The sequence below is a fragment of the Sphaeramia orbicularis genome, chromosome 9 (assembly GCF_902148855.1).
Source record: "Sphaeramia orbicularis chromosome 9, fSphaOr1.1, whole genome shotgun sequence".
In the NCBI taxonomy this organism is placed as follows: Eukaryota; Metazoa; Chordata; class Actinopteri; order Kurtiformes; family Apogonidae; genus Sphaeramia; species Sphaeramia orbicularis.
In genome coordinates, this window is record NC_043965.1 from 7,498,525 (window position 1) to 7,617,755 (window position 119,231).

Genomic DNA, 119,231 nt, shown 5'->3' on the forward strand with positions numbered 1-119,231 from the left:
ATTCATGTCATTTTACTTTACATAGTGGAAAAATTTGGAGTTGTCATTATTTATAGGTTATTATGATCATATTTTACTGGTCTGACCCACTTGAGATTGAATTGGTCTATATGTGGAACCTGAACTAAAATGATTTTGACACCATTGACTGTTATCGTTTGTGAATTCATTCCATGGCCAAGATTGAACCTTTGGCGGGCTGGTTTTGTTTCACGGGCCTTATGTTTGACACCCTTGATGTAGATGTTCATAAAAGCTCAGATTAAAGTTGAGGGTTATTATATCAAAAACAGAAAACTCAAGAAAAAGTGTCTTTTTCAGTAAAATATATCATTAATTAAACATAAACCCAGTGTGTCCATCCACTGTCATTGATCCAACTCCATGGGCTATACTGGTGAATCAATTTTGTAGAAGATGACGGTGTTTCCACGATAACTACGGAGCCTCTGAACATCCAAATTGGTCATATCTGATGACCATGAAAAAATGACAAACTGTATTTTATACCAGTTATTTACATGGATTGATGGGATTAATGGATCAACAGGTATTAAACAGTTTAGATCGGTAGGTGGGTTTGGTCGGTGGTGGATGTTTGGGTCTTTATGGGTTAAAGCTGCACTAATCAAACTTTCATTGGATCATTTGACTGTATGTGAAAGGTGTTACTCGCTGTTACAAAGAGAAACAACTTGCATTTTCAGCTCCTTCTCATTCTGTCTCATTGGTTCAGTTTTGGATTTTACTCTTATTAGCTGCAGGCACATGTTTTCAGAAACAAATGTTCTGCTAAAGCGACTGTTCAGCACCAACCACCAAACAGCAGACCAACACCATTAGCAACTCTGAACACAGAGGAACATTCTGCAGTTACAGATATTTGTCTCAGGAGTTTTTGGACACCAAAGCTGAAAAGATAACGAATATTGGACACAAACATGTTCCCAAATGACTACTGTGAATGGAGATGTTGCTTGTGTGAATAAACAACCATTAACTAACAGATTTGATATAAAATGTACAAACTTCTGAGTAACTGAAGCTGTAATATAATAATGATGATGACAATTTATTTTTGTTCAATCACATTTTCTGAGGTGGATTAAAAGCATTTGGTGATACTGAACTGGTATTTCTAAAATTCTGGGCACATCTCTGCTTTAAATATTTATATAATGTGTTATATAAGTGTTGAAGACGTGAAAAAGTCCAAACTTTTTCTACATATCAATAACTGGGGAAAACTTGTAGGTGTACAATAGATCAGAAATAACCCTCGGAGGACTTTCATTGTACATACTTTTGTCTTGTTTGCACTATTTTCATTTTACATCAGGAGCATAATGTGTCTATAATATGTGTATTTTTCATTATTGTATTTTTCTGTTCTGAAAAATGTTAACTGTATATTTTATTCTATGTCTTATGATGTATTTTAATGAAACATATTTATGTGAAATGATTTGACCCTGAAAATGGTAGAAATGTGTTTATTTCAATACATTATTAATCAAACTTTACAATAAGTCATGCAATAATCTTCTGTTCTTGCAATAACAATACAATATTTATCAAAACATAAACACTATTTTTATATAGAAATGAGTTCACAGATATACATACTGTTTCTTAGGTAATACATACTGTTAACATTGTGTCTATTCATATTTTGTCTATTTTTTTTTATTCTACTTTAGCTCTTATTTTACTTTTGTCAAATTTTATATTCGATTTTCTAATTTTATTTTTAGTTTTTGTATTTTTATATTAACTCAATTTTTAGTTTCTGATTTTTTTTTATTGTTGGGGTAGCACTCCTAATTTCACTGTACACACAATGAAAATAAAGTCTATTCTATTCTAAATTTTGATGTGTCTGTGTTAGAGAAAATGACTAATCAATATGTTGTTTTTTTTATGTTTTGCAAATTTAATCACATCAGACATGAAAGAATGAAACAGGAAAAAGATCAGGTAAAGACAAGCAGAAAATACAGCAACTCTGAGGTTCCATGAACACCACACGAGACAGAAACACAGTGGGGAATGTCAGTGTGAGGTAAACGGTGACTCTTCACAGGTAAATAAATGGATTTGCATTCTGGTTTTAAAGCACAGAGGTCTCAGTGACACTGATGTTCTCCCTGTAGGCGAAGCAGCTGGGGAAGATGCCGATGTTTCCTGCACAGTGTCCCTCCAGCCACTCATCATTAACTGCAAAACAGGACGAGACAGACATGAAGACACAAATCCAAGAAGATTTCAGGTGTGTATTCGACCTGCAGGAACCTGACCTTCACCCAGGATGTCGATTGTGTCTCCTTCGCTGAACTCCAGGTCCTCTGGGCCCTGGGCGGCGTAATCGTACAGCGCCACCATCTGGTAGAGGATGGGACGGTCGGTCAGCGGGTCTTCTTTCTGAGGTATGATAATACACAGATGATAAGCTAGAAATTAAACACAATATCTGAATCCACTTTAACCTGTAAAGACCCAGTGTTACTTTAGCGGCAGTTCCCAAATGAATTTTTCTCTATTTTTAACACTTTCTAAAGTGATTTATCACCATTTATTATAATATTATGCTAAGTATTTTGCATTTTTTAGTAATAATCAGGTGTTTTCCTATATTTAATTTAATAACCCCATGAAAGGGGATTTCATTGCAGGTTCGTAGAAAATCCTACACAAATCATCCACCTGGCTATGAACTTAGGAACGGTCTACGAACCCTCTGTTCTTATAAGGCCGCCTTCAGAAGGTTGTACGAAATGGTCCAAAAATCATTCGCACAGTGTTCGTAGCCATTCATAAGAGCATTTGTGACTGAGCCATAGGGTGAAGACGCACCAACCCGACAACCGATCGTCACCAGAAAAGGTAACCCAACCTTCCGTCTCCCTGACACGGTCAAAAAAGTGTGAAGAACTCACCAAATTGACTACTGACTTGAGCGTACGTTCTGCACTTGCACGTGATGTAATGTCTCCATAACAGCAGGTGGTGCTAATCTGTATTGTGGCCCAAAAAAAACAAAAACCGGAAATGACGGAACATCTCTCTAGACCAGTGGTTTCCAACCTTTTTTGGCTCGTGACCCCATTTTAACATCACAAATTTCTGGGAACCCCAGACATTCAAAACGGATATGTTTTTTTTTTTTTGGCTAAAATTAATTTGTTTTTGATCATGTAATAGTTTGCTATACTATGTTGCAAATAAATATTAATTTTAGAGGACATTTAGTCTATATAATGTATATTATTATAGATGGAGGCAGGAAAGCCAGGTGTAGATTACTGCACGAAGTGAGAATTTGATTTTCCTTGGTCAGGATATGTACAGTCAGTCCATCTTGGATTTACAAGGCTGACAATTAATACTGAACAAACAAAAACTCAAACTATGAATTATGAAAGAGCTGCAGCATCTGAAACTGACCACAATGAACATTTGACAGAGAAACAGTACCACGGTGCTTCAGTTTCAGCTTCATAGTTTATCATGTCGTTTATGGATTGGGATTGTCTCTGTCAACTCACCATATATTTTTTATTAGTAAGTTTTTATTTTATTTTTATCAATTACTAGAAATTTCAAGCGACCCCATTTGAATTCCTGGCGACCCCACGTGGGGGCGAGGTTGAAAAAACACTGCTCTAGTCCAAAACACAGAGCTCGCTGACTCGTCGCTCACTGTTGTCAGCAGAGAGTGTTGAGTAGAATACTGTTGTTGTACTCGTTGAATGGATGGCTAGTAATAAAAAGATACTGGCGTTGTCAGCTCTCGGGCTTCTTATTGTGGAAGAAGAAAGATGTAGTAGGAGAAAACAAAAGAAGTCACACTAAGTGGGTGAAGTCTTAGATACAACAGCGGTAGGCTTAAGGAGCTTTCCCGCATTTGTGTCGTGAACTGGAGTTCGACAAGCCAGGTGGTTTTAAAACATTTCACTGGGCTCTAAACAAACCTAACCTCAGGGACATCATCAGCTTGTTAGTTTCAAGATGGCTGCCCCCTGCTGGTGACAAAAGGAAAAACAATCTAGTTTTCTGATAAATTCAAGTGCCATATGGTAGAAACTAAATGAACCACAGTTGTATTGTCTAGTGTTTCAGCTCCATTTTAAATATGTTTTCCTCAAAACACATAATGTTTGTACTGTAATGGAGTATTTTCACACTGTATCTGAATACTCTTTCCATTTTTGTTGTCCTACTTTAATTCGCCTCTGGCTGCTCTTATTTTTGTTCAGACCTGACATGTCACTGACAGCTGTAACTGCATCTGAGAGACAATCCCTCCACCATCTGCTCTTATTCCAACTGAACTAACAACATAATGAGTTGAACACAGATTGCAGGTGCACTTCCACAGGCTTTCACTGAATTCATACACATTACTGAGCACACTCTGATGCCTCAGTTTTCTTCTCTGTTAAAGCAAAGTTTCGATTTTTCAACAAAGCTGCTCGTATTTTACATTCAGAAGACATAGAGTTAGATGAATATTAGTTCTAGAGTTGGGTTTATGTTTATCTGATGAATGAAGTCTAATATTTACTGTCATTAATCTCTGTTTCTGTCTTTGCTGCTAAATATTTTAGTTGATTTGTAACTTTTTCTGTTTTATGCTGAGTGGGTCGTTTGTAATGGGCTTAGCAAACGGTTTCTGTCTTGACACAGTTATGAAGAACATTGTTAACTATCTTTTGGTTTGTTTAATTTGTAAAACTCAAATCAAAAACTGTTTTTTCCTCTGTACTTTTACTTATGTGCTGACTTCTCATATTGACCTTTTAAAACTGAGTATTTCTCTGAATGATTTGGCACATATATACATCTCTGGCCTTTTAACCCTTTATATTCCACTATGACATTAACAAACTGGTTCTTTACCAAGTTTTTAATTGTGTTTTACGGTATTGTTTTATCTGTTGGTTTAAAATATTTTTTTAAAACTTAGTGTCATTTTACCTTAAAAATCACTTCGTCAACTTGGGACCAAATCCACAAAGAATGGATAGAACCTGTTAATTGTTTGCAAACACCTTCTGTTTTTCTTCTTTTTTTTTTTTTTTAATTTACATATTTGGATCTTTTCGTGAAACTGGGTTTATTTTGGTGTCTGACACTTTGCCAGCTTTGTTAGACCCAATAATAAAAGAGAAATTTCAATATATTTCCCCCCAGGATGTACCAGATATTTGTTAGGTCTTCCAATAACACACTAAGGTTGAAATTTTGAACGTCAGAGTATTTCTACGAGTGGATTATAAAGGGTTAAATGATTTCTGCAACTATATTTATTTGTATACATATGAATATATATATAAGTGACTGATTTTGCATTAAACGCATGAGTATTCTCGTACTGACATCCATGCAAATAAGGTTGCGTTCAGACTGTAGGTCTTGGTGCACAATTTGGATTTTTATGTTAAATCCGATTTTTTTGTGTGCTCGTTCATATTACACATTAAATGCGACTTCTGTCAGTTATGAGTATGAACTGAATGTGACCCTGAAGTGACCCACATACGCAGACGAGGTCCTGACGCAATACATGACCATGCTGTTTTTATGGAAGTAAATATGTTTTTCCCGCTGCTTCTCCTCCTGGGACACAGAATTGTGACGTTTGTTGCATTTCAATGACGTAAAGGTCGGATAAATGCGACCTGGCCGTTCAGACTGAAGATGCATGGCAAAATATCGGATACATATTGGATTTTTGACCACATATGAAAGTGGCCTGGGTCAGATTTGAAAAAAATCGGATTTGTGCTGTTCAAACTGTCTTTAATAGATCGGATACAGGTCATATATAGACAGAAAAATCGGATTTGGGCCAGATTTGCCTGCAGTCTGAATGTTATGAAGATAATTTTGTGTCTTTATTATGCAAGTAAAGGGGAAAAAGGCAAACAAAAAATCTAGATTTGAAAACAAAAATGAAGGTTTCAAGATTTTTAAGCATAACAAAATCGACTGTTCTCATTTTCTTTCATTTCCAATCTGAAACTTCTGCTTGCAGGCCGAAATGTTTTGTCATTTTATAAGTTTATTTGCAAGTCCAAGGGTTTTGCACCTCTAAATCTTTTGCAAATCAAAAAGTTTTGCTTGAGTGAATATTCTAGTTTTTTTTTCCTCTGTTATTGTGCTAAAGTCTCCATGGGATGCAACACAACAATAACAACCTCTGCGCTGTAAATACCCGCTCAAATGGCAGGTTTTGACTCCTTATGTGGACATTTCTGTCGCTGGGACATATTCATTTTAACACCACTCCTCACTTCTCCACCAAAATAACTTCTCCCCTGATGCAACTCTGCAAAGTCAGTGTCACTGAGTCCAGTCCCATTGAGCCAAGACAAGTTCCATTTGTTCAAAGAAGGAAAGAGGAGCCAAACAACCCAGAGAAGTTTTTCCCTTTTTTCCATGAGGACGGGGGACGGTGCCAGACCTGGAGTGTAGAGATAGTTCTGCAAGACTAAGGAACTGCTGGAACTTTAAAAAAATATATATTTGCATTTTCAGAGAGCATGGATTGTAGAAGGAGGTCAAAATGAATAAATGTACGGGAGGAAAGGCAGAGTATTTTTTACCTTGTCTTAAACTATGTCCATGTGTCTTAATTAATTTAAATGCAATGTGAGGATTCAAAGTGGTGATGGATTAATGTTTCTTTAAAGAGCAAGACGGATGGAGATGGATTAAGTTTTTAAGCTGTATGTCTCTGCTATACTTGAGCATTTTTGTCAGTTTTTTTTTTACTCGGTTAGATTTCAGTGCAAAATGGCAGAAAAGTACCTCTGTTTCTGTGTGATTCTGTCACAAAAGACAAATGTATTCACTTTCACATGTTGTTCTCACATGTTACAGTAACATATTGTCATGTGACCTCAACTACCCAATCAGAGGCCAATTCAGCAAATAATTCCAACGGTTTTAAACATAGTATTGTAATATTAAACGGTTCTACCTGCACCTACTGTAACTTCAATGCTTGGTCAAATTTTGAGACTGTCTAAATAATGTACAAGGCAAGAAATAATCTACTTCTAGGCAATATCCAAAAAATCTTGACAGAAAGATGGGGGAATAACTCAATTTGGAAAAAAAAAACAAAAAAACTCAAGGTACAAACAACAATGAAACTGTGCAGAACAATATGTTTGTGAATTTGTGGAACAGTTTGGAAGGAAAGTATAAACATTAATCACTTTAAATAAATGTTCATGGAACTTTCTCTGAAGAGGTTTATGGAAGAAGGTGGACGTAAACTCTGATGACACTGATGAACTGATGAACTTGAACATTACTTGGCTAATATGCAGTGGAATACATGCATATTTATATAAACTAATGTAGTTTGTGGGTTATATAAAAACCCAATGGAAATACTCATATATAGTATAAATTACAAGGAAAGTTATTTGGAATTATAATCCATGGCAAATTGTGTATTGTATTTGTATGGATTTATATTTAGCGCATATGTATTGGATTATGATGTAGAATTATATATATATACGTGTGTGTGTGTGTGTATATATATATATATATATGCTAATTATTATACTGTGATATAAACATATATACATGCTGTATTAATACAGATTAGTATATTTTGTGTGTGTTGTAATAAGTTGAATTTGGAGTAGGAATGAATAAGCTTTTTGCTTCAGTCGACTCCATTTTGAAGATATTATGGCATTTGTATGAATTTGTGTATTTTTTTATGTATATTTTTAACCCTTTCATGCATGAATTATGAGAACCTTTGCCAAGATTTTTTTCTTAAGTGTTTTTATTCCGCTTTAGGCATGAAAAAAAAATTGTGATTGAGTTTGTTTTTTTCGTGTAGTTACAAAACTGTCCATGCATTTAATTTTTGAAGTAAAGAAACATGTTTAAAACCCAGTATCAGAAAGTGAGATTAAAATAATGAAATAAAAACATTTTAATCCTGTTAATCTGATGTTTTCTCACATTTTAACATATTCTAATGATAGTCATTACTCACTTCATGTAGATAATATGCAAAAAAAAAAAAACTTTTTGTCTTACAAATAATTGATTTACACTCAAACATGTTAGTGCAGATCAGGTTTATCAAGAACAGCAAAGTTACAATAATGGTATGAATTGCAATTTATGGGATGATGCATGAGCGTCCACTGTGTTGGCTGATATGGAACTAAAACAACAAAAACCATGAATATACAAGAGAACAGCTGGAGAAGAACTGTCCAGTGTAGTGACCACTATGCATGAAAGGGTTAATTCATGTAAAATGGTTCTATCACATATTAATGTTAATGCTACTTTTCTAAAGGTGGAAGCCGATGTGGTGAAGGGTATAAAACCCCGCAGACCTGGGCGCAGATGTTTGACAGGATGATGAGAAGGTGCTAGATGTGCAGTGATTCCTCACCTGACACCACAGTGTGACTCTTCCAGCCTCGGACACCTCCTGCAGGGTGAGTCCCTCTTCCGCCCCCCCCTCCAGAGGAGTCAGCACTCTGGAGCCATGCTGCCGACGTCTGGACGGGAACAAATACACACCTGATTCAGACCTAAAAGGTGTTTACTAGCATCCTTATATGTTGTTATTTCATGCATTATTTATTGACTCTGAAATGAACTCACAGTAAATACTCTGTTGTTGTTCTGCTGTTTTACGTGTTGCATAATTTACGCTTTGTGTTGTTTTTGTCGTGTTTCATGTTTAATGTAATTTTCACCTTTTTACATCTATCATGTCTTTTTACTCACCTTATGTCGATCGTTTCATTTTCATCTCTTAAGTTTTAAGCTTTTTAATGTAATTTATTGTTTTATATTGTTTTCATCTGTTGCATCTACATGTTGATTTAATGTCTTTTTATGTCTTTTTCATCTTTTACATAATTTTTGTCTCAATTTTGTCTCATTTTCATCTTTTCTGTCTTTTATTTTGTTTTCATCTCATATCTTTTACTTCATTTCCCTCTTATTTTATGTTTTTGTCATGTTTATGTCATTTTGTCTTTTACGTTGTTTTCATCTTTTATACATTTTAATGGTTTTAACCTTTGTCATTCTTCATTTTTTATGCTTTTTTTCCATTTTACATCATTTTTAATTTTATCGCCTCCATTTTTATCTTGTTCTGTCTTCTGTTTCATTGTCACCTTTTACATCCTTTATGTTGTCTCTGTTTTATTTCATGTCTCATATGCGATGTGCAACAATGGATTCTCTAAGGAATCGTCATAATGACTAAAAAATACTGATATTAGTGTTAAAATATATCAGCGGTGTCAAACTCATCTCAGTTTAGGGGCCACATTCAGTCCAATATGATCTTAAGTGGGTGAGACCAGTAAAATAATAACATAATAACATAAATAATATCAACTCCAAACTTTTATCTATGTTTTAGAGTGAAAAAAGTAAAATTATATTATGAAAATGTTTAAATCAACAAAGCATCTTTTTTAAAAATGTGAACAACCTGAACAACCTGAAATTCCTTAAGAAAAATAAGTGAGTTTTAACAATATTATACCTCAGTTTATCATTTATACATGTGTGTATTACAACTTACAGATCACAGTGGATTTACAAATACACATAACATTTAGTAACAGGCAGAATATTATTAAAATTACACTTAAGACATTTCAGGTTGTTTATATTTGTTTTTATTTGTTTATTCACATTTTTCTGTAAAAAGATAGTTTGTAAATGTCAACAATTCCATGTAATTTAACTTTTTTACACTAAAACAAAGGGGAAAAAAATGGAGTCATCATTATTTATAGGTTATTATGATAATATTTTCCTGGTTTGACCCATTTGAGATCACACTGATCTGTATGTGAAACCTGAACTAAAAGAGATCCTTGACTGTTAATGTCTTCAGTGTAATTTTTGTATTTCATAAATTTATCCCACGGGCCGGATTGGACACTTATGTTTGACACCCCTGAAACAAGGTTATTATCGTTAACGAAAACTAACAAAATGACGAAAACTAGAATTGTAAAAACATTTTCCTTAACTGAAATAAATAAAAACTATAATTAAAAGAAAAAAACGATAACTAACTGAAACTGTATTGTGTGTTTACAAAACTAACTAAAACTGATAAAAATTATAGATAAAATTCCCTTCGTTTTTGTCTTTGTCAATGTCGGATTGATATGAAATCCATTTATTTCCCTCAAGCAATTTTAGCTGCTGGCACCGTATGATATTTAACGGTCCGTCACTTCTTGTTACTTGTCATTTAGAGTCATCTTGTGGTCCCCACTCTACCTGGAAACATGGAGACTAAAGTTGGGAGAAAGCAGCAGAGTCCTGTCTGGGATTTATATGAATTTGACGGCGAAGAAGATAAAAGATATAATAAAACTAAAACTAAGCATTTAGAAAATAACAAAAACTAATAAAAACTAGCAAACCTGCTCTAAAAACTAATTAAAACTAACTGAATTAGAGAAAAAAAAAGTCAAAACTAAATAAAACTAAACTATAATGAAAAATCCAAAACTATTATAACCTTGACCTGAAATCTATGAGGTAAAAGCAAAAGGTTGGACAACTATTAAATATTTGCTAAAAACAAACAAACAAAAAAAACCCCACTAATATATTAAATATCCTGGTTAAATAAAGATAAATATATTAAAGTCCAGATGCCTGAGAACATGAGTAATGAAGTGTTTGTCCTCCGTTACCCCCTTTCTTCTTCTTGTCATATTTGTGTAGTATTTCTATGTTGGTACAGTGTCAACCATGCTGCGTTCACTGACTGTTTTTTTTTTTCCCCTGGAGCTACAGCTTCAGTGTCGGCTGTGTAATGGTAGGTTTTCATAGCAGGACAGACAGCGGACCCACGGGGTGGATCGGACAAAGAAAAGCTTATTTTTAGAGAGGAAGCATCACTTGTTGAAAGTGAAGGAGACAGAAGTGGGTTGGCGTTCCTGAGGTTACCTGAGGCGCAGCTGAGACGCCGGCTGGCCCAGTTTCTGAGCGATGCTTTCCTTCAGCTCATCATGCCTCGTGTCCAGGGGGAAGGACAGGGCCACGGTGTACGTGAAGTGGACTTTGACCACGACAAAGGATGCCTCCACCCCCTCAGACGCATCTGCAAACTGAGCACAACAAGAGAATCGTGAAAAAAAAAAAAAAAAACAAGACATGAATGAAGGTTTTATTGGAAATACTGATCTGGTCCAGTCAGTGTCGACCCATTGTATTCAGCTTTTATGTTGAAGCATCAGTAGTTACATAACCAGTCAGTATCTGTTATAAAAACCTCCCAAAGTGCAGGTAAATTATAAAACAAGATATATTTATCCACACATAACTGTTAAAGCTACAGTGAGGACTAAAAAATAGATACTTTGACATTATTATCATATGATTAAGAGGAAAAAAACAAAATATTACAGCAATAAAGTTGGAATTTTTACCTGCAAGAAAATTAGTCTAGCACAGGGGTCTCAAACATGTGGCCCGGGGACCAAATGCAATGAATTTGCAAAGTGCAAAAATTCCACAGTCAAGGCTGTTGGACTCATTTTAGTTCAGGTTCCACATACAGATTAATATGATCTTCAGTAAAATAATAGCATAATAACCTACAAATAATAATGACTCCACACTGTAAAAAATGACTGTAGAATTAACACAAAAAGTTGTAAAATTGCAACATTAAAACACTGTAAGTGACAATACAAAGGAAAGTTGTTTATTTGAAAAGATATTTGTGTTAACGATTGAATCAAAATAGCTGTAGTTTTTACAGGAAGAGTATGTGAACAAAACCAGATTTGTATGTAGAAATGATGTATTTCTATTGCTTTTAGAAAATAAAACTGTAAATTGAAAAACAATGTGATGCTGTTTAAATTGCAAGACCATACTGTTGAAATAACGGCCTATTTGCTTTTTTTTTTAATAAAAAAGTTATTTAAAAAAAAGTAAACATTTAACAATCCATCCATCCATCCATTCTCTTCCGCTTATCCGGGGCCGGGTCGCGGGGGTAACAGTCTAAGCAGGGATGCCCAGACTTCCCTCTCCCCAGACACCTCCTCCAGCTCTTCCGGGGGGATCCCGAGGCGTTCCCAGGCCAGCCGAGAGACATAGTCTCTCCAACGTGTCCTGGGTCTTCCCCGAGGTCTCCTCCCGGTGGGACATGCCCGGAACACCTCCCCAGGGAGGCGTCCAGGAGGCATCCGAAACAGATGCCCGAGCCACCTCAGCTGGCCCCTCTCGACGTGGAGGAGCAGCGGCTCCACTTCGAGCTCCTCCCTGGTGACTGAGCTCCTCACCCTATCCCTAAGGGTGCGCCCAGCCACCCGACGGAGGAAACTCATTTCGACCGCTTGTATCCGGGATCTGGTCCTTTCGGTCATGACCCAAAGCTCATGACCATAGGTGAGGGTAGGAATGTAGATTGACCGGTAAATTGAGAGCTTCGCCTCTCGGCTCAGCTCCTTCTTTACCACAACCGACCGGTACAGCGACTGCATCACTGCAGACGCTGCACCGATCCGTCTGTCAATCTCACGCTCCATCCTTCCCTCACTCGTGAACAAGACCCCGAGATACTTAAACTCCTCCACTTGGGGCAAAGACTCCCCACCGACCCGACATTTACATTTTAAGTTTGTAAATGAATGGGTTGGTAGAGTTGGTAGAGCGGCTCATCCAGTAACCAAAGGGTTGGTGGTTCAAATCTTGGCTCAGACTGTCCATATGTCAAAGTGTCCATGGAAGATGCTAAACCCTAAATTGACCTGGTGGCTTTGGACACCATGAAGGTGTAGAAAATGCACTGAATAAGAGCAGTCCATTTACCATTTAACTCAACATGTTTAAAATGTTAAATCTACATGTTACTCTGTAAATATGTTTACAGTTGGATGTTTACAGCTGCCAGTTTTTTTTTTTCCGTAAAAACAACAGGATTTTTTTACATATTGCATATTTTCTTCCCGGTTTGATGTGAAAAAAAAACCTATTACACTATGCCTATAAATAATGACAACTTCAAATTTTTGTCTTAGTTTTAGTGCAAAAATAACATTAAAAAATTATTAAAATATTTACATTTATAAACTATCCTGTAACAATAAAATGTGAATAATCTGAACAAATATGAACAACCTGAAATGTCTAAAGAAAATTAAGCACAATTTCAACAATTTTCTGCCTGTTGCTAAGTGTTTAGTGTCTTTGTAGATCTGATCCATGATGTAAATGTAGAAATGATAAATTGAGGCATAATATTGTTAAAATGGCACTTAATGTGTCTTAAGAAATTTAGTTTTTTTCAGGTTATTCACATCTTTTTTGTTTAGATAGTTTATAAAAGTATTTTCCTAATTTAATGTTTTGCACTAAAACACTTTAGAGTTGTCATTATTTATAGGTTATTATGCTATTATTTTACTGGTCCGGCCCACTGGAGATCAAATCGGGCTGAATGTGGCCCCTGAAAGAAAATGAGTTTGAGTACCCTGGTCTAGCAACATTTTCTAAAATGTTGCTAAATTTATACTAAAATGTATCTTTATTTCTCAAATAAATGTAGATGTCTTAGAGTCAAACAATGTGGTAAAACAATAAAGCTATAAATACAATTTTGACAAATTCCATAATAATAAGCCTTTTACCAGAAAAAAAAAAAACACTTTCTCTTACAGTTTTATTTTTGTAATATTATGATTTTTGTCTGGAAATATAACATTTTTTTTAAATATTAGTTTGACTTCTAATATCATGACTATTATCACAATATTGTGACTAATTTCTTTAAATATTATGACTTCATTCTTGTAATATTTTAACCTTTTTTCTTTTTTTGTTCTAACTTTCATACTATTTTTTTCTCAAAATATGACTTCATTCTTCTAGAACCGACTTTTTCTTTAGTCTCAAAATATCAGCTTTTTATCATATGGGTAATATAAATATGTAATATAATATAATATCTAAATGCCACAAACATTTATGAGCATAAATACAAACATCAACACTTGAAGTTGTACTTTTATATCATAAAATAAGGACATTACATTTGTATGAAGCCTTCTTGAAGATACATTCAGTCATATATTGTGGGGTTTTTTTTTATTCTATAAATGGAACTTCGATTAAATGATGTGAACGTAATGCAAAAATGAAACTGGAGGCTGGCGGTTCAACAGGACCGGGTCGCCATTGTCATGTCTGCTCCCAGACTGTGTCTGTCTTTTCTGTTTTGTCTGTCATTTCCTGTTTTATTTTGTTAAGTTTCCCTCTTGTGTCATGTCTGGTGTTTTTACTTCCCCTCCTTGATTGTTGCAGCTGCTCCTGATTACCTGACTCCTCCCTGATTATCTCCACCTGTGTCCAATTGTCTTCCCTCCCTCTTGTGTATTTAAACCCTGTGTTTTCCCCTGTTCCTTTGCCAGTTTGTGTTCTACCTTTGTGTGCTCACTTACCAGCGTTTTTGGATACCTGTCAGTCTGTCTGCCCGTTTTGACCCGTTTTGCCTTCCGACCACTGATTCTGCCTGTTCCTCGTCTGCCTGCTCGTCTGGTTCTGACCTGGTTCGTACATCGACTTCTTATTCTGCCTATTCCCTGACTACCTCAGCCTCCAACGTGTTACCTTGTGTTTCGACCCTCGCCTGGACCTTGACTGTGAGTAGCCTTTCCCTCATGTCCTGTTGCCTCCTGAATTGCCCTCCTGTGTTTGACCTGGCTTGTTTTTTGACTATCCTCTGTTTTGCCCTAGTCGGGGTGTTGACGGGAATCCTCCGGCTCGGCCGTGCTGACCATCCATATTCCCCGCTCACAGCCTGGACGAAGAGTCCAGAATCACACGCCTTCATAGACGTGTTAACTATTTTGTGCTGTGTTTTTACTACTGTGATTGTGTTTAATAAACACTCTCAATTGGTCATCTGTGTTCTGGTCTTGCATTTGGGTTCAGCCTTTGTACTAGTCCCATTACAGCCATGGTAACATTGTGACCACGTTGAAAGCCTGGCTGTGATCGGGTCTACTTATCAGGACTTTTAGAGACAGGTCTGAAGATGGAGACAATATGTGTCCAACGTGACTCATTTGGACACATATTGTCATGAATAAAACAGCCTCTTTTATAATCCTGCATGAATACACTTTTTAAATTTTTATAATGTAGAAACAAAACTGGGCCCTTCACAGCTGCTCCACCTCCAGTTAAGATACCATTTAACACAGAATAAAAAATGTTTAATTGTGAACTAGACGGAAAAGACTTATGATCCTCATTTTTACTCTGCATTTGTCAAGTGTTTCTTTCCGTTCGTTTCTTGTTCAGGTTTTTGTATTCATGAAGCGTTGCTATCATCCTGCATCTACTTAAGGAGAATATTCTGAAGCTGTTTGTGCTGCTACACTTAATCCACTTCTATGTTCCAGTTCTAATGCTTATATTATTACAACTCAAGGCTGTGGGTTTACATACGGTTTTGTGTATAATACGTCTGGAAATCTTTGTTTTGTTTTTCATATGACTTTTTTTTTGTTTGTTTTACCTCTCCATGCATCACTAACAGGTAAAAATACCAGAAACCATGTTAATTCAACAGGTTAAACCTACTAGTTAACATCACCAGCCCTTTCACTGTTGAACCTACTGGTGGTCAACCACAGCTTTAACCTCCCAGTATCTGGGTGAGCATATTATGCACACTTTAACCTTCATGTTATAAAAGGTCAGATTATTTTTCACAATTCGTATTAGGTTAGAATTGAAAAGTTGTTCATTTCTGTGGGGTTTTTATATTTTGACCCAGCCACTAAGATCAGCACATTATAAACAATGGCAAATACTTCAGTAGCACCCTTCTACGAAGTGAGTAAAACATACACATTGACATATTTTGGAACATTTGACCTAGCACAAAAAATAATTTTGCATATTGCATATAAAAAAAAACCTAATTTTTATGTAGTATATTGAAAAAAAAAGTTTTTGTTTTTTTGCATCAAGAACTGTGGTTTGTTTACATAACAAACATGACATTTAAAGGGTTAAAAATGAACAATTATTGAGTGAGTTTTTTGTTAATCACTCAAGTTTATGAAATACAAAAAAAAAACGAAACATGTATGTCTTTTTAGTTTATTTCTGTTCATTTTGTTTTTTATTTCTCAAATTTTTGTTCATTTTTGTACAAGTTTTGTTCTTGTTGTTCTTTATTTTGTTTATATTTGTTGTTTTTCGTTATATTTTTCTGTTAATTGTGATCATGTTTCTCAAATTTCGGAAAATTACTAAATGTTTTGTGCTCTTGTAGATCCACTGTGAGAGAAGTTGTAGCACATAAACTGTGGCAAAATATTGTTAAAATTGCACTTATTTTTCTGAATGAATTTCGCATTTTTCATGTCACTCACATTGTGATAGATAGATAGATAGATAGATAGATAGATAGATAGATAGACAGACAGACAGACAGACAGACAGACAGACAGACAGACAGACAGACAGACAGACAGATACCGAGGGAAATTCAAGATTTTTTTTTTTTTAATAGATATATAGATAAAGGACAGTTTGCACATGTAAACATTATCATAATGTAATTTGACTTTTTCCAAACTCAAAACACAGAGAACACTTTGGACTTGTCATTATTTATAGGTTATTATTTTATTATTTTACTGGTCTGAGCCACTTGAGAACTAACATGAGTCTTACCCCTTGGTCTAAACCAGGGGTGTCAAACTCATTATAGTTCAAGGGCCACATTCAGCTAAATTTAGATAATATATAAATAATGTCAACTCCAAACTTTTCTCTATGTTTTAGAGCAAAAAAAAGTAAATTTACATGATGAGAAGGTTTACATCTACAAACTATCCTTTCAAAAGATGTGAATAACATGAACAAACCGGAAAAAAAAAGGGTAATTTTAACAATATTCTGCCTCAGTTTAACGTTTACACATGTGCATTACAGCTTACAGATCACAGTGGATCTACAAATACACAAAACATTTAGTAACAGGCAGAATCTTGTTAAAATTGTACTTACTTCTCTTAAGACATTTCAAGTTATTCACATTTTTTGCTAAATTAAACTTCGTTTTAGTGTAAATGCATGAAAATATTGACATTTACAAAGAGAAAAATTTGGAGTTGTCATTATTTATAAGTTATTATGATCGTATTTTACAGTCCCGCCCACTTGAGATTGAATTGGTCTGAATGTGGAACCTGAAACGAAAAGATTGTCAGTATCTTCAGTGTAATTTTTGCATTTCTCAAATTCATCCTTAGGGCCGGACTGGACCCTTCGGTGGGCTGGATTTGGCCCCTGGGCCGCATGTTTGACACCTGTGGTGTAAACCCTTGTTAAATCCTCATCTTTAATTGTTCATCTGACTAAACGCTTTTCATCCTGAACGTCTTGTGTCTCCTAAAAGAGCCTCTTCATTATCCACTTTCATCTCCTTTTCTAATATTTTTAAAGTGGGCTTGTAAACTGTTTAACTGTACATTCGTCTCATGTCTTTTTTTTTTTCTTACATGGTGACACAGGGTAGGGGTTTCTATTTCTATTTAGGCCCCTGAAGGCCACATGGAGACCACTTTAGGATGTTCGAGGATTACTTAACGACTTGTGAAGACGTGGTGCAGAATATTGACAGAAATGAAAATCCAATTAAAACTGTAATTAAAGACAGGGCTCAGAGCAACAGAGGAATTAAAGTCATCATCTGCAGCTTTTGACCGACAACTACCAACAATTTTTTTTTTTGTTTGTTTTTTTAACTTATTAGAAGATTCTTACATGTTTGTTTTTTTTTGTTGGTTTTTTTTTTGCAACACTTATCTGGTGATTGAAACACCTAAGCTGGTTATTGTCTCTGGCTCAAAGAGAAACAGAAGATAAATTCTCGTGGTGGCGTGTTTCTGCGTTAATGCCACTTATTCCCTGTTCGTAATGATTCAGCTAATTAATCACACTGATTAAACGAGTGTTGCTTTTGTTCTCCTCGCAGCAGGTTGCCATGGTTTAACTCCTGGAAGACATGAAGGCTTGAGCTGAGATCTCCCCTGAGCATCACTTGAACGGAAAGAAACTGTTATTTCACGGTAAATGTAGAGCAGGAATTTCATTACTTATTTCACATAAAAATAAATGTTTCCAGGTCACTTTTAGCATGCTGAGGCACCAAAAGCCCTCAAATAGTTCAGAGAATATTTATATCCAAATGCTGACTACCTCTGCCTCCCCTGAGCACCAGTGTGACTTAATCGGGACACATCACCCCCCCCATATCCCCCCACCCCCACCCACCCCCATCTGCTATTAGGTTCAACTCTACAATAACCAGTCCACACAATCTGTCTATTTTTAGATCAAAAACAACTTGTTGGAGACTCCACTGTAGGTGTGTGTCGTAATAAGCTGGATGTGATGCTTTGATGTGCTCGCTCGGTGAAACAGAGATGGGAGGGGGGTGGAGGTGGAGGTGGGGGTGGGGTTACCTGGTCGCTGGCTGCGTTGGCGGTGTACGTCGGAGGCTCTGAGGACAGCGGCGCTGAGTGGGTGGCAGTGGTGTAGGAAGGTGGTGGAGTGTCTGCGGTGACTGGTACTGCAGAGAGAACACAGTACAGGTACAGGCTCAGGACACACTGTACACACACACACTGTACACACACTGTACACACACAACTCTGCACAAGTCGTAGGCCGCATCCAAGTCGGTTGTTTTTGCAGGGTTGAGATAAACATACATATTTATTTCTCATTCTGTTTCCTTCAAATACAACAAGAAAAGACACACTGTAAAAAAAAAAAATCCTGTTGTTTTTATGGAAAAAAAAACTGGCAGCTGTGGTTTCCAGAACGGTACTGTAAAAAACACATCCAACTGTAAACATACAGGGTGGGGAAGCAAAATTTACAATGAACATTTAGTTGTTTTTTCTCAGCAGGCACTACGTCAACTGTTTTGAAACCACACATATATTGATGTCATAATCATACCTAACACTATTATCCATACCTTTTCAGAAACTTTTGCCCATATGAGTAATCAGGAAAGCAAACGTCAAAGAGTGTGTGATTTGCTGAATGCACTCGTCACATCAAAGGAGATTTCAAAAATAGTTGGAGTGTCCATAAAGACTGTTTATAATGGAAAGAAGAGAATGACTATGAGCAAAACTATTACAAGAAAGTCTGGAAGTGGAGGAAGCAACAAAAAACGTACCAAAGCTTTTATTAAAACTCTCAAATCCAAAATCCTAAAGGATCCAACCAAATCCATGAGAAAAATGGCAATTGAACTTGAGGTAGACAACAAGACCGTTAGAAATGCAGTAAAATAGGATTTGAAGTTAAAATCTTACACAAGAACACCAAAACACTTACAGCAACAAATCCAACTTTAGCAATTTTTGGGAATCGTGTTTATGGCCGCCTTCTAGCCCAGATCTAAACCCTCTGGATTCTGCTGTTTGGGGCGTTTTAGAACATGCTACCAATAGAACATCACACAGCAATGTCCACTTTCTTAAAGATACTACTAAAGAAGAATGGGAGAAGTTGTCACCCGAATATTTGAGGAACCCTTGCACAAGTTTCAGGAAGCGTGTGAAGGCAGTTATTGAGAAAGAAGGAGGACACATAGAATAAAAACATTTTCTATTATGTACATTTTCTTGTGGCAAATAAATTCTCATGACTGTCAATAAACTAATTGGTCATACACTGTCTTTCAATCCCTGCCTCAAAATATTGTACATTTTGCTTCCCCACCCTGTATTTATGGATGTTCATCTTAAGCCAACAGGACATGATATCACAGCTTCCTCCTCCTCCTCCTCCTCCTCCCTCCTATTTCTCTTTGTGAGATCAAGTCCTTTTGTTTGTGTGCCATTCAATAAAGATGGAAATGGGATATTGAATTGTGATTTATTTGTGTGTAACTGTAGTTCCATGCTTCCAGAGAGTGGAGGACATGTTTTCTATGCCAGTTAATTTTGCTGTAGCTTTGACTCAGCAGCTCGTTTGAACTGTGTGTTCCACATTTGGTATGAGTCTTCAATCTGCTGCTGAGAGAATCAAATGGAGTTTTTGGAAAATGATCAAATCCCATTTCAGAAGATGTCATCCCTCGGACATCAACATTAGACGTTCATTAGATGTCAGAAAAAAAAGACGTCGCCTGGCGTTACAAAACAACCCCTTCAACGGACTGAAATTGGACGTCCAAAAGTGACTTAGAAAAGACATCACTCCGACGTCACATTGCGTAGTGGGAATAACACGACGATATTTTTGCACATTTATTCATGTATATATTTTTTTAATTATCATATTGATACTCTATTGCCTAGTACACATTGTCAAAATCACTGTTCTAATTGTGTCTTTATATGTTTGTATATTTAGAGCTTTATGTAACAAATTTTTATTTATTTTTTTCATATAATTTCTTTCCTGTTACTTTTTATTATACTTGAATGGAGCAACTGCAACACATTATTTCCCTCTGGGATTAATAAAGCATTCAGATTCTGATTTAATAATCTGTACAGTTTTATTAGGGTTATTTGTTTTGTTTTTTGCAGTGTCTTTGTTGCATGTACAATTTCTTTTCCCTGCACTTTGTCTGCCTTAATCAGTTAATTGTGGAGTGAATCAAGTTCATCTTCTCTGATCAAAATGTACATGATTTTATTCTGACTGCAACCTTTAAATCATTGTCTTAGGCCATGTCTGTGTTTGTTGTTTTTGGGTAGAAATGAGCATATAAGAGCTTATTTTTCAAGTTTTATTATTACTTTTGTATGTTTTTTTTGCACTGTCTTTGTTGCATGTACCATGTCTTTGCCCTGCACTTTATCAGCCTTAACCAGATATATGTGGGATCAATAAAGTCTTATCCTTTCTTATTTTATCTCATCTCATCTATAACACTGGTAGAACTTCATTTCCATAATGCCATTGTTGTGTGAGTAATCTCAGATTTTAGATTAGATTAAATAGAAGTTTTCTGATCCTTTGGGCTGAGCCCTCAGAAAATTGAAGCAGCACAAACACCAGATACACACACGAGAAATACCACAAGAAAAAAGCAATATACTAACGATTAAAACAGTGGGGAAAAATTGGAATTGCACATTGAAAAGTACTAGTAGAAACAAGCGGCAAAGTAGTAATAATTATATTAATATAATAAGTAGCTTATTATGTTATAATGGTATAATATATGCTATGAAAGTATCCATAAAACATATACAGGGTGGGGAAGCAAAATTTACAATATTTTGAGGCAGGGATTGAAAGACAGTGTATGACCAATTAGTTTATTGAAAGTCATGAGAATTTATTTGCCACAAGAAAATTGACATAATAGAAAATGTTTTTATTCTATGTGTCCTCCGTCTTTCTCAATAACTGCCTTCACATGCTTCCTGAAACTTGCGCAAGTGTTCCCCAAATATTCGGGTGACAACTTCTCCCATTCTTCTTTAATAGTATCTTCCAGACTTTCTGGTAATAGTTTTGCTCATAGTCATTCTCTTCTTTCCATTATAAACAGTCTTTATGGACACTCCAACTATTTTTGAAATCTCCTTTGGTGTGACGAGTGCATTCAGCAAATCACACACTCTTTGACGTTTGCTTTCCTGATTACTCATATGGGCAAAAGTTTCTGAAAAGGTATGGATAATAGTGTTAGGTATGATTATGACATCAATATATGTTTGGTTTTAAAACAATTGACGTAGTGCCCGCTGAGAAAAAACAACTAAATGTTCATTGTAAATTTTGCTTCCCCACCCTGTATATATATAAAATCACAGAATAAATGTTATAATAAAGTGATAACAGTAACAACAATAAAAAACAAGTATATAGGTAATAATAGTAATAATAATAATAATGTGGTTTTGGTCTTGCTCTACAACATGACCAAAGAATAAGAATAAGGCAGATGTAGGTGAAGCCAAACCCTTAAAGAGAAAACAGTGTAATCAGAGCAGGAGAAAAAGTGATTGTTTTACCCCGAGGAGGTGGTGCAGGGCTGGGGAGCACCTTTGGGCGAGTTGGGGGCTTGAATTCTGGTGGTAATGGGATCCCATTTGGAACTCCCTGAAAAACAAGATCCAGAACAAAAATTGTACTCTTTCATCTGTGAAGAAACACTGAAATATCCTATCATTTTTGGACAACAGAAAGCAACATGTTTGTCAGTGAAGAATAGAGTTCTTAGTTTTGTTTTTTTTTTTTGTTTTTTTTTTTGCGGGGGGGGGTTAACTGCAGCTGGAATGGTTTGTCCACTTTCATGTATTTTCACTGACTCAACCGTTTTCCTACCTGATCTCGAGGTTGATGCAGAGAATACTGACTTGTTTGGAGCTATTTGAGAAATTCTACCATTAAAACTGTCGACTAAAGCCCTGTGTCTCTTCACAAAATGTACCTGTTTCCAAAAGCTTCATACAACATATTACAGCTTCGAAAAAAAAGTACATTACATTCACCTTTTTTCCTTTGGTTGCCTTGACGTCAACCGGTTCGAGCAGGGACACTGGCAGAAGTCCTCTCTGAAATAAAAAAAAAAAAAAAAGACTAAATGTTAGACAGGGACAAAACAGACTCCAGGGTCAACACTACCAAAGCCTCAGTGTATTAGGACTGAAAATAAAAAGGTTTACATTCTACAAAGACATCACATTAAAACATGTCTGATAAAGGAAAACAGAACTGAGAAGTTAGCTTTTAAAACTGTATGTCTTGCAAAAATTTGTATATATGAGTTAATTTTTTTCTAAATGCACAGCTATATGAGCACTTGTATGAGCAGTTTAATTCATTTGAAGTAGCATGCATTTTTTCCCCCTTTTATTTTTTTAGTTATTTCATGTAAGTTTAGCTCGGATAGACTTCATGTTAATATTTAGCATCTTTCAGCGCACCAGAGTCGATCAACAGTCGACACAATCATTTTAAATTTACATATGGTTTTGTTAGCTTTAGCTGTGTTGTTAAAACGGTAAGCGGAAGGCGAATTTGCGAAATGTAGAATTGTATGGTATATCACAATCAGGAGAAAATTGTTGTTTAACATGGAATGGATGGAGAAAAATATTTGGTCTGTGATTCATTTAGTTAACAGTAGTGGAAATATTCTATCGTACAGGGATTTTTGTCAGAAATATGATTTTGCTTGATTCCATTATCAAAGCCATTCTGAATTCCATTCTCTACATAATCAGAGGAATCCTCATGGATCCAAATCCAGTCACACCTTATTTACCTCAGCTTCTGATTGGAGGATCCAGCTTTAAAGAACTAAAAATCCCTAATAAAATAATTAGGAAAATCCTCAACTACAATTCGAATCCCATCCTGTCCTATAGAAACTCTGTTTCTCAATTTTATACACATAAATCTATACGAATTTTGCAAACCCAATATTAAAAGTTTCCTTTAAACCCACAAGCCAAAGAAATTCATTTTAAAATTCTGAATGGAATCTATCCCTACAGTGATATGATACAAATGAAACAAATAACTGTGTTTTCTGTAATGGGCTGAAACCACAGTTCATTTATTTTTCCGTCATATGTATGTGGAAGCATTCTGACTGGACATTTACGACTGGCTTCACACAAACGTTTGCCTTCCTGAAGAATTTTCTGTAATGAACATTACTTATGAACATGTACTAGACAGTGTCAAAGACAGCTTTTTACTAAATAATATCATCATTCTGGGTCAATTTTACATACACAAGTGTAAACATTTGAAGATGAAACCCACATTTTCCAGTTTCCATATGAGTTTCTGCTCTGTATGAAAACTCTCAGTCATATGAAGAGTAAACCTGCATTAAAGCTGAACAAGCCCTAGCCCCCCCCCCAGCTCATTTTATTTAAGATTTTTTTTTTTTTTTTTTTCAAAATTTGCAGTCTTCATGAATGTTGACATCTATCTATGTACTCCTATTTGCACCTGTGCCTTTGTATGTTCTTTAATACAGATGCCAAGTTGTTTGTATGTGTATATTGTCAATTTAAAAAAAAAGAATTGTATGGGGAAGGTACTGCCTTTTCTTGCCTCTGATTGGCTAGAAAGGCTCTTCCACGCTTGGCTACATGATCTGGGGTGTTTACATATGTCCAAAGCAGGCTGTCTATAGTGGGTTTTTTTTGTTTTTTTTTCCGAATTTTCCAATCTTGCCAATAGCAGGGCCTCAGAGTGTTCAGTTGAAAGTGTGGGGCATGATGTATTTTTTCAGCCAATCAAATGAAGGCGTCTGCACAGCATAAAAAGGTATAAATAGGACCCATGCCCCATAGAGGTCTATGGAACACAGATCCATGTCCCGAAAAGGTCCTCTGTATGGGACATGGCCCAGTACCATGTTGACCAGGGTCTGTCAAACAGTAGCTCCCATCACCGATAGCCCACGCAGTGTCAACACATCTCCTACAGAGGAGTGACTCTCAGTGGAACATGGGTCCTATTTATACCTTTTTCTGCTATGTGGACGCCTTCATTTGACTGGCTAAAAATTACGTCATGCCCCACACTTTCAACTGTACATTCTGGGGCCCGCCTATTGGCTAGATTGTAAAATTAAAAAAAACACTATAAACAGCCTGCCTTGGACATGCATAAACGCCCCAGATCAAGTAAAATACAGATAATAATAAATAAAGAGAAATAAAATAAATAAAGATTGAAGTAGCCAATCGCAGTAGAGACTTTCTAGCCAATCAGAGGCAAGAAAGGCGGTACCTTCCCCCTCCATCCTCTGTTTCACAAATTCACAAACTGAGGCCAGAATATGAACAGATGATGCAGGCGGTTGTGTCATCAGTGGGTTCAAGTCAGCGAAGTCACAACCGGAAGTACCAGCTGAGTAGGAAGGGATACAATTTGTAAGCCAACTTCTATCTTTTTCTGGAGTAATTTATATTCTGATGTGGAATGGGAAAAAGTATGGTTATTACCAAGGAAGTTTTTTATTTCGAATAAGGTGAGAGAGGTATCTTTAAAACTGTTCCACAGGTGTTCTCCAGTTAATTCAGCTTTAGTTCAGTATAAGATCAATGTCTACCCTCTTTGTTCATTTTGTCATAATTCGGATGAAACATGAACTCATTTGTTTTGGGAATGTGCATTCTGTCAGATTTTTTGGTGCAATATCAATCTTGGTTTTTTTTTTTAATAGAAAGCTGGATATTTCTTTTAATTTCAAAATTGAAGATATTTTATTTGGTTTCTTTATTACTGCTCTGCCTGCTCAGAAACTGTTTATTCTTAATCTCATTTCCTTATTAGTTAAATTTCATATACATACCAGCAAATTTGTCAATCAGAAACCCAGTTTTGTGGTTTTTAAATCTTTCTTAGAATCCTACCTAGACACACTTAAATTTTGCACTAACCCTAAAGCTGGGAAGACTAAAGCCTTATGTGACGAATTTAAGTTGTAATTTTTTAAATTTATTTTTATTTTATTATTATTATTTTTTTCTCTTCTTGTTTATTCCTTTACTTTTATTTATTTAATTTACTTACCTATATGTGTATTTATATTTAATTTCTTCCTGCCTTATCTCGAACACTATGTTTTCGCCATGCCATGTTCTGTTCTATGTGTATATGCTACTTGTAAATAAAGTTTGAGAAAAAAAAAAGAAAAAAAAGCTGAGTAGGAAGGTTTTTTTTTCCTGCTGTCTTCTATAAACAACACAGAAGCTGTTTGCCGTTACTGAGCACAGTCTCCAAAATGTAATGTATGTTAGGTACACCTGTGCGTACCTTTGACAATACGTTTATTTGTGTTAAACGTGTAAAATCTGTAAAATTTAAGAGTGTTAGCATAAATGAGTTAGCATTGGCTAGCCGCTAAATTAGCCCGCTAGCGTTAGCAAGTAGCATGGTAGATTTTTAGCTCTCTTTAAAGCCACAATTGACATTTTATAGTCTAAGAACATATTTTATTTTATTAGGATTTCATAGAACTGTTTCTGTGTATTACTGATGCTACTTTATAATTGTCAGTTTCCACACTTGACTGGCATGTGGGGAGGAAGTGAGGGCAGAATAACATATATATTAATGTTTTCCAGTGCCAAAATTCTGTTAGATTTTAGTACAAGATGGGACAATACTGTACTAGTTTGCAGTTAATGTTGACATGCATAAGGGTCTGTCATAATAGTCTGCTCTGGAGCCTGCTACTGCTTCCAATTAACACATACTTGTGAAAGCATGAATTTGGGAATAAAAATCTACAAATTCTATATATTTTCATTAGCCTAATAGTTGTAAATAAATAGATTAAAAAAAAAAAAAACAAAAACAACCAGACATCATATATTGGCTAAAATTTACTTAGGGGTCAAATGAGTGGCCATTGTCAAAAAAAAAAAAAAAGTTGTGAGAAATGCATAGAACTGTGTTGAAATAATGCTAATCCATTTGTGCACAGACTACTGATATTATTTGACAGTGGAAGCTCTATTTTCAGAAATATTGGATTTGGAATAGCACGTGTATGTGAAAACTTTTGCTAATGGATGGACGTGACATTACCCATGATGATCTGGTCAGTACCAGTACTTTATTAGTAATAAACTTATGTACTTACTATTGCTAATTCTCCTCTTATTCATAAATGTTAGTATTGTGGACAATAACAGCTGACACAAAAACACAAACTGTCAGTCTGCCCCAGGGCAGCTGTGGCTACAGATGTAGTTTACCGCCACCAGAGGGAGAATGTGAGAGCGAATGAATAATGGGTCAATAGTGTAAAGCGCTTTGGGTGTCTAGAAAGGTGCTATATAAATCCAATCCATTATTATTATTATTATTATTATTATTATTATTATTATTATTATTAAAATGTGTCAGTGGACGGATGTGACATGGTTGTTGTGGATCCCATCATACTGATGCTCTACAGCCATGTCACCGTTTCCACAAATGATCCCTGTGCAAAAACTAGGATCAGAATTATTTATTGTATAGTTTATCATAATACTAAAGAGGAAATAACAATGTAAAATTGTTATTTCTTTATAAAAATGCTTATTATTGGAAAACTGTTGATTTAAAAAGTGAGGTGTGACATTCTTAATGTATGTATTGGCGTAACATAAGCAGGATGGATCAGCACCATACTCCATATTGAACCTGTAAAAATAAAACGTGAAATGTAGTATATAATCTTGTAAGAAAAACTGGGGAATCTAAAAATAGAATATTTGTTTTTCAGGTAAATTCAGTTCAAACAGAAGTTTCCCATTTGTGACATGAAAATATAGCATTAATTGTGATGAAACTGGACATTTTTGAGCTGAAAAAACAGTTCAAATGACCATCAACATGTTGCAACAGAACTGAAATCCCGTAAATTTGCATAACTTGCATTTACCAACACAAAGTTCCTTTGGGGATTCACTTATATTGGTTTCTTATGCACAAAGACATAAGACCTCTAAGCAAATTTTTAGCGGATATATTTTCATTAGCCTAATAGTTGTAATAAATAGATTAAAAAAAATAGACATCATATATATATCTAGGCCTGCTGTTATTTGTTAATTCATTACAAAAAACACTAGGTTGGGTTCTTAAACGCCATAAACATCTTAAATCATTGTGGTCATCTTACACAGAGTTATATCTGTGACTATTATTAACTCTGCAGGGACTCCTCCTCCTCACCTGTCCATCAAATATGACGGTTGCCATGCCATCCCTGTCCTCGTCCCCGAATAAAAACACCATGGCCCCTCCAGGGACCGTCAACTGTCCTGGACCCTGAGCCATGTAAGGTACCCGCATACGCATGTATCGAGAATCCCTAACAGGAAATTAAAAGCAGAATCTGTTAAGTACAGTGTCCATCACCTTCTCATGGGCTAATATATTTCTGTGTGATTGATGTTAATACTCACTGAGCTCCATCCACTTTGGGCTCATAGTAACCAGGTTTCTATGGAAGCGAACAGGGTGACCGTCAGCAGGAGCAGTGACTGACAGCTGTATCTTTAATTCATTCATTATTCATACAGGGAGTGTGGTGGGGTTTACCTGCAGCCTCAGAGGTTCAAAGCCTCCGAAGTCATCATTGGGAATCATGGATGAAATCACCTGAAGGTAAAGCATAAGAAATTAATGAATCAAACCACCTCACACCTCGGATTCTCTTTAATGCACAATTTAATGACCTGTTTAAACACGCTATTTGCAATTAAATCAGATTATAGATTGGAAGTTGAAAGGAGATTGATCTAGATCCATAAAACAGAGGGAGTGGGATAATGATGTGATGCAACTGGATTTACACCAGAGTTTGACATTGCTCCAGACACTGCAGTATAGCTCAGAACAGGAACAAGCACAGGTGCAGGTTGTTTTTTTTTCTGTTGGGGTGCAAGGTATATGTCCCCTTCAGTAATTATAATATGAGGATTTGTCCCCCTCAGTAAAAAATATGAAATAAGACAAGTGAATTCTTTTATTTTCAACTTGCATCAGTATTCTCAAAATCATCCCAAATAACAGGAATGTGTGATGCATCTTGAATGTCAAGAAAGTTTTGAGCAGAACCCTCCAGAAAAACACATAAGAGAAAAGTAAGTCTGGAAGATTGTCTAAATCACAGGTGTCAAATATGCGGCCCAGGGGCCAAATCCGGCCCACCAAAGGGTCCAGTCTGGCCCCTGGGATGAATTTGTGAAATGCAAAAATTACACTGAGATATTAACAGTTCTTTTAGTTCAGGTTCCACATTCAGACCAATTCAATCTCCAGTGGGCAGGACCAGTAAAATACTATCATAAAAACATATAAATAATGACGACTCCAAATGTTTCTCTTTTAAAATGTAAATATTTTCATGTATTTACACTAACTAGTATAATTTCGCAAAAAAATGTGAATAACCTGAACAAATATGAACAACCTGAAATGTCTTAAAAGGTTTTTTTTTTTTTTTTTTTCCAATTTGACAAAATTCTGTCTTATTAAATGTTTTGTGTACTTGTACATCCACTGTGATCTGTAAGTTATAATGAACATGTGTAAATGATAAACTGAGGTAGAATATTGTTAAAATTACATTTATTTTTTCAGTTTGTTCACGTTATTCACATCTTTTGAAAGGATAGTTTGAAGATGTTAAACTTTTCATTATGTAAATGCACTTTTTTCACTCTGAAACACAGAGAAAAGTTTGGAGTTGACATTATTTATATATTATTATGTTATATTGTTTTATATGTTATGTTATGTTATTTTACTGGTTCGGCTCACTTCCGATCAAATTTAGCTGAATGTGGCCCCTGAACTAAAATGAGTTTGACACCCCTGGTCTAAATTAATCGAATTCAATAGAAATGCACAGGTATGTAGGCCTGACATTTGCATCTATTAGCACTATTTCTGTGATGACTTCCAAAGGAATTTTACTTTACAACTAACCTAAGTGATTTATTATCCTATTCATTATTTTATACACAAACTTCTTCAGTGAAAAACAAGTATTATCTTTTGTTTTATCATGTTCGTAAAAGATCGGAGTAAATTCAAAGGTTATTATATCAAAACGGAAAAAAACGGAAGAAAAAGTATAGCATTACACTATTCATTAATACGTCATTAACTGAATATAACAACAAGCACCTAAATCACTACCATTTATCAAACTACATAGGTTATATCAGTCAATGTTGTAGAAGATGACGGTGTTTCCACATTCACTACGGAGCCTCTGAACGTTCAAATGGGTCATATCTGATGACCATGAAAAGATGTCAAACTGTATTTTACACCAATTATTTACAGGTATTGATAGGATTAGTGGATCAACAGGTATTAAACAGTTTAGATCAGTACATTCTTTTGATTGTTGAGGATTAAAAGCTGGATTTGGTTATGAAATTAAACTTTAACCTCCGGACAACATTTTGCTCTACACCTACATTAAGAGACGGTACACAGATAACTGAACATTAACCTTCTTTTTTCTATAATATGTTATTTTATTTTTATTTAACCAGGTAATTTAGTCGAGAACTGATTCTCATTTAAAATAACGACCTGTCAAAGTCATGACAAAGTCAACATCTGCTTCATTGTATTATATAATAGATTATAAGTGTATATATAAAGATATAAAGTAATGACTGATCCAGCACACTGGTCTGATCTGAGTTACAGTGTATTGTTTTTTATTTAACATTTTCACTGCACCGCATCAGTGACACATCATTCAACCTTTGCTTTTCCCAGGAAGTCCTTTTGCTTGAGCTGCTCCACATCCTGTTTCCTGGGACGAAACACCACCCCTTCAGGAAGGAGCAGAGGATCCAGGACCTCCTCCCTCTGTTTGGAGTCAGAAAACAAAAGGACGAAAGTGTCTGGAATCAGGTCTGACATGAACTATGATGATGAAAAAGACAGACAAATCAATACTTTCAGGATATTCCCTCTGTTTTGACTTATACTACTGAACTTTTCACCACTTTGTCATAATGTGAAAAATGTAAAAAACAAACAAATAAATAAAATTAGGTTGAAGTTTTCTTTAAAAAAAAAAAAATCAAACTAATAAAAGTGACATCTAATAGTATTAATTAAGTGTAAGCTATAAAAAAAGAGAATTTATGACATTTCTCAAAAAAATATTTTGGTTTACTAATGTTAAGGTTATTTCTATCTCTACTGAAACTTCAGTTTCAATGTAGTCATATTAGAAGAATTTTAGATTTTCTTTATTTTTCAGCTGATACAACTACAAAAAAATGTTGTAATAATCAAACTAAAACAGTCACATGAAACACTGAAAATATTTGACAAAAAAATGCTAAATTAGCTGCAAATTGCATCAGATTACAATAAGTAAAATAAACTTTCACATTTAGATTTTTTTTCTACTGAATTTCAAACTTAATGAATAAAGAATTCTTCGATTCAATTTGATATTTGTTAAAATTACAAGTAATTGTTGCTTTTAATTATTCACAGAATTAATTCAACCTCAATTTTAAAGCAAAAACTAAATTTCAGCTTTTATGTCTGGCTTTTTATGTCATTCTCTAGTCAGTGTAGCATCAAAATAAGTGAGTTAAAATGATGTTTAATACCATCCTTCCTACACACGTAGATTAATTATTTGACAGAAAAATGCACCTTTTCACTTTGAGTTTCAGGCTCATTCTTGACCACACCTCTGAATAACCACAACCTGTTAGAGCAGGCATGTAACCAATCTGTCTTTCTTAATTGTTTACACTATCATTGTGGTTTTGTTTTAAGAAACCAGACCAGTGTCACAATCTTCAGCTCTTGTGTCACATACCAATGCTTCCTTAAACCCGTCTAATCAGGTTTTACAATCATCACTGCACGTCAACACACTCCGAACACAAGAACCAGTGTTTTCTAGGATGTTAAAACGTCAACTTGTCATTGTATCTTTAAAGAACAAACACCTTTTGGTTTCAGATTTAATCCTCGTCTCTTTTCATGTGGGAACATTGTTGGCAAGAACACAAACAGACGAACAAATCGACTTTGAGACAAGGTTATTATCGTTAACAAAAAGTAACGAAATGACGAGAACTGGGATTGTAAAAACGTTTTCGTTGACTGAAATAAATAAAAACTATAATTAAAAGAAAAAAACGATAACTAACTGAAACTGTATTGTGTGTTTACAAAACTAACTAAAACAGATAAAAATTATGGATAAAATTCCCTTTGTTTTTGTCTTTGTCAATGTCGGATTGACATAAAATCGATTTATTTCCCTCAAGCAATTTTAGCCGCTGGCACCACATGATATTTAATGGTTTGTCACTTCTTGTCACTTGTCATTTAGGCGTCTTCTTGTCCCCACTCTACCTGGAAACATGGAGACTAAAGTTGGGAGAAAGCAGCAGAGTCCTAAATGGGATTTATATGAATTTGACGGTGAAGAAGAGAAAAGATATAATAAAAAAAACTAAAACTAAGCATTTAGAAAATAACAAAAACTAATAAAAACTAGCAAACCTGCTCTAAAAACTAATTAAAACTAACTGAATTAGAGAAAAAAAAAAAAAAGTCAAAACTAAATAAAACTAAACTATAATGAAAAATCCAAAACTATTATAACCTTGCTTTGAGAACATATCCCCAAAGTCATTTTCACGTCCTTTCCAGTGAGTTCAAAAAGTCGTGTCGCTCACCATGACACTGTCCAACGCCGCGTCTATGTTCACCCCCCGACCCCCTCCTCGCTCCTTGGACGCCGACAGCAGGACGTCCCTGGCCTGCCCCCACTGGCCCATCCGACAGTACACAGCTGCCGCGTTATATAACACCTAGACACATCACATTTATGCATTTCAGTACAGTATTCATGTATGCGACGGGCTTAAGGGAGTCCCAGAATCAGGCTGCAGTGATATGTGTCTTCTTTAAAAGTGTATTCTAACAAACCCTCCCTGTGCACCGTCGCTCTGACACACTGGAGGACGCACAGATCAGCAGCCACTTTACAGACAGAAAGGCTAAAAAGCAGCATTCATATTCCAGTATTCTACAGGGTGATGCGTCTGTGCATTAGATGCTGTAAATAGCCACAGACTTGTGCCAATTTCATTTTTTTTCCCCCACCTTAAACAAAAACACTCTCAGAGATATTTTGATTTATTCCGTTTCTTATTGAGTTATAGAAATAATCAAATTTACAGTAGCATTTGTGGGGTTTTTTTTTAGTTTCTTCTAGACTTTCCTGTGAGAATTGTAAGCTGCAGTTGTTTGTGTTGTTTTTTTTTTTTTTTTCTGGGCATTTTAACAATGAAGACTTAACCTAAACATTAATCTTGTGTAATTTTAGGGATGTTGGCTATTTTTCCTGGAATTTTAAAGTTTGATCCTCCTTAATGTAAAATTGTTTGGGATTGGGTTTTTTTTAAAGAACTAAATATAAAACACCGAAATTTATCATGAAATCATTTCAGTTCTGGTTTTGTTAAGCTCAGGTTTTGTCTCTATGTTGAAATTAAACAAATTAAATAATATCCCATGAACAACTTGACCAAATTTTGTCAAACTTTGCATAAACATTCAGTTGGACTCAAGAAACTGATCAGATTTTGGTGGCCAAAGGTCAAAAGTCAAACTTAATTTGACATAAAAACACATCTTGGTCTTATAGCACTGAAATACTGAAACAATAAAGTTACTGTATGAGATATTTAATATTTCATGAAAATGGCTCAGGACCATAATATAACTATTAATGCATGATATCCATGGTCTTAAAAAAAACAAAAAAAAAAACTGCCATAACCTCAGCGCTTTTACATTAATTGCCTTGATTGGAAACAGCATGATGCAACAGTTTTCTCAAACACATTATTTATTTATTTATTTTTGGAACGTCCTTTGTTGTTTTTTTTCTGAGTAAAGCTGTGAATCTATTGTCCACTACAGAGGATAAAAATGCGTTGCTGGGTCTCTGGAGGATAAGCTGTAAACTTTGACCCAAGTCACTTCACTGTTGTTAATTAGAGAATATTTGTAGATGTTTCTTGTAGGAAAAAAAGTTTCAGAATTAACAAATACATTCCATCAGATCACCATCTTCACTATACAGAGTGACTGAATATGGAAACATAACATTTTAGTCCAGTGAAAAGCTGACAATCTCCTATTTATCTCACATTTTAAAGAACATTGATAGGATTCTGTAGTTATTAAACAGTTAAGATAAGATAAGATAAGATAAGGTAAGGTAAGGTTAGGTTAGGTTAGGTTAGACAGACTTTATTGATCCCACCATGGAGAAATTTCTCAGTTGACAGCAGTAAATATAAAAATAGTGAAGCAAAAGCGAAGACAGACAGAAAACAGAAAAATATACACTTGTGAAACAGAAGAAAATAAGTATTTATACATAAATATTTCTAGCTGCAGCTGCTGGTCTAGATCTGCCTTCCTCCGACAGGATCAGGACCTAGAATGGATTGTGGGCGTGTTTTTAAGGTTAGGCTTAAGGTTAGATTAAATGATAAAATACAACCAAATATTGCATTTTATTGGCAAAATGCAGAGATGTGCCATGACATATTGGTTCATTTTCTACAATAGAAATAAAAGAAGAGCACTGATCTGTTCAGTTTTAGTTCTGGACCTGAAAACATGATCGATTTTAGCTGAGCTGAAACTGATTGTGACCTGTTTGAGTTGATGTTGAAAATACAAGTTTATACATGTTAACTGGAAACATAGCAGAGAGGAGAGGACTAAATGTGCTTTAGGTGGAGAAACACTCACTGATGAAAGCTTAAAACTAAACAAACTGGATAAATATAAATCAGTTTAGTTGTTTATCTGCGTTAGCATTTGATTTTGTCACCAACATTACTTGTCTGTTTCAGCTGTTTCCCTCCTTGATTCATTTTCGATGTGAATTAAACAGCAGAAATCTGCAAAAATGTCGATGGTAAGACAATTTATGTGTTTTTGTACTTTTGCTTTGTAGAGAGGTTCATCACCTTTCTCTTTTCAGACTCAGACTCATTTTTATTGCAATTCGATCAATGGTACATGATAGAATGAAATGTAGTTACTCAGGTCTCAGTTTGTAGCATAAGAAGATAAAGAATAAAATCTGTAGAATATATAAACAGTAAGTAGGATAGAATGAAACTACCAGAAAAAAATATGCAAAGACTTTTTTTTTTAAAAAAGATTAAGAATAAATAAATAAATAAAATAAATTCTTAATATGCACAAATTTCACCTTGTGATGAAAAAATTTTGCAACATTTTCACCTCATGTTCTAGATTTTTAAGGTTAAAACAAGTAATTATTGCAAAGTAAAATAGTGTCTAAATACCTTTTGTTTTCAATCACAAGAGAACTCTGATTTTGTAATCTAGCTCCCATTGTTTCATACTGAAGCTGCTCAAATGATGCAACCCACCCTCGCTATTATCATTAAGTTTCATTGTGTGGAATCCGATCAAAACATCAATTCATGTTGTAGGATTCCGCAGTTGCTACTGGTATTGATTCTGAATTTTTTTTTTTGTCAATATCTCAGAATAACTCTAAGGAATTGGCGATAACAGCAGACGGTTTCGCTGACTGGCTACAAGCACAGGTGCATATCTGTGGGAAGATACAGTGTCTTATGTGAGCTGTGGAAATATGTGGTGTTGTGTAACCTCTTCCTCGGCTTCCATCAATAAGGCTTTGTTAGCACCCAGGTGTATCGACATCTGAACTACACACTGCAGGTGATGACACAGCACAGTTCTCGACGTTTTAATTCCTTGGCACTGACGGAGCTCGTGGGATCGCATTTTCTTTTTTATTTAACCGTAACGTGTCAAAGGGAAGAGTCTGACTACCTCCGAATGTATTCATGGAAGAAGAAGAAAGCCCAGTGTGTTGTGCTTTTGTGTACGTGTGTGTGTGTGTGTGTATGTGTCGACCTGCCAGCTGTAGAGCTTGAATCGCAGGCCCAGCTGTCGGTAGTCAATGACCATGTTTCCTCTCATGTGCTGCTGAGCCCAGATACAATCAGACAGAGCCTCCTCCAACCTGAGGAGAGGCAACAAACACAAAGAAATGTCATGTAAAGTTCACAAGGAATACACACTGCATGTAACCTTTAATCCAGGGGTGTCAAACTCATTCAGATCAGGAGCCACATACAACTAGAGCTGCACAATATATCATCATCGCAATGTACGTGTGCACAATAGTCACATCGCAGGTCCTGTAATGTAGGAGGCAAGGTTATAATAGTTTTGGATTTTTCATTATAGTTTAGTTTTATTTAGTGTTGACTTTTTTATCTCTAATTCAGTTAGTTCTAATTCGTTTTTAGAGCAGGTTTGCTAGTTTTTATTAGTTTTCATTTTTTTCTAAATGCTTAATTTTAGTTTAGTTTTAGTATTAATTTTAGTTTCTTTGAAGATATGAATAACATGAACAACCTGAAATGTCTTTAGAAAAACAACAGTGATTTTAACAATGCTATTCCTCAGTTTATCATTTACAGAAGTATATTCCAACTTACAGATCACAATGGATCTAAAAATACACAAAACATTTAATAACAGACAGAATATTGTTAAAATTACACTAATTTCTCATAAGGCATTTCAGGTTGTTCATATTTGTTCAGGTTATTCGCTTTTTAATGAAAGGATAGTTTGTAAATGTAAACATTGTCATGAAATTTTACTTTTTTAACTTGTGATTGTCATTATTTCTGTGTGATTGTCCCTGGGGGGCACTGTGGTTCTGAGGTTCATTTTTTTCCTGAGAGAAGTATAACTTTTATAAGTTTTTTCTCTTATTCTGTTTTATTCTAACATATCATATTTACCTTCGCCACCTCCCTCGGTGGAGGTTATGTTTTCATCGGGGTTTGTCTGTTTGTTTGTTTGTCTGTTAGTAAGATAACTCAAAAAGTTATGGACAGATTTAGATGAAATTTTCAGGAAATGTTGATACTGGCACAAGGAACAAATGATTACATTTTGGTCGTGATCGGGGGGGGTGTACTGATCTGCCTTGGTGGAGGTCTGCGCTCTCCAAGTGTTTTTCTAGTTTACTATTCTTTCATGTGGACCAAATCCTCCTTTTTAAGAAAACAACTATATTTAGATCATGTTTCAATTTCGAAATCATGAAAAAATAGCTTTTACTTCATTTTTCGATCCCTACCAAAACCGTGAGAAACTGATATTAGCAGATGTCTGATGTGGTGTATTCTGGGTAATGTAGTTTAGTTAGGACTAGCACTATTTCCCATAAAGTTGGAATGAAATGTCTTTACCTCTTCTTATGAAATGGCTGTGACAATGTGATTTATCCTTGATAGATAAAGCATAACTGAGTGTATAATCTATACACAAGGTCAAAGGTTATTGCTAATGTATAAAAACAAGAATGTGTCTGAAAACAGAATGATTCCACCTTTATGGACAACAGAGTACTAGTAAATCTAATTAGAACAGGACCCTGGCAGCTTGTGAGACATACATATATAATATATTCTGTATATTCTGTGTCTTTTCTCTCTCTCAGCTCAAGGTCTTGCTGTAGTGTTTTTCCTGGTGTGTATTTATTAGCTGAAATGTAGCTGATACACAAAGAATGACCTTGTACAGACGCCTTGCTCTGTTCTTATAACGGTACAGGCTGTTGATTTCATGCAGAGCAGAATCTTGACACACACTTATTAAAAACAGTGAGAACGCCTGTATATCTCCTTACAAGAAAATTGTCTTTTTGTATTCTGGTTTCACTGTAGGATGTGCTGTGACTACGGACAAAGTGTACTGCACAGTTGGAGACACAGCGCTGCCCCCTACCTGTCCATCTGCATCATCACCGCTGATCTCTGGAAGAAGCCGACGGCCAGACGTTCATCTTTGGCCAGGGTGAAGTCTAAAGCCTGGAGGTCAAACACAAGAACAGGTCTGGGTTCAGCACACACTAAAAACAGGCACAGAATAGGGTTTTTGGTGGTTTATCAGTGTTTCTGATTTATTTTTGTACATATAGTCTCAAATCACTGTAAATAATGGGTGTCAAACTCATTTTATTTAAAGGTCCATACTCAGCCCAATTTGATCTCAAGTGGACCACACTAGTAAAATAGTAACAATTATCTATAAATGACAAGAACTGCACATTTTTCTCTGTGTTTGAGTGTAAAAAAGCAAAATTAAACAATGAAAGTTTCTACATTTACAAACTATCCTGAAAGAATGGTAATTTCTTAAGAAAAATAAGTCCAATTTTAACAATATTATACCTCAACTTATCATTTATCAGGTGCATTATATGTGGATCACAGTGGATCTACAAAGGCACAAAACATTTACTAACAGACACAATATTATTCAGGTATTGTTTTTTGTTTGGTTTGTTTGTTTGCTTGTTAACGCTCTAGCACCAAAACTATTGGTTGAATTCATACCAAATTTGGTTTGTAGATTGCCAGTGACCCAGAATAGATCTCTTTTTTTTTGGGAAACAAAAGGTCAAAGTTCAAATTTGTTACGAATTTTTAAAATCTTTTTTTACCCATGTACTTACAACGGGCAAAATTTCAAATGGCTGTAGCAGCAAAACTGTAGATTGAACTCACACCAAATTGACTTTATAGATTGCCAATGACCCAGAATGGATCTCAGTGGCAATTTCTCATAGACTGCAAGGGAAGCCCGGCTTCCCCTAAAATTATGGAAATTAAATGGTTAAATATGTTCGGTTGTGTTGACATTTCATTGACTACAAATGTGTTAGAACATGTTCATCTCAAAGATGAGTTCGTTCAGAATCAGCTTTATCACAAATCAACGGACGCGATGTTGTTCACTTCTCATACATTCCCGTTGCGCTGTTTTCTCCTCCATCTCTGCTCAGTGCATTTGTCCGTAGACTCCGGGCGTCTCTGGGCTTCAGTGGGACTGAGTGGAACACTTTTTTTCATTGCCTCAAAACTGGACGGTAATTGGATAAATGCCACGATGTTGTCCCGCCCCCGGACGCCGGGCGTCTCTGGGGGTGAATGGAGCTGTGGGCGGAGCTCGGCCAGGCTGGAGGCCAGAATCCCACGTGCTGATTGGAGGATCAGTCGAAAGGCTGAATCCCATTTGATTGACAGCTGTTTTCAGATCTACTCCTTCACTGACACAGTTCAGTTTAATACCGTCGCACATTCTGCTGCGAAATCAAGAGAGAAGCCACTACGAAATTACTTGTTCATTTCTTGCACTGTAAATAAAACACACTCATTGGACTTCCTTGTTTCAATTTAACATAATTTCAGTGTTTTCTTGTTTCAGTTCCATAATTTAATCATTTCTTGTTCGAGTTTAATATCGTTTTGTAGATAGTTAAATCAATCAAACTGTCGGCTAGGTCGGAGTGAAAGGAGCTTCTTTTGTTTAAAAAGGCTGAAGTCTTACACCCGCAACACAATGGGCCAAGGCAATCTAAGCAGCCCAGCTCTGCTGGACATTGAGAGGACACTGGTCCAGTCCCTGGAAAAGACGCCTATTTGATGCAATAAGGTCACTGACCATTTTCTTAAAAAGGAACGGAGGGCCGAATTTATGTTTAAATAACTTGACAATTTTTTTTTTAATGTAAGCCGACAATGAGCTTCCCCTGTCTGAAAGACGAGCAGCTGCCACTGATCTCATTACATTTCGGGAACAGTATGTTAAAGTTCAAATTTTTAAATCTTCCCATTTAGTTATAATGGGCAAAATATGTGTGAGGGGCGGGGTTTGTTGTGCCTGGCATCACTTGTTTTATTAGAAATGATCTGCCTCAGAGATGAAATGTGCAAAATTTTTACATAATTTAATAAGACCAAATTGGGTTTATAGATTGCCAGTGACCCAGAATAGATATGATTACATTTTGGGAAAAATAGGTCAAAGTTCAAATTTTTTATGAATTTTTTAAATCTTTTTTCTTCTCCCATTTACTTACAATGGGCAAAATTTCACAATGTTCCGAAATGTCTATAAAAACATCATTTTTTTTCAATTTACTTAAAACGTGGCACATTTATAGAGGCAATTGATATGCTTACATCCGCACAGGCATAGACATGATGACATCAGCTGGATCGATGCCAAAATAAGCTATAATACATGCGTGGGGCAGGGTTTGTTGTGCCTGGAACCACTTATTGGAATTTGGTTTTACACCCCTACTGTAAAATCATGATATTTTCTAAGTCAATTCACACAGTTAAACTTTAATACTGTTCCAATCCTTCCATAACTTAATCATTTATTCCCATTTATAAATCCATGAATAATTAAAGAAACCAAACACTGTAATTTTAGCTCAGGGTTTCATGTGGTCCACAGACCTTGAGGGCCAGGTCCAGGTGTCCCAGAGCCAGGTGAGCCGAGGCTGTGTTGAACAGAGTGCGAGATGTGGGTTCAGTGATCTGTTCCAGTTTTTCCAGACATCCCTCCCAGTCCTTGGCGTCGGCCGCCTGGACCGCCTCATCCCACAAACGCAGTAACTCAGTGTAAAGCATCCTGGACCTACACAGGAAACACACAAACCATGGTCTGTCAATACTGTGTTCATACCATTCTACTAAAGTTATCGTAGGTAAGAATATGTTTGTAAAAAAAAAGATTGAGCTATCTTACACGTCACCACTCTATATTTTGAGAAATTACTCATATACTTATTATTATATATTCAGAATCCAGGTTTTTTGTGACTGGGAACGATCAACAAATAAAAGCAAATTAAAATAAAATAAAAAGAGAAAATGGCTGTATTTATTTATTTTTTTGCATTTGAGTTCCAAGACATAATTTCAACATACTGCTTTAGATTTTTTGGTGGCATTTTTAAGCACACACTGAAGAATGCATGTAAAACAGTAAACTGAATTACAATTGTCACTTTACTAAAAGGGGTCATATTTATTTAAACCCACTTTTATTAGTCTTTGGTTCGTTTATTTGTGTATTTGGACCCTAATAGCTAATAAAGTTTGAATTTGAACCTTCCAGGTGTTGCAAAGCTATCTTTATATTCATTTTTGGCAAAAATGGAGTGGATTTCTACAACCTATTTTGATTCCTGCTTAATTTGTTATGTTTTATAACTAGTTACGTCACGACATTTCCACATAAGGTCCAGACTTCAGACAAACATTTCTCAGAGTACGACATAATTGTTTGGCACCATCAGCGGTTGTAATCCATACTGAAAATATGTCCAAACTTTGAGCCGATTACCTAAAATGTTTAGTTGTTGGTTGTATTAATAAACACAAGTGGCTGAATGGGACAGAAAGAACAGCCAACAACCTGGAGGGGGCGGGGCCTGAAGTGGCTCATGTGCATTTAAAGGGCCAGCGCTCCAAATCACCTTTCTGATGTCATTATTGTTACAACACGACACACGGCGTGGACCCAAATGCTCAAGACTCTCCAGGATTAGTGGTCAAAGGGATTTATTTTAAAAATTCAAAAGGCAATATACGAATGAACAAAAAGAGAAGCACAACGTGCCCTATACTAAACTAAAAACCTGATTTACAAAAACACATGGAACAAAATTTCAAGATACTTAACAAGGGATGATCTTCACTAGAACACAGAAACGACACACTTACAAGAGACGAAGGGAGCGAGGAGAAATATATAGGGAAGGCAGGAATCACATTCAGGTGTGGGTAATCACAGGAGGACCCCAGGTGCAAGCAATGAGGGAATTAGGGAAGACAATGACAAGACAGACAGAGTGCAGACCAAAACAGGAAGGCGACCACCATCACCAAAGTAAAACAGGAAGAGACAAAACAAAACAAAACAAAAAAAAACTAAATCAACACAAATGACGACGCATGACAATTATTCAGAAATAGGTTTGAAGATGGACCTGTGGAGTTGAATTAATGAAGAATTCAGACCCAAGCAGAGCATTTACAGTTTATGTAGACCACAGGGAAATGTTTGAAAATGCCCAATTCCATTTTTAAAAAGCAAAATATCACTCCTTTAAAAAGTCTCAAAAGTCTTGCATTTCCAAATCTGCATTTAATATCTCAAAAGTCTTTACAAGATATTAAATTTGATACGGTAGGTCTTCAGTTATGTTGCTATAAAGTGGTTAGCTGTATTGTGTTTAAATGTGTCTGTTAAATTTTGCAAGTTGCAATGAAAGTAACATTAGTCGACTCCACTCGTTCCAACCCGACAATTCATATTGAAATTAGGAACCCAGTATCGCTAACTTTGCAGCCCCCGGTTAGAAGTGACTCAGAACGATGGGAATCAAGGCATAAATCAATATATTTTCTTAAATTCTAGGAGTCCCAAATTTTTGCCAGTATGATGGTGAAAGACGCATTCAATTCTGTTTTAAATAGTCTTAAAAAGGTCTTTAAAAGTCTTAAATTTAACTTGTAGAAACCTGTAGGAACCCTGTGTTGCCATTTTATTATTTGTTGTCTCATGCTGTTTATAGTTATATTCTATGTTTATAACTATATTTTATTGTTGTTTTTTTGGTTTTTTTTTTTTTCTGCTATGTGTTTTTGTTGCACCATGGGCCTTTTGGAGTTTCAGTCTTCTATGTTGTTAGCCTCATAGCATAACTGCTACATCATCAATTTCACACAAGTAGGAGGGTTGAGTGTATGATTGACAGGTATAATTACCAGTCACTAATTAGTTCCTGTCAGACACAACCTGAAAATGACTGATGATGTTATTTTTTGCCTAAACTAGTGCAATTCCACACTTTGTCAGTTGTGGTTATTATTCTATGGTTGGGTTAGTAATAATAATATTACAAGTAGGTGTTCATCTTTTCATGGTCATCAGATATGATCCATTTGGACATTCAGAGGCTCTTTAGTGAACGTGGAAACACCGTCATCTTCTACAACATTGATTCACTAGTAAAACCCATGTAATTTGACAAATGATAGTGGTTGTAAATGCTTGTTTTTATGTTCAGTTATTGATATATCCCACTGAAAAACTCACTTTTTCTTCAGTTTTGTCTATTTCTGATTTAATTGCCTTCGAATTTACTCTTAGCTTTAATGAACATCTACATGATCAGTGAATTAAATACAGGGAAATACCTGATTTTCACTTAAAAATGCAAAATACAGAGGATAATATTATAATAACTGGTGATAAGTTACTTAAGAAAGGTTACATAGAAAGAAAAATTCATTTAGGAACGACCACAAAAGTAGCACTGGGTCTTTATGGGTTAAATACATTCAGATATTTATACACAAACATGCATGTGAGGATATTATCATGTTAAATATATAACACACATGATCATATGTAAATGAAAACAGCACTGGAACAGGTATAAAAGTATTGAAAACAGGCAGTAAAGTTGTTAATCAGAAAGTCAGTGTTGAGAGTGAACCTGTGTCATTCTGCAGAGTTTTTCCTGGAACACTTCCTCATACCTGGTCGTATTATTCAGCTCAGCAGTTCGGACAACTTACCTTTACCTGTCGAAGCTGCTCAGAGTCCTGTCGGTGTCAGATCTGCGTCCACACTGAGGTGACAGGGAAGTGGATCTGAGTGAAACCGGCCCCCTCTCCTTCTTCTTCCTCCTCCTCCTCCTTCTCCTCCTCCTCGGGAATCTCCACCCTGCTGCTATGAGGAAGTCCTCCATCCACATTCCCGGGAGAGGAGGCAGACAGGTGCTTTCACCATTCACTGAAACACGTACGCAACACAATGAGTCACACAGGCCTGGAATGAACACAATTAACACAATGAGTACGACACTTATCCTCACAGATATATGTGGGTCAGGGACAACACAATAGAATAGAATACAGGGTGTCCCATAAGTCCCCATACATAGGAAAAATAAACGTTTCTTGACATAAACCATTTTTATTTATGTAATATGCTCTATATGACTGCCATTTTGTCAGGAACACATTTCAATGCGTGTCCTTCACTGCTGAAGAACTATAAAGAAGAAATATAAAGAAATACATGTTAGAACCATATGTATTATGTCTCCTATGCATGGAGACTTATGGGACACCCTGTAGAATAGAATAGAATAGAATAGAATAGAATAGAATAGAATAGAATAGAATAGAAAATAGAGCAGAATAGAACAAAATAGAATAGAATAGAAAATGAAATAGAGTAGAAAAGAAAATAGGACAGAGTTGAAAAGAAAATAGAATAGAAAAGAAAATAGAATAGAGTAGAAAAAATAGAATAGATTGGAGTAGAGTAGAATAGAAAAGTAAATAGAATAGCAAAGAAAAGAAAATTGAGTAGAGTAGAATGTAATAGAAAATAATAGAATACAATAGAAAACAAAAGAATACAATAGAATAGAGTAGAAAAGAAAAAATAGAGTAGAGTGGAGTAGAAAAGAAAATAGCACAGATTAGAAAAAAATAGAATAGGAAAAAAATAGAATAGAGTAGAAAAGAAAATAGGGTGGAGTAGAAAAGAAAATTGACTAGATTAGAAAAGAAAATAGAATAGAATAGAGTAGAATGTAATATAAAATAATAGAATACAATAGAAAACAAAAGAATACAATAGAATGGAGTAGAAAAGAAAAAAGAGTAAAGTGGAGTAGAAAACAAAATAGATTAGAAAAAAATAGAATAGGAAAAAAATAGAAAAGAGTAGAAAAGAAAATAGAGTGGCGTAGAAAAGAAAATTGACTAGATTACAAAAGAAAATAGAATAGAGTAGAGTAGAATGTAATAGAAGATAATAGAATACAATAGAAAACCAAAGAATACAATAGAAAAGAATAGAGTAGACTAGAAAAGAAAAGAAAATAGAGTACAATACAATAAAAAAGAAAAGAATACGATACTACAGGGTGAAAAGTAAGTAGGCATTAAAAATTGGTAATAAATCCATATTCTTGCAAATTTATTGAAACAAATTGATACATGTTCTTTATTACATGGGCAAATAAAGGTAAATCTTCATATTTCAACGTAAGCGCCGGTGGTATCAACCAGTTTCCTCAAATGGCCAAGAATGGAATGAACAACCTTCTGAAGGACGTCGTCTGGGAGATCCGTGAATAAGAACAAAAAACCCAAAAACAATTAGAAAATAAGAAATCCTCATTAGTGTTGACTGTTTAAAACATATTTTTGTCATGATTTCAGCGATACTAAAAATTATGTAAGCAGTTTCTAATGCCTAGCTACTGTTCACCCACCCTGTATATTGTTTATTTTATTATGATTATTAATGTACTTGTCATGAAATAAATATGTGGAAACAAATCTGTCTCACAAGTCTTTAAAATTTAATGAAGTTTCTGGCTCTGTGTCTGTGTTTGTGATTCATGCTTTGCTCTCTTAGTTTCAATGCTTTATTGATGGAAATGAATATTATAACATGTTGAGTTCAGTTGATCATTCTTCAACTTTTCATGGATGGCAAAATAAAATCCATAAAGAGAAAAAAGAAACAAAACAATCAGGAACAAAGAAGAAAAAAAACCCATAAAAAATAATAAAATACACAGACCATGAAAAGCATTAGTTTTTTCACAAACTACTCTGTTTTGTTTTGCACTGGATAGTCTATATTTATAAGACAATATTCATGCAGTAAAGATTCACAAATTACCTTATATTTATTTTTTTGTTTTCTTTCTTTCTTTCTTTCTTTCTTTCTTTCTGTGAGCAATACCGACAGCCTTTTTTCATTGAAAAAAAAGAAAAAGAGAACTGTACTTTGTATCAATAATTCTTTGTGTAATATGTTGTGAGACTGTTTTGAATATAAATTTGAATTAAAAAAAAAAAAACCTGAAATAACCTAATGAATCAGTTCTATTTTGTTTCTGATGCTTCAAAGGAAACTGTTGCGTCTGTGTTTACATCACACATATGACGACAGGTTTTCAGTGACATATATTCAGACTGACCTTTGACCTCTCTTTATCTGTAGGGATTGTTTCGGAGAAGGAAGTCAACAGAAAAGTTAATCATGTTTCCAGAAGGTATCGAACTTCCAGGAAAAAGCTGAGTGAGTCTGTATGTGTTGAAAGTTTAATTAATTAATTGAAGACCTTCTCGACCTGCTGCACAGGCTCTGTTCTCTTATTAATATGCAGTGAAACCACACCCACCACAGAAACACCACAGATAAACAACAGCTGATTTCCGCTGGTGGATGTAACATCGTATTATTATTGAAGTACTAATCTGAGGTACTTGTTCCTCCAGTTTCACCTCAAATACAAATATCATACTTTTTACCCTACTACATTTATCTTACAGTTGTGGTTCCTTCACAGGTCACCATTTTTTATCGGTTTTCCATCCGGGGATTTAGAATTTTATGTTACAAGTAAAGACTAAGAATTCCTTGATCTCTTCATTTTTAAGCTAAATAAACTTTCGCAATTTGTCACAAAGCTGAAACTGGGTCTGTTTTTCTGAGCTCATGAAAACTTTACTTTTTCAGTGATGTTTAGACACTACAAACATGCCATTAGCCTCATAGCATAATTGCCTAAGCCAAATTTGCAAAATGTATCAACAGTGTTAGGAGAGTAAATTTCCACAGATTTCACAATTATCAAAGAATATGACTCAGGCAATTATGCTAGAAGGCAAACGATATGACGAGCTGACCGAATATGAAGCAATATAAATTAAATTACTACCAGTGTATAAATGAGGTCAGCCTTACTGCACAGTTACTACTATGACTTTTTATAGTTTAAATAGAGGTGAGAAAAGTATTCAGATCATTTATGTAAAAGTAGAAATATGACAAAATGTAGGGATACTCAAAAGTATTCACTGTTTATTCTAAAGAAAATACTGTTCAAAATTTATATTTCAACTAATACAAGTATCACACTGAAATTAAGCGTCAAATATATGAATATTGTTAGACTTTTTTTGAAATATGGTGTAAAGTGTCAGTAGCATTTTAATGTTGTGGGCAGATTGAAATATTTGATTTATTTATATGACAGATAGGAGGCCTACTCAACTGTAAGATTACTGTGTTTTTAATCTGTAAAGTAATCAAGTATTTCAATTCAATTCAATTCAATTTTATTTGTATAGCCCAATATCACAACAAGGTTATCTCAAAGGGCTTTACAGAGTCAGTTGGGTGTAAACATCAACAGTCATATTAAGTGTTTTACAGTGTGTTTTTACACTTACAGTTCTTTAAATTACTTATTTCTTGCTTTCTTTGCAATTGTATAATTATTGATTCAATAACTATGAAATAAAATTGTGTAAATGAAGATGAATATGAATGTAAATTGAAAGCATTAAGTTCTTCAACCATAGTCTAATCATTAATACATTTTATATTTGACTAATAACTAATAATAATGAGTTGACAGTGACTTCCTTATTTTGGCTATTCTTTCTTTCTTTCTTTCTTTCTTTCTTTTACTGTATTATGTTTCTGCAATATATAATAAACTGTATCTTTTTATTTTTATGAGCGTTGTTTGTAAGAACAGTATTGTAATTCTATTGTGTATTTCTTGTCAGCAACTTTTAGTTTTTTTCCCCCGATTTACAGTTTTATTTAATTTATCTTTGTATTTTACCACATTTCACGCTTCTATATGTATTTCATTTCACATAATCTTTACAACAATAGATGGAATGTTATCAAAAAATATTTCAATTTAAAGTAATACTTTATTACTTTAAATTTTCAATTTAAAGTAATAAAGTATTAAACATATTAAGTGTTTTACAGTGTATTTTTACACTTACACTCCTTTAAATTTCTTATTTCTTGCTATCTTTACAGATGTATAATTACTGATTCAATAGCTATGAAATAAAATTGTGTAAATGAAGATGAATACAAATGTAAATTGAAAGCATTAATTTCTTCAACCATGGTCTAGTCATTCATACATTTTATATTTGACTAATAACAGAGTTGACAGTGACTTTCTTATTTTTGCTATTTTCTCTTTCTTTCTTTCTTTCTTTCTTTCTTTCTTTCTTTACTGTATTGTGTTTCTGCACTATATAATAAACTGTATCTTTTTTATTTTTATGAGCGTTGTTTGTAAGAACAGTATTGTAATTCTATTGTGTATTTCTTGTCAGCAACTTTTAGTTTTTTCTCTGATTTACGGTTTTATTTTTTATAATTTATCTTCGTATTTTACCACATTTCACGCTTCTTTACGTATTTCTGTTCACAATAATCTTTACAATAATAGATGGAATAATTTTTAAAAAAAACATTGCAATTTATTTAAACGGGTAAATCGCTAAATTATCGTACAAGCTTCGCATTCACAGTAAATTAACGCTTCAGGGTTTGTTTGTTTTTTTCTTTTTACATCAAGTTTCGCGATCATGAAGTGAAACAAATGCAGCAACCTCAGTTCTCCAATTGACAGTAAACGCAGCACAGATCACAACATTCATCATGTGACTGGTCTGTTTGCGCAGGCGCAGTGCGGACCGGTAAACTCAGTGCTGCAGTTATACTTTATATGTTTGCAGCCGTGAATTGGAGCATTTTTCATTAAACATGAGTAAAAGTTTGTGTTTTTTCTCCTTGACAGTCGTCCTGTTCTGTGCCGTGGTGCTGCAGGCTCGGCCCTACCGCAGTTACGTAAAGGTACGTGTTAGTTTTCACTGGTTTTTCTGTTTAGTTCCGCTTCGGACTCATTCAGAGTCTAATTATAACTGCCTTCAATCAGAAAACGCACCTGAAGAATCAGAGCAATCACCGAAATGTGCGTCTAATTTCGACATAAATGACTAACAACCAGCCAATGTGCCACTTATTCTGTTTTATATGAACCTTGTACAGTGGTTTCAAGCTAATCACATGTAAATTGTAGCTTTATTTCACCCAGCCGCTATTAAAACATGAATTTTAAGAGTAGTTTAAACCAGAGCCACAGGTCAAAGGTCACATTTGATCATTTTATATCAGAGGCTATAATGATATGAGAGTTCAATATCTACTGTATGTTTTTTTTTGAATGGAGTTATTTGATAATACATGTGCAAAAAAAAAAAAAATCTAAAAACAAGCCCCATTTCTCTTTTTGAAGTTAGTCTTGGTTTTAACCAATGAAATGTAATTTTTTCATTTTTCATTTCACATGTTCATTTCAAACCTGCTACCACATTTAAACACTTAACAGACGACACCTGGACAACACATGGTTTGAAAAGGGCATGGAAGAAGCATTGCTTTTACAATTCCAACCCCTCACACCACACGACCCATCACAACATTTCACTATACCAATACAGAACAATACAGAACATTATAGAACAAAACAGAACAATACAGAGCATTACCAAAGAAAACAGAACATTACAGAACATTACGGAACGAAACAGAACAATACAGCATATCACAGAACAATACAGATCAATACAGAACAATACAAGACATTATAGAACAACACAGAACATTACGGAACAAAACAGAACAATACAGCACATTACAGAACAATACAGATCAATACAGAACAATACAAGACATTACAGAACAATACAGAACAATGCAGAGCATTACAGAACAAAACAGAACATTACAGAACAATACAAGACATTACAGAACAAAACAGAACATTACAGAACAAAACAGATCAATAGAGAACAATACAAGACATTATAGAACAAAACAGATCAATAGAGAACAATACAAGACATTATAGAACAAAACAGAACATTACAGAACATTACGGAACAAAACGGAACAATACAGATCAATACAGAACAGTACAAGACATTATAGAACAAAACAGAACATTACAGAACAAAACAGATCAATAGAGAACAATACAAGACATTATAGAACAAAACAGATCAATAGAGAACAATACAAGACATTATAGAACAAAACAGATCAATAGAGAACAATACAAGACATTATAGAACAAAACAGAACATTACGGAACAAAACGGAACAATACAGATCAATACAGAACAGTACAAGACATTATAGAACAATACAGAACATTATAATAACACATCCTCACAAGACAGGAACATAAACAAGGATCCTGTCAGGATACGTAAATGATTTGAGTTGATGATTTATTGACATAACCAAGTTCCTTTTTTATGTTTTTGTGTCACTAGTAAAGTGTAGGAAGTACTCTACCAATAGTTTACTTACACACTTATCCAATTAAATGTGGACCTTTTCATTGTAACCCATAAAGTTATATCACCATAATTATAGCTGCAGATCTCCAAAGAAAATCAGAGTCAGCTTTATTGTCATTCAGTCAATAGACATAATAGAACAAAATGTAGTTACCCAGGGCTCTGTGTTTGTAGCATGAAAAAAAAGATAAAAGGATCAAATTTATAAGAGCTAAATAGAATAGAATAAACTACAATAAACTTCTGAATATGTACAATATTGCACAATATACGTGCATGTAGCAGCAACATGAGCTGCAGCAAAAGTTTACCAGTGAAATAAAGTGACAATAGTGAGTTAACACGTTCAGTGCCATGGGCCGATTAAATCGGCTTTACGAAAACAACCTGTAAAGTGCCACGGGCCGATCAGATCGGCTTTGGAGAACACGCCACATTTGTGTACAAACAAACCATCCACCCCCATTTCTTTCTCACATTTCGATGACGTTCTTTCTGTGTCCCCCTTTTGAGACCAAGCAGACGGGAATTTGAGGTCACGCGACCGAATAATATTTTTATATCATTTTAATGTTTCTTATTCTCCGGTGTTTCATCAGAGGGAGCCCTCCATGCCGGGGGGCGGCTGTGGACTCCGGGGGCTGTGGCGCCTTCTCTCACTGGGGTCCGCTCCTTTCTGGTGGGTGGGGGTCCCAGTTGGCCCTCTCCCACTAGTTGGGATGCGGGGCTGTGTTGCTGGTGCCTGGTCGCCGGGGTCGGCGGCTGCATCCTGGTGCGGATGGCTCCCTGAGACAGTGCCTCCTAAACTGATGTTTTACTTTTACTTGTACATTTTTGTTCTGGTCTACCCGTGCTCAGTCAGTCTTCTTAAGTATGTGTGAGCTTGTGGGTTTGCATGTATATGTGTGTGTGTGCGGGTGAGTGGGTGGGTGTGGGTGGGGGGCGGTACTGATTTTTAAACTGATATGTAAAGCACTTTGTGCTACAGTTTTTAATGTATGAAAAGTGCTATATAAATAAAGATTATTATTATTATTATTATTATTATTATTATTATTATTATTATTATTATTGTTATTGTTATTATAAATTATGCAAATTACGATCAATAATGAATCGGCTGCGTCCGGTGCGTTTTGAATCTAATCAGCAATCGGTCGGATGTTACCGAGCGGTTTTCTGCAGGATTCTTCAAATATAAAAACGACGCGAAATACTGAAAAACGGCCAAATTCTGTGGCACTTTTAAGGCTTATTAGCCCCTTAACTGTCTGGCACTTAAAGAGTTAAGCAGCATCATGACCTGTTTTTAAGGTGTGTAGTGGACAGTATATATGGGCCAGATCAGGCCAAAATGAACATCATTGTCAAAAATTAAAGTTTCACCTATCATTCTCTAATAGACTTTTTTTTTTTTAGCTTAAGAACTCAATTTTAAGGAACTGTTTCCAAAATTTCAGTATCACTTGTAAAAAAAAAAAAAGAAAAAAAAAAAGATATTAATATAAAATTAGACCTAAAAAGGACTAAAATATGTAAATGCTCTATTAACTTCAATAATAGTATTTGTTCTTACTTGTATTAGTGATATTTTAAGTCTATGAATCTGTAGGAACTCATTATTTAACAGTACAAGAATATAGAAAGTTTATGTACAATCCAATTATTAGTCAAATATGCTCTGCTGTTAGCTGTATATATTACTTAAGTTGTAATATGTATAAAAAAATTTATTAGCTTATTTGTAGCATTTTAGTAACAGTCAGTGTCTTTTATTCTGATACTGAACAAAGTGACAAACTGCTGTCCCATGTCTCTACCTTATCGCCATGTTTAATACATGTATGAGTAAGTCTCAGTAAGTACTTTCACATGACACATGTTACAATTTACAGAAATAAAATTTTGGGGTAAAAATACTTAAATTACTGCTGCGTGACACGGGGACTCAAAATGAACTTTTTTTTTTTTTTTCACTTTACACAAATGTACAAAACATGCTGTTCTCATAAGAAACTGATCTTAAATGAAACATAGGACGTTAGCTCTGGTGTTAAACTATAAATGAATGAATGAATGAATAAACTTATTTTTGGTTTTACATCAGTCATTGTACTCAGTACATCAATTATAATAAACATAAAAACCAAAAAAAGGAATAGGCTAGAAGCAAAAGCTTATTTTTTTTTGCCTATGCTTTTCAACTAATACACTGCTTATGTCAACTTAAATGTGTACAGCATCGAGCGTTCACACCATAATAATAACAAATAATTTTTTAAAAAAAAAGTCAACAACAAAAACACATCTACCATCTCAATTCAATATTTCTGAATAATTTAAACTTAAAGTACTCTTTTTTTTTTTTTTTTTTTTTAACTTTGCCAAAGGAGTGGATAATTTAAATGCATCATAAGGTCCATTCCATAATTTCACACCCACAATCCCAATTCATTTAGACTTCACATCTGCCCCCACTCTAATCCACTCACACATATCAAAATCTCTGAAATTCAAATTACTCTCTTAATTCCAAGAAACCACACCTGAACTTTGCAACAATACTATTTTCATCCGTCATGTTCCCTATACCTATTTAGAAACAATTCTTTATACCTCTTTTTAAATACATTTATGTTTATACTTTCCTTTATCTTCTGTTCTAGATTGTTCCACAGTCACTCCACAGCTTGTTATGCACATCCTTTTCATTTTTGTTCTTACTTTATGCTTTTTAAAATTTAGCTCCCCCCTTAGATTGTAGCCTCCTTCTCTTTCACATGTGATCAATATTGGATGAAAATGTTGAAATGATAAGTTTTTATGAACACAAATATGTTGTGACACGGTGTCCCCATGGCACCGCTGGATCTGACCCATGGGGGGGGTGGGCAGTTCAACCATCTACCACTGTAGAAGAAAATAGGACCAGATGATCATAATATAATATAAAATGATATTCTAATAATTATCATCGTAGTTTTACTTCACCATCCTGTAATGAAGCCATATGTCAATGACAATAATGACTTCATTAATCTTTTTCAGCCACAACAACATGGTGGCTCCAAGGCAGATCCTCAGTTCACAGAGAAGTATTTCCCTCAGATCATGGACCACTTCAACTTCTTGAGTTTGATAAATGCGACGTTTAGTCAGCGCTATCTCATCACAGGTTGAACCCTCATGTGTTTTAGATGATATTCTGTTTGATAATATCCTCTGATCACAGTGTGTGATTGACTGAGTGCTGTTGTTCTCCTTTAGATCAGTACTGGAGGAAGGGCTCCGGTCCTATTTTCTTCTACACTGGTAACGAGGGCGACATCTGGGAGTTTGCCCTGAACTCTGGGTTCATCACGGAGCTGGCTGCCAAACAGGGAGCCCTGGTCATATTCGCTGAACACGTAAGACAACAGTGTTAGATGGTGCTGTTCACTGGCTGTATTCCAGTATTTACTGTAGCAGAATTAGAGGAACAATGGACAATGAGCTGCAGAGGTGATTAATTTAATTAAGATCCTTATTAGTCTTTACCACATTAACAGCTGTTCCACACAAAAACAGGGAAGATATTCACACATTATTATACAACCAGCTATTAATGGAGAACAGAAGTGCAAAATTTAATTAATGTCATTAAAAGAAACAAAGGAAAAAAAAGATGTTCAGTTATTTCATTACTGATGATGACCAATAATAAATAAACTAACACAAGAGTTGAATATTTACTTCATTTATATTATAGTATTAGATGAAAACTAACTAAACAACATCATTAACCCTTAAAGACCTAAGGCAATATTTCCAGCGACTTCCAAATTAATTCCTTTAAACTACATTTAAATTATTATATTATTGACATTTTGCATTTTTCAGTGAAAATCAGGTCTTTTCTTGTATTTAATTAATACTGATCATGTGGATAACCACTGAAGCTCCAAGTTCATTCAAAGGTTATATCAGAAAACTGAAGCAAAAAAAAGACTTTTAAGCAAAAATATGTCATTAACTGAATGTAAAAATAAGTGTCTCCATCCACTGTCATTGATCAAATTCCATGGGTTTTACTGGTGAATCAAGGTTGTAGAAGATGATGGAGTTTCCATGGTAACTACGGAGCCTCTGAACGTCCAAATGGGTCATATCTGATGACCATGAAAAGATCAATAACTGTATTTTACACCAATTATTTGCACGGATTGATAGATTTAATGGATCAGAAGTTATTAAACAGTTTAGAGCAGCAGATACATTTAGTTACTGTGTAGTTATTTGAGGGTTAAAATAAGTATTTGATACTTGGTGCACTGATACTTGTCAACACTATTATCAGTAACATATTGAGTGTTTTTCTATTTTCTCTTTTTTTATTTTTATCTAGCTGAGAACTACCTCTTAGAAAAATCTCGTTATGTGCACATAATGACAATAAACATTCTTGAATTTTGAATATTGAACAGTGGATGAAAAACATTAGTAAAATAAGCCGAGTCTGGTCAGAGCTTTTAGTCACATGACCAGAGAAAACAGGAAATGGACGGTGGAAGGTTGACTCAGACTATCAGCTGATTTTTACTCCCCTTGTGTAATAAAACTGTCTTTTCAGAATCATAGTCTATTTTTAAAGGACCTGAAGCAGCAGGAGTGAATAAAGACTGTACCAGTATGTCTGGTCTTTACTCTAAACTGAACTTACAGCCCTTTGAAAGTCACTTCTCTAATACCATTGGTGTAATTTTCCACACTGGTGATGATCCAACAGTCCAATGCTTCCTCTACATCATACAGTAAAATAACCTGGTTAAAGAATCCCAGCTGAAACGTGTCCAGTTGTGGCCAAAAGGTTCACAAATAGAATCTGCATGAGTGGGATATATTTAACAGGAAAGTATATGAAATTTTGAAAATGCTTTTAACTGTACTTCAGTGTACGTCAGAAACATGAGGGGAAATGTCCAAAAAATGAAGCAGCAAAGTTTTTAAAAACAAAACGTGTAATTTCCTAAATTTTTAGGCATGAGTGTCTCAGAAAAATATTAAACTGCCCAGACAGAGCTGAGAAACATGACTAAATCTGTCATAATGAGTTGATATTGATATTTAAAGGTGGATTGAATGAAAGTTGAAGAAAAAAAAACATGATTTTCCTCTGTTAGCAATTTCTTCAAACATCTTCTCTGATGAAACTACTGGTCATGTTCAGTAATATTTTTTTAATGTAGTTTTTTTAGGACAATGTCACAGTTTTGAGATATTTAGATTTTTGAATTTTTGACAATTTTTTTGAAATATTAAAAATGTGCCTTTACTTATGATGGTCCATATTTTTGATGGTTTATAACATGTAAACATTTGGAGATAATAATATGGTAACTATTGAGCATTGATAGGAAGTCATATGTGGACTTTCATTTGGATCCATGACCTTTGACCTTCAGTGACCTTGAAGGGTCAAAGTCAAGGTCACCAATGTCTAAATTCAACAATCTGCTTCTTTGAAACTACTGATTGGATTCATTTAAAATTTTATGTCGTTTCCTTAGGACAATGTCTACGAAGTTTGTTCACGGTTTTGAGCAATTTTGATTTTTTAAACATTGGTCCATATTTTGTTGGTTTATAACATGTAAATGGTTAGAGATATTAATATAGTTACTGCTGAACACTGATAGGAAGTCATGTCCTCCTGAGACCCAGCAATGCATTTTTGTCCTCTGTAGGGGACAAGAGTTTCACAGTTTTAATTAGAAAAAAATTTAGAAAAAAAATCCTGTCCACCAGAAAAGGACATTCTGTAAAGATAAAATAGAAATAAAAATAGTATCTGAAAAACTGTTGCGTTATGCTTTTTCCAATCAAGACAATTATTTAATGTAAAAATATCCAAAACGTTTACTTTCCTGGGTCTCAGGAGGATATATGAACTTTCATTTGGGTCCATGACCTTTGACCTTGATTGACCTTAAGGTGTCAAAATCAAGGTCACTAATGTCTAGATATCAGCAATTTTATTGTCTGAAACTACAGGTCAGGTTCATTTCATATTTTTTATGTATCTTCCTTGGGACAATGTCTACAAAGTTTCTTCACACTTTTGAGAAATGTAGATTTTTACTTTTTTTTAATGAATTTTTTAAATATTAAACATTTGCCTTCACTTTTAATGGTCCATATTTTGATGGTTTATAACATGTAAATGGTTACAGATATCAGTATTGTTCCTATTGATCGCTAATAGAAGTCATATATGTATTTGACTGAATCAGTTGAGTTCTCCTCCAGTGAAAGTTCCACCCACTTCTGTTGGCAGATTGATCTCCAGCATCAAAACCACAGGACTCTAACAGAGACAGAACCTGACAACCTCACAAATTCAACTGGTATTGATCCTTGATAGAACATGACACTGACATACAGGGACATTGGTTTTATTTTTTAAGACGTTAAAAGTCACTGACTCCGATTAGACAGACCACCTCGATGGTATCCTCTGAGCTCTGGAGGATCCTGGCAGTAGTTTCCTGTCACTGCAGCTGCTTTGACATGTTCAGTATTGGTGTTGAATGTCTGACGTCCGCCCCTGTCCTCCTCTTCCTCTGTCAGAGATACTACGGGAAGTCTCTGCCGTTTGGTAAGGACTCGTTCAGCCTTCCTCAGATCAGTCTGCTGACAGTGGAACAGGCCCTGGCCGACTACGCCGTCATGATCACTGAGCTGAAACAGCAGCTGGCAGCCTCCGCCTGCCCCGTCATCGTGTTCGGTGGCAGGTACCGTCCACTTGGAACGCACTGAACACACAGAACAGACGGAACACGCTGCTCCTGACTGTTTATTCTGATAGAACAGATACTGGGAAACAAGTGTTTTTAATGCAGATTAAAAATAACACCTTCAGGAGTTTACAGATGAACCAAGCAAATATGATTCAACCACTGACTCTAATGAACAGAGTTCTCTTCTAATTTCTAATCTTCTAATAAATTTAGTCTTCTTCTTTGTCATCTTCTTTGTCTTCGTCGATTTTTTCTGTCTTCTTTGTTGTCTTCGTCTTTTTTGTTGTCTTCTTTGTCTTCTTTGTTGTCTTCTTCTTTGTCTTTGTTTTCTTCTTTGTCTTTGTCGCCATCTTTTCAGTGTCTTCCTCTTTGTCTTCTTTGTCGTCTTCTGTGTTGTCTTCTTCGTCTTCTTCCTCGTCTTTGTCGTCGTCTTTTCATCGTCTTTTCCTCATCTTCCTTTGTTGTCTTTTTCTTCTTCTTCTTCTTTGTTGTCTTCATCTTCTTCCTTGTCTTCTTCGTCTTTGTCTTCTTCTTTGTCTTTGTTGTCTTCATTGTTGTCTTTTCATCATCTTCCTCTTTGCCTTCTTTGTCTTCTTCATCGTCTTCTTTGTCTTCATCGTTGTCTTCGTTTTCTTCTTCGTTGTCTCCTTTGTAATTTTCTTCACCTTCTTTGTCGTTGTCTTCTTGGTCTTCTTTGTCTTCTTTGTCTTGTTCCTCTTCCCATAGTATCTTTGTCATCATCTTCGTCGTTGTCTTTGTCATTTTTGTCTTCTTCTTTTACCTCTTTTACTTCTACTTCTTCATGACTACTGTTATTCCAACTCTTTAAGTTAAAATTCTCAAGAAAATGTATGACATTAAAAGGAAACAGTCAGAATTCTAGCCGAGTTATTCTGGATTAACATAGTTTTACACATTTCAGACACTTGTAGAACGTATACGAGAACATTTTGACCAACATGACTCTGGTCACACCTCATTAACATTAGTAGGAAGTGAAACAGCCTTGACACTGTCTGCATTCTTGGGTTTCACTGGTTGAATATGAGCCGTCTTGTCGTCTTTTACTGTAAACTCTAGTATTTATGACAGTTTCTGTTTCCCTTCTGCTGATCCTTCATCCTCTGGTATGTTCCTCATAGTGTTTCATGTCTTCTGTAGTTATGGTGGGATGTTGTCCGTCTATATGAGACTGAAGTATCCCAACATCGTGGCCGGAGCTCTGGCTGCCAGCGCCCCCATCCTGTCCACCGCCGGCCTCGGAGACTCCAGGCAGTTCTTCCACGATGTCACAGCTGTGAGTTGGACTTGAATTCACCCTCTGATTCAGCAAAAATGGACATATTTATAGTCAAACATTCATCTAAATCAACACTTTTTTTTTTAGGATTTTGAGAACTGTGCCCCACAATGTAGAGATGCTGTAAGGAACGCCTTCCATCAGCTGAAAGAATTAGCAGAACGCCAAGGTAAACCTGTGTGATGGTGATGGTGAAAGTACAGTCAGGTCTAAGTAAAGGATGTCTGTTGGTGCTCGTAAAGTAGAAAATTCCATTAGGAAAAAAAAAGGATTTGATTATATATGATGTGACTCTCAGAGGCTTCATGAATCGAGATAAATCTGAAGTCTCCTCCAGCTGGAAAACACTCGCATAAATCACATTAGACCTCTCAATAATATAAACAGCTGCATCTTTTCAGTACCAGTGCACAGCCAGCGGGCCAAAACCAGCCACCAAAGCTTCCAATCTGGCCTGTTGGATGATGCAAAATCACACTGAAGATATTAATAATCAAGAATGTTAAAATCATTTTAATTATTATTTGATTTAAAGTGGATCAGTCCAGTAAAATACTCTGATAGTAACCTGTTAATAAGGACAACTCCAAACCTTTCTTTGTTTTAGTGTGAAAAAGTAAAACTACACAAAAATGTTTACTTCAAAAACTATCCTTTCACAAAAAATGTGAATAACCTGAACAAGTGTGAACAACCTGAAATGTCATAAGAAAAATGAGTGCAGTTTTATCAGTGTTTTGCCTGTTGCTAAATGTTTTGTGTATTTGTAGATCTACTGTGATCTATAAGTTGTAATGCATGTGTGTAAATAATAAACTGAGGCAGAATATTGTTAAAAATGCACTTTTTCGCTTACCAGCCGACAGGCCGTGAGCTATTGTCGTCATGCAGTGTCCGGTGGCGGCGTCTGTCGTTGTCGTTGGTTGTCTGTTACAAAACTTTCAATCATCTTCTTCTCCAAAACTACAATTCCGATTGACTTCAAACTTGGTATACAGCTTCTTTATGATGATGTCGACAAAAGTTAGTGAAATTATTTGGATCCAGATCTGATTCTGGATTTGGTGCAACTTTGAAACATCCTGTAGTTGCAGCCATTGGAAACAAATTTACTTTCGAAAAATGTTGACGCGTTCAATTCGTTTTTCCCCTTTTGTATGAAACATTTCAGTATTTTGTTAAATGATGCTGATGATAATAGACTGTTGTCATGGATACATTGTCGTATATATAAATCCTTTGAATCCACCTTTGTTTCCGTTCTTCTTTCCAGATTACAGCGTCATCCAGTCAAAGTTTGCCCTGTGTAAACCTCCCTCCTCTGCTCAGGACATCCACCAGCTGAACGGTCTGCTGAGGAACGCCTTCACCGTCATAGCCATGTTGGACTATCCGTACAGCACACACTTCATGGGCAGCATGCCTGCAAACCCTGTCAAGGTAGGCAGCCATGTAGTGGTTTATGTTGAACATCAGAGTCTGAATACCAAAGGAAAAGATGCTTGAAGTAAACCCTGTACCGAGAAAACCATCAGTCAAATCTGGATCACATGCTACACAGTTGATGTAAAGCAGTTTTTTTCCTGGTTTTGTCACACCGTTTGTTCTGACAGTCCCATATGATCCAGTTCCACTTCCACTTAGGTTCTCCATGAAATGTTTGGTTTTGCTCAGTTTTCTTTAACCCATAAAGACCCAAACATCTGCTATCAAACAAAGCCATCTGCTGATCTAAACTGTTTAATACCTGTTGATCCACTAATCCTATGAATACATGTAAATAATTGATTTAAAAATCAGTTTTTAATCTTTTCATGGTCATCAGATATGACCCATTTGGACATTCAGAGGCTCCATAGTTACCGTGGAAACACCGTCATCTTCTCCAACATTGATTGACCAGTAAAATCCATGGAGTTAGATCAACGATACTTAAATAATAAATAACATGAACAAAAAGGTATAAAAAAGCTTAACCGTTAATACATATTGTGAAAAATAAGCAATAAAATAAATTGAAATAAAAGAATAAAGTAAGCAACAAAATCCACAAAAACATAATTAAAGTAATTAATAGAATAAACAAATTTAGAACAAATCAACAAAATAAGTGATATGAATAAAATAAGCCACAAACTGAAGACAATTTAAGAAAAAATAATTGAATGGGCAACAAAATAAACAAACAAACATAAAATAAATAAAATGAATTGATTCATCAGTAAAACCCACGAAGTTTGACAAATGACAGTGGATGGAGACACTGGGTTTATGTTCAGTTATTGATAGATTTGCGATAAAATTAACTTTTTCTCTGTTTTTGACATAAAAACCCTCAACTTGAATCCGAGCTTTTATGAACATCTATGTGATCAGTAAATTAAATTTAGAAAAATACATTATTTTCACTGAAAAATGCAAAATACGGAGGTAATATTATAATAAATGGTTATAAATCACTAAAGAAAGATTAAATATACAGAAAAATTCATTTGGGAACTGACATTAAAGTAGCTCTGGGTCTTTATGGGTTAAGACAAGTCTCCACTTCAGGTTATTTCCAACATAATATCCATTTGATCTCTGAATTTAATACTGCTTCCATCCACTTCATTTGCAAAATTATTCAAAGACACTTATGAATAAATTCACAGATTTTTACTCATTATTAATCATTTTTTCAGGTCTTATTTTCCATCATCATCATCATCTCCCAAAAACTCTCATTAGTTGTGTTCCCTCTTGGTTTTATTACAGAAGACAAACGTCTGTCGTCATGTCTATGATTATTCCTTATTTTTATATGTGCATAGATAGTTTATTTTCTGTTTCACCAGGTACATGTCATATTTTCTATCTTGTTCCAGACATTTATTATCATATTATTTTGTCTTGTTGCATCATTTTGTATTTATTTAATTTGCATTTCTGTTGTTGCAGCTGCATGTGTCACTGTTGCCTAAGCCGAACTTCCCCAGCGGAACAAAAAAAAAAAATCTTATCTGACCCTTTGTGTAAAGTAGGGCACTGCAAACATTTTCAACAATAGACCAGATGGAGTAAAGATAAAGAAAAGAAATAAAGTTTATGGATTGTGTGCAAAGCAGAAGCAGCAGATCCACAGTAAGTTAATGAGAAATGGAGTAAAGGAAGGAAATGCACACACTCGGTTTGTATCTGTTGCTTTATTACAGTCAATTTAAAGGCAACAAGTACACAGGTTTGGACATAAACACTTATAGAACAGTGCTGTGAGTAAAGTGTGTGTGTTGTGTTCTTCAGGTGGCCTGTCAAACCATGCTGAGTGGACCAGACCTGCTCACTAACCTGAGGAACACAGCAGGTAAACACATGAACTCACACTGAGAAAAGCTCATAAAAACAACTCAGAACGTGTTCAGTCTGGAAAAGGGTTCAGAAATATTAGTAAAAAAAAAATCAGCCCAGATGTGATTCATGTTATTGAACACTAGAGGGCAGCAGCAGCTTCATATTCTACAGTTCACAGCAGTGTTTCCCTTTTTCAGGAGACCCACTTTTTTAATAAATGAAAGTCCGTTGTGACCCATTTAGCTGTTTTCTTTAAATTGTACAAAGAGTGGATTTGTGCACAACTGAACATTCCTCATCACTTTAGAATGTTACTTTAACTCATAAAAACCCAGAGTTACTTTTGTTAGTTCCCAAATGAATTTGTCTCTCTTCTCTGATGAATGAGTTATCGCCATTTATTTAAAAATGAATTTTTTGATGCAAAAAACACAAAATAGGTTTTGTTTTGTTTTTTTCAAAATGCTACATAAAAATTGGATTACATATTATTTGATTTTTTAAGCCTGGCATATGTCAATGATTAACAGCAACATTGACAACGTTAATTAATTAATTAATTAATTAATTAATTTAGACCATCCCCTCTCCAATGAAGCCCAGATATCAGTAAAAGCAGGATTTATGCCTTAATGGTTTTCGGATCAAAAACAGTGGTTATAATGGAAGAAATAGTGCGTTTTAGGCACACTTGGGAGACAGATGCTTGTCTTGTAATTTTCTTTTGTTTGCAATGTGCAAATTTTAGTCGGTGGCCAGAATTTTAAAGATCATGCAAAAATGAACAACTTTTGAATTCTAACCTTATTTAAATTGTGAAAAATAATATGAAGTTTTTTAACACGAAGTGCAAAGTGTGCCTAAAAAGCACACCCAGATACCGGAGGGTTAACATAATTATTTGTTTGTGTGTGTGTGTGTGTGTGTGTGTGTGTTGTGTTGCTGCAGTCAGCATTACATAACAGTGTTAGAAGTGTTTGTTGACTTTCTCTTGACATCTCCGTAAAGTGCATTTACTCGACATTGTTTTGATGTTTGGAAACAGTGAAAATGCCAGTTTGTACCAGTTTTATTCATGTGGATCCTGAGGAGACATGAAGTTTATGTTTGAGTTCTGGAGCTCAAACAGTTTGTAAACCTCTGTCTGAGTTTATTTTTGGCAGGTTTCTTCTCTTGGATCTGGTGTCTCCATCTCAGCTCAAAGGAACCTAATAAAGACGTGTACCTGGTCTCATGTTTCCTGCAGGGATCCTGTACAACTCCACTGGGATGCTGAGCTGTTTTGACCTGTACAGTCTGTATGTGGAATGTGCTGATCCCACCGGCTGTGGACTGGGCTTTGACAGCATGGCCTGGGACTACCAGGTACTGACGCAAACTACACCATGGATTTATGTGGACGCTGTTTGGGTTGACATTCATCTGTGGTTCATCTGGAGGAGAACCAGAGTTTAACCCAGGGCTGTCAAACTCACTTTAGTTCAGGTTCCACATCCAGCCCAGTTTGACCTGAACTGGGCCGGACCAGTAAAATAATAAGTGAAAAAAAGTCACATTATATTATAATAATGTTTACATCAATAAAGTTTCATTAAAAATGTGAATAACACGAACAACCTGAAACGTCTTAAGAAAAGTAAGTGTAATTTTAACACTATTCTACCTCAGTTTATCATTTACACATGTGCATGAAAACTTACAGATCACAGTGGACCTACAAATACACAAAATGTTTAAGAACAGACAGAAAATTATTAAAATTACAGACTTCTCTTAAGACATTTCAGATTGTTCATATTTGTTCAGATTATTCACATTTTTTGTGAAAGGATAGTTTTTAAATGTAAACATTTTCATGTAATTTTACTTTTTTTTAATACAAAACCTATAAATAATGACAACTCCAAACCTTTCTTTGTTTTAGTGTAAAGTACAACTACACAAAATTGTTTACTTTACAAACTATGCTTTCACAAAAACTGTGAACAGCCTGAAATGTCTTTAGAAAAATGAGTGCAGTTATATCAGTGTTTTGCCTTTTACTAAATGTTTTGTGTATTTGGAGATCCACTGTGATCTATAAGTTGTGATGCACGTGTGTAAATGATAAACTGAGGTAGAACATTGTTAAAAATGCACTTTTTTTTTTTTTAAAGAAATTTCAGGTTGTTCATGGTTATTTACAATTTCATAATGAATTGACGTCTTTCACTGTAAGACATAAAAATTTGAGATTTGATTTGGATTTGACATTATTTATAGGTTATTATCTTATTTTTTTTCTGGTCTGGCCCTTGTCAGATCATTTTAGGCTCTATGTGGCCCTTGAATTAACCTCCTGAGACCCAGTAAGTAAACATTTTCACCATTTTACATTAAATAATTGCCTTAATTGGAAACAGTGTGATGCAACAGTTCTTTCAGATACATTTTTAATTTTTTTTTTTAAAATGTAATGCCCTTTTCAGTGGACTTTTTTTTTTTTTTTTTTTTTTTTTTTTTCCAAGTAAAGCTGTGAAACTCTTGTCCACTACAAAGGACTAAAATGCATTGCTGGGTCTCAGGAGATTAAAATGAGTTTGACACATTTACACATGTACATTAAAACTTACAGATCACAGTGGATCTACAAACGCACAAAATTCAGATTGTTACAAATGTTAAGATTATTCACATTTTTTTGTGAAAGGATAGTTTGTAAATGTAAAAATTTTCATATAATTTTACTTTTTTTTTATACAAAAACAATGAGAATTTGGAGTCATTATTTATAGGTTATAATAGTATTTTACTGGTCTGACCCATTTTAGATCATATTAGTCTGAATGTGGAACCTGAACTAAAATGATTTGAACATCCTTGTGTGTTAATATCTTCAGTGTAATTTGTACATTTTATAAATTCATCCTATGGACAGATTGGACCCTTTGGTGGGCCGGTTTTGCCCCACGGGCTGTTTGTTTGACAGCTGTGGTTTAACATGTTCCTTCCACCTAATTTAAATTGTGTTACTTTTGACCTGTTTACCAAACGGAGTTCTAAAGCCTAGAGCTGAAGAACCACAAGGTTCCAAAGTTAATCAGTGACAGCTCATTTAAAAGGTAATAAATTCTAGTTTCAGAACATTTCCTTTTTTAGTATTTGGCTAAAATCCAGCCTGAACTCCTGCTCTAGTCCCATTAACACTGATTAACATCCAGGTGATTCTTTCACTCAGTATGTTTTTTATTTTATTTCACCTTTATTGAACCAGGTCAAGGCCAAGAGGCAGCATGTCCACACACCGTATGAAGAAGAAAGAGCATTTATTGGAACAGATTTTAAAAACAAATAAAATTAAATAATATTTAATGTTAATAAAATATGTCAATTGATGATCGATTGGCAAATGCATTATTACTTAAAAATATGCAAAGCCCATTATTGAAATATTCAACCAAAGTACAGAGTTTAAACCAAAAATGTGCAAAGGCCTAAAAAACTCATGATTTATAAAATAAATTGGACAAAACCAGTCAAATGGGGATCAGTGATGTGGAATTACTCGTAAAATCAGTCATTTCTGTTTGTTTCACTGTTTTTTTATGGAGATGATCATGATTATGTGGAATAATTCACACAGTTGTGATAACATTTTGTAGTATTTGTGAATATTTGGTTTATTTTTTCCTACAGCAAAAAAATGTTTTCTTTGCAGAAAAAACACAAAGAATGATTCCTTTCCTGACCTTCCCTACAGCTAAAGTCTCATTAGATCAGGGTTCTTGGTCTACATGTTCAGTTTATTCTCCACTGAATAAAAATGTGTGAATTTGAAGGAAAATGCAGTTTGTGTTTTTGTCTTTTCCGTTTCCATCCAGGCTTGTACAGAGATCAATCTGTGCTACGAGAGCAACAACCTGACGGACATGTTTCCTCCCATGTCGTTCACGGAGGCGGACAGAGACTCGTACTGCGCCAAACGCTGGAGTGTGATGCCCCGACCGGACTGGCTCCGGATCCAGTTCTGGGGCGACGGTGAGGAGACGTTCAGTCCTCTGTAGAAGTTCCACCAGAAAACCAGCAAATGCATGTATACAGAGAAAGGCTCCATGTCAGGGCCTGTAGTCTGCATTTGATGAGTTTTCCTTTAATATCTGATAAATTATTTTAAAATTGTGCTTTAAAACTCTTACAAATCTTTTACTTTTTTCCTTTAAATGCCAACCTGTTCCAAATTGAGTCATTTCAAACATTTTCTGAAATTCAAATTTTGAGGCACATGGTATAGTCTTACCTGTTGAACATGCGGGGGTGTTGATGACCATTGGAATAAATGTTTAAAACACCTTGAAACATCTCTGGACACTATTTTTAATAACCTAGAACAGTTTTTGGACAAATTTGACATTTTTCAGATTTTTTAGAAAAATGTCAAATTTGGGAAATTTTCCAAATTTGCTCAAAACATGTTCTAAGTTATTAAAAAATGTCCGTCCAGAGATGTTTCAAGGTGTTTTCAATGTTCATTCCAACGTCCATCAACACCCCCTCATGGTCAAGTGGTAAGGCTATACTGTGAGTCTCAAAAATTTAAATTTCAGTTAATTTTCTAAATTTGTTCAAAAACTGTTCTAGGTTATTAAAATTGGCCATCCGGAGGTGTTTCAAGGTGTTTTAAAAATTTATTCCAAGGGTCATCAACGCCCCCCAGTGGTCAAGTGGTAAGGCTATACTATGTGCCTCAAAAATTTAAAATTTCAGGAGATTTTCCAAATTAGCTCATAACTGTTCTAGGTTATTAAAAATGTCTATCCAGAGGTGTTTCAAGGTGTTTTTAGTGTTTGTTCCAAAGGTCATCAACGCCCCCCAGTGGTCAAGAGGTAAGGCTATACTGTGTGCCTCTAAAATTAAAATTTCAGGAAATTATCGAAATTTGCTTCAAAAGTGTTTCAGGTTGTCTAAAACACCTTGAAACACCTCTGGGTAGCTATTTTTATCAACCTTGAACAGTTTTTAAGCAAATGTGGAAAATTTCCCACAATTGAAATTTTTGAGACCCATAGTATAGTCTTACCACTTGACCACTGGGGGGTGTTGATGGACGTTGGAATAAACATTAAAAACACCTCAAAACACCTCTGGAGCAGCCATTTTTAATAACACAGAACACATTTTGAGAAAATTTGGAAAATTTCCCAAATTTGACATTTTTCAGATACATAGTATAGTCTTACCACTTGGCCACTGGGGGGCATTGATGACCTTTGGAATAAATATTAAAAACACCTTGAAACGCCTCTGGAGCGGCCATTTTTAACAACCTGAAACACTTTTCTAGCAAATTTGGAAAATTTCCTGATATTGAAATTTTTGAGACCCATAGTATAGCCTTACCACTTGACCACCGGGGGGTGCTGATGACCTTTGGAATAAATGTTTAAAACACCTTGAAACACCTCTGGATGGCCATTTTTAATAACCTAGAACACATTTTGAGCAAATTTGGAAAATCTCCCAAATTTGTCATTTTTCAGATACATAGTATAGTGTGGCCACTTAACCGACAGGGGGTGTTGATGACCCTTGGAATAAATGTCTAAAACGCCTTGAAACACCTCTGGGTAGCTATTTTTACTAACCTAGAATAGTTTTTGAGCAAATTTGGAAAATTCCCTGATATTGAAATTTTTGAGGCACATAGTATAGCCTTACCACTTGACCACTGGGGGGCGTTGATAGATGTTGGAATAAACATTAAAAACACCTTGAAATACCTCTGGATGGACATTTTTTCATAACCTAGAACAGTTTTGAGCTAATTTGGAAAATTTCCTGAAATTGAAATTTTTGAGGCACATAGTATAGCCTTACCACTTGACCACTGGGGGGCGATGATAGATGTTGGAATAAACGTTAAAAACACATTGAAACACCACTGGATGGCCATTTTTAACAACCTGAAACCCTTTTCTAGCAAATTTGGAAAATTTCCTGACATTGAAATTTTTGAGACCCATAGTATAGCCTTACCACTTGACCACCGGGGGGTGCTGATGACCTTTGGAATAAATGTCTAAAACACCTTGAAACACCTCTGGGTAGCTATTTTTACTAACCTAGAATAGTTTTTGAGCAAATTTGGAAAATTTCCCGAAATTGACATTTTTGAGACCCATAGTATAGTCTTACCACTTGACCACTGGGGGTGTTGATGGACATTGGAATAAACATTAAAAACACATTGAAACGCCTCTGGATCGACATTTTAACAACCTAGAAGAGTTTCGAGCTAACTTGGAAAATTTCCAAAATTTTACATTTTTGAGGCACATAGTATAGTCTTACCACTTGACCACGGGGGGTGTTAATGACCTTTGGAATAAATGTTTAAAACACCTTGAAACACCTCTGGATGGCCATTTTTAATAACCTAGAACACATTTTGAGCAAATTTGGAAAATCTCCCAAATTTGTCATTTTTCAGATACATAGTATAGTGTGGCCACTTAAACGACAGGGGGTGTTGATGACCCTTGGAATAAATGTCTAAAACGTCTTGAAACACCTCTGGGTAGCTATTTTTACTAACCTAGAATAGTTTTTGAGCAAATTTGGAAAATTCCCTGATATTGAAATTTTTGAGGCACATAGTATAGCCTTACCACTTGACCACTGGGGGGCGTTGATAGATGTTGGAATAAACATTAAAAAAACCTTGAAATACCTCTGGATGGACATTTTTTCATAACCTAGAACAGTTTTGAGCTAATTTGGAAAATTTCCTGAAATTGAAATTTTTGAGGCACATAGTATAGCCTTACCACTTGACCACTGGGGGCGATGATAGATGTTGGAATAAACGTTAAAAACACATTGAAACACCACTGGATGGCCATTTTTAACAACCTGAAACCCTTTTCTAGCAAATTTGGAAAATTTCCTGATATTGAAATTTTTGATGCACATACTATAGTCTTACCACTTGACCACTGGGGGGCGTTGAACTTGAATATCTGAAAAAGGCTTATAAGGAACGTGAAACACCCAGGGAACATTTACTTGTTAATGCTGTAGCAAATATGTGAACCACTTTAGAAACATATGAAAAAGTTTCCTTTGGATTAGGAATGAATTCAAGAATAATAAACGCATACAACAGACATTTGTGGAACATCAGTGTGACTTTAAATAACTCCAGATGTTTGTTTTTTCTGTGGTTTTCAGCTCTTTCTGCTGCCAGTAACATCATCTTCTCCAACGGGGATCTGGACCCGTGGGCCAACGGAGGGGTAAGAACCCAAACGTAAACAGAAGTGCTCAGTGAAGTGTCAGACCGGAGGTAATCAGTGGTTGTGGTTCAGGTTCGGCGGTCCATCAGTCCATCCCTGGTCGCCATCAACATCACTGGAGGAGCTCATCATCTGGATTTAAGGTATGGACTCAGAGGTGTCGGTGGGACCACTTTAACCCTAACGTCTCCCCTCATAGAGGTCCTTCCTAATCCCTGAAAGTGTGTAAATCTGCAGTGTCATAGTAGTGTCAAAAAATTTTCATACACCTTGTTTTTATTTTTTTTGTTTTGTATTTTATCAACTTCAGCTATAAACCAAAATACTCAATAACCCTCATATTTGTAACCCTTTAAATTCCATGTTTGTAATTCTAACTAGGGCTGTGTACTGGCAAGAATCTGAATACGATACAAATCACAGTACTAGGATCACGATACGATATATCATGATACTGTTAAACAGGCAATTTATGTTTCTTTTTTAAAAATGATTATTTCCTGGAAGAATTAAATTACACCAGAAATCTGCACAAACGCTAAACATTTTTATTTGATCACAACAGGATCTAATGCTATATCACAAAATGTTCCTGTGTTCAAACTTATATTATGTTTTACAGACATTACAGTTTAAGATCCTGTTCAGATGTTTATATTCTGTTAGTTCAGAACTAACATCAGAACAGTATTTTTGTCCCAACAAAGGAACTACCATCTGCCTCTCAGACAGTAAAAAGCGCTTTTAGGATACTTCAAATAACCATGATTTAATGAAACAGTTTTAAATAATCATAAATAAGATGTAAACAATAAAGAAAAACAACAAACAAAAATGAACCTCTGCCTTATCTGCATTTGAATAAATACCTAAAAATATTGATACAGTACTTTTTAATATTGATACAGTATTGTGAAATGAAATATCACAATATATTGCAGAACCAATATTTTCTAACTCCCCTTATTCTAACAAATCATATTTTTGGATGCAAAAAACCAAAAACTTTTTTTTTTTTTTTTTTGTCAATACAGTATATAACTAGAAGCACTCGGAGAGCGCAGACCTCCGCCAAGGCTGATCAGTGCCCCCCCCGTGGGCCCCCCCACCCCCGATCACCACCAAAATTTCATAATTTCTTCCTTATCCCATTTCCAACAAACCCTGAAAATTTCATCCAAATCTGTCCATAACTTTTTGAGTTATGTTGCACACTAACGGACAGACAAACAAACAAACAAACCCTGGCAAAAACATAACCTCCTTGGCGAGGGTAAAAATTGGATTAATTTTTTTTCGCAGCCTGGCATATGTCAGTGATTGACAGTAACATTAGTTTACATGCTTTATTATTTTTTGTACTAAGTCAAATATTAAATGCTAAAATGTGTCCGTGTGCACTTACTCACTTTTGAGAAAGATGCTAATGTAGTAATTTAGACTTAGACAAACTTTATTGATCCACAAAGGAAAATACTTGGTCACAAACAGCTCAGTTGCATCTAAAAACACTCCTGAATAAAACAATAGCAAAATAAACAAGTGGTTCCAGGCACAATAAACCCCGCCCCTCACACATATTGTAGCTTATTTTGGCATTGATCCAGCTGATGTCATCATGTCTATGCGTGTGCTGATGTCAGCATATCAATTACCTCTATTTATGTGCCAAGTTTGATGTAAATTGAAACAAAATTGATGTTTTTATAGACATTTGAAATTTCACCCATTATAAGTAAATGAAGAAAAAAAAAATCATTAAAAAATTTGAACTTTGACCTACTTTTCCCAAAATGTAATGACATCTACTCTGGGTCACTGGCAATGTATAAACCTGATTTAGTATGAATTCAACCAATAGTTTTGCTGCTAGAGTGTTAAACAAACAAACAAACCCAACCAAAAACAATACCCCTTGCCTCCCTTTCAGGGGGTGGGGTAAAAAACACGCAAGAAGGAAAGTAAGCGTGAAGAAATAAATGCAGTAATGTCTTTGTCCGTTCTCTGTCTCCTGTCCTTTTAATTTGGCGGTGTCTTTGTCCGTTCTCTGTCTCCTGTCCTTTTAATTTGGCGGTGTCTTTGTCCGTTCTCTGCCTCCTGTCCTTTTAATTTGGCGGTGTCTTTGTCCGTTCTCTGCCTCCTGTCCTTTTATTTTGGCGGTGTCTTTGTCCATTCTCTGTCTCCTGTCCTTTTATTTTGGCGGTGTCTTTGTCCATTCTCTGTCTCCTGTCCTTTTATTTTGGCGGTGTCTTTGTCCATTCTGTCTCCTGTCCTTTTATTTTGGCGGCGTCTTTGTCCGTTCTCTGTCTCCCGTCCTTTTATTTTGGCGGCGTCTTTGTCTGTTCTGTCTCATGTTCTTTTATTTTAGCGGTGTCTTTGTCCGTTCTGTCTCCTGTCCTTTTATTTTGGCGGTGACTTTGTCCGTTCTGTCTCCTGTCCTTTTATTTTGGTGGTGACTTTGTCTGTTCTCTGTCTCCTGTCCTTTTATTTTGGTGGTGACTTTGTCTGTTCTCTGTCTCCTGTCCTTTTATTTTGGCGGTGTCTCCTGTCCTTTTATTTTGGTGGTGTCTTTATCCATTCTCTGTCTCCTGTCCTTTTATTTTGGCGGCATCTTTGTCCGTACTGTCTCCTGTCCTTTTATTTTGGCGGCGTCTTTGTCCGTTCTCTTTCTCTCGTCCTTTTATTTTGGCGGCGTCTTTGTCCGTTCTCTGTCTCCAGTCCTTTTATTTTGGTGGTGTCTTTATCCGTTCTCTGTCTCCTGTCCTTTTATTTTGGTGGTGTCTTTATCAGTTCTCTGTCTCCTGTCCTTTTACTTTGGCGGTGTCTTTGTCCGTTCTCTGTCTCCTGTCCTTTTATTTTGGCGGTGTCTCCTGTCCTTTTATTTTGGTGGTGTCTTTATCCATTCTCTGTCTCCTGACCTTTTATTTTGGCGGCATCTTTGTCCGTACTGTCTCCTGTCCTTTTATTTTGGCGGCGTCTTTGTCCGTTCTCTTTCTCTCGTCCTTTTATTTTGGCGGCGTCTTTGTCCGTTCTCTGTCTCCAGTCCTTTTATTTTGGTGGTGTCTTTATCCGTTCTCTGTCTCCTGTCCTTTTATTTTGGTGGTGTCTTTATCAGTTCTCTGTCTCCTGTCCTTTTACTTTGGCGGTGTCTTTGTCCGTTCTCTGTCTCCTGTCCTTTTATTTTGGCGGTGTCTCTTGTCCTTTTATTTTGGCGGTGTCTTTGTCCATTCTCTATCTCCTGTCCTTTTATTTTGGCGGTGTCTCCTGTCCTTTTATTTTGGCGGCGTCTTTGTCCGTTCTCTGTCTCCAGTCCTTTTATTTTGGCGGCGTCTTTGTCCGTTCTGTCTCCTGCCCTTTTATTTTGGCGGTGTCTCTTGTCCTTTTATTTTGGCGGTGTCTTTGTCCATTCTCTGTCTCCTGTCCTTTTATTTTGGCGGCGTCTTTGTCCGTTCTCTATCTCCTGTCCTTTTATTTTGGCGGTGTCTCCTGTCCTTTTATTTTGGCGGCGTCTTTGTCCATTCTGTCTCCTGTCCTTTTATTTTGGCGGCGTCTTTGTCCGTTCTGTCTCCTGCCCTTTTATTTTGGCGGTGTCTCTTGTCCTTTTATTTTGGCGGTGTCTTTGTCCATTCTCTGTCTCCTGTCCTTTTATTTTGGCGGCGTCTTTGTCCATTCTCTATCTCCTGTCCTTTTATTTTGGCGGTGTCTCCTGTCCTTTTATTTTGGCGGCGTCTTTGTCCATTCTGTCTCCTGTCCTTTTATTTTGGCGGTGTCTCCTGCCCTTTTATTTTGGCGGCGTCTTTGTCCGTTCTCTGTCTCCAGTCCTTTTATTTTGGCGGCGTCTTTGTCCGTTCTCTGTCTCCAGTCCTTTTATTTTGGCGGCGTCTTTGTCCGTTCTGTCTCCTGCCCTTTTATTTTGGCGGTGTCTCTTGTCCTTTTATTTCGGCGGTGTCTTTGTCCGTTCTCTGTCTCCTGTCCTTTTATTTTGGCGGCGTCTTTGTCCGTTCTCTGTCTCCTGTCCTTTTATTTTGGCGGCGTCTTTGTCCGTTCTCTGTCTCCTGTCCTTTTATTTTGGCGGTGTCTTTGAATATACTACTAAAGTTTTAATAGCAGTAATAAAGTAAATAGTAGTAATAGTAGTTTGAATACATTTGTCATTGTTTATAATGTGCTGATTTTAGTTTCTGGGTCAGAATTTAAAAACTCAGGAAAAAAAAAAAAAAGAACAACTTCTGAATTCGCAGCTGAAACGAGTTGTGAAAAATCGGACCGTTTATAACATGAAGTGTAAAACGTGCATAATACGCTCACCCGTATATCGGACAGTTCAATATCTTTTTCACTTCTCTTACTTGTGCGTTGTTTTTTTGTGCAGAGGATCTAACGAAGCCGATCCAGAGTCGGTCCTCGTGGCCAGGAAGACCGAAGCCGACCTCATCGCCAAGTGGGTGACGATGAGCAAAGACCAGATGGCGGACGTCTACTCGGAGAACATCCACCTGTGATCATGAACCCCGAACTGTGAAGAACCCTTTGGAACCACAGCACTGATCAGGTTCAGTTTAGCTTCTGTCTGAAAATACTGACGCTGTTGCCTCAGCTCCACTCTGAGCGGATTCAGAGTTTGGAGAGTTAGTAATTCTGCATCAAAAACTGATCACACGTGTTTAAATAACTGTGTTTACATGGACTCAAATGTTCTAAAATAATCAGAACGGTACGAGAATAGAAACAGAAACATCCCAGAATGAGAACGTTACGGAAAAGCTCCGATATCGCTGGTCTACACTTTTTAAATAAATGAGCTTTTAGGATTAAATGAGCTAAATCTTACATATTTTAATAAGAAAAATTGGAAACAAATTAGAATTGTTATTGTATATGATGAAGTGTTACTCCACATATACTCTATATGGACAAAAGTATTGGGACACATCATTTCTACAGCTCCAAGACGTCCTGTTCATGCTGATTCGAGATAAAAACATAAATACTTCCTGAAAGTTTCCTCAGTCAGATGTGAAGAAAGTAGATGGTTAGTTGTGGTAGAAAATTATTATTTACAGTCAGAGCCTGAAAAATATTTTAGAAATTCGGAGGCAGAACATTTAAAATCATAGTCATGGATAAAAAAAACTAAAAAAGCAATGTTGAGAGAAATTAAATAAAAAACATTTCTGGGGCATTTTGGAAGTAAAGGAAACAATTTAAACCAAACTAATGCGATGATATTTATCCCAATATAAAACTATATTATATTGGTCATTATTGTTTTGTATCCCAGACCCATTAGAAAAGAAACACCTGAATTACACGTGTCCACATACTTTTGTCCATATAATGTATATTGATTTACGTCCATTTATACAATAGTTTTATAAATGTTCCAGTATAAAGAAAATGTAAAGTGAATGTATTATAATGTACAGACAGTGTTTTGAAGTAGATCTGTGACAAATATTCATTTTAAGTAAAACTAAAACTATCATTAATTCTCTCTCTAAGCCTGTATTTATGAAAGTAGAAACAACCAACATCTGGACTGAATTATTCTTCAGTAGTGACTCAGACTTGGTAAAGTTTCACTACTTTTATTCTGGAATTTGTTTTTTTTTTTACTTGTAGACCAGTGAGATCAGTTCAATGCGGTAATTACATATGACTGAATTATTCACCTACTACTGTGTTATTATGGAGCTGGAACGTAATGTGCAACTGGAACCAATCAGCTGCGTAAACCCTCGATCTGATCACCAATTAACCCACAACACGTAACGTTAGGTCACATGACAAGTTTCCAGACAGGACAGAAACATACGTGGATTTTTATGTTGATTTGTAAATGTTTAGGGAACGCTGGAAAAACTTCTAATATGAAAAAAGTTGTTTTTCCAAGAATAAGTTTGAGTCCATGTAAATGATGAAAATCTGGAAAATAACTTATTTGTGAGAACGAAGGAGTAAAATAACATCTTACTTGCAAATTACTTAGGCTACGTTCAGACAGCAGGTCTTAATGCACAGTTCAGATTTTTTAAAAAATGCGATTTCTATCAGTTTTGAGTATGAAATGAATGCGACCCTGAAGTGACGCGCAGGCACGCACTGTTTATTGACGTAAATGTTGGTCATATTTTAATGACGTAAAGGTCGGATAAATGCGACCTGGTCATTCAGACTAAAGTCACATTGCAAAATATCAGATAAGTATCAGATTTAGGACCACATAGGAAAGTGGCCTGGGTTGGATTTGAAAAAAAAAAAAAAAAAAAATCGGATTAGTGCTGTTCAAACTGTAACAGATCAGATACTGGTCGCATATGGGTAAAAAAAAAAAAAAAAAAAAAAAAATCAGATTTGGGCCACATTGACCTGCAGTCTGAACGTAGTCTTAGTTGTTCGCAGGTCAAAGAAGTGAAATTCTGATTTAATCCTGATTTTAAAGCAGGTTAACGCTCATGGTATTGGATCAGCGTCCATGTAAACACTGAATTTGGAATCCATGTAACTGCACCCGATGATCTGTAAAGACAAACACGCTGCTCATTTAATGTTCAATAAATCTCTTTAATTTTATACCTTTTTTACAAAATTAAAGCCAATCCAGCATTTATTTTACATCATGTGAAATCAACAATACAAGTCGTATAATTCAGAAAGTGTGAAAATAACAGTACATGTAAAAACGACACATTTAAACGTCCCCCGTGAGAACCGAGCCCTTCCATGTTCACACACATTCAGATTTATTTTTTTAAATGACCTGTCCTCTGCAGATCTGAAACGCTGTGGGCGGAGACCGGCGTCCCGGTGTCTTTGCTGCATGACGGCTTTTATTTCCTTAAAAACATATTGCTGTAGAAACCGGTTTTAACGACAGAACTACAAAACGTCACAGTCGCTTTTCAGACCCGCAGAGGAACGTCGACAGAAGACGAAACCGTAGAGTTCGGGGTGAAAAATAATCACTTGTATCTGCGATGAAATCAGTAGTAATCTGATCTGGACACTGTTATAAATAGAACGTACATAAAACTAATCATTTGGTTTGTTTGATCCTGAATTAGAGTTTATGTCCAGAGTCATGAAGGGAAAAAACACTGGATTAATTTAGTGGAAATCGGACTAAAAGTGGACGTGACTGTAAAATCCAAACAGCATCTGGAAAAACGCACTTAAGACCAGAGCAAGTGTTTACTGTAAGTGAATAATAACCAACATGGAGTCGCATTAGTCTCATAGTGAACGTCTACGATGACAAAAGCCACTTTAACTCAAATAAGAGACCGCAGGATTTAACATCTATACGTACGAACTACTAATAATTCTGCCAAATCGAAACACTGTCACTTAAATCAATAATTCCCAAACTTTTCTAGATGTAAAAATAGAACCTTGAAAAGATAAATCAGTCATTTGAGGGAAAAATAAACAGATCAGCCGTGACATTCTGACACTGACAGGTCCAGTCGATCCTGTCAGTGGGTTTTCTTTTTCTTCTGAAATACAAATTTATTTGCGAACTAACCGAGTCATGACCCAGTCCTTGGGAACGGACGATTTACAGCGATTATTTGCATAAAAAGCCAAATGCTCAGTGTTTGACCTTTAAAAAAAATGCAAAGCAAAACAAACGGATTTACATTTTTAACCCACAAAGACCCAGTGCTACATTTATGGCAGTTCCCAAATACATTTTTTTCTGTCTGGTGAACCTTTCTTAAAGCTGCAGACTTCAGTTTTTTCTGTTTTTGATATAATAACCCTCAACTTTAATCTGAGCGTTAATGAACATCTACATGACCAGTGAATTAAATAGAGGAAAACACCTGATTTTCATTGAAATATGCTAAATAGAGAGGATAATATTACAATAAATGGTGACAAATCCCTTAAAGCTGCAGGAGACTTTCATCACCAATTTCTCATCAGATCTGTAAAACCTGAGTCATAGCCTAAGTATCACAAATCTGTAAGCCTTTCTGTGATTACGCACCTGAATCTCTTCTCTTATGGTGAACAATTCTGAAGTGTACTCCACCATAAACAATCCATTTGTTTACAAACAGAGACGGTTATTTGTGGAAATTTGTCGCGACGTGCATTGTGGGAGGCTGAGCTACGAGCAGCCGTTTTAGCAAGAGGCAATGAAGCCATTCCATAAAGCGCATTATTTTCGCAGTGTATGGCTGCACCAGCAACAAACAAACGGCTTCATTACCTCCGCTAGGAGATAGTGTGATCACTTTGCTTTGTGTGTTTGTTTGTTTGTTGTTAGCAACTTTACAGGAAAACTATTACAACCATCTTTACCAAATTTTCCCCACAGATAGGCCTAGGCCCTGGGACCAACCCATTAAATTTTGGACCAAGTAGGCCAAAGTTCAAGGTCACAAAATCTCACATTTTCTTATCTCTCATCATTGAGCAATTTTTGAAAAGTCATAAAAAATTCAAAACGACTCCGGTTAGCCTCCAATTTGATCCACCCGTAGCTTATAACAATAGCATGTTACCTTATGTTTTTGCAAGGGTTCGTTGGTTCATTAGTTAACAAGATAATTCAAAAAGTTATGGATGGATTTTCATGAAATTTTCAGGAAATGTTGATATTGGCACAAGGAATAAATGATTAAATTTTGGTGGTGATCAAGGTGGTGGTGGTGGGGGGGGGGCAGATCTGCTTTGGCGGAGGTCTGCGCTCTCAGAGTGCTTTTCTAGTTGCGTCTTGCTAAAGCAGCTGCTCCACTTCCCACAATGCACGTCGCGACAAATTTCTGAAAATAACCATCTCCATTTGTAAACAAATGGACTGTTTATGGATGACTACACTGTGGAATTGTTCACCGTGAGGGAAGAGATTCAGGTGTGTAATCATGCCAAGACTTACAGATTCATGATACTTAGGATATGACTGGTGTTTTACAGATCTCATGAAAAAACTGGTGATGAAAGTCTCCCGCACATTTAAGTGACTTGTCACCATTTATTATAATATTATCCTCTCTACTTTGCATATTTCAATGAAAATCAGGTATTTGCCTCTATTTAATTCACTGATCATGTAGATGTTCATTAAAGCTCAGATTAAAGTTGAGGGTTATTATATCAAAAACAGAAAAAAACTGAAGAAAAAGGACGTTTTTCAGCGAAGATCAATAACTGAATGTAAAACCAATCCACTGTCATTGATCCAACTCTATGGGTTTTACCGGTAAATCAATGTTGTAGAAGATGACGGTGTTTCCACGGTAACTACGGAGCCTCTGAACATCCAAATGGGTCATATCTGATAACCATGAAAAGACGATAAACTGTATTGTACTCCAATTATTTCCATGTATTGATAGGATTAGTGGATGTACAGGTATTAAACAGTTTAGGTCAGTAGATGCTTTTGGTCGTCTGTTTGGGTCTTCATGGGTTAAACATAAATCCTGCTGTTTAAACTCAGACTTCAGTAAAACCAGGTGTTGGTTTAAAGCACAGTTCAGGTCTCACATGTACAGTGGTCTCTTATTTTATCCAGAGCCGTAGGTCGATTCACTCGCAAATTAAACCCGAGACAAAGTATGTGATCAAATAAGTTTGTTTTCTCTTGCGTTTTATTTCCCACTTAGAAAAAAATACAGATTAACACGTATATTCGATGCAAACTGCTGTAAACGGTTTCTATGCGTTGTAGGAGGGTTATGAGCGCCTGTCTTCACATCTGTAGGCGTCTCATCTGCTCGGTCGGTGCGGCTGAAATAGAAGCGGACCGTTTAATCGGTGACTTTCATCTAAAAATATCAGCGCCGGCCTTTGAAACCGACGCTGGTTTGAAATCTTATCAAAAGCGCTGAAAATATCTCGTTAGTTTTTTTTTTTTGTTTTTCTTCCTGAAAGACGTCACTTTGGAGAAAATGGCTTTTCATTGTGGTAAAAACCCGAAAGCGTCATTCATGTTTTCAGCATATCTTTGGCTCAGGAGTTATGCTGAAATCCGTCCAGGGAGGGAATCGCAGAGAGCCCTTACTGACAAAACACAAAGACACCCACAGAGTCAGGGATCAGGGTTATGTAAACCTAATGAGAGCTCTCTGGGACTGATGGACCACTACCCACGCCTGCTTCATCAGTCGACTGTAAAAATACACGTTCGCACAGATCACATGATCACGTAGCAAACCACACATGGGTCAATATCACAATAAGGAGCCTTTCAGATGTCAAAGTGTACAAAAAAAAAAAACTATAGATTTTCCATTTAACTGTGTGTTCAATGTGTTAAGTCGACTGTAGGCTGTTAGAAATTAAACTACCACATTTTCAATACTTTTTTGCAAGTACAACACAAAATATGAAACGACAAATACATGTAAAAATAAGTGACAGGGTGGACAGTTTTGGCTAAAGTTCGCATTTAATGACCACCTGTTGGACCTAGAGTTGGTCAGTAGGTCATCTTTGAACAGGACTGGAAAGTTTTATATTAAACTAGATTTAGTGGTGACAGGGTGGACACGCTGAGCTTGGCCACATCTAAGTACAAACACAAAACGATGACAATTTTGAAATGTAAATGCACTAAATCACAGGTGTCAAACATGTGGCCCGGGGGCCAAATCTGGCCTGCCAAAGGGTCCAGTCCGGCCCTCGGGATGAATTTGAGAAAAGCAAAAATTACACTAAGATATTAACAATCCATTCATTTCAGGTTCCACATTCAGACTACTTTAATTCAATCTCCAGTGGGCAGGTTTCAGTAAAATACTATCACAATGACATATAAATAATGACAACTTCAAATTTTTTCTCTTTGTAAATGTAAATATTTTCATGTATTTACACTAAAATAAAGTTTCATTTTGCAAAAAAAATGTGAATAACCTGAACAAATATGAGCAACCTGAAATGTCTTAAGAGAAGTAAGAACAATTTTAACAAGATTCTGCCTGTTAGTAAATGTTTTTGTGTGTTTGTAGATCCACTGTGATCTGTAAGTTATAATGTACATGTGTAAATGATAAACTGAGGCAGAATATTGTTAAAATTACACTTATTTTTTCAGTTTGTTCATGTTAATCACATCGTTTGAATGGATAGTTTGTAGATGTAAACCTTCTCATCATATAAAATTACTTTTTTCGCTCTAAAACACAGAGGAAAGTTTGGAGTTGACATTATTTATACCTTATTATGTTATTATTTTACTGGTCTGGCCCACTGCTGATCAAATTTGGCTTAAAGTGGCCCCTGAACTAAAATGAGTTTGACACCCCTGCACTAGGGGGAGTTTTGTGGGAATAACTGGTTCTGACCATTATTCTGCCACTGTCAGGTCCATGTAGCTCAAATTAAGTTCATATCGAACCTGTTCTCAGCTGCATTTGAACAGAGTTTTTAATTCATCAGTTCAGATCTGCACTGTTTCTTTTAAGTTAAACGTTTTTATTTGTTTTATCTGCTTAGCCGTTTTACCTATTTATCAGATTTTTTTTGTTTGTTTTTCTCATGCCCATACTTTTTATTGCTTCCATGCTGTAATGCTTTTAATATTTTATGACTTTGAATTGTCTTGTACATGAAATGTGCCGTATAAATACACCTGCCTCTGCTTTTGCCTTCTCTTTCGTCATGCCACTACTTTGAGTTTACATGATGTCATATTTGGACATCAGGTGGTGTGTTTTTTTCAAACGGTTGGGAAAGCAGAGGATTGTTGTCGGCCCCCAACAGCGTAAGCCTCGTTAAAGGGGCGATTCCCCTAAAAGTGACAGGGTGGACAGCCAGTTCAAGGACACATGTAGAATGTTAAATATTATGAAAATTAAATATAAATTATCAAACTGACTTGCTTTATCGAAAAAAAAAAACAACTCATAATGACATAATTTAAGTACTTTTTAAACTTGCTAAAGTTAGACGGGCAGTGTGAGGGGTATGCACGAATCAGGTACATTCTCTCAAAGAAACTTGTAAAACATAAATTCACATTTCCAGAAGTTTAAACTTGTACTAATATATGTGTAAGTGCTGGCCCATTCATGATGAAAGCCCAGAGTTTCATTATTTTGCCGTGTGTTTATAAGGGACACCAAAGGCACCTTCTAATGATATTGACCCACATACACACATGTTGAAAACAGCCTGCATGGACAGAAATGGACGTACAAGACAGGTAACATTAGTTTCTGAATGTCGTCTGCAACAACATTAAAGGCACACGTGAGACACCACAAGGAAAACACAGAATAGAAACATGAGTTTGGTCTCAATACAAATCCATAAAACCAACCATCTGAAGCTGAATAATAATCATATACACTAGTGGTATTTACAGGAATGTAGCTACTAAATTAAACACACAAATAGAGCTGACCGTCTAAGGGCAGATGTCTGGGACTGTTTTCCACGAACACTACAACTCAATATATTACGCTAAATTTATAGTTAAATCTTACAGTTTTGATTCTTCTCACCTAAACGGAAAAGACTACACCTTAACAAGAAAAATGACAAATAAATGGAACATTCAGAGAAAATAGCAGCTGCTCAGCAAAAAAAAAAAAAAAAAAAAAAAAAAAAAAGAAAAACCTTCAGAGAATGAGAGTCTTTATAAAACAAAAAAGCTTCACAGTAAATTATGCTGCTTGGCAACAACTGGAATGAAACTGGAGGCTGATGCTGCATTCATGTCATGAAGCCAGAGTCGGACACATTTTTTAATTTAATACAGGATAGAGGGGTGATATATGATAATAATGAATTTATCTGTAAATCAATGTAATATTTATGTTCATCGCCATGTTTATTTAATGACTTCTCATGTCATCTCGCGATAATAAATAAACAAGTGCTGGCATTTGTGATTTAATGGAATAAATGATTACGCACTTCTGTTTTTTCAACATTTAGTAAAGTTTTGCGCGTATGTCCAATGGAAAAGCGACTGATGTCATTTTGACTGACTGTTTTGGAGAATTAATTATAAATATTTAACCAATATGACGTCTTTTCAACTGCTCAAATGTCAGAAACAAGACAGAACTGGGGAATCAAACAGCTACAAATTAGGAAATGAGAAGAGGAAGTCACATATACTCACACCTGGCTGTTTGAAAATACCTCTAGTAAACCCTGCACATGACAATTTTATATTTAGAGCTGAACCACCAGAGAAATGGTACAAACTCATCAGCTTTAATTATATTATCGGTTAAATTCATGATCCAGCCACAGCAGTTGTGATAGTACGCTAACAGTCATATTTTTGTTACTATTAAGTCATAAAGATAACTTCAGTTTATTTTAAAAAATCACCCATCATTTACTGTAAACATGTTCTCATACTGACAGTTTGATCCGATTAGCCGACATCAGACACATTTATTAACAGTAATTAGTAAACCTCGTGAACAAAATAAAGCTGTGTACGATGTTTCTGTGAGTAATCTACAGCGAAAACAGGTTTATTTAATAATGACGACTGGATCGCTGTACAGTACGCTGCAGCTGCTCAATAACAAAGCAGTAATTTGGCAAAAAGATAATTTGATTGATTGATTTGAACTCATTTCCTTCATTTATGACATAAAAATACTAGATTCTACAACTGCAGGTTTTTAGACTGTAATAACAGACCTCAGAATCCCATTAATGACCAAGAAGAATCAACATGTCAAAGCTTTGGAATCAGTGACGTAAAATCAATATTTGTCTTTGGCTTTTTATAGCATTGATTAAACCGATTGGACGCTAGGAGGTTGAGTACAGGAGCCTCGTCTGTGTTTAAATGTGGTATGATCTGTTTTATATTTAAAAATGGCTCATCTCGTAAACCTTTTAATCCACATCAACCATGTCTTTGGAATCAGCTGAGACGTGTTAACATTAATGTGACGTTTATCCATGACTCCCTGTTGACTAGGTACGACTTTACTAATCAATTTAACAATGATGTTAACGTCTCTCAGTTACGACGGCGTATTAGGGCCACATAAGAAAATAAAAAACACTTGACACTATGAAAATGAAGTCGTAAAATATCGAGATAAAACTCGTAATTTATGAGAATAGAGTTGAACACAAAGAGTCATAATTTTACGTGAATAAAGTCGTAGGTTTAAAAAACTCATAATTTATCGTAAATAATGTCGTACTTTTATGAGATTAAAGTCGTACTATTTTGATAATAAAGCCATAATACTATTATGAGACTAAAGTCATAGTTTTAAAAAACTCAGAATTTAACGAAAATAATCCTGTACTTTTATGAGATTAAAGTCATAATATTTTGAAAATAAATTTGCAATAGTGCGACGAATAGTCATAATTTAGAAATTGTAAGCTTTGTTGATGTCAGAGTTTCCGGTTACAGCGAATCTGCAACTTTCACTTCTGTTGGACCGGACGACTAATGCTAACATGTTGATGGTGGGCGGGGCTAAAAGGCTCAGTATTTGGCTGTGCGTAAACCCCCAAAAAAAGTAATAACCTCACAAAATGTGCCAAGTTCGCCATTTTGCGACAAGCGGGTACAACTTTAATCTTGTAAATTATGATACTTTTAACCACCTGTTTTTAAATTACAACATAATTCTCATATTATGGTTTCATTCGCGAAATATTAAGACTTGCAGCTCATAAAAGTACGACATTATTTTCGTTAAATTATGAGGCTTTTTTTGTTTTTTTAAACTCTTCTCATAAAATTATAACATGTTTTGTATTTGACTTTATTCTCATAAAATTCAAAAAATCTCGATACATTTACGATTTTATTCTCATAGTGACAAGTGTTTTTATTTTCTTATGTCGTCCTAATACGCCGTCGTACACAGTAACAAATTCATCTGTATATAAATGTAACTTATCAATCAGGTGGAAATCCTGCTCATGGTCTGAACTCTTCCAGTGCTCAGATTTACTAGCTTTTCCCGTCTGACATGAATGCAGCATGGATGCCGGTCCAGTATTCAGGGCCCACATAGAGGGCCCACATCTGGACTCCAGGACCGGTTTACACACAGTGCTATGAGTAATTAGCTTTTCCTTGTATCCCTGTCAGAGTCACACCTGTGTACGAACACGAGCAGAGCTGGAGGAGCGGCAGGTTCATTGACCGCCGTTACCGTAGTTACAGCAGTTTGTTTAAACCTGGGGTGTCAAACATACCACCTGTGGGCCAAGACCGGCCCACCACAGGGTCCACTTTAGCCCGTGGGAAGAACTTGAAAAAATTTGCAAACGTTTCTCCAGTTTTTTCTTCATGTTTGTGCATGTTTTGTATTAATTTATTTGTCATACTGTTCATACTGTTATTTCCCAAATTTTTGTTCATTTTTGTACAAGTTTTGTTCTTGTTATTCTTTATTTTGTTGCATTTTTCTGTTAATTGTAATCGTCGTTCTCAAATTTCTCAAAATTACTGTACATTTTGTGTATTTGCAGATCCACTGTGATTTGTAAGCAGTAACGTACATGTGGAAATGATAAACTGAGGCAGAATATTGTTAAAATTACACTTATTTTTCTTCAGAAATTTCAGGTTGTTCCTGGTATTCACATTTTCTTAAAGGCTAGTTTGTACATGTAAACATTTTCATAATTTAATTTTACTTCTTTAACATTATTTCTAGGTTATTACTCTATTTTTATTCTATTTTATTTTACTGGTCCAGCCCACTTTAGACCACATTGGGCTGAACGTGGCCCCTGAACTACTATGAGTTCGACACCCCTGGTTTAAATAAACCTTAAATTAAACCCAACGGCTCCGAGCAGTCGGCTGTTAAGTGCTAAATGCTTTTCCAGGACCTCCTCCGCCCTGTTGAGACTCTATTCCTGACATAAAAATGGCCTTTTGTTTATTTTTTTTTTTAGATAAATATGAACTCATCATTTGTTAAAAACCTGCACAGATCCAACACTGAATCATCCACTAAACAAACTATTAAGACATCTCATCTTCAAGTCACTGTTCAATTTTTCTTCAACGCTGACACTTGGTGATGCTTCAGAGGACACGAACATTCATCTGCTTCTCCAGCACAAACCGTCACTATCGGGTCTCAGAGGTCGACCACGCAAACACACAATAGTCAAAGAGATCAACGGAGCCACCGTCCATGGCTACGAGCACAAATCAAACGGTAGAAAAGAGGCTTTTTCTGTTTGTGTTCAGGGTTTCCAGTCACTGAGACAGAATAAGGGCTTCTAATGCTATGTGTTGGTGTTAAACAAACCCTGAGATACTTGTGCAGTTTGATGCCACCTGTGGGTGTGGATCACGCAGTGGAAGGCCATATGGGCAGAGGGTGAGCCTCGGTGTTGAACACGTACCGGTCCAGGCTGACCAGGTCGGTGTCGTTGGAGAACAGCAGGTACAGGTACTTCAGGGTCTCGCCCAGGAAGAAACTCTCCATCTTGTCGCGGGGGCTCGGGTAGTCCGGGTCGCGGACGTTATTGACGGAGGTGTAGCCCCCGGAGGAAACCTGAGGTCAAAGGTCAGGAGTTAAACATCAAATCTAAAACTGTTTTTACAAACACGAAATTAAGACAAAGAGTCCAGACAGAGCATCTACAGCAGGGGGGGTCAAACCCGGCCCACCAAAGGGTCCAATCAGGCCCATGTGATGAATCTATGAAATGCAAAAGTTACACTGAAGATATTAACAGATATTAGTCCAAGGTGTCAAAACTATTTTAGCTCAGGCAAAATTTAATCTGAAGTGGGTCAGACCAGTAAAATAATAACAGAATAACATATAAATAATGACGACTCCAATTTCTTCTTTGTTTTAGTGCAAAATAGTAAAACTACATGAAATTGTTGACATTTACAAACTTATTTCACAAAAAATGTGGATAACCTGAAAAAATATGAACAAACTCAAATGTCTAGTATATGTCATAATGTCTCAATATTCTGACTGTTATGAAATGTTTTGTGTATTTGTAGATCCACTGGGATCTGTACGTTCATAAATGATAAACTGAGGCACAGCTTTAGAATTGTGCTTATTTTTCTTCAAAAGTGTCCGGTTGTACAATTTATTCTCATTTTTCATCATGTAATTTTACTTTTTCCACTCTAAATCTTTCAGAAAAGTTTGGAGTTGTCATTATTTATAGATCATCATTTCACTGGTTTGAGATCATATTGGGCTGAATTTGGCCCCTGAACTAGAATGAGTGACACCTCTGATCTACAGCTACATGAAAATAATACTAGAAATACTACACAGATGCTAAAAACTTTTGGGACACCATAAAAGATATATGAACTCGTTAATAGTTCCAAGTGCTAAACAGACAAAGGTGATGTTGGAAACCTTCCTTTGTATTTCCAGTGGGTTCAGTCACTTTGCACATGTCAAGTTCAGCACAGATTTAACTGTTAAAAGGGTTTTGAAAACACTTTATTTAGTGTCAGAATCTGATCAGAAGGATTTCAAATGGAAGAAATGAAGTCTGTGTAACATGACCTGCAACTGTAACTGTTTAGTTTCTAGGGTATCTAGAATAGAATAGAGTAAGTCTTTGTCATTGTTACAGTAACAATGAAAATCTGACTGTATATAAAACTTATCACACAAATCATACTGAAAATATATATTGAAAAATAAGATACAAACATAAGGGTAGAGGCTGTACCTGAATCTGTTTGTTGTAGTCCTGAGTGTGAAGATAATGAGTTTTTGGTTCATAGTCTAAATAACAAAACCTTTTATTCAATAGATCTTAGAAATTCCAATAATTTCATAGAACAATGACATTGACAGTGTGTAATCAGGTAGTTTCCAGTTTCCTGACCTTGGTGTACTTGTTGAAGTTCTGCAGAATCTCCCAGCCCCAGTCCCGGTACTTGTGGTCCTTGGTGAATCTGTAAAGGTAGAAGAGGCTCTCCACCGTCTCTGGTCTCAGCAGGTTGTGTCTGTCTGCGAGCTGAAGCACAAACGAAACACAAACAGTTCATTAACCCTTAGATGCAGAGGTGGGTCAAAAAACACCTGGTGAGGTTGTCTTTTTTTGTAATATCTTCGTAATGAAAAGTTATTATTTCATATTCCAGGTATTCCTCAAAAACATGTTATTGACATTATAACATTGAAACTTTTAACTTTCCTTTTATAGATTTTATGAAATTCTAGTTTTTGTATTCCTGCCCCAAGATTCCAAAAATGGGTCAGATTGACCTACATTGATTTACAACAAAATTTCTTCTGAACCTTTGATTCATTTACAGCAAAACCAAAGAACGGACTCACTCAGAAAATGGATGAGGACATTGTTCTATTTCTTTTATATACACTATATACTTAAATTTTTAAAAACATTTTAAAATTGTTCTAAAGGTAAAAAAACAAACCAAAAAAACCCAAAAAAAAACCCATCTCAAACATGAACTTACTCTTTTTTTGGGACCAAAATATAATATAAATGATTATTTTTAACCTGACAAAATGACTAAAGTGGCATAAAAACACACTGATTTTACCACGGGTCATTTAAACCCATTTATGGAAGAGCAGTGGGTCCCAGACACTCGTTAAGATCCGGTGTTGTCACTTCAGATGTCATTTCTGGGATTTTCCTTCACCCTCAGACAGTCGTAGACATTCAGGACATTGTAAGAATCTCCACAAACCTTCACGTCGATGTCCCGGATGCTGCCCTGGTGCATGTTGAAATGGACGATCTCCGGACTGAGGCCCGTCTCCATCTGCAGGTACATCTGGTAGCAGGTCTCCATCAGCTGTTTGGCCAGATCCATGTGATCGGCTGGCAGGCCATTATGAGCACCGAGGGCCAGGGTCCCAGGAAGGAAACACACCAGGTGGTCCTGACCCAAAAAAACACAAACACACTTAATACGCAAGAAAAGTAAGAAATAGAATTGAATGTCTTGTCATTGTAACAGGTAATAAATCACACTTATCAACAGAGGTAAATCAAACTCATGTCAGGTTGTGTTTAGACTGATGGAGACTGACAGTGATCAATATCCAATATGAACAACAGAGAAGAAGCAGTGTGTTTTTTTTTTTTGGGAGACTTTAAATTAAAAATAAAACACCACAACACAGTCCTGTGCAAAAGTCTTATTCCACCTTCATCTTTGTTGTTTTTCAGGGTTGAAATGATCATACATATTCATTTCTTATTCTCTTTTTGTCAGATGCAACAAGAAAATACAGGAAACGTGCACAACTTTAAACAAAACAAAAAAAAATTGACTAAATGTGTTGTAAAGGTTAAAGTCACTATTTAATGTGACCTCTGACCTCATGACAAGAAGCAGCACAGACAATTAGAAACATCTGACATACGTTGAATGAAACCTGGTATAAAAATCAGAAAAATAATGCAATAAATCTCATGTTGTCTAAACAAAAGGGTTAAAGACATGTTAAGTACAAAGGGAAGGCACACTGAATATGATCACTTTGGTTTATAGAGGCTGTTTTAAATCCAAAACATTTGTTTTTAATGCTGTTCATACTTCACATATACCAGACTGGATCTAAATACAGAGACAAATGTAAATGTGTGGACTTTAGAACTTTACTAAACTGAAGACTTTTACACAGGACTGTACATGTTACAACATACAGTGTTGGATGTAACAGAGCTGCCTATTTAATTATAAAATAATTATAACATGTCACAGTTACTGATCAAAACTTGACTGTGTGACTACGTAAATGATCTATTCGACTAAATTATTTTTAGTAAAAATCTTATTTGTCAATTATAGACACAACATCCATGTGACAAGACAAGAATCTACCTCAGTACTGAGAATTTAACAGTATTTTCCTTCCAAAATCAGAAATGGACAAATATTTCCGTATATTATTGGTTTAAACTGATGTTTTTAACTTCACTAGATGTCAGAAAGTTAGCAAATTTAATAAAATACAAACATGTGGTTAAGGAGTTAAAGTGCAACACTGTGTGTCAAAGTTGTTTTAGTTGTACATGATGAATCCTGTTGTGGTATTAAAAGGACAACAATCCGACATTAGACAATGGTCTGGAAACATTCAGTCATCTTCTGTCATTGTTTGTTTGTTTATCTGTCTGTGTGTCTGTTAGTAAGATAACTCAAAAAGTTATGGACAAACCAAGACTTGCTATTTTTGGCTGTTCTCAGACTGTCGGGAATATCCCTGCAACATTACACTGGAACTTGGAATGATAATCGCTAAGAGACTGATATTAAAAGAATGGAAGTCTCCAAACCCTCCATCTTTTCAAGCGTGGGTCAATAATATGGTGTCATTAATACAGATGGAAAAGCTCAGGTCTTTGAGGAGATGTTCTGTGAACACTTTTTCAGATGCTTGGACTCCATTTCTCGCATACTTGGAGGAAGTTAAACTGGACTAGGGAGTATATCTGTGTTCCAGTGACTGTCTTCAGCCTCTGCTCCTCTTTCACACACATCTGAGCCTTTGTGTTTTGTTTTGTTTGTTTTTTGTTGTTTTTTTCGTGTATGTTTTACATAATTGAAAACTGCACAATAAAATATATTAAAAAAAGTTATGGACAGATTTTCATGAAATTTTCAGGAAAGGCTGACACTGGCACAAGGAACAAATGATTAAATTTTGGTGGTGATGGGGGGGGACTGATCTGCCTTGGTGGAGGTCTGCGCTCTCCGAGTGCTTTTCTAGTTATTATTATTATTATTTCTGTCATTTTTAGTCACCTTTACAAACTGTTTTTATTTTTATCTTCTCTTTATCTTTCTTTGTATTTGATGCCTGTTGTTTTGTGCTGCTGTACATTTGAATTTTCTCCATTCAGGGTCAATAAAGTAAATCTTATCATAATCTTGTTGTAAATAAGTGTCAGGAATAAGAAATGTGCAACACTCTAAGGTCAACTTTAACCCAACTCCCAACTTCCAGTCATTACTCTGAGTATTTTCACTAATTTAACCAAATCAATGTATAGGAATCACATTCTTTGAAGCAGCAGCACAAGCCTGTGATTGGACACAGTTAAAGTCACTGACCATTTTGGGGCTGAACTGTCCGTGGGAAAGCTCTCCAACGAAGGTGAGTCCGTTTGGGGAAGACTTCTGTACCAGGTTCTTCTGGACCCCCTCGATGGCCTGTAGATAGTCCTCCAGGAGCCTGAAACAACACACACATACATACTGATTACTCACTGAAGGTGGATTTTCTCTAATGCAGAGGCGTCAAACTCATTTTAGTTCAGGTTCCACATTCAACCCATTATGATGTCAACTGGGCTGAACCAGTAAAATAATAGAATAACCTATACATAATGTCAACTGCAAACATTTCTGTGTTTTGCAGTGGAAAAAAATAAAATGTGTTCATGAAAATGTTTACATCTACAAACACCCTGATATTTCTTAAGAAAAATAAGCGCAATTTTAACTATATTATGTCTCAGTTTATCATTTACACATGTGCATTAAAACTTATAGCAATTTTAAGAAATTTGGAAAACACAATTAACAGAAACAAACAAACAAAAAAAAGTATAACCAAATAAACCAAAACAAATATGATCAAATTAAGCAGTAAGAACAAAACATGCACAAAAATGAAGAAAAACTTGAGAAACATTAACAAAATGATGTTAAAATTACACTTACTTCTCTTGACATTTCATGTTCATATTTGTTCAGGTTATTCACATTTTTTGTCAAAGGATCATTTGTAAATGGAAACATTGTCATGTAACTTTCCTTTTTTTCCACAAAAAAAGAGAAAAACTTGGAGTTTATTCATTATTTATAGGTTGCCATGATAGTATTTTACAGGTCTGACCCATTTGACATCATATTTGTCTGAATGTCCTGAACTGAAATGACTTTAACCTCCTTTATTGTTAATATATTCAGTGTAATTTTTGCATTTCATGAATTCCTCCCACAGGCCAGACTGAACCCGGGGCGGTTTTGGCCCACGGGCCATATGTTTAACGCCCCTGATCTAATATATATCTGCTACAGGGTGAATTGAAAGCTCTTGTCCTATTTGAGCTCAATGTACAGACGACTAATGCAGTCCGACGCCTGAACAAACACACTAATGCACTGACAAATTATTAAAGTAGACAAAGCGCTGTAATGGAAGCCTGAGCCTCCGGAGGCGCTGCACGTCTGCAGGGCATCCACCATTAAAGTTTGATTAATCATACAAACAGTCACAGTAACATATGCGCTGAATAGAATATCATTACATCCTCTGCTCTACGGCTGAGAGCAGCTCATGAGAAGAGAAGAGAAAAGACTTTGTCGTCGTGTGTTCAATGAAATTAGGAGTCCTACTTTTACTATTAAATAATCAAATTTCATGAGCTTGAATTATTCTGTATAATTATTACTACGGGCCTGAGCATTTATTCTGTTTTCGAGCTATTCTTTCCCATACAAATGCGTTGAATTCCCCTATTTAAATCTTTAAATGCCGTTTTCTCAAAATGTTTTTTTGTCATTCCTCAGTAGAAACATCTCAGCCTATGTAGCACCTATGTACACCAAACTTTCCACTTACACGCTTAGCAGTATTCTGAAGATATTTACAGCAGAGGGATCTGTTAATAAATCCTTCCTGGCCTGATTTATGTGATATTGTAATCAAAACAAATATGGCGGAAATGTATTTTTTTTAAGGCTGGACAGTATATTTGATTTCCCAGGTAATGAAAGCAGATATCCTGAAATCTGTCTGTAATTTTTTTTTATCTTGTATGTAAACAAAATGGGAAAAAAAATTGCACCTGGCTTTATCATTTGTTCAGATCAATCTACTGAAAATATACACAAAATTGGACATATTTAATGATATAATGCCTAATTTGCATAATTAAACATACAAATTTCAAAAACTTGTAATACATTTTTTTCATACTTGTAAGTAGTCAAGTGAGAGCGTTTCATGGTGATGTCTATTATTTTTAAATTTTACCCTATTCACCTGTAGTGTCTTGCCTAAATAAAAAAAAAAAACAATGCCAGAAAATAAGAAAAGAGTGAATATAAAATTACAAAAACTAAAAGAAAATAGAATATAAAATTTGACAAAAAGCAACATAATAGAAGTAAAGGAGAATAAAATAAAATATGACTAGACATAATATTAATAATAATAATAATAATAATAATAATAATAATAATAATAATAATGGATTGGATTTATGTAGCGCCTTTCTAGACACCCAAAGCGCTTCACATTATTGACCCATTATTCATTCGCTCTCACCTTCACACTCTGGTGATGGTAAACTACATTTGTAGCCACAGCTGTCCTGGGACAGACTGACAGAAGTGTGGCTGCCATTTTGTGCCTACGGCCCCTCCGACCACCACCAAACATTCATACACCAGTGTGAGTGGCACTGGTGTATGAATGTATAACAGTATGTATATCTATGAACTCAAGTCTATATAAATATAGTGCATTTATGTTTCTTATATTTCATATTTACTTAACATTTATCCAGAGGATTTTGCACAAACATGACTTATTTGACATAATCCCTATATATGAAAAACTAAGAATCTGTTTTCTTTTTTATGTGAATTCTGCCTCGACTGTACTGTTATTATCTGGAAACTCAGGTTTTTCCTTCATATGAACCCAGGTTGAAGTATTCCCACTGGTCCAACCTCCGTTCCGTCTCCTCCAGTGTAAAAGTCATCTATTTCATGGAGCGTATTTGAAAATCTCTATAAAAAGGTCTCATGCGGGGGTTTGTTTTAAGATAACATGTGGTGACAGCTTTTGCAGCTACAGATACATTCTTCATGAATATCATTAATATATAAATGCAGCAACAGCTACCAAGGAATATTAAGAGCCTTGACTTGTGTTTATATTTAGCTCTTTCCATTTCTCACTGAGGAGGCAGTTATTCAAGTTCTCCTCTCCACTTCCTTTCCTGACTATTTCTACTGTAACTAATGTAACCACTACTGGAAAATAAGGTGCCTGCACTTGAAAACCCTGGGCCTTCAGTCTATGCCAAAGTTTTTGCACATATGGACGGACGGACATTTATTATTGTTGGTACCATTTATTGCTGTTGGTACTGTTTATTTCTGTTGGTACTATTTGTTGCTGTTGGTACTGTTTACTGCTGTTGGTACTGTTTACTGCTGTTGGTACTGTTTGTTGCTGTTGGTACTGTTTACTGCTGTTGGTACTGTTTACTGCTGTTGGTACTGTTTGTTGCTGTTGGTACTGTTTGTTGCTGTTGGTACTGTTTGTTGCTGTTGGTACTGTTTACTGCTGTTGGTACTGTTTACTGCTGTTGGTACTGTTTACTGCTGTTGGTATTGTTTATTGCTGTTGGCACTGTTTGCTGTCAGTACTGTTTATTGTTGTTGGTAGTGTTTATTTCTGTTGGTACTGTTTACTGCTGTTGGTACTGTTTACTGCTGTTGGTATTGTTTATTGCTGTTGGCACTGTTTGCTGTCGGTACTGTTTATTGCTGTTGGTAGTGTTTATTTCTGTTGGTACTGTTTGTTGTTGATAGTGTTTATTTCTGTTGGTACCGTTTGGTTCTGTTGGTACTGTTTGTTGTTGGTACTGTTTATTGCTGTTGGTACAGTTCGTTGCTGTTGGTACTGTTTACTGCTGTTGGTACCGTTTATTGTTGTCAGCACTGTTAATTGCTGGTACTGTTTATTGTTGTTGGTACTATTTATTGTTGCTGGTACTGTTTGTTGCCGTTTTTACAGTTGTTGGTACTGTTTATTGCTCTTGGTACTATTTATTGCTGTCAGTACTGATTATTGCTGTTATCATTTATTGTTGTCAGTTCTGTTTATTGCTGGTACTGTTTATTGTTACTGGTACTGTTCTGTTTTTGCCCGTTTGTTTCCATTTCAGGGTCTGTTTCAGTGTTTGTGTATAACTCTGTTCTGTTCTCCCATCAGGTAAAATCCATACGGTAATAAACTAATTAAATCCAACCAATAGAGGGAATTGATGTAAGGTTCAAAACCCTCTTAGATCAAAACTGTCACGCAACTCGTGGCCCCTGTACACTTATATTGGAGGACAGATTTAAAAACACAAACCAAAACCCCAGTGTTCTTCACTCACTGTGTCTCCTTCTTGCCTCCCTGGATCCACTGCTTCAGCAGGTATTCGTAGTAGCTGTCGGCCCTGGCGCCCAGTGTGTAGATGCCCTGATGGGTGAACTGGCCGTTGTTGGTATTGATGAACATGGGGACGAGTCCGTCCAGTTTCCCGTCCAGTTTGTGGACCTGCCTCATGACCTCAGCCACAGCGGCCTGGGACAAAACAAGGACAGGGATTAGACCAGATAGAAAAAAAGAAAGATTTTGATCGACACGTAAGACTTTTCCTTTTAATCCCAAAGAGGCGATATCACAACAGATCTGATGTTCAAGCTGCAAGAAAACAGATGCAAGTGATAAACTACATGGACAAAAGTATGTGGACACGTTGAATTCAGGTGTTTCTTTTTTAACAGGGTCTGGGATGCAAAACAATAATGACAAATATCATACACTGTTATATTGGGATAAATATCCTTGCATTGGTTAGTTTGATTTAAATGATCTTTGCTTCTAAAATGCCTCAGAGATGGGTTTTATTTAATTTCCCTCAACACTAATTTTGTTTGTTTTTTTTAAAAATCAATGACTATGATTTTAAAGGTTCTACCTCTAAATTTCTAAAATATTTTTCCTGCTTTGACTGTAAATAATTTTCTACCACAACTAACCATCTACGGTCTTCACATCTCACTGAAAAAGAAAAATCTCCCATTAAACTTTAAGGAAATTTTGATGTTTTTAAATCACAATTTAGCATGAACAGGACATCTTACAGCTGCAGACGTGCTGTGTTCCAATACTTTTGTCCATATAGTTTATAAACATCATGGATTGTCATGGATAAAACAAAATCAACGTTGAGAGAAATTGAGATTAAAAAAAAGAAAAAAAAAGTTTTGTTGGGACAACTTGTAAGGCTGAAATTTCCACCAATATCAGAAAAACAATGATTTATATACTGTGTATTGTCATTCATGCAACATATATTGATATTACTGATTTTTATCCTTATTATCCAGCCTGAAAAGAAACTAAACTGCCCTGGTTAAAGGCTTAGAGTCCTGTTGACAGCTTTAATACCGTGTATTCAGTATTAGTATCATATTCTATTAGAAACCAGTCAGGGAGCAGTGAGTCTGTTTGCTTCTGAGCCTGTGACCATTAAGAGTAAAAAGAGAAAGGCTGAGATCATTACTCATCACCACACCCTCCTGTTTATGTTACATCCAGACAAATGGATCTGGAGGATCCTCATTGTCCTGTTTTCCAACGCAAAAACAGTTCTAGCAAAATATACTATCCTTATATATTGTGGAAAAGCAGCTAGTTAAGAAACCAGTAAAAGCATCATGTCCAGGCTGTTCAACTAGTAATAAAACATAACTATATTTACACTGAACCAGCTGTAACTAGTCTCTGTCCACCATACAATTATAAAAAAAATGAATATGATGATCTAAACATCTAAATAAAAACTCCAACATGAGAAGTGGTGACTGTAAAGCCTGGGTGATTATACATGAGGGTATTTGACTAATGTTTTCTGACAGATGTGATGTAACCTGATCATTGCTGTGTTTCTGATTGTTCCTATAACCACACATTTGACTGAACATGACTTGGGTTTTCGTGCTGCTGCTCTGGATGCATGACCGTGGCCACTGGGATTCATTATCTAGACCAGGGGTGTCAAACTCATTTCACAATTTGATCTCACATGAGTCGGACCAGTAAAATAACACCCTATAAATAATGACAACTCAACCTGACAAAATTAAATTTCTTAAGAAAAATAAGCGCAATTTTAATAATATTATGCCTCAACTTATCATTTATACATGTGCATTACCGATCGAATCTACAAAGGCACAAAACATTTAATAAGAGGCAGAATATTGTTAAAGTTGCACTTATTTTTCTTTAGACATTTCAGGTTGTTCATATTTGTTCAGGTTATTCACACTGTTTTGTTAAAGGATAGTTTGTAAATGTAAATATTTTCATAATTTAATTTTTTTGCATTAAAACAATTTGTATTTATGGACATAATGTAAATTTTTTTTCTACATTAAACCAAGAAAAAAAAATAGGACCAATGGCCCTGTAGCTTACCGGCCAAATTGAAAGCTTTGGGAAATGTATCCAGATGCCATTTATTATCACCCAGTTATGTGTATTTATTATATTAGAAATAGCCCATGTTTTTGTCATATTCCAATCAGATCGGTAAAAAATTCAAATTCCAACTTGATATCAGTGATACTTACTGATTTATTGCATCAATCCACTTCCTATCTCTTATTATGGGAAAATTTTTCAAAGTCACATCAAATCCAGAATCAGATCTGGATGGAAATAATTTCAATACCATGTGTTGACATCATCATACAGAAGCTGTATACTAAGTTTAAAGTCAATCAGAACTGGAGTTTCGGAGAAGACGACGATTGAAATGTTTTCCCCATAAGAGCCCATGTTAAATTTTGCATCAGTTCCAGATCCAGAAGAAGATCCTGATCAGTATGTGGACATTATGTTTTGGTCATCTCCCCATCAGGGCTGGACTGTAGAAATTTACACTGGATATCATTTATATTTACTGAGTTATTGCATCGATCCACTTCCTATCTCTTACAATGGGGAAATTTTTCAAAGTCACATCAAATCCAGAATCAGATCTGGATGGAAATAATTTCAATACCTTGAGTTGACATCATCATAAAGAAGCTGTATACCAAGTTTGAAGTCAATTGGAATTGTAGTTGCGGAGAAGAAGACAATTAAAAGTTTTGTAACGGACGACAGATGACAACGACAACGCTGGACGCCGCATGACGACAATAGCTTACAGCCTGTTGGCCAGTAAGCTAAAAAATTTGGAGTCATTACTCATAGGTTTTTATGCTATTATTTTACTTGAGATCATGTTGGTCTGTATGTGGAACCTGAACTAAAATGACTTCAACATCCTTGATTGTTAATATCTTAAGTGTAATTTTTGCGCTTTTCAAATTCATCCTGCGTGCAGCATGTTTGACACCCCTGATCTAGAAAAACAAAACCCAGCAGATGATACGAGTTCTAGTTAATTTACCCTGTGACGCTTTAATGTCAGAACAAACTAGTGATGGAAGATTGAGAGTAGTGAGTTCACCTGCTGAGAACAGGGGAGATGAGTAGTTTCTCAAGTACTTCACTGGAAAAATATTGAATGATTTTATAGTTTATGCTCCAGCAATGAAATAATGACCCAGGGCAGGGCAGACGACACTGAGCCAGTCTGGTGGGAAATGCTGAATGGTTTACCAGTTATTCTCTGGAAACAATATGACAACAGACAGACATGCTGATACGCGATATCTGCCTGCATTATATTCTGCTACAATTTACTTAAATCCTGAGACAGCGAAGATGTTAAATCAACAGTAAAAGGCTGAATCTCCTGTTCATCTCTCAGACTCTAAGCTCTTCACTGACAGATTTGGCTTAGCTCCACTTCGTCAGATTTACTGAGTTTTAAGACTGTAAACAACTGTCTGATTAAGCTGTAAAAGTCTGGGAGAACTAAAGTGCAGGGAGATGCAGATAGAAAGCAGTGTCTGAAGAAGCCCAGCCGCAAGCCCTAAAGGTTATATTAAATAAAGGTCAATTGAACCCAGAAGAACTACCAAGAGCAACAGCATCAGCACGTTAATTAAAAGCAGTGAGCTGCAGATCTTCAGCATTGTGGTCAGGAGCATCAACTGGTAAATTAACCCATATGTACCTGTTTTTAATGGCAGAGGAAACTGGAGGAACAGAAAAACTCAACATAGAAAGGCTCAAACTGAGAGTTGAACCTGGAACCTTCTTGTTTATTTAACCCATAAAGACCCAAACATCCACTGGTGACCAAAAGCATCTACTGATCTAAACTGTTTCATACCTCCTGAAACACTAATCCTATCAATGCATGTAAATAATTGGTGTAACTTATTTTTAGACAAGAGATCTTGAAAATCTTATTTCAAGAAATCTTACCAAGATAATTTTCAATTGTTCCATTGGAAGATTATTTTTTGCTTAATTCAAGCAAAAATATCTTGTATTCATTTTTTGTTTTACTTGTTTTTAGAGGGGCATTTTTTCCAGTGTATCGACACATGTAAATAATTAGTGTAAAATGCACTTTGTCATCTTTTCATGATCATCAGATATGACCCATTTGGACATTCAGAGGCTTCGTAGTTACCATGGAAACAGTCATCTTCAACATTGATTCACCAGTAAAACCCATGGAGTTGGATCAATGACAGTGGATGGACACACTTGATTTATGTTCAGTTAATGATACCTTCATTGAAAAACTCACTTTCTTCAGTTTTTCTGTTTCTGATATAATAACCTTCAACTATAATCTGAGTTTTTAGGAACATCTACCTGATCAGTGAATTAAATACAGGAAAGTATTTGATTTTCATGGGAAAAACACAAAATACCCAAGATAATATTAGAATAAATCGTGATAAACTAAAGAAAGGTAAAATATAGAGGAAAAATTCATTCAGGAACTGCCACAAAAGTAGCCCTGGGTCTTTATGGGTTCAGTGCTAACCACTACACCCTCATGTCACCCCATAAACCAGTTGTGGTAAGGTGTGGGTGGTCTGTTCACCTGGTACTGTGGGTCCTCTGTGAGCCGGCTCAGCTCTCTGAACTCCAGCTGGATGCTGGTGACCTCGGCCACGGTACTGTCTGAGGTCCAGCGAGGGGGGTGGGCGGTCCCTTTGCCAATGTTCACATCGGAGTAGGGGATCTTGGACGGGGTGTTGAAGGCGGGCATCAGCCTGGAGCCGATGTCTTTCTGCACAGAACAACAGATCACACACAGACATTTACATGTGGAACACAAAGGTGACAGTAAGAGTTTAAGTTTAATATCAACATGATGGAAAAATACTGAGTGTACTGAATATTTCACACATGTATCCTTGATGATTTTTTACCCACAGAAGTGTGAAGGCCAGTGGGAACACAATAAAGAAGTGTTTTCTTATCAGTATCCAGCATTCCCACTTACACCCAGCAGAACAACCAAGGACATTCCACCTTCAGTTTGGAAATAACTTGCCTGTTGCTCGTCAAACCATGACATATTTTGGGTTTAACATGTATTGTGCTTAACCTTTGTGCCCTTCTCAACTTTACTGCATTCTGGTTGTCTTCATGGTAAAAATGAAAATGTGCATGAACAAAAACTGCTATAGAATCATCATACATCAGTATAAATATGTACATTTTATTGGCTTTTTTTTTTTTTAAATAAATCTCTTAAACAACTTCTGTCCTGCTCAAAACTACCAAACATTCAAACATTCTCAGGATTTTAACCCTTTAAATGCCACTTAAATTATTTGAATTCTGAATGATTTCTTACCAAAAAAGTAAAAACTTAAATATTTTCCATATAATAAATAGGGGTGGGTATTGGCAAGAATCTGGTGATACGATACAAATCACAATACTAGGATCACGATATGATTTATCACAATATATCATGATACTGTTAAAAAGACAATTTTTTGTTTGTTTCTTTTTTTTACAAAATGATTATTTCCTGGAAAAATCGAATTACACCAGAAATATGCACAAACACTAAACACATTTTTATTTGATCACAACAGGATCTAATGCTATATCACAAAATTTTCCTGTGTTAAAACTTAAATTATGTTTTATAGACATTACAGATTAAGGTCTTGCTCAAATGTTCATATTCTATTAGCTCATAACTACCATCATAACATTATTTTTGTGCAATCCCAAACAAAGGAACTAACATCTGCCTCTCTCAGACAGTAAAAAGTGCTTTTAGGATGCTTCAAATAACCATTATTTAATAAAACAGGGTTAAATAATAATAAATAAGACATAAACAATAAAAAAACAAAAATGAACCTCCCGCCGTATCTGCATTTGAATAAATACCTAAAAATATCTATACAGTCCTTTTTAATATCGATACAGTATTGTGAAACGAAATATTGCGATATATTGCAGAACTGATATTTTCTAACACCCCAAACAGACTGGATCCCTATACATATCCACTCACTGTATAAAAACTCCAATTTGTACTTTCTGAACGTATTAAAATATAAAACCCACTGTAAATAATATATACATAAACATATATTCTAATGGACCGGATCCCTGTACACACCCACTCACTGTATGAAACTCCACTTTGCACTCTGTACATATTACAATATAAATCTCATTCCGTTGTTGTCCTTGTCTCCAGTTGAATGTTTATAGGTCTATGTTCAAGGGTGATTGGGTTCATATTGTTTAGATTTAATGTTGAAACAAGTGAGCAAAGAAAAAAAACGGAGCCAAATTCCTTGTATGTGTTCACGTCCTTGGCCAATAAAGCTGATTCTGACTAGTATTTTTCTGTAGTGTCAGTTACTCCTTGTTGTTACCCTCGTGGAAAAAACTGTCCCATCGACTTCTATTAAAACCACATTTTTTCATCTCCTAGCCATTACACTGCATAACCATATATTTTCTAATGTCAACTTTTAATTTAAGACAACAGTGATATTTAACATTTTTACTGTATTCCACCAGTTTCTACTTTTTGCCCATTGTAGGCTGATGCATGAGCAGGTCTGAAGTTGTTTAACAGATTTATGAAAACAAAAGCAAATAAATAAATGTTGATGTCCTTGAGTTGTGTGAGATTCTGTGCACTCACTGTTTGAATAAATCTACATTTTGACAGTGGTGACTCCACTATTTTCTGACAGTAGTGAACAGGTTAAAGTCAGTCAGCCCCATAAACTCTTAACCCTAATGAAACCTGGGACTACTGTAGCATCTGCATCGATCCTACAGGAACTGGAATCAGGATGTGGTTACTCCAGGCCAAACAAAGGTCTGGTTCTCACATTTCTCTAAAGGTTTTTTGTATAACCAGCTGCTCCAAACACATGGTCCCCGGTGGCTACGGATGCACTGATTATGAAACGCCAGACCGATACTGGTACAGATTGATAAAATTATAAGTCTGTCTGATACTGAAGTGTTTTTTTTCCCATTTATTTTGTTTTTATTGTCATTTATTCCCTGATTTACAGTAGGAAAGCAAAGGAATATCATCTATATGAAAACAACATAACTGATCACAATTCCATCAGCTCTTCATCACACTATTTATGACATTAACGAAACAACTATGTATTTAACAGAACACACAACTGCCACCAGCAAATCCATTAACAGTCAACGAGGCCAAGACCTGTGCTGACTGTACTGATGTTCAGGTGGTTTATTTGTGCATTAGTGCCAGGGCCAGTCATTTTTATTATTGTACATTTACATACTGTAAAGTGGTTGATCTGTACACAGTATTAATGTGCAGTGTGTTGTAGTTTGGGTTTTCACCGGGCTTAGTGTTGTAGTGTTTTAATTTTGTGGAAGATGAGAATGCAGGCCTGCGGGGTCTTCAAATCCTTTTACAAAAAAAAAAAAAAATCTCTATTAAAAAAAATGACATTTTTGGAACACTGACATCACTTCAGCATCCAAAACATCCAAAAAGCTCAACTGCAAGTATCAAATCTGAGAATTTACTATCATTTGGTTCATATTAATCCTATAAGGACTACCATTATAACAGGCTGCCTAGAATTCTTAATGTTGTTTTTGCAAAAGAAATGTCAGAAAATGTCTTTTTTGCCAATTCTTTTGCACCTTTTTTCAGGAAGAACTTAGCTTTCAATAACTGGGCATTAATTACCATTATTATATGTAATAAATGTTTCAAACAGTGGGTTATAGCAAAAAAAAAAAAAAAAAAAAAAAAACTTTCATTTTTTTTATCATATTCATTATGAAAAACAACTGTAAGTGTTCAGAACAAAATTTTATGTGATTACAGAAATAAACTTTCGACTATTTTACATTTTAGTTTGTCTAGATCATTCTGTGTCCATGCTCTTCTTATTTTTAGTTCTTTGTGGTCTAATTCTGTAAAGCCCTGAGAGGCAACCGTGTTGTGATATAGGGCTCTACAAATAAAACTGAATAGAAATTTGAACAGTCATTTTGATCCTGTGTGATAGTCTCTGTTCACTTTCTGTCTAATTGTAGACAGAACCCCTCATTTCACTGACAGAAACATCCATCATCTGCTTCTTTTATAGACAGTGCATTTCCGTCTTCCCTGGCTCGCTCTCTGCATATATTCTTTAATACATATATAAATATACATACATTTATATAACATTTACAGCTAAAATACGCCTATCAATGAACAGAAAAACCAGAGAACCAATCAAAAGCTCAGAATCTCAGCTTTCAGATGCTGTTTGAATTTTGTCAAAAGCAAAAATGGTTCAGGCGTTACGGTAATTTGAATGATGTAAAATGGAAATTGTGTCACCGGAAACACACATCGTCTTAAAAGGGTTAAAGCTCTACATGAAGCTGTCGCCCAAAATGGCTTTGAATTCTGCAGCTAAGCCTTATAACGGTGGGGAAAACCCTGCATGTGCAGATGTTTGTTCTACTGTCTAAACATGTGGCCTCATAAAGAACTGAAAGAACACCCACAGCAGTGTGCGTTCTCATTAATTTATCGGACAGTGTTTGTGTGCACTGATCCAAACTCAAAGCCACAAAAGTCCAGCTGACTGCAAGACAATCAGCTGTGAAGTCGAAATCAGACACTGACGCTAGCGAGATGATGAAATGACGTGTCATTTCAACAGAAACACATGCTCAAGTTTAGTCTTTTACAGCACAAACTGAGACTAAAACAGTCTAGATACATACACTATGTGGACAAAAGTATTCGGACAGGTTGAATTCACATGTTTCTTTTCTAAACAGGGATGGAAAAATTAATGTTTTTATCTCTAATCATCATGAACAGGATATCTTACAGCTGAAGACATGGTGTGTCCCAATATTTTTGTCCATATAGTTTATAAATATCAATATTTCCTTAAAGTTTAAGGGCAGATTTTTCTTCCTAAGTGAGATGTTCAGAAAGTAGATAGTTAGATGTGGTAGAAAATTATTATTTACAGTCAGAGCATGAAAAAATATTTATAAAATTTTGAGGTAGAACATTTAAAATCAGTCGTGGATTAAAAAAAAAAAAAAAAAAATCAATGTTAAGGGAAATTAGGTAAAAACCATCTCTGAGGCATTTTAGAAGCAAAGATAATTTAAACCAAACTAATGCAATGATATTTATCTCAATATAAAACTGTATTATGACATTTATCACTATTGTTTTGTATCCCAAACACCTGAATTCAACATGTCCCATTACTTTTGTCCATGTAGTGTAGCACAGACTGAGTTGCAACAAGAAGATGTAAAGAAAGGAAACATGGAGGAGCTACAGGAAATATTGATGTAGCCTTAGAACTGTTCTCTATGATGCTTATAGTCATAGTAAAAAAAAAAAAAGTCTAGATACACAGATAAAAATAGAAATAGCTAAAAGAAGTGTTGATGTTTTCAATGTGTCACTACATCTGAAGTGTGAGTATCTGAGTCAGTGTCAGGATTCTGCAGCGTAAACAACACAAACCTGCAGGATGGTGATGGATGTGATCGTACTCAAATAGACTATATGACAAAAGTAATGGGACATGTTGAATTCAGGTGTTTCTTTTCTAACAGGGGTCTGGGATACAAAACAATAATAACAAATGTCAGAATATAGTTTTATAATACAATAAATATCATTGCATTAGTTTGGTTTAAATTGTTATCTTTGCTTCTAAAATGCCCCAGAGATGGTTTTTACTTAATTTCTCTCAACACTGATTGTTTTTATCCATAATTATGATATTAGATGTTCTACCTCTGCAAATATTTTTCCTGCTCTGACTGTAAACAATAATTTTCTACTACAACTAACCATCTACAGGGTGTCCCATAAGTCTCCATACAAAGGAAAAATAAACATTTCTTGACATAAACCATTTTTATTTATATAATATGCTCTATATGACTGTCATTTTGTCGGGAACACATTTCAATGCGTGTCCTCCACTGCTGAAGAACTATAAAGAAGAAATATAAAGAAATACATGTTAGAACCATGGAATGTATTATGTCTCCTATGTATGGAGACTTACGGGACACCCTGTACTTTCTTTAAATCTCACTGAGGAGGAAAAATCTCCCATTAAACTTTAATGAAATATTGATGTTTTTATCTCAAATCAGCATGAACAGGACATCTTACAGCTGTAGACATGATGTGTCCTAATACTTTTGTCCATATAATGGACATGTTTTAGTGTGTTCACTTACAGCTTTGTCCAGGAACAGAGTGTCTCCGGTCAGGTGGTAAGTGCTCAGCAGGCCGCCCAGGATCCGGATGGTGCTTTCAAACAAGTTGACGTCCACATTCTTGTTAAATGACAGCTCTGTGGCCACCCACGCCTTCGCTTCTTCAAACTCTGACAAAGACGATAAAAAAAACACATTTAGCTGGAGACGTACCAGGGGCTGATTTTGGGGATACGATGACCCGTACCTTCTTTGAGGCCGAGGATCCACATGGTATCCAGGGCATCGATGAGCGTCAGGCCCAGGCCGAACCACTCGCTGTAGGACTTGGAGATGGGCCTGAGCTCATCGTGGCCCCAAGCAAAGTCTTTATAGCCCTTCCATGCATGTCTGAATGCATCCTGAACCGCCTCCAGCCATTTGGATTCTGGAACACGAAACAAGACGAGTGTTTTTCACATTAAAGGAGTGATATTTTGCTTTTTTAAATGGAATTACGCATTTTCAAACAGTTCCCTGTGGTCTACGTAAACTGTAAATCAGGTGTGTCAAACTCATTTTAGTTCAGGGGCCACATTAAGGCCAAATTGATCTCAAGTGGGCCGGACCAGTAAAACAATAGCATAATAATAACTTGTAAATAATGACGACTCCAAATTTTTCTCTTTGTTTAAGTGCAATCAAAATTAAATTATGAAAATATGTAAATTTACAAACTATCCAAACAAAAATGATGTGAATAACCTGAAAAAAACTTAGATTTCTTGAGAAAATAAGTGCAGTTTTAACAATATTACACCTCACCTTACCATTTCTACATGCATATTATGGATTGGATCTACAACGGCACAAAATATTTGATAACAGGAAGTATAATATTAAAATTTTACTTACAAAATTTCAGGTTTTTCATATTTTATTGTTAAAGGATAGTTTGTAAATGGTAATATTTTCATAATTTAATGTAAGTTTTTACACTAAAACAGAGAAAAATATGGAGTTATCATTATTTATAGGTGTAATGTAATATTATGTTTTTCGCAATAAACTAAGAAAAATTGGAGTCATTATTTCAAGGTTATTATGCTATTATTTTAGTTGAGATCACCTTGTCATGTATGTGGAACCTGAACTAAAACGAGTTCGACATCCTTGATTGTTAATATCTGAAGTGTAATTTTCACAAATTCATCCCGCGGGCCGGACTGGAACCTTTGGCGGGCCGGTTTTGGCCCCTGGGCCACATGTTTGACACCCCTGCTGTAAATGCTCTGCTTTGGTCTGAATTCTTCATTAATTCAACTCCACAGGTCCATCTCATACAATATTTCTGAGTAATGACAGGAGACAGGTGGTTTGGAGCGCTGACCCTTTAAATACAACTGAGCCACTTCAGGCCCCGCCCCCTCCAGGTTGTTGGCTGTGCTGCTCTGTCCTGTTCAACCAACAACTGAACATTTTGGGTAATCAGCTCGAAGTCTGGACATATTTTCAGTATGGACTACAACCGCTGTTACTGACAAACAATTATGTCGTACTCGGAGAAATGCTCGTCGGAAGTCTTGACCTTATATGTGCAAATGTCGTGACGCAACTAGTTATAGATGTAACAAATTAAGCAGGAACTGAAACACGTTGTAGATATCCACTCGATTTTTGCCAGAATGAATATAAAGATAATTTTGCAGCACCTGGAGGGTACAAAATCAAACTTTTGAAACTATTAGGGTCCAAATACACAAATAAATGAACCAAATACTAATACAAGTGGGTTTAGCAAAATATGACCCCTTTAAGTGTCCAAGTCCACACAGTAACTGATCAACCAGGAACCAGGTAAAGAACATGTTTCACAGGCTGCAATGATCACACTGAATTTAAGACCAGTCTGGCCTGTCGGATGAGTTTGTGAAATGCAAAAAATACACACTAACATTAACAATCAAGAGTGTAAAATCATTTTAGTTCAGGGGCCCACATACAGACCAACCTAATCTCAAGTGGAACAACTCCAATTTTTTCCTCTTTGTTTTAGTGTACAGAAGATAAATTACGTGAAAATGTTTACTTTTACAAATTATCCTTTTACACTAAACGTGAATAACCTGAACAAATGTGTAATTTTAACAATATTCTGCCTGTTTTGTGTATCTGTAGATCCACCATGTGTAAATTTTAATGCAATGTAAATCATTAAGTGAGGCAGAATATTGTTAAAACTGCACTTAGCTCTCTTAAGAAATTTCAGGTTCATGTTATTCACATCCTTTTAAAAAATAGTTTGTAGATGTGAAGATTTTCATTATTATTCATTTTTATAAAGTTAATCAGACTTTAGAAAATTCATGTTAACTTCATTATCCAGTCAATTTCAAGACCTTTTAAGATCCAATCCAATTCAACTTTATTTATAAACTACTTTGAAACAACCACAGTGGACCAAAGTGCTGTACAGAAGACTAAAAGCACAATAAAAAATTATTAAAAGCATTAAGAAACAATAAAATTAAATAAATAGAACAAGTTAAAATATAAAGACAAAAACAAAAAAACAAAAGATGAATTAATTGATTAACATTAAATATATTACAGAATTCATGTTACTGGATTTTATATTTATAGTATATTTCTTTTATATGTAGTATAGTTAGCTTTTAGGATATTTTAGTATTACTTTGTAATTTTTCTATTCTGTCAATATTTTTCATTATAATTTTGTGATATTTGTATACAGTCCTTTTGCACTTTAAGTGTTTGCTGCTAAACTGATGTTCACTGTTCTTGTAAGTGACAATAAAGACTTATTCTATTCTATTCTATTCTTTAGTTTCAGTTTGAATCCCTGTCATACCTGACTCTTTAGTGCTTTTTTCTTCTTGGTTTCCAGGGGATTCCTCTTTGTTTTCTCCATCCTTGGTTCCTTCCGTTCCTTGTTCAGTGTCAATCACAGCTCCACGCCAACTGAACATCAGGAAATCCAGAAAGAAACACAGTGATCTCAGTTCTTTGTCTTAATTCTGACTGACCTTATGCTGATTCGCTGTCCAGGTCTGACCTGATGACTCCCTGATCCTCCCCTTCCTTCTTGCCATCGGCTGCCTTGTCCTGAGCCACTGCATTGGAGGCGTTTCCATTCTTCTGCAGATGATTCAGAATAATGGGTGGTCCTCTCTTATTGGACAACTTCCTCTGTGACAAATGGAGACAAACGAAATGAATAAAGTTACATCGCAGCAAGTTCTAAATACACTGGTCAACATTTTTAACCCTCCCCCCAAAAGGGAGGCAAGGGGTATTGTTTTTGGTTCAGCTTGTTTGTTTGTTTAACACTTTAGCAGCAAAACTATTGGTTGAATTCATACCGAATTGGGTTTATAGATTGCAAGGGACCCAGTATAGACATCATTACATTTTGGCACAAGCAGGTCAAAGTTTCAATATTTTATGATTTTTTTAAACAACCCCCCCCACCAATTTACTTATAACGGGTGAAATTTCACATGTCTGTAGCAGCAAAAACTATTGGTTGAATTCATACCAAATTGACTTTATAGATTGCTAGTGACCCAGAATAGATCTCATTACATTTTGGGAACAGTATGTTAAAGTTAAATTTTTTTTTAATGAATTTATGAAAAATGTATGAATTTATGAAAAACCTTCCCAATTACTTATAATGGGCAAAATATGTGCGAGGGGCGGGGTTTGCTGTGCCTGGCATCACTTGTTTTATTAGAAATGATCTGCCTAAGAGATTAAATATGCAAAACTTTTACATAATTTAATAAGATGAATCAGAAAACAAATGACCAAAGTGCTGTTTAGCTGATGTTTTTAATGTATATGATAAAGTGTTATTACACATATATTGGTTTATGTCCATTTATACATGTTCCAGTGTAAAGAGTTTGTATAAAGACACTGATCTCATGAAATTGCGTTGTATGCGACACCAGTTCTTATGGCACTGGCATGCTATACGTACGCATTTTCATCCCTTCACTTGTTACTAAACGCCATTTGATTGTGTGTCAATTAACGCCAAGATCTCTGGTTCACATAACCCTAACCCTAACCCTCAGTGCATTGTATTTGATTAAGATATCACGATGGAATTAAAGTCTTTCTGGACCCAAGACCAATGAGAAAAATGTATAAAATTATGTTTCTGTTTTATTACTTTTAAGTAGAACGTCTGATTTGAGGTGACTCACAGCTAATTACGTAACAGTATGAAGTGTCAACTCATCTTATAGACATGAAACACAGCGGTAAAAATAATTTCCCAGAACTATTCCTCCAAATAAGAACTCCGACTTAACTTGATGAGCAGGATAATAGACTTGGGAATAGAACTGTCTGCCTTCTACTGAATGAAACTCTGACAGAGCGGTGCCCCCTCAGCTGGAAGTGTACATCAGTTATTATTAGCTCATTGTGGATGTGTTGCTTCCGCGGTAAAATCAGCCTTCCTCAACACGCACTGTGCTTCTTCATGAGTGCACTGCATCTTCCCATTTTGAGCAGCTGTTCGTAATGTTGATTCAGCTTGAAATAACTCACAATCTCCAGGAGAAACTGTGTGTGTGTTGGTTTGTGTGTGTGTTTCAGGTGGATGAAATCAGAGAAAAACACCTACAGTCTCCAAAAAAATCTGAAACACATCAAACATGTCTGATGCTGCAGGGGTTTGTATGTCTGCAACATCTGACTTCAGCTTCAGCTCCGCACAAACACCAGCGTCTTTGTTTGCTGATCATCTCCGACAGCCGGATCAGATCTGCGTTTGCTGTGTTTGGGAGTGTAAATACTAAATGAACGAGTTGTGCTGCTGCACACTGACCCTATGGGAGGCTCTTATTGTGGAACAGCTCAGGGAAAAGCAGTGTTTACCTCAGAGACTGTTTGAGCAGCTATTATTCAAGACATTTTTAGCAGGAAGAGGAGCCAAAGGGGACTGTCAGTCATATTATGGGATGCAGTGGTTGAAGACTAACCTTGGAGGTTTGTTCAGGCAGTGGGAGTTGGCCTGGTTTGACCGGTGCAGGCAGCGCGTGAGGGAGGACCTGCCTCAGCGCATCGTCTGGCTCCTGATCGCCGTCTGGAAGGCCTGACAAAGAGAAACACAGTTTAATATGTGGTTAAATGCACAGCAGGTCCCAATGAAACCAACAATAAACGACAGTTTTATGGTGTCTTTATGACTAAATGGGAGAAATGAACACAGTACGACACAGTGAACGATGCTTAAGGACTGACAGACTCGAATGTATGTACCCTATTTTGGATGATAGAAATCGGTAACCATGACTTATTTCTTCTGTTTTTGTTTCTTTACTTAACACATCTGTTTTATTTCTCTAACTCTGCAATTGAATATGTAATTTGAATATGCACCTCTTTGTTAAAATGTGAAAAACCTCAATAAAAATGTGAGTATCAAAAAGAAAAAAAAAAAAAACAGTTTTATTAAAATATGTCTCTATGGCCGAGGTGATGTGTTCATGTCACCTGGATCTAATTAAACAACTGCAAGTAATATTTAATGTCAACAATAAAGGAGGAAACCAAATGAAAAGACAGCAAAATTAAACAAAATTCCAATTATGTCTGACCCCCAGGTGTTTATTATAACATATTTTAATGTATAAATGTTACAGTTTACGTAGTGCTTTAACACAGTCAGGGTTTCTGCAGGTTCCATTAAACTAAATTTAAGACTTTTTAAGACCATTCTGAGGCAGTTTTAGACTCACTGCACATCCATACTGCCAAATAAAATCCAAAATGCAACACATCGTTTACGCTTTCAAAATAAAAGCCCTCCATTGTTTCACTGGACAGAAACCCTCCATTGTTTAACAGGATTTTTTTGTGTCATTGGTGCCTTCCTGCCGTGACAGAAATAGGACAATAACACTTAAAGAATACAACTTAATGACTGAAGAGTGACCCAGAACAGCAAAGTGTTTCTGCAGGTTCCAATAAACTATTTTTAAGACCATTATGATGTAGTCATAGACATATGACACAGCCATACTCCTACAAAAACAGTATTAATGATATAAAGAAAAATCAAAGTGTGACCTTAGTAATGTTCCCATGTAAGACAATTATAACATGAGGCATTGGTTGGTGGCTTTTTAGAGCTATTCTGTTGTTTTCTGACATTAACTCAAAGTTATACACATGATTTTTAATTTGAGCATTTTCAGGCCAATGATGAATAAATGTCTATTAAGCACCACATGAAATTTTTAAGATCTATCAAGTCTTATTTCATGTCTAAAAGTCAATTTGATAGATTTAAGAGTTTTTAGACTTTGCAGCTTCTTATGGACCAGCAGAAACCCTGTTCATCAGACCTACATACAGCCCTGTCCCTGAATGCATCCTGTGTCAACACTGACAGACGACTACTGCTGCTCCGACTGCACAGCCCCTGTACTCATTGTGTCACACCCATGAACTGTATACTGTGTCCCAGTTACGTTACAGGAGATGGTAAATGCACTCAGAGCCTCACCTCGGAGGTGTTCAGTGATAGTAGGATATGAGGCAATTCCACAAATAAGCAGGAGGACGAGCATGAAGAGGATGAGGCTGCGCTGCAGCCTCGACAGCTGCTTCCATTTCTGCACAAACAATAGTGAAAAAAGAAGAAATGGTGTCAACGTCTTAAATCTATGATTGGATAAAAGCCAACTGGATTAAACTGTCTATTAATCAATGTGGATTCAATCAGGAAAACCATCTTAACACATGATCGAAACAATTGTCTCCTTCCTAAATGCAACATACACGTTAACAGTACAACTATTATAACAGTCTGAAAAAGGCAGCATATGGCAGGAGAGTCTGAAGCATGAAATGTCTATGTCATTTCCTTCCTTTAGGTCGAGTGTTGAAATAAGATCAAAGACAAATGTTTGTCTGATTAAGTGTAAGAATTTGTTAATCCCCCTTGAAGAATACTTTAATATTAATTGTTATTTCATTGTTAAGTGTCTGTGTAGGGTTCTCATTTGCCCAGGTTATCATTCTTCTTGCTAGTTCTCGGTTCAACCGGACTGGTTTCCCTCTTTTGAAAACATTTCCAGAACTGAAGAAGTCTCTTGGATGAGAGAAGAAATGTTTTCAAAAGAGCTAAACCAGTCCAGTTGAACTGAAGAGCTACCAAAATTCATTGTTAAGTTATTGCTGAAACTATTTACTCCTTACTATAATTATCTGATAAACTCTGGCATTACTTACTATTTTTAGATCAAATTAATGACCTATAGTGGAAACTGCTTCTTTATTCATCTGAATTGTAATATTATCTTATTGTGTCCAGTGTAGCACAGTACAAAAATCAATCTGCAGTTTTAAGTCTCCATAGCCAACACAGAACATCTCAAAAACATCTTAGGAGGTGAGCTGCTTTTACTAACAGAGCGGAAATATTATTTCCTAATGTTATAAAACGTATAAAGTCTGTTTCTTCAGCACTTGAAGAGATTTTTCTGTCACTCCTGATGCCACGAGGCTGAATATAGACTCACTCTCTTTCTTGGTAATCTAATAACACAACAGGAGCTGCCTCTCAATGAGCAGATTTGTTTTGCATTTCTTTGAACTACATAATATTGGTCCAAAACTATGCAAAAAAGCAGTGTTTTATTCAAATAACAACTCAGCTTTTACAGCACCTAACGCCTCAACAAGCCCTGGAAAAGCCTGCTTTAGATACTGTAAGTATACAAGATGCAAAGCAGGTTGTTGTGAATAAACACCAGCATGATGAGAGGGTCTGGACAGACCTGTGACACACTTTGACCTGCGATGGAAACTCATTAAACTAAAGTTACACCCAGCTTAGCATTAATTTTAATAAAACAACCCACAGAGGAAGACTGCACAGCTTGAATTTCCAATATATTTATGCACAGATTGGTAGGCAAATATCAAGTATTACAGCCAACACAATAACAGTGTTCTCAGGTCTTAGTGTTGAAACCAGAGTGGTGTAATGAGCAGAGATGAGAAAGAAATGCGTCTGTGAGCAGATCATGGATGTGACCCACTTACCCTCCAGCAGGACTGCCTCCTCCACTGCTTACTGTTGTTGTAAATGCCACTTCCTTGTCCAGCAAGCGTTATAGATACATAATCCTGTCGAGATGGTGGGTGCATGTCTGCAACCCAGCCCTGGAGGAGGACGCACAAGAAACAACAGCAGTGTGAACGAAAGGAAAGCTGATTGACATGACAAGCTGAAAACCAGCTCTCAGGCATTTTTAGAGACAGGATGTAGTTAACATGTCAGACTGGCAGAGAACTACAGAAGAGTGTGGGCTGGAAGTCAGAGATTGGCTATAAAAAACTGAACAAACCATGACTTTAATTCTACCCACTGACACCTAACAGATAAAATTCATCTCTTAACCATCATACCCATACATTTTGCTGGAAATCAAATGATTAAAATCTCTTTTCTGCTACTGAAAAGTTTGATAAACCATTTAAAACATTCTAATTCAAAGGCATTCACGCATTAAGGCACTGCTAGAGGAACTGTTTGGACTAAAAATCTATAAACCACATCATAAACTTGAGCTTATCCTCTTATACAACTTTAATCTACCTATACTCTGTCAGCATCATTTCAGATACAAAGTGGAGTGTTTTAAATATCAAAAACTCCTTTACTTACATGTGGATCTGAAGAGCATTCACCTACTGTGTGATGTATGATTTTTTAATTTGGATGCAAATTAACAGTGCACCTTGTGGTAAGTGACTTACTAATGTAAGTGCTACTTCATTATGGAGTATGTTGCACTTCAGAGGGAGAAATCGAGTTGGGTTTCATGCAAGTAATTATAAATAGTGATATTTTAGGGACAAAAAAAATCCCAAATTCAGATAGCACAAGTAATATGCAAGTCAAAAGCTGCACAATTGTTCATAGGATTAGGGTTAGATCACACAATAACAAAAAAAACAAGCAAATACCCCAGTGTTATCAAGAAACTGCAAGGAATCATCTAGTATGTCTATCAATTAAACATCTAAACCACAGGTGTCAAACATGTGGCCTGGGGGCCAAATCTGGCCCGCCAAAGGGTCCAATCTGGCCCGTAAGATGAATTTGTGAAATGCAAAAATTACACTTAAGACATTATCAATCAATGGTGTAAAATTCATTTTAATTCAGGTTCCATATACAGACCAATTAGATGTCAATTGGGTCAGACCAGTAAAATGTTATCATAATAACCTACAAATGATGACAACTGCAGATTTTATCTTTGTTTTAGTGTAAAAAATAAATAAACTAGACAAGCACTCAGAGAGCACAGACCTCCACCAAGGCAGAACAGAACACCCCCCCTCCCCCAACACCACCAAAACTTAATCATTTCTTCCTTGTGCCAGTATCAACATTTCATGAAATTTTCATGAAAATCTGTCCATAACTTTTTGAGTTATCTTGCTAACAGACAAACAAACAAACAGACAGAGAGACAGACAAACCCCGACGAAAACATAACCTCCGCCGTTACACTTGGCAGAGGTAATAAAATTACATGAAAATGTCTATATTAACACACTATGCTTTTACAAAAAATAGGAATAACCTGAAAAAATATGAACAAACTGAAATGTCTTAAGAGAAGTAAATGCAATTTGTTGCTGAATGTTTTGTGTATTTAATGTAAGTTGTAATGCACATGTGTAAATGATAAACTGAGGCAGAATATTGTTAAAATTGCACTTATTTTTCTGAAGACATTTAAAGTTGTTCATGTTATTCAGATTTTTAAGAAAACATTGTAAGTTGTAAACATTATCATAATGTAATTGTACTTTCTTTCATTGTTTTTATTTTACTGGTCCGGCCCATTTGAGATCATATTGGGGTGAATGTGGCTCCTGAACTAAAATGAGTTTGACACCCCTGATCTAAACAAACAACAGAGCAGGTGACTTTAAAAGCAATAAACCAACTCAGACTTAGTTGATAGATGTAAATATGAGTCAAATATTGTTGATAATGAAACAATGGGAAACTCACAAACCATCATTTTCCTATTTTGGCTCCAAATCGTTTAAAGTTTGAGTCAACGACATAAAAGTTTTTTTTTTTTTTTTTTTTTTTTTTTAAAACAACTTGACAGCAGACTATGAATGCAGCTACTTCAGTACATTTATGCTTCATTTCATTTCAGAGGAAGTAACTAAAGCAACACTGTTAATCTGAACCTACTCGTTAGCACAACTAGCTAAACCTGTCACCACATCATCCGCCACACACGTCAGTTAAATCAACAGGCTAATCACCAACATTAACCTCCACTAAAAGCTAAAATACAGAGCTTCTAGACTAACTAGAACTTCTTACCGAAATATTTAAAATAGTTTCCCATCGGTAAATATCAGCGCTAGTTTTATCTTTCATACAACGGGTAAACTCTACCGCAGCCCCGCAAAAGTGAAGCGGCTGCTCCGCCAGAACGTGACCGCGTCGGGTGATGTTTTGGCGGATTCAGACGCAACTGTGGGCCGAGGCATGGTTTAAGGCCTAATCCACTGACGGCTGTTTAAATAGTCAGAAGACTTTTATACAACGGAATACGCTCTCGTCGACTGGAAAACACGTGTTTTGTCGAGGATAGAGGAAGGTATGGAAAAGAAACAGTAAAAATCAGTGACATTACCTTCCAAACAGCCGCGTTGTGGGTAGACGTGTGACCAGACTAATCCACGGAAACAATCAGTCTGTCACCGGTGGGCAGCTCAGTGGAACCGCCTCAGGAGCGCCTTCATCCCGTAAACACTTCACCTGCCGGGGAAGCGAGAGCCACGTCGCCTGTCGTCCTCATGTATTTCATTAATGTTGTGAATTAAGTGTGCGAATGCAGGTGTGGAAGGCGGTCCACTTGTAGCTGGATGTGATGATGATGCTCCAACAGATGTGGGACTGAAGTCAGGACGCCTTCAGGGACCTGTTATCTGGTCCGGAAAAACCAGCTCCACATCACTGAGTAACCTTCACCAGCAATAAAGATGTAAACCAGGGGTATGGAAGTAAGTCTGTGTCAGTAGATTTTGAATTATAAAAGCCATTGAATTTCTAGCACTGAATTTTTTTTTTGCACTGAAATTAACTATCTGAATTTTTTGCACCTGAATTTTTGCATCTGATTTTTTTTAAATTCTAAATTTATGAACAAAGTTGAATTCAGAGACAAACAATTCAGGTACTTACTTTCAGTGCAAAAAAAAAAAAAATCAGATATTTAATTTCAGTGCAAAAAAAAAAAATCTGATATTTAATTTCAGTGCAAAAATATTCAGATACTTAATTTCAGTGCAAAAAAAAGTCAGATACTTAATTTCTGCTCAAAAAAAAAAAAAAAAAAATCACATAATTTCAGTGCAAGAAATAATTCAGATACTTAATTTCAGTGCAAAAAAAATGCAGATACTTAATTTCAGTGCAAAAAAATTCAGATACTTAATTTCAGTGAAAAAAAAAAAATCAGATATTTAATTTAAGTGCAAAAATATTCAGATACTTAAATTTAATGCAAAAAAAAATTCAGATACTTAATTTCAGTCCAAAAAAATTCAGATACCTAATTTCAGTGCAAAAAAAATTCAGATACTTAATTTCAGTCCAAAAAAAATTCAGATCCTTAGATTCAGTGCAAAAAAAAATTCAGATACTTGAATTTAGTGCAAAAAAAAATCCAGATACTTAATTTCAGTGCAAAAAAAAAAAAAAATCAGATACTTAAATTTAGTGCAAAAAAAAAAAAAAAAATTCAGATACTTAATTTCAGTGCAAAAAAAAATCAGCGCTATAAATTCAGTGGCTTTTATAATTCAAACTCTAATGACACAGATTTACTTCCATACAGGGGTGTCAAACCCTACGGAAGAGGATTAGGTCCACTGGAAAAAAAAAAAAAAAAAGAAAAAAGGTCCAATATATATATTTTTTATTATTATTCTGAGAAAAAAAGTCAGAATTCTGAGAAAAAAGTCAATATTTATAGGTTATTATGGTAATATTTTACTTGTCTGATCCACTTTTGATTGAACTGACCTAAAATGATTTCAACATCCTTGATTATTAATATCTTCAGCGTAATTTTTGTATTTCACAAATTCATCCTAGGGGCCAGATTGGACCCTTTCGGGGGCCAGTTTTGGCCCCCGGGCCGCATGTTTGACACCTGTGATATAAACAATAAACATACACTAGAGTGAATGCGCAAAGTGAATGCATTATGAGCAGACGATGTTTAGAAGTAGAACTAATAGCTCTGAGACAAACATTCCTTTCGAGTAAAACCCATTCTCTCATTACTTTCTCGAATTTCACATTTTGACCCCTTTTTGTATCTTAAAAATTACACTGAAGAAACACTTTTGACTGAATTACAATAACTTTATCATTGTAAAGTTTCATTTCTTTCATTCTAGTTTAATATTTCTCATGTTCACTTGCTGCCTAATATATCCACCCATTGACAGACCCCATTGTAATGAGATAACATTGGGTTACAAAAAAGTGTTTTATGCAAGTTGTCTAGGTTTTTTCAACTGAATTAGGACCATTTTGCACCGCTAAATCCAAAAATGACGTACTTTTCTCAATCAGGTCAGGTTTTTTTGCTAATTTATTTTGAAAAAATTTGATCTTCTCACAAAATTGATCACATTTTTGTGACTTTATCAGTTGATTTTTTTATATAGTTCTCACCCAAAATAGGTTTTAAGAGAAAAAAAATCATTTTCTAACAGGATGCATTTATTAAGTGTTACAAACTGTAGCAGAATATGTCAGGCTTATTTTTGCAAGATCTTCTAGTCGAAGCCATTTCATTCACCTGTAATATTAAAAAAAACATTAATCATAAATTGGCAAAAGTCAAATCTTCAGAACTCGTTTATTGCAAGAAATATGAAAGAATTTTGTATCATATGATGTGAAAATGCCCATAAATGTAAGCAAAAATGTTAAAAAGCCAATATGTAGCATAGTTCAGAAAGTTGACCTGATTGAGCAAAATTAATGTGATTTTTGGATTCAGCACACCAAAATGATCCTAAATCAGCTCCAAAAACTTAAACAATAACCAGTGTAATCAACATAATGGTACATGGGACCTGTTATTTTTCCCTTTTTGAAGTAATTCTTCTTCCTCTTCCTGTAAATAGAATGAATGATCTTCCATGCGGCCACTATTTTCATAGTATAGTTAGGTGAAACTGAACCACACCTCTGTAAAAGATTAATTCATCAAGTATTAACTGTTAATGATTATTGCAGAAACGTTACAAAATACCTACACGGGAAAATTCAGCAGTAAAAAACAGTATTACTTCCTCATGTGATGATATTTCAACACCAATTCTGGACATTTTTTATTAAAACCCATGAAAACACTAGACTCTATGTACTTTGTTGCACACTGCTTCATCTCAGTTGTTCAATTCTGTAAAATTAACACCTCAATGCAGTGAATAAATGCAGAAGTTTTGCTTTTTGGAGGTATCATGATGTCTAGTATCATATAATCTGTTATGTTTATGAGTTATTCTTAGATTTCGGACTAATTATGATTATTATTCAATGAGCGCTATAAGAGTGAACCTGCACCTTTTAAGTTCCATGAGAATCCTTCATCTTTGGAGAACTTTGATGGAAACTCTAAAGATGAAGGTTTGATCATAGCAGAGGTCATGACTAAAACAACGTACAACAACCAATGAAATGAAAGAAATTTATGATGAAGCACCATCAAATATTAGGAATAACACAGAATGTTTAGTCACAGGCGGGACTAGAACCTCGAACCCTGCGGAAAACCTCCTGAGCCACGTTCATATTTTCATTTAACACTTAAAACTGCACTGATTGATATTTTTAGAAAATGATTTGTCACATGATTAAACACATGAAAACTTTAACATATCTTTTATTTTTTTTTAGCAAATTAACCCATAAAGACCCAAACAGCCAGTGACGACCAAAACCATCTGCTAATGTAAAATATTTAACCCTTTCATGCATACTGGTCGCTACAGTGGACAGCTATTCAACAGCTGTTCTCTCATATATTCATGGATTTTGTGGTTCTTTCCGTTTTTTTTTTTTTTTTTTTTTAACACATATCTTTATTAAAGTTTTAAGACACTACATATCTTTTCTGACATGAATTGGTAACATTATGTAGATCTCTCCTGAGCATAAACCCCCAGATTTACAAACCTTCCCAATAGTTTTCACACAATTTATCAGTAAATACATGTTTCTGTGCGTCCAAAATTAAACGTGTGGTGTCCAGCTGAGTGGTCATTTTTGCAACTTCATGAAAAATAGGTTCATGAGAATTTTTTTTTTTTTCATTATTGTTTTTTTTTTAATGTATTTTTAAAATTTTTAAAATATTTTTTATTTCATTTATTTTTTAAATTTATTTTTCAGAAGAAATTTTTCAATCGCATTGTTTTTTTTCATGCCTACAGAGGAATAAAAACACTCAGGAAAAATTTTTGATGAAGGTTCTCATAATTCGTGCATGAAAGGGTTCATACCTGTTGATCCGTTAATCCTATCAATACATGTGAATAATTGGTGTAAAATGCGTTTTGTCATCTTTTCATGGTCATCAGATATGACCCATTTGGACAAATCAGAGGCTCAGTAGTGAACGTGGAAACACCGTCATCTTCTACAACATTGATTCACCAGTAAAACCTATGGAGTTGGATCAATGACAGTGGATGGACACACTTGTTTTATGTTCAGTTAATGATAGATTTGACAGAAAAAGTGATTTTTTCTTCAGTCTTGTCTGTTTTTGATATAATAACCGTCAACTTTAATCTGAGCTTTTATGAACGTCCACATGATCAGCAAATTAAATATAGGAAAAACCATGATGTTCACTGAAAAAAACACAAAATAAAGAAGATAATGTCATAATAAATGGTGATAAATCACTTGAGAAAAGTTAAATATAGAGAAAAAAAATATTTTGGAGCGGCCATAAAAATAGCACTGGGTCTTTATGGGTTAAAAAGGTCTTATTATAGAGACAGACACAGTTAACATCCAGCAGCTAAACAGGCAGGTATCTTCCTTACGCACTGGTGGAGACCAAAACCGAGGTAAAAGGAGACAAAGACCCAATCCCAATTCACCTTATTTTTGCAAATTCACGTGAAGGGGTAGGGGTGTCCCAATTCTCAATGAGTCGGAGGGGAAGGGCTGTTTGGCCCTCAAAACGGAGATTTTTCAGGACCACACTGCAAACGGAGTCTGAGAAATCTCCCATAATTCTGTTCAAATCATTGGTAAGATGGAAGTAAACGCAGCAAAAAAGTGCAGCAGTGTGATGAAAGAAACACACAAATGTATGTATCAAGGTTATAATAGTTTGGGATTTTTCATTATAGTTTAGTTTTATTTA

General features: G+C 35.6%; 3 protein-coding genes and 1 long non-coding RNA gene across 6 annotated transcripts; 2 read left to right on the top strand and 2 right to left on the bottom strand.

Moving 5' to 3' along the window:
* Positions 1-1,786: 1,786 nt before the first annotated feature.
* Positions 1,787-43,251, bottom strand: noxa1 (NADPH oxidase activator 1). Of its 2 annotated transcripts, none has more exons than XM_030142523.1 (16): positions 43,080-43,251; positions 39,945-40,119; positions 37,420-37,502; positions 35,527-35,635; positions 32,265-32,399; positions 30,310-30,417; positions 28,123-28,182; positions 27,987-28,024; positions 27,754-27,892; positions 22,548-22,610; positions 22,068-22,155; positions 18,537-18,643; positions 10,987-11,147; positions 8,441-8,549; positions 2,298-2,421; positions 1,787-2,217 (listed from the first exon to the last, which is right to left on the bottom strand). In XM_030142523.1, exons 2-16 carry the CDS (start codon positions 40,116-40,118, stop codon positions 2,111-2,113), a joined length of 1,605 nt encoding a protein of 534 aa, XP_029998383.1. In that variant the 5' UTR covers position 40,119; positions 43,080-43,251; the 3' UTR covers positions 1,787-2,110. The 2 variants fall into 2 exon arrangements, with proteins under 2 accessions (XP_029998383.1, XP_029998382.1); XM_030142522.1 differs by having other exon boundaries at positions 39,945-40,125; positions 43,080-43,250.
* A 4,792-nt stretch (positions 43,252-48,043) lies between these two features.
* dpp7 (dipeptidyl-peptidase 7) lies at positions 48,044-88,816 on the top strand. 2 transcript variants are annotated; one of them, XR_003936275.1, is made up of 14 exons: positions 48,044-48,210; positions 52,770-52,896; positions 52,989-53,128; positions 56,328-56,491; positions 57,659-57,794; positions 57,885-57,966; positions 59,071-59,237; positions 61,080-61,140; positions 62,374-62,492; positions 64,988-65,144; positions 68,334-68,398; positions 68,471-68,541; positions 72,771-72,950; positions 88,725-88,816. XR_003936275.1 is itself a non-coding variant. In XM_030143559.1 (13 exons), the coding sequence occupies exons 1-13, from the start codon at positions 48,121-48,123 to the stop codon at positions 72,898-72,900; spliced, it is 1,509 nt and encodes a 502-aa protein (XP_029999419.1). In that variant the 5' UTR covers positions 48,044-48,120; the 3' UTR covers positions 72,901-73,390. The 2 variants fall into 2 exon arrangements, 1 of the variants encoding a protein (XP_029999419.1); XM_030143559.1 differs by lacking the exon at positions 88,725-88,816 and having other exon boundaries at positions 72,771-73,390.
* On the top strand, positions 70,391-71,655 carry LOC115425801 (uncharacterized). Its single transcript, XR_003936276.1, has 3 exons — positions 70,391-70,945; positions 71,189-71,270; positions 71,514-71,655. It is a non-coding gene; the product is annotated as an uncharacterized LOC115425801 (long non-coding RNA).
* On the bottom strand, positions 84,064-114,743 carry man1b1b (mannosidase, alpha, class 1B, member 1b). Its single transcript, XM_030143558.1, has 14 exons — positions 114,462-114,743; positions 111,829-111,948; positions 110,285-110,393; positions 108,756-108,868; positions 106,814-106,947; positions 106,610-106,719; positions 104,006-104,185; positions 103,780-103,928; positions 98,114-98,302; positions 93,479-93,669; positions 89,406-89,526; positions 87,030-87,224; positions 86,195-86,326; positions 84,064-84,873 (listed from the first exon to the last, which is right to left on the bottom strand). Exons 2-14 carry the CDS (start codon positions 111,931-111,933, stop codon positions 84,667-84,669), a joined length of 1,935 nt encoding a protein of 644 aa, XP_029999418.1. The 5' UTR covers positions 111,934-111,948; positions 114,462-114,743; the 3' UTR covers positions 84,064-84,666.
* Positions 114,744-119,231: the final 4,488 nt, after the last annotated feature.

Bases quoted from the DNA above. Each gene is read 5' to 3' on its own strand.
- noxa1 (XM_030142523.1), bottom strand. From the start codon at position 40,118: ATGCTTTACACTGAGTTACTGCGTTTGTGGGATGAGGCGGTCCAGGCG. The intron at 27,893-27,986 runs GTGAGTATTAAC...ATTTCCTGTTAG, and splicing joins CCCAAAGTGGATGGAGCTCA to GGATTCTCGATACATGCGTA. The intron at 8,550-10,986 runs GTAACCTCAGGA...GTTCCCGTCCAG, and splicing joins GCGTCTCAGCTGCGCCTCAG to ACGTCGGCAGCATGGCTCCA.
- dpp7 (XM_030143559.1), top strand. From the start codon at position 48,121: ATGAGTAAAAGTTTGTGTTTTTTCTCCTTGACAGTCGTCCTGTTCTGT. The intron at 57,795-57,884 runs GTGAGTTGGACT...TTTTTTTTTTAG, and splicing joins TCTTCCACGATGTCACAGCT to GATTTTGAGAACTGTGCCCC. The intron at 68,399-68,470 runs GTAAGAACCCAA...GTTGTGGTTCAG, and splicing joins ACCCGTGGGCCAACGGAGGG to GTTCGGCGGTCCATCAGTCC.
- man1b1b (XM_030143558.1), bottom strand. From the start codon at position 111,933: ATGCACCCACCATCTCGACAGGATTATGTATCTATAACGCTTGCTGGA. The intron at 110,394-111,828 runs GTAAGTGGGTCA...TTGTTTGTGCAG, and splicing joins GGAGGCAGTCCTGCTGGAGG to AAATGGAAGCAGCTGTCGAG. The intron at 84,874-86,194 runs GTCAGGAAACTG...CTTTGACCTCAG, and splicing joins ACTTCAACAAGTACACCAAG to GTTTCCTCCGGGGGCTACAC.